At 37.5% G+C, this 144,179-nt stretch overlaps 8 protein-coding genes and 1 pseudogene across 9 annotated transcripts in view; 2 read left to right on the top strand and 7 right to left on the bottom strand.

The window, feature by feature from the left end:
* LOC129407831 (interferon a3-like) overlaps positions 1-250 on the bottom strand; it is a 1,191-nt gene extending 941 nt beyond the window's left edge. The window contains exon 1 of the mRNA XM_055150027.1: positions 1-250. This exon is cut by the window's left edge and continues 89 nt beyond it. Within this exon, the coding sequence (XP_055006002.1) occupies positions 1-37 (37 nt within the window). The 5' untranslated portion in view covers positions 38-250.
* LOC110154345 (uncharacterized) overlaps positions 1-6,298 on the bottom strand; it is an 8,823-nt pseudogene extending 2,525 nt beyond the window's left edge.
* Positions 6,299-8,874: 2,576 nt separating this feature from the next.
* On the bottom strand, positions 8,875-12,073 carry LOC129407874 (interferon a3-like). Of its 2 annotated transcripts, XM_055150358.1 has the most exons (6): positions 10,823-12,073; positions 9,756-9,840; positions 9,584-9,676; positions 9,322-9,471; positions 9,141-9,233; positions 8,875-9,053 (listed from the first exon to the last, which is right to left on the bottom strand). In XM_055150358.1, exons 2-6 carry the CDS (start codon positions 9,810-9,812, stop codon positions 8,970-8,972), a joined length of 477 nt encoding a protein of 158 aa, XP_055006333.1. In that variant the 5' UTR covers positions 9,813-9,840; positions 10,823-12,073; the 3' UTR covers positions 8,875-8,969. The 2 variants fall into 2 exon arrangements, with proteins under 2 accessions (XP_055006333.1, XP_055006332.1); XM_055150357.1 differs by having other exon boundaries at positions 9,756-12,073.
* A 148-nt stretch (positions 12,074-12,221) lies between these two features.
* On the bottom strand, positions 12,222-20,110 carry tmem106a (transmembrane protein 106A). The gene is made up of 8 exons (XM_020918277.2): positions 19,951-20,110; positions 19,088-19,246; positions 18,068-18,131; positions 16,283-16,436; positions 15,449-15,589; positions 14,118-14,161; positions 13,982-14,032; positions 12,222-13,087 (listed from the first exon to the last, which is right to left on the bottom strand). Exons 2-8 carry the CDS (start codon positions 19,242-19,244, stop codon positions 12,964-12,966), a joined length of 735 nt encoding a protein of 244 aa, XP_020773936.1. The 5' UTR covers positions 19,245-19,246; positions 19,951-20,110; the 3' UTR covers positions 12,222-12,963.
* Positions 20,111-31,879: 11,769 nt separating this feature from the next.
* On the bottom strand, positions 31,880-43,809 carry nbr1a (NBR1 autophagy cargo receptor a). Its single transcript, XM_020918234.2, has 22 exons — positions 43,598-43,809; positions 43,213-43,275; positions 42,945-42,963; positions 42,720-42,742; positions 42,468-42,647; positions 42,307-42,384; positions 41,999-42,225; positions 41,805-41,924; positions 41,343-41,642; positions 40,852-41,011; positions 40,275-40,523; positions 40,079-40,204; positions 39,914-39,989; positions 39,705-39,827; positions 39,446-39,625; positions 39,031-39,171; positions 38,816-38,952; positions 37,265-37,713; positions 36,044-36,126; positions 35,674-35,761; positions 34,751-34,853; positions 31,880-33,598 (listed from the first exon to the last, which is right to left on the bottom strand). Exons 1-22 carry the CDS (start codon positions 43,697-43,699, stop codon positions 33,410-33,412), a joined length of 3,216 nt encoding a protein of 1,071 aa, XP_020773893.1. The 5' UTR covers positions 43,700-43,809; the 3' UTR covers positions 31,880-33,409.
* A 51-nt stretch (positions 43,810-43,860) lies between these two features.
* psme3 (proteasome activator subunit 3) lies at positions 43,861-46,300 on the top strand. Its single transcript, XM_020918237.2, has 10 exons — positions 43,861-44,020; positions 44,460-44,492; positions 44,582-44,644; positions 44,721-44,825; positions 44,907-44,955; positions 45,120-45,238; positions 45,345-45,481; positions 45,570-45,624; positions 45,762-45,848; positions 45,940-46,300. Exons 1-10 carry the CDS (start codon positions 43,979-43,981, stop codon positions 46,018-46,020), a joined length of 771 nt encoding a protein of 256 aa, XP_020773896.1. The 5' UTR covers positions 43,861-43,978; the 3' UTR covers positions 46,021-46,300.
* Positions 46,301-47,178: 878 nt separating this feature from the next.
* g6pc1a.1 (glucose-6-phosphatase catalytic subunit 1a, tandem duplicate 1) lies at positions 47,179-51,496 on the bottom strand. Its single transcript, XM_020918235.2, has 5 exons — positions 50,877-51,496; positions 50,441-50,550; positions 49,183-49,288; positions 48,981-49,096; positions 47,179-47,869 (listed from the first exon to the last, which is right to left on the bottom strand). Exons 1-5 carry the CDS (start codon positions 51,092-51,094, stop codon positions 47,367-47,369), a joined length of 1,053 nt encoding a protein of 350 aa, XP_020773894.1. The 5' UTR covers positions 51,095-51,496; the 3' UTR covers positions 47,179-47,366.
* Positions 51,497-52,945: 1,449 nt separating this feature from the next.
* g6pc1a.2 (glucose-6-phosphatase catalytic subunit 1a, tandem duplicate 2) lies at positions 52,946-56,947 on the top strand. Its single transcript, XM_055150211.1, has 5 exons — positions 52,946-53,243; positions 53,315-53,424; positions 54,565-54,685; positions 54,965-55,080; positions 56,171-56,947. Exons 1-5 carry the CDS (start codon positions 53,011-53,013, stop codon positions 56,671-56,673), a joined length of 1,083 nt encoding a protein of 360 aa, XP_055006186.1. The 5' UTR covers positions 52,946-53,010; the 3' UTR covers positions 56,674-56,947.
* Positions 56,948-61,161: 4,214 nt separating this feature from the next.
* LOC110154346 (ankyrin-3-like) lies at positions 61,162-143,517 on the bottom strand. Its single transcript, XM_055150022.1, has 47 exons — positions 143,465-143,517; positions 136,495-136,596; positions 135,715-135,813; positions 135,354-135,452; positions 133,764-133,862; positions 129,062-129,247; positions 128,252-128,275; positions 126,756-126,854; positions 125,844-125,942; positions 125,634-125,732; positions 124,380-124,577; positions 122,430-122,528; positions 122,094-122,192; positions 120,724-120,822; positions 117,889-118,086; positions 116,072-116,170; positions 114,733-114,831; positions 113,421-113,618; positions 113,240-113,338; positions 112,750-112,848; positions 112,550-112,648; positions 112,018-112,113; positions 111,705-111,777; positions 111,077-111,136; positions 105,052-105,175; positions 99,752-99,848; positions 97,144-97,250; positions 94,324-94,548; positions 91,060-91,214; positions 89,648-89,859; positions 88,694-88,901; positions 88,323-88,419; positions 88,006-88,234; positions 87,514-87,639; positions 86,502-86,624; positions 86,014-86,040; positions 79,413-79,441; positions 74,728-74,801; positions 72,806-72,937; positions 72,048-72,191; positions 67,417-68,026; positions 66,759-66,897; positions 66,161-66,244; positions 65,318-65,401; positions 64,127-64,339; positions 63,826-63,892; positions 61,162-62,451 (listed from the first exon to the last, which is right to left on the bottom strand). The coding sequence occupies exons 1-46, from the start codon at positions 143,498-143,500 to the stop codon at positions 63,845-63,847; spliced, it is 5,844 nt and encodes a 1,947-aa protein (XP_055005997.1). The 5' UTR covers positions 143,501-143,517; the 3' UTR covers positions 61,162-62,451; positions 63,826-63,844.
* Positions 143,518-144,179: the final 662 nt, after the last annotated feature.

Raw genomic sequence — 144,179 nt, 5'->3', positions numbered from 1 at the left:
CCAAAGCGCAGAGGAGTATCATCCTGAACATCATCATTGTGCTGATAAAGTTGTTCTGCTAATTGTTCACTCTTGTATTGTTCATAAAGTGAAGGTTTGCTGTGACTGTGACTGAACGAGCCATGGTCCAATTTATGGAGAGGATCATTTTCAGTTTCCGATCACCTGCGGGTCCGAAGTGAATGACTGAAGCCACTTTTCTCATGCGTCCAAAACCTCAGCATTTCACATTGGACTTCTGATGAAAACTGTCGTGTTCCATGCAAAATGAAAAATCAATCTAATATGATATCAACTGTTTATAGTTTTACTAGTTTATTGGACTATTCATTTGTCAGAGTAGTTTTTATTTTTTATGATACTGATGTGAACTGACTGAACAATCAAATTAAAAACTTTTATCTTTCCACTTCTTGTTTGATAAAATAATTTATGTTGTGTCAGTATGTTTACTATCAGCACTGGACTTATTCTGAATTGATTCAAGTGAAGTAAGAAATACATTTTATTAACCAAGGCTATTAGCTGAGAATTAGTTGGAAGCAGAATAGTTTCTGAGTTGAAAATTAAAGTGTCGGTGTGCGCAGAGGCTGACGCAGCGCGGCCTGGTTCCTCTGAAGTGGAAAGCGCTGAGTGACATTTCACTTGTTGTCCACAACGCGGAGAAAAGAGAACTGCATTTCAAACACGTTCAGGTCTGCAGGCTAATATTAAGTATGTTTCAATGTTTTTTTAATAGAGTATGGTTTAAATTGTTGTAAAATGGGAATAACAGCCTAAGGTATAAGTGAACAGCTCTGTCAGTCGTGTAGTTGGTACAGCAAAATGTATGCAGAAAAGTCACTTTATTGTTCGGTCAAATAATCTCGGTTATATATCTACAGTGGATAAACGCAAAGTACAAATTTCGAGTTCATAATTCATAGAAAACTGCACTGAAAAAAACAAACAAACAAACAATAAAACTTAATACTTGTCAGTGTTAAGTAAAATGCACCTACAGGGACTTGTGGCCGTTCCGGTTTGTCAAAGCCTGATCTCGCCAGATCTCAGAAACTGAACAAGGCCGGGCCTGGTTAGTACTTGGATGGGAGACTACTGGGAATATCAGGTTCCACAGTTTGAGCAAAGACTGTCGTTGTGTCCTTAGGCAAAGCACTTCACCCACATTGCTTAGTATGAAAGTGGTGGCTGGAGGGGCTGATGGCACAGATTAACAGCCTCGCCTCCGTCAGTCTGCCCCAGGGCAGCTGTGGCTACAACAGTAGTTTACCACCACAGGGTCTAGAGTGAATGAATAATGAACTGTGAAGCTTGTCCAGAAAAGCTGGGTTGATGGGGTAAACTGGAGCGCCGAGAGGAAACCCAGCCAGACAATCATGCAAAATTCACACAGAAAGGCCCAGGAGACCCAGGGATCGAATCCAGAACCTTTTTGCTGTGAGGCATGCGTGTGTGCTGCCTATATAGTAGAACGTACTCATTAAACACAATACTTCTACTACACGAGTAAAATAAATACATTTTGTCCATTGCTATTAAATAAGTTGTAGTTCTCACAGAATTATGTTATTTCAGTGTAAAAATTACCCCAGTTGATTATTGATAATTTGAGAGGAGCCAGTTGAGGTGGCTCGGGCATCTGTTCTGGATGCCTCCTGGGCGCCTCCCTCGGGAGGTGTTCCGGGCATGTCCCACCGGGAGGAGGCCCCGGGGAAGACCCAGGACACGCTGGAGGGACTATGCCTCTCTGCTGGCCTGGGAACGCCTCGGGATTCCCCCGGAGGAGCTGGAGGACGTGTCTGGGGTGAGGGAAGTCTGGGAGTCCCTGCTTAGGCTGCTGCCTCCGCGAACCGGCCCCGGATAAGCGGACGAAAATGGATGGATGGATGGATGGATGGATGATTTAATGTATTTTACTACCCCCAGAAATGATTTTATCAGTGTGAAGTCAGACCTATGACTTTCAACAATTGCAACGTTACATAATAGATCCCTTCATTGTCACTTTGCATGGTATTTGCAACAAATACACAGCTAATTGTGAAAATGTTTCCCTGAAACTCAAGGAACCCTCCAAAAGAAATGTGCTTATAGTCTCTGTTTAAGCACTGCTCACAATGTTTATTAAAGATCTTTCATTGGACTTCTTGTTCTTTTTTCCCCCATCATTTATGCCTTTGAATTTAAAACACTATAGGCATAAAGGTGCATTGCGTAACTTTTCTGGTGGAGGGTCAGCCATCTGCTTTTCTCCATAGATGTAATTGCTTTGTCTGAAATGTTTCACAGTATGGCATTAAACCTTTCCATCACTGTGGAGACCAAACCAGGCCAAGTTACAGGTCAGATCTGTGGAGAGGCGACCCTGCTTACAGTCAAAATACCTGTTTTTCAAGTATTTCTGAGCAATGAAAACATGTGTAATTGAATAAATGTAAATCTGTTTAATGTCATACTGTGGAATATTTGAATCACAGCAGTGACACCCAAAGAATAATGCATTTTTAACTGGCCTGAATAATATTAAGGACAAAATCATAGTTATAGCGTTCAGCTTATTTATAGGATTTTTAATAGTTGATTATCAAGTGATTAATTAAGAACATTTCAAATTGTGATACAAAAACACAAACATCTTAAAATTCAATAAATATTTTTATTAGTTTGTGTAAAATACAGTACAAAAATGTGCAAAACATCACTTCAAGTCAAGTTAATTATAAATATTCTTCTTAATAAATATAATAAATATATAAATATGAGGTCAGTTATATAATTAAAAAGAGAAATTATGGTCAGAGGATTCTGATGTTTTTGTGGTTCAAGAGGAAGCCAGCAGGTGCACTTTATGGAGATGTATTCGGACTTTCTCCCGGACAAATTCCCAGGCATCAGCGCTGTAGTCCTGTAGGAAACAATTATACAGTTTAATCAACATTCAACAGCAACAGTGTAGAATAATTATCTTTTTTCCCCCCTAAAGCTTACCATGTGCTCCAGGACGTGTCGTGAAAGTCTCTTAAAATACAGGCTCATCTTCCTGTGATTCTTCTTGTGGTGATTTGTGGTTTGTTTTCCAGCCTGGACAAAGACAGAACAGTCAGTCAAGCTCCATTTCACGACTCTTACTGATGCGTATTCACTTTTGATCTTTGGATATGACACTTACACAACGTCTCACGCCGTTTGCCTGCTGCGAAATAATGTCCAAAAAGTCATCCACTGTGTTCTCTGGCCAGAACGCACGTGTTTGGTTCTCCTCAAACAGGGCATAAATCTCATCCAAGACATGTGCCACAAAACTCAGGCGCTCTTCCCGCTAAAACTGCATCAGACCAGGCAGTGCGCACAACTGGTTAAAAATAAGTGTGTTTTCTAGTTTTATTTATTTTTCTTCAGTTTTGCCTTACTGATAATTTGCTTGGCTTTATAACTGTGACAATTTAAGGCAAGGCAAGTTGATTGGATATTGCACAATTTGCGCTCGAAGATTATAAATCTGAAATTCAGATTACAACTAAACAATATTTCTAAGTGAAACAAACACAACAAACAAAATACACAATATTGTTTTATACAGTCAGGGTATGTGGGAAAGGTGAGCAAACATGCCTGGAGAAGACAAGCAGAGTGCAAAGCACACATGATTTTATTTGATTAGTTTTGGTTTTAGTATTATAGAATATAGATATAAAATACAGCCTATGACGATATGATATGATATGTCGTGATATAAAGAACGAGTTGAAATTTTAAAATGTGCGGGTTTCAAAAGCTTGTAGAGTAACAAACTGTAAAATAACAGAATGTTGACCAAGTTGCAAGGTAGGGCACTTTTTCCTCACAGTTCAACTGTCACTGAATTAAAGTTTAATCCCACTAAAAGGCTGTAAATCAGTGTCAACAAACTATTGATAGCAAAGAATACAATTTATAAATTATTTCTATCTTTTGAATGTTTAGATTATCAATATATAACAGTAGCTAACTTTAACAAGCGGTTTCACTAATCGTCAATATGACCATAAATGATCAGAATATTGCTTTGCATATTTACTTGAAGACTGCTTAAAAAATAAATAAAAAAATCCCGACATGGATATACTCTATTGGTGTCTCCGCATTTAATATTGACTCAGTTCACGGGCCCTGAGCCAGCAACGTCAAAGGCAGGCTCACTTCCGCGTACCCGCTGTACGGTTCGCTCCCCGCTCCAGACGGTTCGAAGTCCTTCTTTTTTCTTTTTCTCTCTCTTTTCTGTGTTTTTCTTTCTTTTTTCTTTCCTTGGCTCCAGACCCCGGGGGCGGGATTCGAACCCAGAGCGGAGAAACAGTTGCCCTGGGAGACCGAACTCGGGTCTGGAAAGCTGTAATGTGCGAGCCAAACAAGACCTGAAATCACAGACAGCTGGGGGCATTTCTTAAACTTTCTGCATTTATACACCTCTGGACCTCTTATGTTTTGATGAAAGTTGAGCCCTGCAGGCTGCGACCCTCCCTCCTCTCTCTTCCTTTCTCATCTATCTACTTTTATATCATCACAGATGCTTAAAACGAGACAGAAAAGAGGCCTGGTGTTGTACAACACACACATGATGGAGTCGTTTTCACCACAGGTCAGGCCTGAGCGTGTCAACTTTATTGTGAGCTCTGTGCTCTTTGCTCTGGTTATGTGACGTCAGCCCGTGGTGTGGGAAACAGGAGGATGGATTCACAAAATTTGATGTCGTTTTATTCAGTGCAACACTTGAACTGAACGCGAGATGTGTCCTGTCACCGGGACTCTGGTCTGAGGCGCCCCCCAACCGGCTGCTCTCGCGGACGATAAAAGCGAGGATTTCAGCATCTTAAACGCACCTAATTTCCTTACAGAGTACTAATCCTTTGAACTTAATTATAGGATTTTTAATTGTTGATTATCAGGCTACTAATTAAGAACATTTCAATTTGTGATACAACAACACAAACGTCTGAAAATTCAATTAAAAAAATTACATTTTATTTAACAGTGTAAAAATACAGTACAAAAATGTGTATTCCATTTTAAATATTCTTCATAAATACCAATAAATAAATACATAAATATATATATAAATATGAGGTCAGTTATACAATTAAAAAGAGAAATTATGGTCAGAGGATTCTGATGTTTTTGTGGTTCAAGAGGAAGCCAGCAGGTGCACTTTATGGAGATGAATTCGGACTTCCTCCCGGACAAATTCCCAGGCATCAGCGCTGTAGTCCTGTAGGAAACAATTATACAGTTTAATCAACATTCAGCAACAGTCAAAAGTGTAGAATAATTATCTTTTTTTCCCCCCTAAAGCTTACCATGTGCTCCAGGACGTGCCGTGAAAGTCTCTTAAAAATACAGACTCATCTTCCTGTGATTCTTCTTGTGGTGATTTGTGGTTTGTTTTCCAGCCTGGACAAAGACAGAACAGTCAGTCAAGCTCCATTTCACGACTCTTACTGATGCGTATTCACTTTTGATCTTTGGATATGACACTTACACAACACCTCACGCCGTTTGCCTGCTGCGAAATAATGTCCAAAAAGTCATCCACTGTGTTCTCTGGCCAGAACGCACGTGTTTGGTTCTCCTCAAACAGGGCATAAATCTCATCCAAGACATGTGCCACAAAACTCAGGCGCTCTTCCCGCTAAACAAACAAACAAACAAACAAACAAACAAACAAACAAACAAACAAACAAACAAAAATGACAAAAATAGTAGTTATAATTGTAATATTTATTATTTAGGGTTTCATTGTGCCAAACATTTCCATAAATCTTCACTTACCGACTCTTTGGAGGCATGTTTGTACAACTCATTTGGGAAGGCCACAGCATCATCCACCTCAATATCATCAATGGAGTTTGTGGAGTTTGTTTTCTAGATAAAAAGACTTATTAATTGTAAATAAACACGTAATATCGGCTGCACCTCCAGTGCGTAATTGTCCTGAACTTACCATTGTTTTGAGAAGAGCCAATGCGCTTTCGCTGTATTGTTTAAAATCCCTGTCCATCCATTTGCAGGTCAGCGAGGAGCCTGCACTGAAAAGGAGGCACACCAACAGGATCTTGTTCAGCATTTTGTTCAGGAGTTTATCAAACCAAATGTGTTGATAGTTGCTCAGTAAAAATCCGCTGTTTTGTGATATGGATCCAGTACAGATTTATTCTCGGGCTGATAGTTTCTGTCATGACCATAACCTCAAGCCTCCATTTATGTAGGTCTACCTGAGTTCTTTGACTCCACCTGTTTTCGTTTTCTTCTCGGGGAATCACGGTCAGGGAGAGTGATTTTCAAGGTGCAAGGTTTTCCCACATTCTCTGGTAACATTGGATTGCATCAGCGACAAGACAATAAAGTGTAAGCTATAGCTCTCTAAAATACAGAAGTAGGCTATTAAAACATTACAGACAAAGGTGAAAACCTGTGCGTAATTGTGCGTAAACGCATAATCAGGGCCAAATCTTGGTGCGTAATGACGCTTATAGTGCGTAATTGTACTATAATAATGTTATAGGCTTTTACATCCAGGTCTTTATTGAATAGGATATTTGTGAATCATCCTTTAAAGTTAAATATACCCTTAAATGTATAGATATTTTTACAGTTATTTACCTAATTTAATCTATTTTATTTGAACTATTATTCAGATTTAATACGTTTATGTGTCATATTCTGGCAAAGACTAAATTGTTCAATTTTCTTTCTGTTTACTTACATTATTTACATTGAGATAATTTACTTTGACGTGGTTTCGTCACCTGTTGCGGTTTATAACCTGGATAATTGCTTTTGCATTTCTCACGGGGACGTCCCTGTGCACGCGCGCCTTACCTGTGTATCCGAAAATGAAAGTGGATTGCGTCACTGAATGAGGCAACATGCACAGCATACCTGCACTTCACCTGACGTTTACGCGGAGGGAATTCTGTTTATTTTTACACTACATTGTTGATGTTTATTGACACAAAATACACAAAATAAAAATAAAACATTTTTATACAAGTTTAGACTAATGTAAGTTTCATTTTCTCCCTATAACGAAATAAGACAATAAAACTTACTTTGGCTGACTCAATTGTGACGCTTGGTGCCAGACGCGTGTACTGCATCAGACCAGGCAGTGCGCACAACTGGTTAAAAATAAGTGTGTTTTCTTGTTTTATTTATTTTTCTTCAGTTTTGCCTTACCGATAATTTGCTTGGCTTTATAACTGTGACAATTTAAGGCAAGGCAAGTTGATTGGATATCGCACAATTTGCGCTCGAAGATTATAAATCTGAAGTTCAGATTACAACTAAACAATATTTCTAAGTGAAACAAACACAACAAACAAAATACACAATATTGTTTTATACAGTCAGGGTATGTGGGAAAGGTGAGCAAACATGCCTGGAGAAGACAAGCAGAGTGCAAAGCACACATGATTTTATTTGATTAGTTTTGGTTTTAGTATTATAGAATATAGATATAAAATACAGCCTATGACGATATGATATGATATGATATGTCGTGATATAAGGAACGAGTTGAAATTTTAAAATGTGCGGGTTTCAAAAGCTTGTAGAGTAACAAACTGTAAAATAACAGAATGTTGCCCAAGTTGCAAGGTAGGGCACTTTTTCCTCACAATTCAACTGTCACTGAATTAAAGTTTAATCCCACTAAAAGGCTGTAAATCAGTGTCAACAAACTATTGATAGCAAAGAATACAATTTATAAATTATTTCTATCTTTTGAATGTTTAGATTATCAATATATAACAGTAGCTAACTTTAACAAGCGGTTTCACTAATCGTCAATATGACCATAAATGATCAGAATATTGCTTTGCATATTTACTTGATGACTGCTTAAAAAAAAAAAAAAAATCCCGACATGGATATACTCTATTGGTGTCTCCGCATTTAATATTGACTCAGTTCACGGGCCCTGAGCCAGCAACGTCAAAGGCAGGCTCACTTCCGCGTACCCGCTGTACGGTTCGCTCCCCGCTCCAGACGGTTCGAAGTCCTTCTTTTTTCTTTCTCTCTCTCTTTTTTCTGTGTTTTTCTTTCTTTTTTCTTTCCTTGGCTCCAGACCCCGGGGGCGGGATTCGAACCCAGAGCGGAGAAACAGTTGCCCTGGGAGACCGAACTCGGGTCTGGAAAGCTGTAATGTGCGAGTCAAACAAGACCTGAAATCACAGACAGCTGGGGGCATTTCTTAAACTTTCTGCATTTATACACCTCTGGACCTCTTATGTTTTGATGAAAGTTGAGCCCTGCAGGCTGCGACCCTCCCTCCTCTCTCTTCCTTTCTCATCTATCTACTTTTATATCATCACAGATGCTTAAAACGAGACAGAAAAGAGGCCTGGTGTTGTACAACACACACATGATGGAGTCGTTTTCACCACAGGTCAGGCCTGAGCGTGTCAACTTTATTGTGAGCTCTGTGCTCTTTGCTCTGGTTATGTGACGTCAGCCCGTGGTGTGGGAAACAGGAGGATGGATTCACAAAATTTGATGTCGTTTTATTCAGTGCAACACTTGAACTGAACGCGAGATGTGTCCTGTCACCGGGACTCTGGTCTGAGGCGCCCCCCAACCGGCTGCTCTCGCGGACGATAAAAGCGAGGATTTCAGCATCTTAAACGCACCTAATTTCCTTACAGAGTACTAATCCTTTGAACTTAATTATAGGATTTTTAATTGTTGATTATCAGGCTACTAATTAAGAACATTTCAATTTGTGATACAACAACACAAACGTCTGAAAATTCAATTTAAAAAATTACATTTTATTTAACAGTGTAAAAATACAGTACAAAAATGTGTATTCCATTTTAAATATTCTTCATAAATACCAATAAATAAATACATAAATAAATAAATATATAAATATGAGGTCAGTTATACAATTAATAAGAGAAATTATGGTCAGAGGATTCTGATGTTTTTGTGGTTCAAGAGGAAGCCAGCAGGTGCACTTTATGGAGATGTATTCGGACTTCCTCCCGGACAAATTCCCAGGCATCAGCGCTGTAGTCCTGTAGGAAACAATTATACAGTTTAATCAACATTCAGCAACAGTCAAAAGTGTAGAATAATTATCTTTTTTTCCCCCTAAAGCTTACCATGTGCTCCAGGACGTGCCGTGAAAGTCTCTTAAAATACAGACTCATCTTCCTGTGATTCTTCTTGTGGTGATTTGTGGTTTGTTTTCCAGCCTGGACAAAGACAGAACAGTCAGTCAAGCTCCATTTCACGACTCTTACTGATGCGTATTCACTTTTGATCTTTGGATATGACACTTACACAACGCCTCACGCCGTTTGCCTGCTGCGAAATAATGTCCAAAAAGTCATCCACTGTGTTCTCTGGCCAGGACGCACGTGTTTGGTTCTCCTCAAACAGGGCATAAATCTCATCCAAGACATGTGCCACAAAACTCAGGCGCTCTTCCCGCTAAACAAACAAACAAATAAACAAACAAAAACGACAAAAATAGTAGTTATAATTGTAATACTTATTATTTAGGGTTTCATTGTGCCAAACATTTCCATAAATCTTCACTTACCGACTCTTTGGAGGCATGTTTGTACAACTCATTTGGGAAGGCCACAGCATCATCCACCTCAATATCATCAATGGAGTTTGTGGAGTTTGTTTTCTAGATAAAAAGACGTATTCATTGTAAATAAACACGTAATATCGGCTGCACCTCCAGTGCGTAATTGTCCTGAACTTACCATTGTTTTGAGAAGAGCCAATGCGCTTTCGCTGTATTGTTTAAAATCCCTGTCCATCCATTTGCAGGTCAGCGAGGAGCCTGCACTGAAAAGGAGGCACACCAACAGGATCTTGTTCAGCATTTTGTTCAGGAGTTTATCAAACCAAATGTCTCAATAGCTGCTCAGTAAAAATCCGCTGTTTTGTGATATGGATCCAGTACAGATTTATTCTCGGGCTGATTGTTTCTGTCATGACCATAACCTCAAGCCTCCATTTATGTAGGTCTACCTGAGTTCTTTGACTCCACCTGTTTTCGTTTTCTTCTCGGGGACTCACGGTCAGGGAGAGTGATTTTCAAGGTGCAAGGTTTTCCCACATTCTCTGGTAACATTGGATTGCATCAGCGACAAGACAATAAAGTGTAAGCTATAGCTCTCTAAAATACAGAAGTAGGCTATTAAAACATTACAGACAATGGCGAAAACCTGTGCGTAATTGTCAGGACCAAATCTTGGTGCGTAATGACACTTATAGTGCTTAATTGTATTATAATAATGCTATAGGTCTTTTTTGAATAAGATATTTGTGGATCATTCTTTAAAGCTAAATTTACACTTAAGTTTATATATTTTTAATGTTATTTACCTAATTTAATCTATTTTATTTGAACTATTATTCAGATTTGTGTCATATTCTGGCAAAGACTAAATTGTTCAATTTTCTTTCTGTTTACTTACATTATTTACATTGAGATAATTCACTTTGTCATGGTTTTGTCACCTGTTGTGGTTTCTAACCTGGATAATTTCTTTTGCATTTCTCACGGGGACGTCCCTGTGCTCGCGCGCCTTACCTGTGTATCCGAAAATGAAAGTAGATTGCGTCACTGAATGAGGCAACATGCACAGCATACCTGCACTTCACCTGATGTTTACGCGGAGGGAATTCTGTTTATTTTTACACTACATTGTTGATATTTATTGACACAAAATACACAAAATAAAAATAATTTTTTTTTAATACAAGTTTAGACTAATTTAAGTTTCATTTTCTCCCTATAACGAAATAAGACAATAAAACTTACTTTGGCTGACTCAATTGTGACGCTTGGTGCCAGACGCGTGTACTGCATCAGACCAGGCAGTGCGCACAACTGGTTAAAAACAAGTGTGCTGTTAAATATCTTTGCTTTCTTGTTTTCTTCTTCTTTTTTTCAGTTTTGCCTTATTTAGGATTTGTAGGCTTGGCTTGAATAAATGAAAGAACAAGAATCATAATTGGTGTATGGACTACAAAGCCCAAACGTATGATGGGAAATAGAGTGCTGTCAAACACGTGAGCTGCTATCTGCTCTACTGCACTGTTGCTTTAATTGTTCACATTGCCAGGATGGACAATGGAAATAAAACTTTTTTGATTCTGAAGGGGAAAAAAATCTAAAATTGCACCAACCAAATGACCAGTTGTAAGTTTGTAGCTACAAACTGTGACAATTTTCGGCAGGGCAAGCTGATTTGTATCGCAGTAATTCAAAGTGCTTTACAGATCTAAGAAAGACATTCAAATCACAATACAAACAAATAAAAATGTAATCATCACAAAATTAACATTAAAAGAGAAGAGAGTTGAGTCCAGAATAAAAACATTTCAGTATGCAGCTAAACAGAACCGTTTTGAGCCTAGATTTAACCATAGTCAAAGCAGAGGCCTGTCTCACATGTTCAGGAAGACTTCCTGGTTTTAGCTGCATAAAACTGAAACTCTGACTCCCCGTGTTTGGTACCGACTCTGGGCACCAGCAGGAGGCCGGTCCCTGGGCTCCTCAGAGTGTGAGATGGTTCATATGGCACTAACATGTCACAGATGTACTTTGGTGCTCGGTCATGGAGAGACTTATACACAAGCAGAGCTGCTTTAAAGTCTATTCTCTGAGCCACAGGAAGCCAGTGCAGAGACCTGAGCACAGGACGCATGTGCTCAAACTTCTTGGTTTGAGCAAGGACCCGAGCTGCAGAGTTCTGGATGTACTGCAGCTGACTCACAGTGAGCAGGCCGTTACAGTATCTAACCTACTGGAGACAAACGCATGGGTAAGTCTCTCCAAGTCTGCTTTAGACAGTGTACCTTTGAATTTTGTTTTTTAAGTAAACAGCTGCATGTGTTATTAATTTGATGTGGCGGTTAAAGTTCAAGTCTGAGTCCATTATTATCCCTAGAGTTCTAGCTTGATTTGAAGGTTTTAGAGAAACAGGCTGGAGGTGACAACTAACATTTTCTGTTTCTGTGGGTCAAAGACAATGACTGCCCTCGTGTCTGACCTCCAATTTATAATAGCATTAAATATTTTCATTGACAAACCAGAAAGGAAACTGTTAAAGGATAATTACCGCACATGACACTGTCTCCCCCCAGTGGTCATTCACCCTCATAGTCACAGTCGTGACTGTTGCAGTGCAAGTCTTTACAAACTCAATGTAGAACAATAAATAATCACGTTATTTATTGCAAAAGTGCTTCATTTTTTCTGTGACATAAAGTGCTACAAGGTATGTAAACACAAAGATAATGTAAAGGGAAGTAGATCTGCAAAACACAAATTAACACTGACAAATGTACACAAAAAATCTTAAGAGCAGAAATTTAAGGCTATGGGTTAAAGGGCCCATATTACACTATTTTCTAATCTAGGTTATAATGTTGTTTCCTCATCAAAAACATGTACATTCAAACATGTCTAAGACACAAAATTCTGCATTTAGGCTGAAATCTTCTCTCCAATAGATAACACTCTGTTCCACCCACCTACAACTACCACTATCTGACATCACAAGGTGGAACAGAGCATTTTGAGAATTGGAGATATAGTCAGACTAATAATAAGGGATTACTCAAACACAATGCCACGTATGTTTTCTAACATGGTTTAAAGCTCACAAAAGTAAATTTTGTATAATATAGAATCATACCAGACATAGTTAACATACCAGACTTATTTTTGTTGAATTTTTCCTCATCTATGACAGAGATGTAAAATAACATGAATCCTTCTTTAGACATAAGCTGTAAAACGTACCATGAGCAGAATAATGCCCGATAGTGCTAACAAAACAAGCTGAAAATTACCTTCAATTGTATTCACATTATAAACCGTATGGGAGAGAACTCATTATCCCACTGTAGTGATAGCACATAACAGATTTATTTGATTCCATTTATAATTAGTTTTTATTTGATGACGTCTGCACTGATGGGGTGAGGGACAGTGGAGTTGGTGCCACAATCGACATATTCATAGGTCTCCAGTGAGAGCTGCTCCATGTGTGAGAGATATGAGATGTTCAGGGTCATTCTGGAAAAAAGAAACCATTGTCAAAGTCAAATCAATGGAAGATATATGATCAAAGGCATCGTTTCCCGAAGGCTGGGTCGCAACCCTCAGGTGGGTCGCAAGAGATTTTTTTTGTGTTGCCTTGTCATGATCTGCATCTAGGTCTGAAATATACAGTTCTGGCACATGCTGAAATGTTAAGACATGTTTTGTATAATTTCTAATCTTTTTGTAATTATTTTATTGACTATTTTGTTCCAAAATTGCTGCTTCAATTGAATGTTGAAAAGAAAAAAAAATAGGCTACATTTAATGTCCAAATAGGCGACTTATGGATCCTTTTACTGCTGCTTCAATGAATTCATTGTTTAAAACTTGAGTAATAACAATTGTTCAGAGACACGATCACTCAGACAACAATAAAATATCCTCATTAATGTTTAGTAATGGTCAAATCTACCTTTATTTTGTGATTTATGAATAATGTCTATTGACTTGGGTCACGAAAGTTTGTGACTTTTAAAATATGTATCCCCAGAAAAAAAGTTTGGAAAACACTGACCAAAGGTATCGCTGCACAAAAATTCTATAACCATTCTTGCAATTACAATATTCATAGGATCTTTTTTATTTTAATTAATCTCTTGTAAAACCTTATAAAGAATTTAGTGTATAACAATTTAGTGGCTCTAAACACTTTGGATAGAGAAAAACCTACAAAACTTGTACACCTAAGTATTCACAACTTCAAAGGTGCAAGGTGTGGGAATTTCCACTACTATAAAAACAGTCAAGTAGTTTCTAGTTGGACAGCTGTTCATTTGAGGACCTTGAAACTTGTAACAATAATTTCAGCATAACAAACATTTCCTGAGTTTTTTTTCCCTGTGGAATTTGTGTTTGTGCTGGACTTACTGTAGTGCCACAAATATGGTGTGAATCCTGAAGCTGGTCTTGCAGTAGGTGCTAAAAAAAAAAATACAAAACCAGGTGTTGACATGAGACTGGTGCCTGTGTTGTTTGGTTTTGATTTGACAAATAATTCACTTACTTTAGGCCTGGATCTTTGATGGACAGGTTGGTTAAGATTTTGTACTGTGGGGATAGAAAAAATGATTTGGTTATAGATAAAATGATGGCATGGCTCTTTAATTATTATTTTATTATAAGTGCACAAGGTAGAAGCATTTATTTACACTGTAGATCAGGGGTGGGCAAACTTTCTGGCTCGCGGGCCACATAGGGTTCTAAAGTTTGACTGAAGGGCCGGACAGAAGACAGGACATAACGTGTTAAGAGCTCAGATTCATTACATTCTTATTCACATTTATCTAGAACTTCAGAAGCAGGCTACACATTTCATCACTGCTGTGAAAGATTCAGAATACATAAAACTGTTGAGACCTGTTCCACTTCACACCACGAGTGAATGTATATCGTGAGTTCACCATTTTCAAACATGACTGGTAACAGCTCAAAAACAAAGCTCACGCCAAACAACTACAAATATACACCTGTAAGTGTGATAAAACCTGACTCCAAACTGATGTACACATTAATAATTACAACTCAGAATCCATAGGTTTTCTTGATTGACTTTTACCAACTCAAAATGGAAGCAGTGCAGTCTTATATCTTAAGCACCAACTACTTCAACTCATGGTCCGAATAACTCCTGTAAGAACACTTTCCCATAAAGCATTGCGGCCAACATAATACGCCGCAACTCAATGTATATATAGTGCGCCATCTACTGGGAAACGCTGACAAATAAAACATCAACAAGGTTTATTATTGAAATTTATTCCAGTTCGGCAGGCCGGATTAAAAGGTTTAAAGGGCCGTAGTTTGCCCACCCCTGCTGTAGATACTTAACCCGTTTATTTTTTAGAATTATCTCAAAACTGAGTTGCAATTTTAGTATGGCGACTCGGCCTGTCACGATAACACATTTTGAAGTGCAATAACTTGTTGAAGAAAATATAGCCAATAAGATAAACGATAATGTTGAAACTCATTTATGCCACTGACACAATAATAACTGAAGAGCAGATTTAAACACAAAAACTATTATAAATGTACAATATTGTTAAAAAATCATGAGCGGCAATAAATAAACAGCAGAAGGAAACACTTAAGTACTCAAGTTTGAATCTGGATTGAGTCATAGAAGTTATCAATTCTATCTTTTATGGCTTAAACCTCATCATATAACCAAAAAAGATAATAAATAGAAATAAGATAGAAATAAAAAATTCCAGTGTAACGAAAATGTACACACGATAAATACTGATCCAAAGAAATATTGTGTGACCTTTCAAAGAACGAACGATAAGTTGATATAGAAATGATCGTGACAGCACTATTTAATACTGCACTTACTGATTTCTGTGACTGGGAGTTGATGAGGGTAGAGTTTTTTAAAGTTGTATTGCCCACTATGGTGTCCAGTATGAGCCCTTTAAGTTTGAGCTCTACGATATGAACTGGCACAAAGTTTCCATTGGTGATGTTAAAAACGTTCTGTGAAGGAAAAAAAAAAAAACTGTCATAAAAGTGAAAAAGTGACGTGCATTTAATCTTAAACTTAAATGTAGACTTAAACAGACTTTATTGATCCAAAAGGGAAATTATTTGGCCACAGCAGTATAGTAGTATAACAAAGAGCAACAATATGAATGATAATTATCAATTATAAACAAGAAGCAAAAACATCAAGAGACAGGTGTCAAATAAGGCAGAATTATAAAAATGTATATGTACAAGCAAACATAAACCTGACAGACTTTGAACTTTACTGCGGTGAAAAGATAACAGTCATGTGAATGAAGGCGTTTTATTGGTTCATGACCCAGTTTTACCATGTAGAAAACTGAAAATCATATTAGTTTGCATGTGTTTTCTTTTTATAAAACGATATACCAAGTTATAATTTATGTTTCTGTTGGATTATACATCACAGTAAAGAGGCTTAAGAGCGCGTCTAATAGCCCGGAAAATACGGTAATACAAACCATGTAATTGAGAATATGCAAGACTAATATATTAAATAACACACTGTGAAATATTTCAGGAGAAACAATAGCATCTCCATGGAAGAAAAACACAAGAAAAGTTACATAGTGGACCTTTAAACTTAAAAATCACCAGTAATTGTGGCCATAAATTTCAGATTTAAATACTACTGATGCATTTGACTGGCTCCTCTTTACTTACTGTGATTTCCATTTCAACAGTTTTGTTGGTAAAGAACACGGTGGCGGACAGCAAAGACACGGGGGTCAAAGTGACGCTCCGAGGAAACAGGAAGAAGAGAACCAAACAAGAAATCAACAAGCAAAGAGTCGTGGATATACAGACGTACAGTTTTCTGCAACAACAAACAACACCAATGAGATTCTATTAGTTTAAAGGTCCTGTATTACACAAAATTGACTCGTGTGAGCTTCAAGCCATGTTGTAATGCTGTTTCCTCCTCAAAAACAAACCTGGAGCTGTGTTTGGTTTCATTCACATGTTTGAGTTAGGGGTGGGTGAAATCTTGATATTTTAAATACATTGAGATATTTTTTAAAGATAAAATGGATTCTGACATATCGTTTATATCGATATGATATCCTTGATTTTGTGACCCCTCTCCTCGCGTGTGTCTCATTCACTCCTCACTACTGCCATGAATGCAGAAAGTTGGTGCCAACCAAAGCTTCTAGCACCACAAACCTTTTCCACCATTTACAGACTCAGCATCAGCAACACATCCTCAGAGAACACTCATATTCCACTGAGCCGTGTCCTTTAGTCCGACAGAAACTGACCGCATCAGCGCACATGGAAAGAGTTTTTTTCAGCACTTATATTTTATGGAAATGAGCCATGTGGTTTTAGGTTTTGTTTTTGTAAAATGTAAACAAATGTGTCAAAGCTGCATTAAACACATTATAATGTCAAACGGGCTGATGTGGCTCTAGAGTGGTTATGGTTTATATGTTGTAAAGTTTATTTATGATGAATATTAGGATCTATTAAAATAAGGAACCTCCTGAGCTTCTTCTGCTAGAGGAGCTCATGGTTATGGGATTAGGGATGGTTAGGGATTTTTTTTATGTCGCAGAAGCACTTTGTTCCTACATGAACTGCCCACCACTTTGCACTTCAATAAAAAAAGACCTTGTGTAATTTGGAAATATTTGTTTTTGCTGTAGTTTTTGGGGGGTTATTTTTCCTTTACATATATTGAGATATTATCGAAATATATTTTTTGCTCCATATCACCCAGCCCTAGTTTAAGTAATCCTTTATTATTAGTCTGTCTACATCTCCAAAGCTCAAAATACTCTGTTCCACCTTGTGATGTCATGAAGTGGTATTTGACAAGTTAACAGCTATCTTTTACCTTCAGTTCAGTAGAGACTGACAATTCCAGGGCTGAAATTATCCAAATGATTCTAGGGAAAATGTATAAAAACACATTGGAGCACTTACTGTATTGCCACATGACATCACAAGGTGGAGTCTTTTGTGTTAGAATAAGTCAGCCTAAATACGCACGGTTTGTGTGTTATACATGTGTGAATTAAACAAAACACAACTCCAGGTCTGTTTGTGATGAGGAAATGACATTATAACTAAGATCAGTGATATATTATTTATAGCGTGGACTCATCATTACAGTTAGAGAGTATCGGGGATTTATTTGTACATTTTTGTCTCAGTATGTCCACCAAATAAATCAGATCAAATTTTTTTAGATAATGTTGTAGATAATATTTCCCATCTCTGATTACAAACAAATCGGTAAACATGTGCAAAATTAGTAATAAGTATTAATAATGTACACCACCATAGCCTTAAAGTTACCGTTTGGCAGACCCCAGCACCACTAGATGCTATTTACAAAGGCCAGGGGAGGGGCAACAGGTTTCACATCTACCATCTACTGGTGAAGAAAATCTAATAAAGTTACAGGCACAAAAAAAGTGTTAGAAAATGTTTCTTTCTTACGTGCGACTTGGTTTCAAGCGTTTGTCATTGCACGGTATTACAGCAACAAGCTGGTCTTCGTGACCTGGGTGAAATAAAAGGAAGAAATAAGAAGTCCAACCACATGGATTTAATGTTACACAAATGCAGAACCAAGAAAATGAAATGAAACCTTAAGAGAAAAGTACACAGGAAAAAGTAGTGATATAAAGGAAGGCTGGAAGTGAAACAAACATCCCCTGATGAAGCAAAAACTGCACCTTTCACATGAAACAGAGTCCCATTAACATCGTGGTTAGGCATAAACCTACTTCACCTGTTTAGACCTGAGATGGTTTAAGTATATTATTGGTTAAAGGAGATTATAAATTATGCAAATTCACTCGACTTTAACTGTGCTTTTATATTGCTCTCACCAAAAACATAGCAGGAGTTGAGTCTTCACAGTAATGTATTACTGTTTGCTAGTGCAATATTGTAAAAAGTTTATTGCAATGTTTTTGATTTGTTGTTATTAATCGAACAATATTTCAATAATCAATACAACAATATATCTACAATATGTCTGAATGTCTGCAAATGCCTTTGTTAAAGTTGGTGTATTAAACTGCGACATGAAAGGAGCACAAAATAAAAAAGGACAGAAATATCACATTATACTTCTTTTAGCTTCATGTGTCCATCTTGTATTAATCAGTGACAGGGGTATTTATTGGTAAGGAGTCACAAACTGTAACTTGACCTAGTGGTGTCACCTGCTTGTTTCCATTGAGATAGATATGTTTAATGTCATTATGTGGAACATTCCAGGCACAGCAATAACATCTCTATGTTTACAAGCAGACCCTCCACCAGAAGAGTTAGTCCATCTTTAAAGATTATATGTCCAGTTTTTCATATTTTATATGCAGCCTTTTAAATTGTTTTTATTACTATACACATAATATGTACTTGATATTCAGATTCAGTTGTGATATAAGTGTTTTCTTGATGTATCTCCCAGCTCTACTGTTTAAACACCGTGACAATAGCCTCTCTCACCTCTGGGTATGCGGCCTGTGCCTCTGCAGGTGGGGCAGGTGATGTCTCCAGAGCAGGGTTCATCCATGGTGCCATACGATGGAGGATACTGCATCAACCCTCTCACTTTATCCACAGTGCGCCTCAGAGCTGAGTTCTCCACGGCAGATGTCACCATTTCTGAAGATTTAACAACCATTTACTGTTCACATTTCTGCTTGCACGATTACTCAGGCATTCTTGTAGGGGAGTTTAAGTTGGTATAAAGTTAATACATTTTATAGTTAAATCCTCAATGTAACTTTTTAGCCACAAAACAGATGAAAATAAAAACATGTTTTTTTCACTGTGGCTGTGAATAAACATGTTTTTGGCCTGGAGAAGGCCTCCTTCCTGCTTGTTTCCATAGAAATGTTGTTTCATTGGCTATAATATTCCACAGTGTGGCATAATACTCCTCTGTCTCCATGGAGCATGTTCCAAAGAATTTTAACTTTCCATTTCCACGGAATCATGCAGATGAACCCCGGAAAGATACACCTTCAGAAACCAGCATGTAACTTTTCTAACTGCATTCTTTTCTCTCCACAGCAAAATAACCGACAGAAGTTTAATGCAATACTGTGGAAAATTTTTCTAATAGCATCTCCATGGACACAAGCCAGTGGCATATCCTCGACCACAAAAAGGAACATACCATTTTAGTATAAAAAGAAAATCACAATTTTCACGAGTCTGGTAAGTTTCGATACCCTTGAAGTTAAAACAGGTCTAGAGTTGTGAGTCAGTTGAGTTATTTTTGAGGATATTTAGCCAATCGCAACGTGTAATGCGTTGTTAAAAATTGTTTAGTCATCCCGTAAATGCAAATCAAAGCTGCTCACCTTACACTTTACTGCTCCAAGATCTGCTACGTTTAGTCCCGCAGTCTAAAGGCAGCGTGTTTTTAGGCAAATAAAGTGTTGTCGCAGAAAAGTGCGCATGTTTGAGCAAACAGCGCGAGCGCACTTCCTTGTTCTGAAGTGTGACAGGAGGCGTCAGTCACGTGCTGTGTCCATCAGCCTTTGGACAGAGGTGAGCCAAAAGCACAAACACATCATTAACCTATTTATACTGTACTGAGCATCATTTATCCGGACAACTTGACAGTCTATTTAAGGCTACTGGCTTAAACATCCCGGACACTAATTGGAAATCGCCAGTTTAAGTTAAAGGAACAGTATGTAACTTTCTGGAAGAGGCGTGTCACCTTGATTTCTATAACATGTCACGAAATAGAAAGCTAAAACTGTATGTTGGAGCATTCTCTGTCGATAGAGATTTTATATACCACACAGTGAACTATTATAGCCAAAGGAACAACACTTATATGGAAACATTAACAAGCAGATGGAGACCCTAAACATGCACTCTAACTGTGAGCAGGCTTGCCCCTCCAAAGATCTGATATGTAACTTGTCATGGTAGCGTCAGGAGGTGGATGTTTCATGCTAGTCTGTGGAGCAGCGTCTCTTTTTTTTTTTTTTTTTTTTTTTTGGCAAATATTGGTTGCTTTAACTATTGGCTTTTGTGGCAAATTAGTTGAGGAATTCAGACTGAACTATTCACTAAACAAGTGCATGTTTTTAGATATTACCACTTCACGGGTTTCAGGACTTTTGCCCATTCAAAAGATCTAACATTTTGTTTTGAATTGTTAATTGTTATGGCAAAAGTGTCATTCTGAAACCCATGGACAGCAGCTCAAGCACTGAACCCACAACCTCTCAGCTTAAAGGAACAAGAACACATTACATAACTTGTGAATTTTTTTCCAGTGTTCTGAGTTGCACGAGACACAACTTTGAGAAATGTAGTTCAGAGCAGGTTAATAGAATGTAGTGTAGCTAGTCTTTTAACCTCTGTACTTTTTATAGGCACAGTTGCATAAAATGAGCGTAGCATGAATACAGACTTAAGTTACTGATGTGCAAATAGTTTATTGGCCATTTCTTAAACAGCAAAATGGTTTTCATGTTCACATCTGTAGAAGGCATCACGCAAATAATGTATCTACTATTCAGAAGTATTTTAGAGAAGATATTTAAACATGAGGAACAAAACATAAAAAATATGAAAACGTCAATCACCATGAATTAAACCACACAAACATAGTAGGAAAGTAACTTAATACAAATGTTGATCTCAGTAAATCGTCAAAGGCATTCAAGGAAAAAGTAAAAGGGGATAGTTTCACCAATACATTTTTGACTTATCTGCAACAAACAAACTGGCCTATTTAAAAACTCAGATTTAAGACCATTGAAAAGTACACTTGCTTCCGCTTGTTTCAATCATCTCCATGGAGATTTTGTTGCTTTGGAATGTTTCACAGTATGGCATTAAACTTATAAATTTATTTTTCAATATAAAACCAAAAATAAGAAAACAAAAAACAACAGTTTTCTTCATTATTTGTCTCCAAAACCAAAATGAAAAAACAGATAATGATTTGTTTTTTCATTTTTTTGATTTTGTGTTTAAATGAATAATGGAAAAAACAGATAACGGCCATTTCCTGTTTTCATGACTTAAACTGCGATTCCGGACTAAAACAGGACTGAACCAGGAATAAAACAGGACTGAACAGGTCTAAATCTGCTTTAAACCACAACTGAACCAAGATTAAACCAGGTCTCAATCCTGGTCCCAGTCTGGTCCCGGTTTCCTGATCACCCAACAGTCTACGCTGGTGCACATCCGGGCTATTCCTGACACTCCTGGTTCAGTCTTGGTTCAGTCCTGGTTCAGTTCCAGTTTAGTCCTGGTTTAGGACTGAGGCCGGGACTGGACAAGGACTGGGACTGAGACTAGGACTGAGACCGGTTTAGAGCTGGTTTAGAGCTGGTTTAGTCCTAGTTTAGTCCTGGTTTAGTCTTGGTTCAGTCCTAGTTCAGTCCGGCATCACAGTTTAAGTCACAGAAATGTAAAATCCATTATTCATTTAAACACAAAGTCGAAAAATAAAAAAACAAATCGTTATCTGTTTTTTTCATTTTGATTTTGGAGACAAATAATGAATTTTTTTGTTTTGTTTTCTTATTTTTGATTTTATATTGAAAAACAAATGAACGGATACATGGATTCTTCCTGATCTTGCCATCTATCTTATCTTTTTTCACTACATTTTTACTGTGAGTGGATTTGCCTCTTCACAGATCTGACCTCTAACTTTGCTAGTGGTGTCACATGCTTCTCTGCGTGATACGTATAGATTTAATGCCATACTGTAGAACATTTCAGGTAATGCAGTAACAGCTCCATGGAGACAAGCATGTGACAAACCCTTCAGCCCAAAAGTACATAGGTTAGCTTTAAAATATACAAAAAAAGATGTAATTTAAGTTGATTTATCCATAAAATCAAAATAAATGTCTAAACACCTATAAATATTGTCTTCTTCTCGTTTAAAACATGTTGGATGGCTTTGTAAAGCGGTCTTGAAGTTACAGACAGGTCTAAAACATGGTGAAAATGTCCCTTGGTTCCTTAAGTTGGAGGAATGTGATGTTGGTGATATTTTAAGATCCGTGATGAACTGAGCTGTGGCTTGGTTTGAACTGGAAAGACATGACATAGCAGAAAAGGGTGTGGACCATGACACAAAGCATAACATTTATCCACTATGACGTTGCTAAAATTCACGAGAAATTCACGTCTATAGCCTCTACCTGTCATGGCTCGTGCAGAAAGCGGTAGAAAAACTAAAATGTGTCTTAACAGTGATTCATCTGAACTGTTTTTGAATACATTCCACATGTCAACATCATAATATTATTAACAGTACTCTTGATACAGGAAAAAAGATTGCATTGTTTAGGCAGATTTTCACTACAATGTTTAAGAATTGTCTTAAAGGTGCACTGCGTAACATTTCTAGTAGAAGATCTGACACTTCCTTGTTTTCATGGAGATGTTATTGCTTTTCCTGAAATGTTTTACATTAAGTGTTATGGCATTAAGCATATCACTCTTTAAATCAAATACAGCCGTTTTTATTGCTCACAAATCTAACTAGGACTGGGCCCTCCTTAGTCAGACTGGTGCCTCCTAGTGCCTCCATTCAATTTCATTTCTCCTCAGTGACTAGGTGAGGAATCAGAATACACTAGACAGTTTGCAAGAACCCCAGAAATGCGAGTTCGGGCACCAGCCAATCAACAAAGAGCTATACATTCTGTGTTGGCAACAATTCCCAAGATCGAGGATTTAAGCTGGAACAAAGTGAATGTTTGATGAATTTTATCAAGGGGAAAGACGTTATTGCCCTTCTTCCTACGGGATTTGGGAAAAGCTTAATATACCAGTTAGCCCTGTTTGTGGTGCATTACATACATCATGACCAAATAGCAGCGTTTGGTTAAATAAAAAAGTACACGCCTCCCATCAAGCGAACGAATCCTGATGCTGTGAGGTCAGATGGTTTCTACAAAGTGAAACCATCTTTGTATCATATCTACAAACTGAAACCGTCTGATGAATCAGGCTAGGCCCTCCTCTCCACAGATCTGCTTTATGAATTGGTTTAAAAAATTATGAAAAATAAGGACTGCTGCCATAGCAATAAATAATTTAAAACAAAATATCCCATCTTTTGAATAGTAAAAAGTTCTCAAATTGTTGCCTATAATCATTCCTGAAACCCATGAATAACTTCACCTAGTGGACTCTTCAGCTCGTTTCTATGGATACAGCTAAATCTAATGCCATACTGTGAATCATTCCAGGCAAAAACGATAACATCTCCATGGAGACAAACAGGTGATGGACTCTCAACCGGAAATGTTATATAATGCACCTTTTTACTGCACTGCTGACTCTGAAATTAAACTTGCCCCAGTAGCATCCACATGTATAACTTTGTATAACATTCAATAATTATCATCTTAATTTCTAGCTATGCTCCTCAAAATGACAGCGTTTTACCAGACCAAGAAGCAGCTACAAGCCATACAAACACTATGAAGAAGCTTATACACAGTTCAGTCCCTCTCCACCACACCACCACACATATATAAAGCTCTTATGTCCAAGTAAATCAGGAATATGGCAAAGCTTAATCTGCCATGTTAACTCATCTTAAGTGCTTCTTTAGGGATAATAATAATTCTTAACTTTTTCAAAAACTAATCTATTATTTCTTACATCTGTGCCATGTTTATGTTCCTTCATTCTCAAAAGTAGGCTATCCTAAAAATAGAATACACCAATCAGGCAAAATATTGTAACCACATGTTTTCTTGATTTTGATAATCTCGTAATCTAAGATCGAGAATACGGGCCAATAATTCTATATCTAAACACAAAATCCAAGAATATTTGTATTATTATTACTTTGTCCAGGTATTGCGCCCACATATGTTAGGCCCTTTCTACTTTCTGAATTGAGCAAGTTTGATTGGATAATACTACAACATTATGAAGTTAAAGTGAAGCTATAATTTTACCTGATTTAATTTGCACTGACAGAGTTGACATCAGGCTAGTTTTATTTCTGAATAGATCCAGTAATTATGGATATTGGCCATAAACCAGGGCAAAATATCTGCAATAAACAGTTTTAAGGTGTTAAAGAGTTGCCCTCTGCTTCAATATTTAACTCTAAGTTCTTTATAATGTTATGAAATCTTGTGAACCCAACCAACTTCACTGTCATCACATTTTATCTGAATCATGGTTGGCTCTCCTCACATGCATCACCAGTCAATAATACAACATTATGTTCCTTCCCTTCTCTCATTTTAAAGGTGCTCTATAAATAAAATAAACTGACTGTACAAGAGTTACCATTTAGAGATACATGTTCTGCAAGATTGAAATTTGATCAAAATTTTAGTGAATACAGCTGCCAAATTGCAAACTGCAATTTTCTACCAGTACCATTCTTTTCCTCCACAAACAACACAACGGCATGTTTTAGTCTGTCGAAAACTGGTAGCCCTGTAGAAATATATTCTAAAATGTAATTCTTGTATTAGCTTAAGTTCTATTTTAGTCTTTCTGGACACATTTAAATTGTGAACTTTACAAAATCCATTATTAAAACCTAAACTCTAATAGCAATTGCAATATATACTGCAATCTGTATTCATCTGACATCTAACATTGATTTGAATGAGAAAATGTTCACTTGTCTAACAGGTTATTTGACATAGTTTAAGTTAATTAAATGTTAACCTCCCTTATCTGTGGTTATAATGTTATGCCTGATTGGTGTAAAAAAAAAAAGACACATTTTAAATATTCTTTCCCACAAAATTTAAAAAGATAATTTTATATTTTCCTTTTTAGCTTTTAAACCCCAAGCTCCTCTCTTATTGGTGGGTGTCTCCTGCTTCGTTTTGGCTTTCTTCGGCCATTTGAACCAGTTCGTTGACCGTATGTAGCAGGCTGTATCCATGCTTCCTTAATAAACGCTGATTCAAACGGTGGTCTCTAAATCCCATTTCCAGCAGCATGGCCATCATCGACGGGTCCTGTCTCGTGGCTGGGTCGATGCCGCGCTAAAAAAAAAAAATATATATATGTAAAAAGGATGTGCAGTACAAAGGTGAGAGAAACAACTGTGTAGGTGTAAACTAACACCTACGCAGTTGTTAAAATGTTTTTATCAAAAGTGAGAGAGGGTGATAGAGCAGTGAGTCATGGTTTAAAATGTATCACTTCCTGTATTAGATATTATTAATAACCACATGTTGACATCAACCTCTCAATAGAGGTGAATGATACTGACCATAAAGTCCAACATCAATTATTTTTATTCTGGTGATGATTTTTAGTCAGTATTACGCAAATCCATCAGAAATCTGCCAAATGTGCCAGCAAATGTCTTAGTTCAAGCATAGTTCAACAAAAGGAGAANCTTGGGGAAAATAAGACTCAGATTCTGCCCTGTATTTTGTCTCAGAAATATCGACATTGGTTTTGGCATTAGCCATGGAAAAAAACTCTAATCTAAATCTCTAGTTTGAAGCACCCAGAAAACCTTCAACAGTCTAAACCCTCAACCCAAATAAATAAGACGTGGTCTAAATAAGAGATGTATTCAGCTGCTAGATTCCTCAGCCTCATAGATTATTGGCCTAGTCATTTTCAAGGCATTCAGGAGAAAATAACCTGCCAATGTCAATAAGACCAGAACACCTACAGATGTAGTGGGGACTGGAGAGAAGAATGAAACAAAAACACGATTTGGCGAAAAAAGCAGTTATATAATGAGACTAATGTTATATTTCTTGTCCCTAAACCTCTGCATTTGTAATCTAAGATAATGTTAAAACTTGATGCAGAAAACAAATATTTGTAAAGATATTGTCAAAAGGTGAGATTAGGTATGTGAAAAACTTCAGAAACAAGTGAAAGGAGATAAGGATTGCTCTGGGGTATAGAGTATGGTTGAGGAAAAAAAAATGGTCAGATAAAACTTGAAAAGGAAAGTTTGAAGTTAGTTAATCAGGCATATCTTTATGACCCTGCTTCTCTCTGTATTGCATGGAGTGTAGCATTATTTCACCTGAAATTATTTTGTTGTATAATAAGGGTTTTCTTTTTCCAAGCATAAAAGAAGGCCAAAAATAATGAAAAAATTGCCTCTTCAAAATGGGAACACCATATCTCACTTGATTCTCAGTTGGGACAATGGACTAAACCACTTGAATTAACCCATGACCTGAGTCAAATTCACTTGGATCCATGTTGCTCCTTTCATCATCTCACTTTGGGTCGGTCATGATACATAAGATATTGACTTATCATTCAATATATTATAAATGAAACAATAATTTTTGGAGATGAATATTTATCATGGCTACTTTTTTTTTGTAATAGTGGGGCAATTTAATTTTATTTTTTTTTTCTGCAATATGATAAGATTTGATCTGTAGAAGAATGAATTATGAACAAAAATTACACAAGTTACATGTTGTATTCTGTTATTTATATAGCCCAACAATATTTAACTTAATCTTATATTAGAATACTGTTTTATTGTTTATCATCTATACAGACTTTATCAATATACCGCACAACAAAATGTGTTATCGTGACAGGCCTATTGGCAGAGGCGGTGCTACCATAAGGCAAAGTAGGCAGGTGCCTAGTGCCCCCAAACCTGGAGGAGCCCTGAGTGCCACTAATGGCCAAGCCCTCAGAGCAATTTGTTTTTCTCCCAATATGACATTAAATGAGAGTATTTTACTTTTAAACAATAATCATAAGAAAAATAATAATCATCATATGTATTGGATGTAAACAAAAATGTAATTGCACTAGCAAAAAAAAAAAAAACTATTTTCAGTTCTGGTTATCTAGTAGGCTACCTAATCAATAAGACAAGTTTCCAATCCACCATAATTCAAAGAAATAGAGACGTGCATGTCTCGAGAACAATAAGGAAAAACAGACAATGAATATATTAAAACAAAACCTAGGGCCCCCCAAATTGCTAACTCCGCCACTGCCTAGTGGGGAGAATATATTAATATCAGTGTCCCTGCCATCTATCACACAGTAAAGACTATTTACTTATCACCTGTCAGCATTGTAATGCCTTTATAAGTGGCCAGTAAATCTAGTGTTTAGTTAAATATATTCATTAGTCTTTTTTTTTTTTTTTCAGTAAGACAAATTAACACACACCAGAGGGCTTCTTCATCTTCCTCTGTCCTCCGTGTCCCAAAGCATGCTGAACAAATTGGACTTTAAGGTGTAATTTTGTTATCAGCTCTACTCGGCTGTGGAAACAGTTTAAATAGACACGCCATTACAACGGTAGCGTGTCAAAATGCTACACCCGTAAATGCAAATCAAAGCTGCTCACCTTACACTTTACTGCTCCAAGATCTGCTACGTTTAGTCCCGCAGTCTAAAGGCAGCGTGTTTTTAGGCAAATAAAGTGTTGTCGCAGAAAAGTGCGCATGTTTGAGCAAACAGCGCGAGCGCACTTCCTTGTTCTGAAGTGTGACAGGAGGCGTCAGTCACGTGCTGTGTCCATCAGCCTTTGGACAGAGGTGAGCCAAAAGCACAAAACACATCATTAACCTATTTATACTGTACTGAGCATCATTTATCCGGACAACTTGACAGTCTATTTAAGGCTACTGGCTTAAACATCCCGGACACTAATTGGAAATCGCCAGTTTAAGTTAAAGGAACAGTATGTAACTTTCTGGAAGAGGCGTGTCACCTTGATTTCTATAACATGTCACGAAATAGAAAGCTAAAACTGTATGTTGGAGCATTCTCTGTCGATAGAGATTTTATACCACACAGTGAACTATTATAGCCAAAGGAACAACACTTATATGGAAACATTAACAAGCAGATGGAGACCCTAAACATGCACTCTAACTGTGAGCAGGCTTGCCCCTCCAAAGATCTGATATGTAACTTGTCATGGTGGCGTCAGGAGGTGGATGTTTCATGCTAGTCTGTGGAGCAGCGTCTCTTTTTTTTTTTTTTTTTTTTTTTTTTTTGGCAAATATTGGTTGCTTTAACTATTGGCTTTTGTGGCAAATTAGTTGAGGAATTCAGACTGAACTATTCACTAAACAAGTGCATGTTTTTAGATATTACCACTTCACGGGTTTCAGGACTTTTGCCCATTCAAAAGATCTAACATTTTGTTTTGAATTGTTAATTGTTATGGCAAAAGTGTCATTCTGAAACCCATGGACAGCAGCTCAAGCACTGAACCCACAACCTCTCAGCTTAAAGGAACAAGAACACATTACATAACTTGTGAATTTTTTTCCAGTGTTCTGAGTTGCACGAGACACAACTTTGAGAAATGTAGTTCAGAGCAGGTTAATAGAATGTAGTGTAGCTAGTCTTTTAACCTCTGTACTTTTTATAGGCACAGTTGCATAAAATGAGCATAGCATGAATACAGACTTAAGTTACTGATGTGCAAATAGTTTATTGGCCATTTCTTAAACAGCAAAATGGTTTTCATGTTCACATCTGTAGAAGGCATCACGCAAATAATGTATCTACTATTCAGAAGTATTTTAGAGAAGATATTTAAACATGAGGAACAAAACATAAAAAATATGAAAACGTCAATCACCATGAATTAAACCACACAAACATAGTAGGAAAGTAACTTAATACAAATGTTGATCTCAGTAAATCGTCAAAGGCATTCAAGGAAAAAGTAAAAGGGGATAGTTTCACCAATACATTTTTGACTTATCTGCAACAAACAAACTGGCCTATTTAAAAACTCAGATTTAAGACCATTGAAAAGTACACTTGCTTCCGCTTGTTTCAATCATCTCCATGGAGATTTTGTTGCTTTGGAATGTTTCACAGTATGGCATTAAACTTATAAATTTATTTTTCAATATAAAACCAAAAATAAGAAAACAAAAAGCAACAGTTTTCTTCATTATTTGTCTCCAAAACCAAAATGAAAAAACAGATAATGATTTGTTTTTTCATTTTTTTGATTTTGTGTTTAAATGAATAATGGAAAAAACAGATAACGGCCATTTCCTGTTTTCATGACTTAAACTGCGATTCCGGACTAAAACAGGACTGAACCAGGAATAAAACAGGACTGAACAGGTCTAAATCTGCTTTAAACCACAACTGAACCAAGATTAAACCAGGTCTCAATCCTGGTCCCAGTCTGGTCCCGGTTTCCTGATCACCCAACAGTCTACGCTGGTGCACATCCGGGCTATTCCTGACACTCCTGGTTCAGTCTTGGTTCAGTCCTGGTTCAGTTCCAGTTTAGTCCTGGTTTAGGACTGAGGCCGGGACTGGACAAGGACTGGGACTGAGACTAGGACTGAGACCGGTTTAGAGCTGGTTTAGAGCTGGTTTAGTCCTTGTTTAGTCCTGGTTTAGTCTTGGTTCAGTCCTAGTTCAGTCCGGCATCACAGTTTAAGTCACAGAAATGTAAAATCCATTATTCATTTAAACACAAAGTCGAAAAATAAAAAAACAAATCGTTATCTGTTTTTTTCATTTTGATTTTGGAGACAAATAATGAATTTTTTTGTTTTGTTTTCTTATTTTTGATTTTATTTTATATTGAAAAACAAATGAACGGATACATGGATTCTTCCTGATCTTGCCATCTATCTTATCTTTTTTCACTACATTTTTACTGTGAGTGGATTTGCCTCTTCACAGATCTGACCTCTAACTTTGCTAGTGGTGTCACATGCTTCTCTGCGTGATACGTATAGATTTAATGCCATACTGTAGAACATTTCAGGTAATGCAGTAACAGCTCCATGGAGACAAGCATGTGACAAACCCTTCAGCCCAAAAGTACATAGGTTAGCTTTAAAATATACAAAAAAAGATGTAATTTAAGTTGATTTATCCATAAAATCAAAATAAATGTCTAAACACCTATAAATATTGTCTTCTTCTCGTTTAAAACATGTTGGATGGCTTTGTAAAGCTGTCTTGAAGTTACAGACAGGTCTAAAACATGGTGAAAATGTCCCTTGGTTCCTTAAGTTGGAGGAATGTGTGATGTTGGTGATATTTTAAGATCCGTGATGAACTGAGCTGTGGCTTGGTTTGAACTGGAAAGACATGACATAGCAGAAAAGGGGTGTGGACCATGACACAAAGCATAACATTTATCCACTATGACGTTGCTAAAATTCACGAGAAATTCACGTCTATAGCCTCTACCTGTCATGGCTCGTGCAGAAAGCGGTAGAAAAACTAAAATGTGTCTTAACAGTGATTCATCTGAACTGTTTTTGAATACATTCCACATGTCAACATCATAATATTATTAACAGTACTCTTGATACAGGAAAAAAGATTGCATTGTTTAGGCAGATTTTCACTACAATGTTTAAGAATTGTCTTAAAGGTGCACTGCGTAACATTTCTAGTAGAAGATCTGACACTTCCTTGTTTTCATGGAGATGTTATTGCTTTTCCTGAAATGTTTTACATTAAGTGTTATGGCATTAAGCATATCACTCTTTAAATCAAATACAGCCGTTTTTATTGCTCACAAATCTAACTGGGACTGGGCCCTCCTTAGTCAGACTGGTGCCTCCTAGTGCCTCCATTCAATTTCATTTCTCCTCAGTGACTAGGTGAGGAATCAGAATACACTAGACAGTTTGCAAGAACCCCAGAAATGCGAGTTCGGGCACCAGCCAATCAACAAAGAGCTATACATTCTGTGTTGGCAACAATTCCCAAGATCGAGGATTTAAGCTGGAACAAAGTGAATGTTTGATGAATTTTATCAAGGGGAAAGACGTTATTGCCCTTCTTCCTACGGGATTTGGGAAAAGCTTAATATACCAGTTAGCCCTGTTTGTGGTGCATTACATACATCATGACCAAATAGCAGCGTTTGGTTAAATAAAAAAGTACACGCCTCCCATCAAGCGAACGAATCCTGATGCTGTGAGGTCAGATGGTTTCTACAAAGTGAAACCATCTTTGTATCATATCTACAAACTGAAACCGTCTGATGAATCAGGCTAGGCCCTCCTCTCCACAGATCTGCTTTATGAATTGGTTTAAAAATTATGAAAAATAAGGACTGCTGCCATAGCAATAAATAATTTAAAACAAAATATCCCATCTTTTGAATAGTAAAAAGTTCTCAAATTGTTGCCTATAATCATTCCTGAAACCCATGAATAACTTCACCTAGTGGACTCTTCAGCTCGTTTCTATGGATACAGCTAAATCTAATGCCATACTGCCATACTGTGAATCATTCCAGGCAAAAACGATAACATCTCCATGGAGACAAACAGGTGATGGACTCTCAACCGGAAATGTTATATAATGCACCTTTTTACTGCACTGCTGACTCTGAAATTAAACTTGCCCCAGTAGCATCCACATGTATAACTTTGTATAACATTCAATAATTATCATCTTAATTTCTAGCTATGCTCCTGAAAATGACAGCGTTTTACCAGACCAAGAAGCAGCTACAAGCCATACAAACACTATGAAGAAGCTTATACACAGTTCAGTCCCTCTCCACCACACCACCACATATATAAAGCTCTTATGTCCAAGTAAATCAGGAATATGGCAAAGCTTAATCTGCCATGTTAACTCATCTTAAGTGCTTCTTTAGGGATAATAATAATTCTTAACTTTTTCAAAAACTAATCTATTATTTCTTACATCTGTGCCATGTTTATGTTCCTTCATTCTCAAAAGTAGGCTATCCTAAAAATAGAATACACCAATCAGGCAAAATATTGTAACCACATGTTTTCTTGATTTTGATAATCTCGTAATCTAAGATCGAGAATACGGGCCAATAATTCTATATCTAAACACAAAATCCAAGAATATTTGTATTATTATTACTTTGTCCAGGTATTGCGCCCACATATGTTAGGCCCTTTCTACTTTCTGAATTGAGCAAGTTTGATTGGATAATACTACAACATTATGAAGTTAAAGTGAAGCTATAATTTTACCTGATTTAATTTGCACTGACAGAGTTGACATCAGGCTAGTTTTATTTCTGAATAGATCCAGTAATTATGGATATTGGCCATAAACCAGGGCAAAATATCTGCAATAAACAGTTTTAAGGTGTTAAAGAGTTGCCCTCTGCTTCAATATTTAACTCTAAGTTCTTTATAATGTTATGAAATCTTGTGAACCCAACCAACTTCACTGTCATCACATTTTATCTGAATCATGGTTGGCTCTCCTCACATGCATCACCAGTCAATAATACAACATTATGTTCCTTCCCTTCTCTCATTTTAAAGGTGCTCTATAAATAAAATAAACTGACTGTACAAGAGTTACCATTTAGAGATACATGTTCTGCAAGATTGAAATTTGATCAAAATTTTAGTGAATACAGCTGCCAAATTGCAAACTGCAATTTTCTACCAGTACCATTCTTTTCCTCCACAAACAACACAACGGCATGTTTTAGTCTGTCGAAAACTGGTAGCCCTGTAGAAATATATTCTAAAATGTAATTCTTGTATTAGCTTAAGTTCTATTTTAGTCTTTCTGGACACATTTAAATTGTGAACTTTACAAAATCCATTATTAAAACCTAAACTCTAATAGCAATTGCAATATATACTGCAATCTGTATTCATCTGACATCTAACATTGATTTGAATGAGAAAATGTTCACTTGTCTAACAGGTTATTTGACATAGTTTAAGTTAATTAAATGTTAACCTCCCTTATCTGTGGTTATAATGTTATGCCTGATTGGTGTAAAAAAAAAAAAGACACATTTTAAATATTCTTTCCCACAAAATTTAAAAAGATAATTTTATATTTTCCTTTTTAGCTTTTAAACCCCAAGCTCCTCTCTTATTGGTGGGTGTCTCCTGCTTCGTTTTGGCTTTCTTCGGCCATTTGAACCAGTTCGTTGACCGTATGTAGCAGGCTGTATCCATGCTTCCTTAATAAACGCTGATTCAAACGGTGGTCTCTAAATCCCATTTCCAGCAGCATGGCCATCATCGACGGGTCCTGTCTCGTGGCTGGGTCGATGCCGCGCTAAAAAAAAATATATATATATGTAAAAAGGATGTGCAGTACAAAGGTGAGAGAAACAACTGTGTAGGTGTAAACTAACACCTACGCAGTTGTTAAAATGTTTTTATCAAAAGTGAGAGAGGGTGATAGAGCAGTGAGTCATGGTTTAAAATGTATCACTTCCTGTATTAGATATTATTAATAACCACATGTTGACATCAACCTCTCAATAGAGGTGAATGATACTGACCATAAAGTCCAACATCAATTATTTTTATTCTGGTGATGATTTTTAGTCAGTATTACGCAAATCCATCAGAAATCTGCCAAATGTGCCAGCAAATGTCTTAGTTCAAGCATAGTTCAACAAAAGGAGAAAAAAAAACTATTATAATATCACTTTATGCAGTGCAAGTTGGTTTATTTTGGATGAACTTTAGACCATGAACTTAATGGTCCTATATTACGCAAAATTAACTTGTGAACTTTAAGCCATGTTAGAATGTTGTTATCTCATAAAAATCTACCCAGACTTGTGCTTGTTTCATTCACACATGTGGAATAATCCTTTATTATTAGTCTGTCTACATCCCCAAAGCTCAAAATGCTCTGTTCCACCGTGTGATGTCATGAAGTGGTGGTAGTTTTCAAGCTACCTTTTCATTTCAGCAGAGATTCCAGGACTGAAATCATCCAAATGATTGTTATGAAGGTGTATGGAGTTTAAAGCACTTTCTGTATTACCACATGGCATCACAAGTTGGAACAAAGTGCTTTCTGTTTGAGATAAGAATTCAGCCTAAATATGCAAAGTTTGCGTGTTAAACATGTGTGAATGAAACAAAACACAACTTCAGGTCTGTTTGTGATGAGGAAACAACATTATAACATAGAGCGAAAAAAAAAAAAAAGGCATAACATAAGACCTTTAAAGGTACACTTTATTCTCTGCATTTCACCCATCCTTCAATTCAACAGAGGCAACTTGTCAGGAGTAGGACTTGCCTTTAAAATGTTGCATATGTTTAAAAAAGAAAAGAAAACAGTTATGATATTTTCTATCTCTATATATCTCCCTTCACTAACATGCCAGATTAGCACTCCGAGCATTATCACATCTTACAGTATTATACTACACAAAACACAGGACTAGTTCAGCATTGTGTGTTTTACCTGTATGGTGCAGTTTGGTCCAGTGAACAGAGCTTTATACGCAGAAGCTGCCACAGATAGAGCACCCTTTACCAGGCCCTCTGTGATGCCACCTTGACCCCTACTGTTAAAAAAAAAAAAAGACATTAATCAACAGAATAAATAAATCACACACAACACAAATCTATCAATATATAGATTTAGATCATTTATGAGTAGTCTTAATAAAGGTAATGACCAATCTGCTATTAAAATAATCAGTCAATAATTTCATATTTGATACTCATCATTTGAAATATAAAACTAAAAAAGAAGGTTTTATTACAAAACAGCAACACTTTTATCCCCTGGTTTTTAATTCCACGTGAGTTGTGTGGTCCTCTGTGTCTTATATATATATTTTTTTTTTAAGTAAAATGTGTTACATTGCTATGTGAAGCACTTTGGAGACTGTCTTGTTTATAAAAAGTGCTATACAAATAAAATTGGATTGGATTGAAACGTTGCAAACTATATACATCTTTTGTGATTTTTATGAAAGTAACATCATCAGGGTTTCCCATTAATAGAGGAGACTATGGTGAGCTCCTATAGTAATTTTCAAACCCATAATGTAAGTGGAAACTAGCTGAGCAAAAACAAAAAAGGTAAAACAAATTATACTTTATGTTTGTAGTGTTACTGTTAACATATAGAGGCAATAATGTTTACTCTGTAATCAATGATTTTTGTTCAGTAGAGGCAATAAGTGACATGTATACAACTAAATATTGTATTAAATGAAATTATTTAAAATGAATCACTTGTGCCACTATAGTCCATAAACTTGTAGGAAACACTGCATGTGAAAACAAAACCATCAATCAAACCACAAACCACACACACAATAAAATAACTACAGTCATCGTAATAAATTAATCATGCAATTGTCTCCTCTCCTTTACCTTGGCTGCAGTGCATTGCTGGGTCTGGGGTTGTATGTCTCAAAGGCACTGGAAGCAGAGCCAGCTGATCTTGACAAACCAGATGAAACTGCAGATTCAAAAACAAAAATAACTCTTTATCAGTAATAGTTAATCTCAAAATCAACGGGGCAACAAAAGCACCACTTGTTTCCTCTTAAGTTTTCATAGTGTCTTTCAAAACTTAAAGCTAAAACAACACAGACTTTTTAAAAAAATATTTAGTAATTTGATTAAAACTTTAAACGAGTTTTAACTTTTTTGTTACAACACACAAAAACATAAATGAAAAAACAAACTAACCCAAAAGCTTTCAGATATTTTTCATTCAAACTTCTTTTAAATTATTTACCATTGAGGTGGACTCTTGGTTGAGGTTCATATGGCTCACAAGCTGGTGGACTGGGGTCCTCAGCTAAATACAGTGCCTCTGACCTAAAACAGACACATATAACACCATATAAGAGTCGTTTTGGTGACAGCTAATGGAGATTGAATAAATAAACACTCAAAAGAATTACCAAAAGATATAAGACTGTATGTAGAAGTAAAGTTACAATTTTGATTGACTGAAGACTTGACTTGGTCTTGAAACTCAATGATCCTGGGTTCTTTGACTCGGGCCGTCTTGGTTGACTTCTTCACCACATTTAAATGTTATTTGACTGATTTATACCAGATGTCTTTAATGTATTCAAACAAATCCTTGAATGGGCCTGTTGCATTTAGTGTTGGCAGGTCTCACTAGTCTTTCTACCTAAAACTCTTCTTATTCTTGAGTTTAGATTGTTATCTTACATGTGGATTAATCTATCAGAAGTGCATGGTTCCAACTTCCTAGTATATTCCACCTCGGACAACAATAATAAATGCTGTTGCTAAAGGTTGTTGCAGTTTGCTTTGACTGACAGAAGCGATAACTTCCTTATTTGAATGACACAATGCAAATCAACTATGTCCACAAATATGAGGAAGCAAGACCATTTGTTGTGAGAGAGCTCCAAATTGTGCTCCGTTCTAAAAGTGCTGACTTCCTGTTCAAAATAGGACAACTCATTCTCTGCTGCTGACCTCACCTCTTTAAAGTGATATAATTTAAAAAATGACCACTCAGTATTTTTAATCCTGTGTGTAGGAGGAGGAGGATTTTTTTTTTCAAAGAATATGTCGAGATAATGCCTATATAATGATTAATATTATTCATTATTATATTATTAATGACTGATATCCAATAAAGGATAGCTGAAACTCAATATTTATCATGTGTGCAATTTCTGTGGGGAGATTTGGGGTATTTTTATTGTAATACAGTAAGATTTGAACCGTAAATGGTTGAATAAGTGACTTCTATGGCTAATTACTGGTTAATTATGTTACGTATTTGTTGCAGCTTATGCCTTTTAATGATACTTTTGATTTAGAAATACTTCAATGGGATTTACTTGCATTATTGTTATTGTATCCGTGGCATAAAGGGTTAGGGTTTCAATATTTCTATTTACCACAATCTCTCTCTGTAGCAATATATCGCACTTCAAAATCTGCTATCATGACAGGCCTTTGAGGAGCTGACCTTGGTGAGTAGAGGGTGGGTGGGGGGAGCAGGGGGTCCGCACGTGCCGGGGGCGGGACCACTTCAGGCGTCAGAGTGACCGCGTCCAGAGTTTGGGAGGCGCACAGCATCTGATTCACGCTGCTCTGGACAGGGGGACAGGACACGGGGGACACTTCAGCTACTGTCCCACCGTCCTCTGGCTCCACCCTCTCTGTTAGCGATGCCGCCCTGCTCAGTTTGGAGGCGGGCTCTTCTTTATCCTTGTCTTGTTCTACGTCCAGATTGGCTGCAGTCTCGCTTGCTGCATTGTCATTGGCTGCAGGGTCGTTGGGGGTCGTGGTTGTGTCTGGCTGGGACAGGGCGGAGCTGTACATGGACTGTCCCAGAGGGCGGCTCGTGTCAAAGCAGTCGGGGAGAACGATGATGTAGTCGTCACAAGAGGAGACTGAGGAGGTCTGGCTGCTCACCTGTGAAAGAAAGAGAAATTTTGTCAATAAAGGTAATACAAAGGTAATTCAAAGTGATATAACTACCTGGTTGCAACTCATCAAAAACATGTTTGGAGTTGCGTTTTGTTTCATTCATAAATGCTTAACACACAAAACCTACATATTTAGACTGAATTCGTTTCTCAAACTTGGAAACACTCTGGTCCACCTTGTGATGACATATGGTAAAACAAGAAGTGCAGGAACTTTTACACTTTCACTAGAATCATTTGGATCATTTCAGCCCTGGAACTTTACTAAATAAAAGGTAAACCGTTGCTGTTGTTTTGAAAACTACAGTACATGACATGACAAGGTGGAACAGAGCATTTTGAGCTCTGAAGATGTAGACAGCCTAATAATAAAGGATTACTCAAGCATGTGCAAACAAAACAAACACAACTTCAGGTATGTTTTGATGACATAACAACATCATGACATGGCTTAAAGCTCACAAGAGTCCATTTTGTGTAATATAAAAAAAATAAAAAAAACTAATAATACTGAACAATTAACTATGGCATTAGACACACATCAGACAACACAGAATTAGGGACACTCCAGGAAGTAAAACTGGACTGGACCACTGCTGAACCAGGACCAAACCAAGTCTAAATTAGGAACAAACTGGGCTCTAAAGTATTGTTCAATGAGGTAGGTGTTCTAGATTTTGATGGTTGGATACTGTATACCTGTTGGGATGATTTTGTTCATTTTTGCACATTCAGCACATCAAAACTGGGATTAAACTAGAACTAAACCCAAACCTAAACCTGGACTAGATCAGAACTAAACCAGGACTAGATCATTGCCAAACTGAGTCCACATCAGCTCAATTTAGGAACAAATAACATTTTTTTTGGTCCAGTTGACAAAATTCTTTTCTTTTGCTTTGGACCCTACCTGGACGACTGAGGGATTAGATAGACCCACCCTTGATTAATGATCTATTTCTTGACCCTTATCACTCTCATAAAAATCCAATTATTGTTGTTTATGGTACATTACTCACTTCATGTTGACTTTAAAGAATCTGTGGTACATTTTACTTGTAATAATATCAATGACACAAGTCGCTTACCTCGTCCCAGTCTTCCGCCCTGTTTGCCCGTTCCTCCTTCTCATCTTCATTTACTTCATTGCCATTCAAAACAACAGCTTCATCGTCTTTGTCGTCATGCAAAATAACATTTTGTTTTTCTGGTTCCAACAGGAGAGCTGCATGCAAGTACAACAAAACAGACATTAATATAAATCAACAAGGGACTAAATAAGGTTAGGGTTTTTTTAATGTACCTGTAGTAGTTTCCTCATCTTGTGTGACAGATATATTTGGGAGTGGAGCCAGACTCTCAACTCTTCTAGGGTTCATTTCTTTAGTTGTCATTTCAACATCTGTATTTCTGTCAAGGCAAATGCTAGGACCTCTAGAAACCACTGAAATGAATGAATCAATATTAGTATATTATTAATGTAGCTTTAACTATGTAGAGTGGATAAGTTATTTTGTAGCACTTTATAATAACTACACCTTAATTAGTCTTAATAAAGCATGAATTATACATATGAAGAATAACTCAGGCTTAGAAATTACTTAAAGGGGTAAGAGGTTAGAAGTTGGGGTATTAATAAAGTTATTTCTTTGTCCATGCTTTAATAGGGCTAATTAATATACAGTTATTATAAAGAGTGAACAATACTTCTGCATTACATTGTGGTTTGTGGCTGCTATGTAGAATCCTGCGCATTGGTCTGTGGTCTGGTGGTTCGTCCAAAGTGAGTGAACGAATAATAGTTTCACACAAAAACTGAGCGCCACTGATTTCTTCTTCTCTCTCCTCCTCCTGTGTTACTGACTCCAGCATCTCTCTATGGGGCTTTAGTTTTGCCCCTTTTGAAAAAATGTAGAAGAAAATGTTTATAACATAATCACCAAAGTTGACCTGTATAGGATTTATTGTTAATCTTACCAAAAAGTGTTCTGACTCCTGTAACCTCAACATCCTCATTTGTTTCTGATTTTATTTGTGAAGTTGTGGTCTTTTCCAGCATAGGTATGTCATGTGGCAAAGGGGAGATGCAAGGAGTCAAGTCTGAGGGATCAGAAATGACAGGATTAAATTGCATTAAACTGAACAATTAATTTTTTTAAAAAAATCTGTAATATTTATTATCTTACCAACAGGAGTATTGTTGGGCACTTTTTCCAATTCTTGAACTATATTTATATCAAGCAACTCAAATGAGAGTAAATCCTAAAAAAAAAAAAAAAAACAACACAAAAAATCATTAGGACTAAACTGGAAAACTTTGCCTGTTGGTTTAATGCAGTGAGAAAGTGCACCTGGGCCGTGAGCAGGTCCACTGAAGGGAAGTACAAGTCGTCATGGCTGATGTCCATTGCCAGGACTGGACCAGTGTCTTTTGGTCTTACCTCCTTCTCTTTTTCCACACACTTAAAGTCGTCTTTCTGAGGTGAAACATCAAATATTAAATCTCATATTAACCACATGCTCAGTTAGTTGGTAATGTAAACTTGCCAGTGTTTTCTTTTGAAGAGAAGGGTCACTGCGACTGTTGCTGGGGTCGACCACGATGCTGCACCAGACGCGTGGGCCAAACTGGCAGCCGCAGTGGGCGAGCCGCCAGTGGGACGTGTAGGTGCCCTCCATCACAGGAGCCACAAACACCACACTGACAACGCCCATTTGTCCGGGCAGCAGTAAGGGCACTGGCACCTCCCTCTTCTCCTCTGACGCCAGGCCAAGGTTGCCCCACATGAACACTAGCTGTGTGCACCCACACATACACAAAACACAAAATAGGAATACACATGCGAAAAGGAACCAAGACAGGAGCATGCAACTAAAAAGAAAGAGCCAAAGGTTTAAGGGATGAAAGCTCAGACACAAAGAGAAGACAATCAAACTAAATGTCAGACATCCAAATAATAAGACGTTACTTTAAGGGAAAGTAAAAAACTCACACAGGGTAGGAGGGGTAAAGGGTCTTAGCTCAGTATTAGCTGCACTTGTTAAAAGTAGGGAATGAGTTGAGGGGCGCAGAGTGAAGCAGGGCACAGAGAGAGTGGGTCTGTCCTCTCGGCGGTGGAGGTACCTTAGTCTCTGAGGTCCAGCTGATTGTGCCCGAGTTCTTCATCTTCCAGTATTTGATGAACTTGGTACCAGGCTCCAGACGGGTGCCGTCAGGCAGATTTTCATCCAGAAACAAGGCAGCCATTGTGGGCACCAAGGACGTGTGCGAGACCCCAGGACCCCTAGTTTCAAGTGTACAGAGCATTGTTGAAAATAGCCCTGGTTTCTTTAAATACCCATCTCTTTTGTTCTCTATGAATCAAAAAAGCAGGACCCCAGATTTTTTGCAGCTCAAAAGCATTTTTCTTAGAAAATCTATGAAGCAGCAGCAGCAGTTTTCACATTGAGGTAGTTCCAACATTTCCACCACCCCAGCTCAGCCAGCGAAACACTCATACAGACTAGATTACAAAGATGGCATATTTTTGATTTTCTTGGGAAAAAAAGATTTTGCATCCATGCTGGGTTTAGGTACCCAGCATTGAAGGACGCCCCTTCCAAGTTGGCGCTTACTCTGGACTGGAGGTCTGGGGGTCGGGGCCCAGGGCAGAGATGGGGCCTTGGGCAGGGCCTGGACCTGAGGCTGTCTCCGTGGCGACGCTGGGGGGCGCGGCAGGAGCCTGGGTGGAGGCGGATGCCACATTTGTCAGGTTGGCTCGGGCTGAGGTAGAGGGCCCACTCCACTGCAGTCCTCTCTTCTCCAGGCGCAGCTTCTTCTTGATCTCCTTCACTTCAGCTCTGAGCTGCCTCCTTTCCGCTTTGAGGCGCTGTCGCTCGGCCTTGCGCACTGTCCTGTCTCCTCGCCTTGGGAACCTGGTTTGAAATGTTATCAGGAAGACCTATTTGTTCACTATGGACAGATATTTGACCCAGAAAAAAGACATTAACACAATCAATAAATATAGAAGTATCAAATCTACCAATAGCATAAAAGAAATGTTGACTGACAGAATTATTATTTCCATTAGTCTCTACCTTAATTCTCCAGACGGCCCATGCTCAGGGATTGAAAGAGGTGTCTTCGTTCTAATGAGGTTGTGGCTGGGGTCATGGCTATGTCTGCACATCTCACACAGGATGCAGGATGGACATACACTGGAGATGAGGTCATTCACCGTGAGTTTAACACTGTAGATTTGTGATGGAGACAATGTCGTGAAAGTACCTACCTGCATTTGTACGCCCCATCAGAGGTGAGTTTGTTGCAGCTGCTGCAGTTTGGGGTGTAACCCAGGGACTCATTTGAGGTGGATGGGCCTGCGCTGGGGCCCAGAGGAACACCACCACTTGCACCGTTCACCTCAAGGCCTCTGTCTGAAGACTTGTGTGTGCAGCACTGACCAGAGAAATCACTGCACATCCTCTCTACCACTTCTTTAACCACTTCATCTTTAAACTGTGATACAAAAATAAAATAGTTAATAAACCTTTTGAAATCCAATACTTTTTTTAATCCATTTGTTGAGATAGAATTTACCTTCTCCATATAGGATCTAAACCATACAGGAGGGGGCTCATCTTCTGGTTTGTTTGCCTTGCTGTCTTTCACTGCAGCCTAAAACAAAGCAAAAGGATTCCCAATTCATTATTCAGTACATATAAAACCTAGACATTTGACTAAAGTAAAAGACTTCTTACAGCCTCTTTCTCTGGTGTGACTTGAGTGCCTTTGTCCACAGTCTTGACTCTGGAAGGATACGGAGGAGCAGGTCGGAGGTCCCCTTTAAGTTCCTTCACTTCAGTCTTCAATGGTCCACATGCCTGTCCCTTCATTTTGTACACGTTCATGTGTAACTGGTTCCCCTGCTTCTCTGCACTCTACATACCACAAAGACATGGTACTACAAAACATAGTGAAAGTGCAGCGAAAGTGATATTAAAGTGACTTACCTTAATAGCTTCTTCATATTCATCTAAAAACAAACAGTATAAGGTGAATAAAAACATGATCAACAATCTCTTCCATAGTTAAATGTTACAGTCAGAAACATATACACAAGTAGAGTGAATAGAATAATACATAAAACTATAGAATATATATCCACATTCTTCTATCATTTTAGTTAAATATTTTATCTACTACAACAGCACACAATTAAAATTAAAGTTTCTTACCTTGGCTATTTATACAGATCTGAAAAGGAGAAAATACAAATATATTGGTAAATTAAATTCAAATGTGCCACTACGTTGATGTTGTTAATGGATGTAACAAGCCTTATATTATTCAAACGTGTCTATTCATAAATCAGGAATGTATTGGTGGCCACTATTTGTTATAACCTTTTTGAAACTTAATGAATCACTCATTAAACAAAATCTGACTGAGTGAGTCGTTGTGTAAACATTAACTGTATTTCTGAAAGCAATACATAATTCTTACCTCTTCGTTGTCCTCATCAAAATATTTCACTTGAAAATGGTTGATCCCAAATGACGCCTTAATCTGAAATGAAATAGTATAATTAAATATTGTATTTGCATAAAAATGTTTTGAAACAGTGGCACCCAAATTCCTGTCTACAGATGTGTTCGCTTGTCTCTCCGACAGAGCTCACGTATGGGTGAAATGTTGCAAAACGACAACACTAGATTTGTTAGCCCATTTACCGAGGACCCTTTGTTATTTCTAAAAACTGATCTAAACACACACTTTGTAACGATATCGAGAGGTGTTCAGATTGTCTTTTGTTTACGAGCCTAGGCCGTGTCTGGGCCTGCTTTTCGCCAAACTGCGCCAGCGTTTAGCCAGCACGCTTTTAGCTTACCCAGGTTTCCACCGATTCCCACTCCAATTTATCCAGATCTTGAGCAAGGAAACGCTTTACATTCCCCCTGAAATTGACTTTAATAGTAACAGGGAGCCCCATCTCAACCTTTATGGGAATTTTATAGCTATCATTGGTGGTGACACTGGTATCTTTGATCCCTTTTGCCCTCGACCGTCTTTTCTTGTTTACATCGTCAGCTGCGTCGGGAAAAAAAATACAGTGACGTTTCACGCATGCGCACTCAAATAATTAGCGGGTCGCAGTTTTATTCCGTCATCTTTAAGCTCGCAAGTGTGGCTTCAGACAACCGATAAGCCACACGTTTTCGAGTTAAATTAAAGTTTTTAGGAACTTTCTATTATTATTTCACGTCGTACGATGTCTTCGCTTCTTAAGGTGGACAATGAACTCAAAACTAAGGTAAGGGTATGCAGAACTGAAGCACATTTTTGGCTACTTAATGCGATGTTGGCATTTGTGTGCTAATGGTTTGGCTGATTTTAGCGTGATCCAGGCTAATAGATAACAGTGGCTAACCGGCTCGTTTCCCGCCTGCCTTATTACACCTGTCAAATCTCGTTTTCTTTGCTTCGACGGAGCAAATGAAGGCTGGATCTGGAGATTGTGTTCACCACTTTGCTAATAAGCAAATACCAGTCACCAAAATGGCAGACCACATGTGTGAAAACATAGGCCCTGAGTTACCTGTAGCCGTCATACCAGCTTCAAAACAACATACCGGCGTGGGCTATTTATCATGTATTTACTAAAGTATTATGGCTAAGGTTTAATCTTTTCGAAACATAAGATTTTTCATTTGTCTGTCTGGATTTGCTGACACGTGTTTTAATATTTTTAGGTTGATTCTTTTAGGGAACGTATCACAGCAGAGGTAAGTACAATTATTTCACATTTGTTAAAAGTGTTTTAGCCGGAATAATAAACTATAAAGGCTAGATAAATGTCATTATTCTCTTACAGGCAGAGGATCTAGTGGCAAACTTTTTCCCCAAAAAATTACTTGAGCTTGATCACTTTTTAAAGGTATTTAGGCTTTTTTAAAATTCAACAGTTCTTGTCCCCCCCATGCCAGTATTTCACCATTACATTATGTTTGTAGGACCCCATCATCAACGTTACAGAACTGAAGGAGATTCATGCAGAAATAAACATCACAGTGCCAGACCCCATATTGTTGCCAAACCTCCATGACGGCCTCGAGGCGGTAAAGTTCTACCTTTTTTAAAGCCGTTGTTTTCAATGGTGATGGATGAAAACATATCATGATTATGCTTTTTTCTTACAGCAAAATGCTAAAAAGCGAAAGCTGGATGATGGAGGAGGGGATGACATGAGTAAGTACAGCCACATGGATTACCTCAAAAGGTTTTAGAAGAACATGTAACATGATGGGACACATTATGAGAATGGGAGGGCCTGCATTTATTAGTAATTTTTCTTGAACGGTCTACTGTTGTAACAGTTATTTACCTCTGAAATTGTCCTATTTATCTTTCAGTGACTGGCACCAAGGTCTTTGTTATGCCAGGTGGCATGATGAAGAGCAACTCTAACCTTGTTGATCTTATAGAGAAAGTCAAACCTGAAATCAGGACACTCATTGAGAAATGTAACACCGTAAGTTACAACATACATTCATTATGTTAAAATGAATGTGTTCATAGCTTATTATTTAAGTTTTAGAGTTTTGAAAAAAAAAATTAAAATTAAATTTCTTGTTTAGGTCAAAATGTGGGTTCAGCTTCTCATTCCAAGGATAGAAGACGGCAACAACTTTGGAGTGTCAATTCAGGAGGAGACAGTAGCTGAACTCCGAACTGTTGAAGGGGAAGCGGCATCCTACCTCGACCAAATATCAAGGTGATAAATATTCTATACATATAAAACTTTGTGATTGTTATATTAAATTAATATTTATGTTGTTTTATTTTAATGTAACATTTTTCAGATATTACATCACAAGGGCAAAGCTGGTTTCCAAAATAGCAAAATATCCTCATGTTGTGAGTATAGATTGCAATTATACATGTATACAGAGCCTCAACTGGTGTGCAACAGCACCATCTAGTGTCTTGTTGATCTGAACTAACAAACTTGGACTTGGATTAGATTATAACACGTTATATATATATAATTACAGGAGGACTACCGACGCACGGTTACTGAAATTGATGAGAAGGAATACATCAGTCTGAAGATTATAGTATCAGAGCTCAGAAACCAATATGTAAGTTGTTGCTTTCAAATATGCCCTACCTATAGCAGTTTTTTTTTTTTTTTTTTTAACATTGATTTAATTTTATTGTTTTTCTTTTTAGGTAACATTGCACGACATGATTCTGAAAAACATTGAAAAGATCAAGAGGCCTCGGAGCAGTAACACGGATGCGTTGTACTAATGTTGATCGTTGTTCCCCGGACAGCCTCCTACATTTCCCATCATGCCTGTGGAGCTGTTGTCAGTTACCTCTGTTCTTGGCCCGGACCCCCAGTACAATCGGCACTTCCAATGCTGTCAAAAATGGACACATAACTCATTCATGTTTTGTTTTAAATGTAAAATATGTTTCTTTTTAAGCCCTTTAAAGACATAATTATCCTCTTATAAAACAGAGGTTAGGTCATAGACACACAAATGCGCTATGTATTTTTTAATTTTAATTAAACATTTCTCCTCAATCTTTTGTGGTTTGGCCTTTACTTATTGAGGAGGAAACTTAACCAATTTAAGTCTTCACTGATTGATTAATTTTATTGGCTGTTACCTAATACACATGTTATTGCATCATGTCTGATATCTAGTTAGGCTAGTATACACCATCAGATATGAGCTAGGCATTTTCTTATTCTGGAAATATCAGCATTAATTTTTCTGCTATCTTCCAACACAGACGTTCTAATCTAATCCCTTACTCAATAGTTGTATTTCTGCAATTTGTTTCTAATTGTTAGGGTAACTCCTTTACTTCTACTTCTGACTGTAATAATACTTTAACAGTACTCTCAATATCTTTCTTCCACCTTTTTCAAATAGTTTTTAATAAGATATTCTAATTTTATTCATATCTATTTCTCTGGTATTGTATAATGTGGCAGCTTATTCAGTCCTATGCTCTTTTGATCTATCAGTGAAAACAGTTTTAAAAGGACTCACGTGTAGCTCTGAAGGCAGCCTCACTTTTGACCCACTCGGATGCAGGGGTGAAAGTCAGTTGGCGGGACCGCTAAGTGACAAGAGCATGTTTGGGTTAATATTTAAATGGTGTTCCCTGCGTCACCATCAGGACTTTCTCAGAAACTTCAGGACACAACAATCTGTATTCATAGGTTGAAAAAACAATTTTATTAACAATCGACATTATAAGAATATGCTTAAAGGATCAATACACTCATATTCTAACTTTCAAATGTAAAAACAGAGGCCCAGAATGTATAGGCTCGCTAGGGAATGTATAAAAACAATCAGATTTATTGAACACTTAAATATTGTGAAAATGTTATGAAAAATAGTAATTAATTATATTCAGCTCAAAATATTCTCCAGTAAAAAAAAAAAATATTCTGATGCAATTTTTTTGATTGGGAAGGGTATCTGAAGTAAAAAAAAAAAAAATGCAATTATCTCCAATGAAAAAAGGGATTTCATTGACCATTTCATCTTTTAACACGTTTTAAAACTTGATAAAAAAAATTCAACATTAAATGACATTTGTTAATATTATAAAAACTAGATGAACATTTGAAATTACAATTTTTTGTCTGCCCTTTCTGCTGTAAAAATCTTGTACAGCACCCAAGGAACAATAGTGGTGGGAATTAAAATAACCAGTGTACTCTTAACAAACGAGAGGGAATAAAAACTCATATGGTTATCAGAGGAAAAAGTCCATCCATCAAAAACGTAGAGTAGGACTAATGAAGCTGCCACACACCCCATCCTGAAGGTGTAACTCCTCTTTTTAGTGTCTTTATTTAAGGGTGAGTGGAGACCCAATCCCAGTCCACAGATGGTTCCCATGTGACGGAGCAGGGTGGCGAAGGGGCTGGTTTCCAGGTGAATCCACTCCACATGGACACACCATTTTTCAGCTTTCTCCATGGTCCAGAGGAGGTCCACGCCCAGAGCTTCGAGCAGAAGGTAGAATCCCACAACGAACAAGGCGAGGAAGAGTGTGGTGAAGAGATATTTTTTTAGACTGGCGTGGTAGATCCACTTGAACTGAGAAATGACCTCAGCTACAAGAATACCTGCACAGATGTGAAGACATGATTTATGATCAGAGACTGTATACATAAATAGAGATAGCTAATCTCCTAGCCATCCCGTTCCATACAGGAAGTGAGCATGGGGGCGCTTCCGACTCCATCGATGTTGGATCTAATTGACTTTATATTATATGAAAAATTGTCACCTCTCTCTAACTGCTGCAGTGAGCCTCATAATGTTGGTCTTAAAATTTGTATTAACCCACTTGAGATGATCCTGGTGTTTTTATTTTGCTAAAGTTTTGTCTGTAAATAAATTCCTATTCCCTATATGAAACTGACACAAATTTTCCCCACTAGCTAAGGTGCCAGCAGGCCAGGTTATAGGTCAACTCTGTCAAACCCATGCAGAGGAATCCATATTTTTAAGTTCTATGCCATACTGCGGTAGCCTGATTCATTAGCTGGTTTCACTTCATAGAAACCGTCTGACATCACAGCATTAGAATTCGTTTGCTCAACAGTAGGCGGGTACTTTTTAAAAAAAAAATTACCAATCGCTGCTATTTGGTCGTGACATATGTAATGCGCTGCTAATGGGGCTAACTGGTATTTTAAGCTTTTCCCAAATTCTGTAGGAAGAAGGACAATAACGTCTTTCCCCTTGATAAAATTCACCAAACATTCTCTTTGTTCCAACTTTAAATCCTTGATCTTGGGAATCGTTGCCAACACAGAATGTATGGTTCTTCTGATTGGCTGGTGCCCAAACTCGCACTTCTGAGGTTTTTTCGAACCGTCTAGTGTATTCTGATTCCTGATCTAGTTGCTGGAGAGAAATAAAATTGAGTGGAGGCACTAGGTGGCACCAGCCTGACTAATACTGCAGAACATTCCAGGAAAAGCAGAAACATCTCCACGGAGACAAGAATGTGGAACCCTTTCAGAAAAAGTTGGATATTGCACAAAGTAATCTAAAATTTTGTCAAAATTATCTTTAAGTCCTATATTTAGACTATTACTCACTTTACATTTTCGTGACAGTTTCTTGATTCAAAACCCTTTTTTTCCTGTTAGGCAATTTTATTTAGCATCATATCATTCAATATTTTGCATCTTGAATAACTAAGTAAAATAGCAATGATATACTGACCAGTGAGCACTCCAGCGATGACTTGATGAGGGAAATGAGCCGCCATGTAAACACGAGACATGCAAACGACCAACAAGAACGACCCCATTATAGCATTTAGCCCCATCTGCAAGAATCTGACACGAAATTCATGAAACATTATTAAAATTGTGGCATGACCATAGATATAAAATTGAGTTTAAGATGATTGTTTTATCTTTACGTGTATAACAGCGGTGGACATTGCTTCTCAGTTGCCAGTGAGAGGAGAGCTGTAATCATCACATACCAGACCCCAGCCGCACCCATGGCATGACCTGAGGGGCTTCCTACAAGTAAAATAGGTGAGCATTTTGTTGAATACTACTATTAAAAACCAAGGGGTGTGTTCATGTAACAGCACAGCACTATTGTTCAAAACTAGTTTGCATTTAGACTGTTGTAGATTAATGATTTGACCTGGTTAATATCCATAATGAGGTCAATCCATATCATAAAAAATGGCCCAAAATTTAGTTTTCAGACCAAAAAACAAGGGATTATTGATAATGGTGTAACAATATCAAAGTCTCACGATACAATATCCTCACAGTATGAACCCTATGGTACGATATTTATTGCAATATTGTGGGAAAGCTCATGATATGGAGGCTCACGATTAGGGATGTAACAATATCCAAAGCTCTCTGTACGATATTTTCACGATATACATCTTACAGTACGATATTTATTGGGATATTTTGTGGAGGCTAAACAGCTAAAACTGTGAATATGTTACTTTTTCCTCTTAAAATGCCTTGACAAGACTTAATCCAAAGAACTAAGACTTAAAAGTGTTTAGAACTGTTATTTCTTCTTGTAGTCTACACTGAAATGGAGCAGAGGATCATGGTCTATGTATTTCTGTCTTTTTTAGCTATTGCTGCACAATAACTCTTCATTTAAGCAAAGAGACTTGTAATTCGATATATTGTGATGGTCCACGATATTATTGTTAGAACTCTGACAATACGATATCACGATATTTCAGTTATTGTTACATCCCTAATTACCAGTAGTAATATTCTCACATTACCACAAAGTGCCTGCATTTTACAGACATAATTGCTGTTAGGTGAAAAACACAAAATTAGTCCTTAAAGTTATAGAATCATGGTTTGTTTACAGTTTGAATACAGTTTGGCCATAGCTTCCTAAAAGTTTTGTTATTTTAAGGAAATTTATTTTGGTACCTCTTCATTTAATATTATCACTCAAATCAAGTTATAAAATGGATATTCTAACTTTCAAACCATTTTAATTCTGATGCAAAAATATTCAAATGCATTTAATATTATGAATCAAAGGGGAAATCATGTTACAATGGATCATAAATCAGTGGGGGAGTGTTTTGTCACAAATCTAAATCCCTAGTTCAATTGTTTATGTATCTTGGTAAGGTTAAGAACAAAGGTTAAGAGGACATCAGTGAAGCATTATACCTGGCCCAGTCTCACACGTGATGGGAAACTGCCGTAGAGGAGGAGCTGGACCTGTTCCATAGAATCGCGTCTCCTTAACCCACCAATATGGCCGCTCTCCAAACAGGACCCTAATGTGACAAAACACACAGGTTGGGTTTCTGTGCTTTTTTTGGGACATTACATTGACCTACATTCATTTCCTTGAGCCTTAAACATAGTCACTACTCTCCTCACTTTAACCTAAACCCTAAACATAACCCATCACACATATCACATTTACATAACTACAAATCATAAATCATGTTGTTGATCTAATAAGGATTTACGTCATGGGGAAACGTGATAAGAAAAGGCAGGTCAGCAATGTGTAAACAGATTTTAGCACCCACATTCTCAAATATCTGTCCAAATACACTTTTGCTTATTTTCTCATTTTAAAATATGCAAACGTTACCATTTCAGAACTAGGTTGAGCCAATCCCCAATCACAGCCACCCAGAGGAGGCGGATTGCAATGTCCCGTCGGAGGTGAAACCAAATTGGGAAAAATAAGAAAAAAGTCATGTGCAAATCTGCAACTGACGACGCGAGGTTAAACAATCCTTCATAGCTCTGATAGTTTGTTTGCAGGTACACGGCCAGCTCGACCCCCCAGCTGTGCAAGAGATCCATAGTTCCAGATCCAAATCCACTGAGTTGTGCTGTTTAAGTAGAGACCAGCCTTTTGTTGATGTAAGTTTTTGCAATTCAGTGTATATGCTAGCCCCACTGGACTTTAATCAAGGTTAGCACATTTGTTTGCTTTTGGGATGGTGCAGATGGGCTTGGTGACCTTTGACCTGAACATCCCAAAATCTGGATAGTTAAACTTTTCTGAGAAATGTGCTAATTAGTCAAATTGTATCTTAACACCGCAAACAAATCAATCAGTTCAGATTAGAAAGCCAGTGGTTTTGTCCTGGACATGAAAGTACTACTGTTTGAGAGTGAACATTTAAAAACAAAATATGATGAAATTGATTCTGGTTAGGTCATCATTTAGCTTAAATATAAACTTGCCATGAGCCAACCACATGGTCCACAAACAAAGAGGAGGCAGGCCCAATTTTCAGCCATTTTGTAACCTTGAGAAAGGTCAAGGGTCAAGAGCCAAACCATGGAGAAGGAGACGATCTATTTATTCATTTGGGTGTTTAAGATTTTATTTTATTTGTGTAAGGTATTGTCACTTAATAAAATACATGTTATTTTATTCAATGCACATTAACTGAGGGTGCAAAACATTTCAAGTCAGGGAGTGATGTTTTTGCCCCCCTGTATACCAGGGCCTGAATGCACATGAAGATAGATCATGCTTTATATCTCATAAACATTACCTAAAATAAGCCCTTGTTTTGGAAAATAATACATTCAATTAATCAAAGTTGTAAATCATATTTGTTCCATTACTACAAAGAAATGTAAAGGACCTGCATTAAACTTAATGACTTCCACAGTTCCATGTTTATCTCACTCTATCTCCTCAGTTCAGACATGTAATCATTGACCCCCTTATGTAACCTGCAGATGTGTTACTGCTTTTCCAACACATTACCAAAGCTCTCCTGATTTTGGGTGAATAATAGGTGGTTGTTTGCAAAAACAAATACATTGTATAACAAGTCAGACCCTCTCCTTGGCACAGAGCAGAGTTTCACAGTGTAAACAAGTACAACTAGTCAAAGCCAATGATGTGCCAGTGTTGATTGGAATCATTAACCACACAATATATGAATCCAAAGTTATGCATCTCGTGTCAAAAAATAATCTCAAAATGCATAATTACTATAAATCTATATAAACGAGAATATAGCATATATGAAGTTGGATTAGTATGTACCAAACATGTACAAATAACACTTGTCTGCTTTTCCTGAGACTGTATTTAACCTGAAAGCAAAGGGCAACATTTGCTTATACTTATAAAATGTTATATTTGGAATTTAACATGACCACAGGAAGAGTAGTTGATCCCAAGGGGAGCTAAATAAACAATATAGTTTTATTAAAAATCTTATTGCATAGATTTTCCCATTAATGTTTTGACACAAGTATTTCAGTGCAGTTAATTTGAGCTGACAGACAACAAGACTTTTCTAGTTGGCTGTTTCAAATGGATACCCCAATTTTTTAAATTAGATATATTAACCATAAATCAGGTCACAACATTTTCAGTATATGACCCAATAATTCCTACCCTAGAACCCCCCCTGCCCTTCACCTCCTGATTGATTGATCCCTTTGAAAGCTGTTCAATCACGTGCACACAGCCTGCTCACTTTTATCTCTCCATTTCCACATTTCTATTGCGCTTCATGACGTCAAACAAAGTCAGTTCATTCTCCTAACATATGTACAACTTGTTTGTCTGTTGGACGTCCCCGAACTCAGTCCCTGTGTTTTATTAATGTTCAATGTCCAAAGGTCAACGTGAGCATGCGTTTAGGTGGTGGGTCCCTTGTCTATAAAAACAAGCTGCAGTGTCAGGGATAGAACCAGTCTATTTTGCATCTCAATTGGGTTTGGGTTATAGTTTCAACTATTTAAACATGTTTAGTACTGTAATGGACGCTTTGCAGGGTTTTGGGATCACTAGCACCCACTATCTACAAACAAACTATGAAGATGCACAGGGCTTGTTTCTCTGGGTGTCATGGGCAGCCGATTTAAGAAACACATTTTTTATTTTCTTTCCTCTTTGGATTCACCTGCGTGCCTCTGTGGGCATCAAACTCATCTGGGTAGCAGTGATAGGAGACTGGTTGAATTTAGTGTTCAAATGGTAAGAAATGTGAAGAATTTGAAAGTGAAATTTTGTGTGAAACAAATATTAACTTCTTGGTTTTCTTCTAGGATTCTGTTTGGGGAAAGGCCGTACTGGTGGGTGCATGAGGCGTCCTACTATGGCAACGGTGTCCGGCCACATATTGAGCAATATCCAATGACGTGTGAGACTGGTCCAGGTAAGAACAGAACAGAACAGAACAGCTAGTTTGCATTCACACACACACACACTGCATCAAACATGGGACTAAACCTGGACTAGAACAGGACTAAACCAGGACTAGATGAGGATCAAACCAAGTCTAGATCAGAATTAAAGCAGTACTTGATATGGAATAAACAGAATAGTTAGTTTACATTCACACACACACACTGCATCAAAAGCAGGACTAAACTGGTACTAAACCTGGACTAGAACAGGACTAAAACAGGACTAGAAGAGGATCAAACCAAATCTGGACCCGTATTAAAGCAGTACTTGAAGTGAATTAAACAGAACAGTTAGATTACATTCACACACACACGCGCACGCACACACACGCGCACACACGCACACACACACACTGTATCAAAAGTGGGACTAAACTGGTTCTAAACCTGAACTAGAACAGGACTCAACCAGGTCTAGATAAGGATCTACTAATGTGGCAAGTGCACTACCACAGCTGCTACTACTACTACTACTACTACTACTTCTACTACTACTACTACTACTACTACTACTACTACTACTACTACTACTACTACTACTACTACCTGTACTGCATTATAAATCAACTGTTACTTTAATGTTACTACTACAACTGCCACTACAAACTTTAAGTGAACTTTATAAACACTCACAACGTGACAAAATGGGGTGGGAAAAAAGGAAAATGCCTTTAAAATTATGCTTTGAGTTTGTAATTAATAGTAAAAGATGATGAAAGGAAATAGTGATGGTGAAAATAATACTATATAAGTATAGGGAATAAAAATGTTTATTTAAAAAAAAGGCGAAGAAAGAGAGAGAAGAGGATTTTTAATAATAAATTGGCCAAAATGTATCAATGTAAGGGGGCCTAGAGGTGTGTTTATGCGGCACTACCACATTACTTTTGTTTTATTTAACCAAATTTGTGTTGTTATGTAGGTGTGTGTGGTTGGGGGGAATGGGGGGGTACGTTGGTTTATGTTTTTGTGTTTAGTTTTATGTTGTATTTTGTTAAATGTATATCTGTATATATATTGTATTTTATTATATTTCTTATGTATGGACTGTATGTGCTTTCTGTGTCCTTAATAAAGATTATGATTAATAAAATAATTTTTTCTTCCAGGTAGTCCATCAGGCCACGCTATGGGAGCAGCTGGGGTCTACTACACTTTGGTCACCTCCATCTTAGCGATCATGACAAGCAAGAAGAAAATTGGAAGCAAGAAAACCAACAAAAAAGACTGGTAAGAGAGTGTAAACCTTCATGTAATTCAGGCTCTATAGATCTTGGCATTGTGTCTTATTTACTCCTGTTATCAGCACAGACACACTATCTTTGCCTGGAGAGTTGATCATTGACTTAGAGGACAGGAAGAAAGCAACAAAACATGGGTTGTTTTGATGTACATGCACCAGTGTCCCGCAATAGTGTGATAATTGTTATATTGCTTTTTCCAGGGCATAACCTTTAGGTGGAATGGCTACGTAACGGACAGTACTAAATACCTGTGCTCCTTTTGCAGGTATCTTAAGGTCATTTTGTGGAGCATCTTTTGTGGGGTCCAAGTATGCGTGTGTCTGTCGAGGGTCTTCATCGCTGCACATTTTCCTCATCAGGTCATCGCTGGCGTCATCACAGGTTAGTCCTTTTGTCTAGAATAAAATGTGTTTTTCTTCAACCACTCTTTTACATCTGTCCAAAAAGGGAGGTTGTTTAGAGCCATTTGTATCTCATTTCTAGTTTCTTTCTTTCTCCACTCTGCTTATAACTATTGAGTATGAGCAAAGACTGAGGAGTGAATCTGTGTATCATTCGTTCATTTGTTTTTCAATATAAAACCAAAAATAAGAAAATGAAAAAACAACATTTTTCTTCATTATGCATTAAAAAGGTTAACAGCTGTTTCAGGACTAAAACAGGACTAAAACAGGACTAAACTATTTTCAGTCCTGGTCTGATACCAGTTTCAGTCCTGGTCTCAGTCCTGGTCTCGGTCACAGTCTAGTCCTGGTCTGGTCCCGGTCTGGTCCCGGTCTCAGTCTCGGTCTCACTCACGGTCTTGTCCTCGTCTGGTCCCAGCCTCAGTCCTGATCTCAGTCCTGGTATGAGCCTGGTCTCAGTTCCGGTCTCAGTCCTGGTCCTGTTCCTAGTCTCAGTCCTGGTCTCAGTTCTGGTCTGGTCCCAGCCTCAGTCCTAGTCTCAGTCCCGGTCTGGTCCCGGTTTCAGTCCTGGTCTCAATCATGGTCTGGTCCTGGTTTGGTCCCGGCCTCAGTCCTGGTCTCAGTCCTGGTTTGGTCCCGGTCTAAGCGCTGGTCTCAGTCCTGGTCTGGATCCGGTCTGGTCCCGGACCTACTTTAGTCCTGTTTTAGTCCTGGTTCAGTCCAGCATCGCAATTTAAAGTCACAGAAACTGGAAACGGTTATCCGTTTTCCCCCCATTTTTCATTTAAACACAAATTCGAAAACTGAAAAAACTAATCGTTATCCATTTTTTTCATTTTGGTTTTGGAGACAAATAATGAAGAAAATAGTTGTTTTTTAGTTTTCTTATTATTGTTTTTATATTGAAAAACGAATGAACGAATGATACACGGATTGGAGTGAATAAATAATTACTTGAATAATTGTTTTTCTATCAAGTTTCAAGAATAGCACTCTATAATAGTTTTATAGTCTTTTTCTTTTAAGTTCTATACAATTTTTCATAACCTAAACTTGTCCCCATTTAGGCATGATTGTCGCAGAGGCCTTTAACCGCACACAGTGGATCTACAGCGCCAGCATGAAACAGTACTTCTTCACCACGCTCTTCCTCACCTCCTTCGCTGTGGGCTTCTATCTCCTGCTCAAATCTTTGGGCGTGGACCTCCTCTGGACCTTGGAAAAAGCCCAAAAATGGTGCGTCCATCCTGAGTGGGTTCACCTGGACACCACCCCCTTCGCCAGCCTGCTCAGAAACATGGGCACGCTGTTTGGACTGGGCCTCGGTCTTCACTCTCCTCTGTACACTGAAAGTAAAAAGAGCAACACTACGGGGCAGAAGTTGGCGTGCGTCGTGAGTTCTCTGGTTTTGCTTCATCTTTTTGACTCGTTCAAACCTCCCACCCACACCGCGCCGCTCTTCTATCTCCTCTCGTTCTGTAAAAGTGCCACTGTGCCCCTGGTGACGGTCAGTATTGTCCCGTATGTGGTGAATGGGGCGCTCAATCTGCAGGGGAAGAAGAAACTTTGATATGGGACACTCAATAGACTTTATTCATCATCTGGAATTTGGACTGAAATAAGTGAAGAAAACTATTGAACGATTACCGTGTTGTATTCATGGGTTTCTGTGATATCAGTAGATGATTTGAAGGACTTTTTAAGGACTACATCCAAAACATAAAATACCTGAAATTGGAAACCTGTGAATGAAATCTGTGAGCACTATATTGTAATTATGAAATTGTCCAACCATCACCTCAGAAGCTAACAGTTGAACTCTGTGTTTCATGCCATATTTTTATATTAATATATTTTTAAATGTTATTTTTATGGTTTTTTTTATTTTCATTAAAAGTTAAAAATCAAACCATGGTGCCATTTCTTGTTTTAGTACAGCATATATATATAATAGAACAGTATGAATATGTTTACTGTAATGTACACGTCACCACTACACTTGAAGACCAGGGTAAGGTCAGTATTACATTCCAGTTCCTTAGGTGAGGGCTTCCCCAACCTTTACACAGAAAAGCATACATTATATATTCTATTTACATTTTTACAAAGATTAATCATTTCAGAGGGACCTTTGTTCATACTGTCATGTCAATGTCCAGTCAGGTCTTAAAACAGGGTAGTGGCAGAATCTTAAAAGTCTTAAAAAGGTCTTAAATTTCATGTTCCTAAAATATGGCTTTAAAAAGTCTTAAATTAGGTTGTCCAAGTCTTATTTTTTTCACAAAGGTCTTAAATTTAATTAGTCTATTTTCTGTATACTCAACCAGGCTGCAGTGCGATGTTAAATGGAGGAAGAAAAAAAACAACATCGTGAAATCATGTAACACGAATAAACGTCTAATTTGGAGTATGCGCAAACAATACTTTAGTAAACCATCAGTAGAGTGGAGGAAAACGTTGGATGGATCATGGGGAAGTGTAGGCTTAATCCACAGTGGCTCTTAGATTCCACATATAGTAAGGTAGTTGGTTGGTCACTATTAGAATTGGATCTGGTGTTTTTTCACCCACATAATGGGTGCGATGTTGGTCATAATTTTCATGTAAGTGGCCTTAAAAAGGTCTTTAAAAAGTTTTAAATTTGGGGTAGACAAACCTGGAAACACCCTGTAAAGGCTAAGCAGGGTTGAACCTAGTTAGAACTGGATGGGAGACCTCTGGGTGCTGCAATGGGGCAGCAGTGTTGTGTCCTTGGGCAAGACACTTCACCCACCTTGCATCCAGTGTCTATGATGTGTGAATGACAGTAAATATAAAAATATATGGAAATTATTATCCAGCGTTTTACAGCATGCATGTCATGTATGTTCTTTAACACTCGCTGTCCAAACCAAATAAATAATTTTTTCAGATGTGGTGATGTCATATTGTCAGAGAGAGAACAAGAGACAGTTTTGTATTGATTCGTTTGTACTTTGCCATTAATATCCAAAAGGATAATTGACAAATGTTGAACCTGAACATTTCTATTAGAGACTAGAACCTTGAGCTCACTCTATTACAAAACACAATTCTGAATGAGATATTATTGGCCTGTAAAATGTTGTGATGCCACCTGGAACCCAGCAATAAACCAATCCAATAGCCTGCTGTTAATAGTTATAGTATTTGATACACTGATCTGTTTATTACCCAATACTGTTAATAGTTCTTCAGTCTGACCAAAGCTGGCACACTCTCAGACTCCAGTAACCCAGATAACTCATGGCAGTATGCGAAAACGCAACAGGGGTGGGTCCGCCGATATGATTTCAGATAGTAGCTTTAATACATCCACTATTTTTTGTTGTCACATAAGTCTTACATTTAGGGCTGAATGATTTGGGAAAAATATCTAATTGCGATTTTTATGGCAAGCTTTGCAATTGCGATTAAATTTGCTATTTATGTTTTAATAATTCTGGATTCTGTTCAAAGTTCAGGAATAATTGACAAAAGATTGAAATATGAACTGATACAAAATACAAGAATCACATATATAGAGCATTATTGTTGTTGAACAGAGCGGTACAAAAGGGTTACCAGCTTTTAAGTAGAGTAAGACAAGATATTAAGTTGTACTGTTGGTACTTAAAAATGTCTGTCTTTGTTAGTTGTGTCCTTTCAAACTGTATTATGATTTTGATTTGATTGTGATTAATCTTGCAGGTTATTGTAGTGACTTGTGTGTATATATTCTTATTTCAGTGTTAAAAAAAATCTATATCTATCCACGCTTTGACCTTGTGATCCGAGGAGCAGCAACGACACAGACTCTTATGTCACAGAGAGGATGAGGTGAGGGTACAAGTGTGCAAGCTGTACTTTGTCCATTCAGATGCACATGACTCCTGCGTGGTGATGACAATACAAGTTAAAGGGAAAGCATGCTTCAATCTAATCTCTTTATATCTATCCACAAAAAAAAATTCCACTATGATTCAGATAGTCATTCACATAAATTTATATGGGACATTGTCATTTCAAAGTCTGTTTCGTGCATAAGGATCATATTTAATTCCAAGCCCGATTATGTTTAAATCCGGGCTCAAAATGGTTCTGTTTAGCTCTGCGTATGACAGAAAGGTTTTTATTCCACTCCACACTCATCTCTCTTCTCTTTTAATGTTAGTTTTATGATGATTATTTACATTTAGATTTGTTTGTGTTGTGATTTGGTTGTCTTTCTTTTTCCCTAAAGCATGTTGAATTACTCTGTGTACAAACAGTGTTATAAATAAACTTTGCCTTACCATTTCCTGGCTATAAAAGGCTTGTAAACAAACAAAGTGATATAGATTCTGCTAGTGGACTTGTTTCTAATTTGGACTAATCTACTTTTCAATAGCTACAGGGCAGACTGTTAAGGGTTAAATATAAGAGTTTCCATTTGATCTGTTGTATTAGTATTGACCAATAATCAAGATGTCTCTGATTCAATTCTGGATGCCCTTAGCGCTAAATGTCAGTTTGATCTCTCAAAATATAAACTTTCAACTGTAAACAACAACTCTGACCAATGTCGATGTCTGCTGTTCAGTTCTGCATGCCCTTGTTTTTTTTTATTGAAAGACAAATTTGCTCTCTCAGCACATAAACAGGAGGGAGGAGGATTAACCACCATTATGTAGGGTTATCAAAAAGACATAAAGACATAAAGACCTCATTGGATCGCTCTTGAATTGGTGTTAATGTTTCCATTGGTTTGAAAATAGTCTGAAACACTACCAGTATTCGAGAGTACTGTCCATAATTGAAATTAAAGGTGCACCACACAGCCTTTCTGGTAGAGGGTAGTACACCACCAGCTTCTCTGCATTGTTTTGATGTTCCGCAGTATGTCATTAAACTTGTCTATCTCTGTGAAAACAATACGTATGCAGGTTTTTTCAAATAGTACAATGCTTATAACAATATAGTGAGTCTCCTCATCAGTGAATTTAGGTAGAAACAAAAATATCTAGACATCATTAACCAGTGGTGGAACCAAGTTGTTGTTTTGCAAGTCTCAAGTAAGTCTTTGACCTCAAGTCCGAGTCAAGTCCCAAGTCAAATACAGACAAGTCCAAGTCGAGTCTTAAGTCACTGGCCCTTAAGTCCAAGTCAAGTCCAAGTCGTCTACTTTGAGCTTCAAGTCATTTCAAGTCTTTAAACCAAAACAGCAATTACAGCTTAGATTTTTGCAATTTATATGATTTTTAAGCTCATTTGTACTTAAAAAGTCATGGCATATTTATATATGATTATTTATATAAGAGTTGTAGAACTGCAAAGATCTTAGTGTGAATCATTACTGTCAGAATAAAAATAATTCAGATTCAAAAGTGCTAAATAACAGTTTCTTTTTTTTTTTTTTTGTCATGAAGGGTCATGATATATGTAGTTCCATACATTTTACTGTATTGTACTTTATTGTACTGTACATTACTGTAGTACATTTGATGATACCACATCACAACAGTACTTCAGTTTCATCCAAAGTAACAAACAAAGAAGTGGGAGGGACATGTTCCAGTTTGTTCCTGTAAAATTATTTTATCATCATCATTTAATCATTTATCAACTGAAAAAAAAAGCGTTTTCAAAAACCATATATTTTTTTAGGAAAAGTATCAAGTCTTCTCAAGTCACGGGGCTCAAGTCCGAGCCAAGTCCGAAGTCACTGACCTTCAAGTCCAAATTGAATCCCAAGTCTAATTTATCAAGTCTCAAGTCCTAAAAATAGTGACTCAAGTCTGACTCGAGACCAAGTCACGACTCGCAAGTCCCACCTCTGTCATTAACCAAACACTATGATGTACAGTAAGTATGGCTGGGTTTGGGTTCACTCAAACACACAAACATTGAGACTAAAATACAGAACTTAACCAGGACTGAACCAGGACCAAGACACAAGAGGACCAAACCAAGTCTACATCAGGACCGTGATCAAACCAAGTGAACTCAGCTTTTATAGCATTTCACAAACAGACCACAAACTACACACATACTTTTCAATTTAAACACAATTTATTTTCTGCTTAAATAATTATTTTGTTCATCCAGTGTAGGCTATGTCCATACAGGGTTGTACCAGGTTTCGTCATCTTTAGACAGTGGATGCTTCGGTGCTTTTGTATGAAAAAAGACAGACACACAAATGTACACAGGAACAGAAAATCTGATCTTTAACAATACTGTTGATTTAAGTAAAAAGTACAACGTTTTTATCCTATTGGTATTAAAAATGAGATCTTCTGCTCTTGTGTTAAAATACAACCAATTAAATAAAGATTAAAAATCATCAAACCATCAAAATAAAAAGTCCCCTTTAAAAAACACAGCAGATCTAAAAGCAAGTAGAAGCATGAGCATACAGACTATTCGGTGCACATGAGGCAGCTAGCGTTTTGAAGCTAACAAAGTCTACAGTCATTTGTATTGGTGAGTAATTGCAAACTGCTAGCTAGTATTTGTGGAAGCATAAGTATTTGAATGAGCGGAGTGTGTAGAAAGATTATAAAAAAATCAAATAAAAACAGGCATAGATGAGTTACTATGAGTGTCCACACAGAAGTACCATCGTAATAGGAGGATTACAGTGCTTCGTATTAGCAGGAAAATTAGGAAAGTTAAAATAAAGTGACGTTACATGCAGCAAAAATTAGTTTCTCTGAGTCAAATCAAAAAAATATTTCCGGGTAGTAACAACTGGATTCAAGAAACGTCCATTTTGTTAATCATCAAGCACTTTTGTCATTCATGTACATACAGCTTGTTTTGTAGTTTTCAGGAAGAGCAACATTGAGGAGGGACACTGAAGACTTAAGTGCCCATCGCTCCATACAAACTCACTGATTCTGCAAAGCTTTCCCCCCGCTCATCAGTGCATAAACTCTATTGATTTATACAGTGTCAATTATTTACATTAAAATCACCCATTCGCTGCTAGAATTCATTATTTTCAATCTAGGAACCACTCAGTGCACCTGAATACTGTGGCTCCAACAGGAAAAGTCGACCATATAAGGCAAGTGTCTATCAGGAAGTCCGTTTTGTATTCTCGATTTTTTGTCCCAGGAGCGCCATCTTTGGTCACACTCGGTCCCTGCGCTGTGTGTTGTTTGCTGTTCCAACCGTAAAAGTAGTGGTGACATGCTCATGCGAAATCAAATGTATAAATGAAGTTGTTTTGCTTCTGTAAAACCATGCGTTTTTTTAAAAGTGAAAATTTCAGATTTTGGTGTTGTCAACATGGCTCCCGGTGCAGGTGTTTCCAGTTTGAGAATTCCCTCCAGGTGCGCGATGTCACAGGTGGACGACTGTGGATCTGGGAAATAAACAGAGAAAATGATTTATTATACTACTACTACTACTACAACTACTACTTCTACTACTACAACTACTACTTCTACAACTACTACAACTACTACTACTACACTACTACTAACTACTACTACTACTACTACTACTACTACTACTACTTAATTTATAATGACTTGAAATCACTTTAACTTGTAACAACAAATTGCAAAGTTAAAGGCCAAATAATAGTCCAGTCCTCTCTCTGGAAACACTACTACAGCACTGATTATGATGAAAGGTACTGTACAGTATGTGACTTTCTGGAGGAGGTAAGCCACCTGCATGATTCCATAGAAATAGAAAGTTAATAAAGTAACTTTCTTAGTTAGTATGACCATAAACGAAAACAAAAAAAAATCCTTATATTCTTTCATTCTCATTGTGGTTTATTTTGTATGATCATAAACTTTTGTGCCTTTGTTAACATTATTATTAGTTTGTACAACCATAAACGAGAAAAAACAAAAAACAAAAAAACAAAAAACAAACAAATCAAAACTGGCATCTTCAAAAAAAAAAAAATGAAGACAAGAACTAGGAAAAAAAGTGATTGTATTTCTGTTAGAGGGGTTAGTTTATGGAACAAACTGAGTGAGGATTTAAAAAAGTCTAACACTGTAGAAGCCTTAAAAAATAAATAAATAAATAAAAAGTATAAAGTATAAAGCATTATGTTTTGAAAGATATAGAGCTGAATGAATGATGCATTAAATGTTTGTTCTAATTGTTTTACTTTATGTTTTGTCTCTTATATATACAGTAAGTCATTAGTGAAATTGTAAATGCAAACCTGTCGTTCATGAGCTGCTTTCTTTCTTGGAATTCTGTCATTGTTTAATAGGGTTTGGTACTTTTGCTTCAGCTTAGACCCTTTCTGTCGTGATCCATGTAGTTGTGGTCTATGTTTTGTTTTTGTTTTGTAGAGCTGCAAAATGACCCAATTAAAAAAAAAAGGAAAGAGAAAAGTACTTTAACATCGATATATACTTTTCTACTTTTCTGTGGAAGATTATAGCCAAAGGAAGGAGAAATCGGTCCTATTCCAGGCCAATTAAGAGTCAGGTTTGTGCAGATGCAACATTTGTAAGAACATGTGTGTTATTTTATGTTTTCAGTGTAACAAACACAGCAAAAATGAAAAAAAAAAACCAAGCTTTTATTTTAGCCTATTCTTTGGCCTAAAAGGTACATACTGAGGCTTTAAAGAAACAAACAGGTAATTTAGATACATGTACTGAATCTTGATTGTTTATTATATTAGAACCAATTCAAAACACGATAAATCAGGAAACAGAAACTAATGAATAGATAAAGAATAAAGATATAACCAATCTCTTACCAGTTCATGAGCTTCACTGTTACGATTGACCCTTCTTGCCTTGTTTTTTGCTGCCTCCTTCTCCAGACTACGGAAGGAAACCACAATTAGACCAGACAAACTGACACAAATTAAATTGTAATTTCGAGTTCATGAAGTTGAGCAGAAGTTTTCAAGCAGCATGCTGAAAGAGAGAAGACAGTTAAGAAAGAAGAGTGTTAGTTTGTTAGAGCAAATACACGCAAACGAAAATTAGTCTTCTAAGTTAGATATTAGACTCTATTCTGGACTACAAAGATGGCGGCTCTCTGTTGAGTCCAACCTCAGATTTGCCTCGAGAACGCTTGCCCTTCTTCTTGCCCTTTCCCCCTTTTCCTGAAGAAGGGGCAGGGTCAGGGTCAGTGTCAGCGCCCCCTGCAGGTAAGTCATCAGCACCACCACCAACACCACCACCAACATCTACAGCCACAGTGACTGTCTCCCCCTCTTTTAACTCCTCTGAGTTGTACACACGACGCACCACCTTTCTGATCACCTGTAGGGGGCAGAGGTGAGTTAGAAGGACAGGGAGGGAGTTTGAAAGGAATGAAATGAATAATGAAATGAAATGAATATGTTAATGTTTCATTTGTTTAGATGCTAATGCTATGTTGAAACAAAGGCCCAAAACATTTTATGATTGAACTCCAAGTGACCTTCTATTCAAAGTGAAGTTAAGTTGTATTTTATCCTTGTGCCTTATAGGATATTGTGAATTATCTATGTTTTGTTAAGTCATTATTGTATTAGTATTAACATGTATTAGAGCTACAACTAAAAATGATTTTGGTTTTCAATCTGGCAATCTTTTGATAAATTGATTACTTGTTTAGATCTCGAAAAGTCTGTGAATTTGAGGTTTTTAATAAATTTGATGAAGATGAAGCTAAAAAGGTGTTGTTACAGATGTATAAGTTCATACAGTATATTTACAAAAAAATCATTTGTTTATTAAAAACACAAATTTGATGTGTTTCATGAGTCATTTTGGTGTAACTGCTGCTCTGTCTACATCATAAAACTTCTTCTCCCATCACGTGGTTTGGAGTCTGCGTATAGCTCAGAAAAACATTAATCGATTCATAAATTAGTTACTATAACTATTTTAATATTTGATTAGTGCTGATTAATCACTTAACGTTTCAGTCCTATTGTGTATATTATGTCTGTACAAATTATGAAAAGTCTTATATTTATCTTACTGGTTATTTTTTTGTTGAACTTACACAAAAACATCATCGTCATTTAATTTATGCAACTGAAGCAATATTTTTTGTAGGGAAAGAAGAATGTATATTTTATCCCCTTCACCTCAAAATTCAGAAACAGTCTTAGAAGTAATCAAAGTCATGAAAAATGTATTTTGGTAGCTTTTAGTAGCAGACTTCAGGACTCCAAATAAAATCAGTGAGTTAGATTATAGTGAGTGATGATAAAATAAAGTCACTAAATGTGGAGAGGAGGGAGCAGTTACTTTTCTTGTGACCAGATTTCCGTCTTCATCTGTGAACTGCTCCTCTGTCACAGACTCCCCAGGAAGGTTTTTGGCCTCCTCGCCCTGGATTTAGTATAAACAAAAAGGATTGAAATAATGGTAAAATGTAAAACAAAACAGCAGGAATGATATGTATGATGAAAATGTTAATTTGCATGACAATAGCACGGAACTATTACTCGCACATGGAAAAATGCAGCCCAGCTTATGCAGCCAGATCAACCAATAGAAATGCAAAATGAAAACAATGTGCAAGAATGGTATATAATCTTTAAAGGTGCACTATGTAACTTTTTCTGGTGAAGGTTTTGGTACCTGGTTGTCTCTATAATGATTTAAATTCCTAAAATGTTTCACAGAATGGCAATAAACTCCAGAGAGACAAACAGGTAATGGCACCGGGTCAAGTTAGAGGTCAGATCTGTGGAGAGGACATCCCGCTCACTGTATGAATCCATTTTTTTAAATTTATTTTGTTAGGCAGCTACGTTGTAATGCCATACTGTGGACTATTCCCGGCAAATACAGTAAATACAAATGATGGACCCTCCACCAGAAATACATAGTACTCTTTATTTTTAACCATATACATGAGATTTTAGTCCAAATGTCCAACTTTAAACAACTATTTACACTTTACCAGGCATCATCCTACATCCTAGTCTATTACTTTTTCTGCTACTTAAAATGGTCTCTAGCTTCTTTGTCTAATCTACCTGGAGACTGGCAATCTAACAATCCAAGCAAAGCAAAAGAAAACAGAAATAATCATGCTACACTCCAATCAATCACTGTTTACGCCTGTACACACAGACGCCTGACCTTGAGCACGACCCTTCGGCGATACACTCGAGTGGTCACTGTGGCCTCGTCATCGGAGTCAGAGTCTGCAGCTCTGGCCCCTCCCTGACCAAAGCATCCCAACAGCCCCGGGGACACATTGTATCAAGAGAACTTTAATTATAAATGTTGTGATAAAATAAGAATGCGACTTTCTGTAGGCCTGTGACAGGTATCTGTCTATATTTGTTCTAATTCAGGAAAAGCAGCTATTTGTGAAAGAAATTAGACTGAAAGATATTGCTTGTATTCTTTAAAAGGTATTTTGTTGGAAGAGAACCATAATACATTAACCTCCAGTCACAGCTGATTTTATCCAGTCAAAGTTGATGTCTTTGCCTGCCTTTGACTATTCCAGACAGTTGTTTCTCTATCATGGTTTAACATCAGAGATATAGAAGAGACTGAGTGGGCAGGCCTAACAGTTCATTCTGAAAATGTTTCAAAATAAATAAAATTGGCATTAAACTTGCTGACACCATACTCACCATACAAACTCTTAAACTCTAAAGTAACAACAGAGTAAATGTTGACTTGAAGTGACATAATATTATCATCTATATCGATGTTTAAGTCTGACCTGGGCTTTGTTGCTCTCCTCCTTGGATGCCTTCTTCTTCTTGGTCTCTTTCTCGTCTCTCGCAGCGTCACTGTGGCCTCCATTTTGTTTCTCGGTCTTCACTGGCGGCTGCTCAAGGGAATCAGCCAAACTGTCAGGGCTGAACAAAGAGGAGAAAGAGATAGATAAGTTATATTTCTAATATTAAAAATATAACTTGTTGATCAAAACTCGTTCTTGGACTTTTACCTTCACTGAGTGCTTCAGACCTTTTTAACCACATCCATTTTTTTTTCATTTTAAGTTTTTAATACCGCTAGTTATTATTATTTATATTGCAATAATGAGAAATCCAATTAATTTGCTATGTCACAAATAATACAGTACCAGAACCTCCAAAATATACTGACAATATATATAATTTGTATATATTTTCAAATATATCAAAACTGTATATATATTTTAATATATACATATTCCCAACTATGATTAAAAAAAGAAATACATTTGAAAGGTTAGACATTGTGCTGATTTAAGATATTGTTATATGCAATATTGTAAGGTCTTTTTCCCCATTCAAAAGCTTTATATAGAGTTTTAAATTGTTAATTGCTATGGCAATGGCACAAATTTATAATCATTCTGAAAACTACATATAATTTCTTGTAATCACACTCACCTGCCCTCCTCTGGCCCTGCACCGTCCGGTTGCCCCGCAGACTCCGCTGCTGCTCCAGACGCCTCTGCTTCCTGCCAACCTGAAACTGAAGACATGTCCCTCTCTGCTTGCCGTACTTGTTCGAGAATCGCACTGACCCTCTCCTCCGTCATCTCCTGGTCCTCCAAGCCTCCCTCCAGCTTGATGTCCTCCAGTAAACTCTGTATCCGCTCTTGGGTCATCTCCTCTTCCTCCTCCTCTTCCTCTTTTCTGTCGTTTTTGTCCAAAATCACATCGCCGCCATCTTGTTCCAGCTCCAGATCTTTAACTTGTTTCTCTACGGATCTTCTGTCATTTCCCGGGCTCTCGTAGGAGACTGTCACCTCTCTGTGTAGGCTGGATTCAATAATAACGTCCTCTTGGGATGCTAACTGAGGTGCGACTGTGGTGGGGTCACTACTGGAGGTACTTAAAGTTTGATTCAGAGACAAATCTGTTGGCCTAGAAACGGAGGTCCTATTTGGGGACTCTACAAGAGATTCTCCAAAGAAGTCGTCCGATCGGAGAGGGGTGGGGGGCTCATAGTTGAGGGAAGAGGGCGTCTGCAGTTCCAGATCTACATTGTGGTATCCTAAATGGGATGGGAGGACCAAAGGTTTAGACAAGGAAGGATGAAGGAGAGGAGGCAAGGAGGTAGGGAAGGAAGTAGGAAGGAGGGAGGGATACAGTGGAGGTGTGGATGGAATGAGAGGTGACACTTTAGCAAAAAGTGGCTTAAACAACAATATAGAGCTTGTTCAGAAGTACTGAGGTGATTATGTGATCATACAAGTAAGAATTAGTTTAATGTTGTGAAATAGTTAAATGTTTTTTTGCTGCCTTATAATTGTATTTATTTATTTATTTTTTATGTTTTTGTGAATCTTATTTGAACCAGAAAAAGATAGAAGAGTTAGGAGTAGGGTTGTCACAAAAAATGATATTAAGACAAATAATTAGAACTATTATCCTTTTGTTAAAACATTTAATTCTATTATGTAATTATGTGTTTAGATATTATCACTGAGGCACCAAAATCAGTTCCGAGCCTTTTCCATTAAAACCCTAAATGAATCCGTATATCATTCACTCATTTGTTTTTCAATATAAAACCAAAAATAAGAAAACAAAACAACTGTTTTCTTCATTATTTGTCTCCAAAACCAAAATGAAAAAATGGAAAATGATTAGTTTTATTCAGACTTCGATTTTGTGCTTAAATTAATAGTGGATAGACAAAGTGGATAAAGGCCATTTCTCATTTCCTTGACTTAAACTGCGATGCCGGACTTTTGCATCACATACGGACTGAACCAGGACTAAACCAGGACTAAACTGTATTCAGTCCCGGTCTAGTCCCGGTCTGGTCCTGGCCTCAATCAAGGTTTGGTCCTGGTTTGGTCCCGGCCTCAGTCCCGGTCTCAGTCCTGGTCTCAGTCTTGGTCTCAGTCCTGGTCTCAGGCCCGGTCTGGTTCTGGTCTGGTCCTGGACGTGGTTCAGTCCTGGTTCAGTCCGGCATTGCAGTTTAAGTCATGGGGTCTATTATTAATTTAAACACAAAATCAAAAACTGAAAAAAAAAATTTCATTTTGGTTTTGGAGACAAATTTTCAAAAAAAAATTCTTATTTTTGATTTTATACTAAAAAACAAATCAACAAATGATACACAGATTCTAACTGGGATGAAGTTTGCTTTTTAACTTGAGGACTACTGTTAAATGAGTATTAAACACATGAAACATAATAGTATGCCTATCCTCTCATAGACCTATACTTATCTGTATACAGCAGGTCTTATATAAAACTAAATGGGTTTACTTGAAAAAAATGTTTAATCTAAGTCTATGAAAAACCTCAAACTTGTGAACAAGCACTTTCTGCTCAACAAATGTAATGAAAAATACATATTAACACATGAAAAGTCACACGAAAAGATGGAGATGGAAGACAACTTTAAGGAAACAAATCTAAATTTCAGTCGTTTTTTGTTTGTAGGTTATACCAGGCTTTATGCTCTGCTCTATGAAGGACAATTTGGCAAAACTTGACATTTTACATGGGTTAGTGAGTTAGTTCATGTTAGTATAGTTAAATATAGATTTCAGGTACAGAGTGATCCCGCCTGAAGTGTGACGGGACACCAGGGGGCAGGGGGGAGGACGGGGGAGAGGTCAAAGGGCAAGGAGGAAGAGCAGAAAGCTTGAAAGATACAGATTTATCAAGCGAAAAATGAATAGGAAAAAAGAATGAGGATCCAAGCATAGACGGAGGAGAGTAGGAGAGACTGGAAAGACGAGGCAGGACAGGTGCAATAGGGAGGACATAAACAGGAGGAGCTGGGGACGGGGCCTGGAATTGCAAACAGGAAGTTGAACTAGGAAATGGAAAAGCTGCGGGGAATAGACTCGGAATGATAGTCGATATTGAGGATTTAGGAAATAGTGATTTTTTAAGGAATTTAGGGCATGTAGGAGAGCCAAGAGGTTTTACAGATTTGGCTATAACACAATTCACACGAGACAAGAAGACAGCAGTTAGTTAGACAAAACGCACATGGATAAATAGCATGAAAAGACAGACATTTAATGCACAAGATGTTCAAATGAATGTTATTTGAAGCTGCAGAAGCCAGATATTTGCTTATATTAATTGATAAGCAAAACAGCGCTTAGTCCGGAGCAGCGACGACTTGAAAAGATAGAAATTCCCACAAAATAGTTGAAGAATTGTTGTAAAAAAAAGAAGAAGAAGAAGAAGGAAAAAAACAAAATAGATAGCTAATCATGCTTGGTTTCTTGCGTGATTTCCAGGATCAAACTGCAGGGGGCGTTGTTAAGATTATGTCATGTTGTTCTAACTTATGATCACTCCGTTAGTTTAGCATCAAGGTAAATAGGCAGGTTAGTGATTGAAATACTTCTAGTTGATTATTATTAAGGGAAATTTGTGTTAGGAGTTAGAAGAGAGGAGGGAGAGAATCAGGAAGAGGCTGGAACCAAAGCAGGAGAGCGTACAGTGGAGGCTTGGAGCACCTGGAGATGAGAGCTACTAGCTACATGGGAGCTAACAGCAGTATCACACACATAGGAAGTTAGCATTAGCATGATCTATTTTCAACTCATCTATATTAAACTGGCTGAAAACTAGATGTGTTGAAAAGACCACCACATATTAACAACAGTTAGAGCAGGCAGCCTCTGACAACAAAGCAAAAGCCATGCAAATTTGTGATCCTCAAAATAGCTCCCAGAATATTTATTACAGGTTAGTTGTAGTTAAAATATCATTAGTAAACATTAGCATGACTTGTTTCATAGTTGAATCTTAAGCCAGTATAACCACAATGACTAAAAATAGATATGGTTATTACATTGTCATATTCAAACAAGAGAATGCAGGCGATACTCAGTAAATAATGACAAATTAAAACATGTAAAATGTGTCAGTTGCTACCATCTTTGAAACCAAAGAAGAATGATAGGTAGAAGGAGAGGGATAGACTTGCCACACTTAAAGCAACATAACTTGGTTTTTATCATTATGTTTCCATGTATTTAAAAAAGCGTAAAGTGTGTGAGTTTGTGTAGTTACATACACATAAACATAACTAAACCAAATTATGATCCAGTGCCATAGCCATCTGAAACATCAGATGCTACAATGACACATTTGCACAGGTTTTCTTAATAAACTTCATGCTTTTGAACACTTATCAACAGCAGTCACACACACTGAATTGTCTCATAGTCCAAAATTTTACCGAAAAGAATCCTTCCTTTACGACGCTATGATAAAGCATATATTTTATAATACATAGTACATAGGCAGAGGTGGACAGTAGTAAGAATATGTCCTGTAAATAAATGAATGGTTGTAGAAATAGTTTAAGTCGTTAACCATTTCATTCTATCATTGTTGGTAGTAGCAGGTACAGACCTATAGTGCTTATTGTAATGTAGCTGTAGTAATAGTACTAATTATTAACGGTAGTACTAAAAGTAGAAATAGTAGTAATAATCAAAGTCCTCACTGAGTTGTAGTAGCATTATTAGTAAAAAATTAGGCCTGTCACGATACTGAAATAAAGTTTTGCCACTGACACAATAACCAAAGAGCAGATTTAAACCACAAAAACGATCATAAATGTACAATATTGTTACAAAACATCAGCTGCAATAAATAAACACGTGAATGGAACTCTTTAGTACTTATCTTGCATCTATAATGAGTCAAAGACTCTATTAATTCAACTTCTACGGCTCAAATCTTAACTTAGTGCAAAGAAAATGTACACACGATAAATATTTACTTTAAAAATGGTTAATTATTGATCATCTAATATATATTGAACGATACGTCAATATAGTGATTATCGTGACAGGCCTACACAAAAGTATATTTTACTATAGCAGATAAGGAGGCTACTTTTACTTTACTTGTCAAAATTTGAGTACCACCTCTGTCTATTGACTCTCTAAACTTACTCCAGATTTAAATTCCTTGTTTATTGCCTAGTGCCTACAGCTCAGAGTGGGCGAGGTGAGGAGAGATGGAGGGAGAGACTGAAGAGATAGACTGGAGAGGCAGTAGGCTAAGGGTGGGCTACTGTTTACCATCGGACTGATCCGGGAATACTGCGTTATCATCGGCAAAGCAGCGAGTGCCTGAAATGTTACCGTAGTCAAATATGGGCCCTTCCAGCAAAGTCACAATATCCAACCGGTTGATCTTAGTGAGCGCCGTAGTTAAGGCATCCGCTACAACAGAGAAAGATACAAAGTATATTAAACTGAATATTATAGAGTAGAGGTAGGCAAAAGGGGTAAGATATGCACAAGTTTTATTTCTACCAACTTCTTTTAATTTTTTGTTATCTGAACTTTTATTTTATACTTACAAAAAGTAGTTGTTGTAAAAGTATATGCAAAAGTATTAAGCTAATTGTATAAGTATAGTATAGTATAAGAAATATATACTATACTATATAATAGTATAAGAAAACTGTCAGCTAGCTGCAAAAAAGTTGATAAAAATAACAGAAACTTAGTTGAATGTTCCATACATTATATGGTATACGGTGATACAGCAGAATTTTGATGCTTGATGTTTGTTTTCAGTTTGTGCTACTCAACCAAAACACATTTCTGGTAAAAAAACAAAACAAAACAAAAAACCTAATTATCACTAATGGGAGAAATATTTGTTTTCATCAGTATTGCACACCTTTATTCAGAGATTTCAGAGTGATAAGGTAGCAATTCAAAACAAAATATTATGTCTTTTAAATGGTCAAAATGGTCCTCAAAACGTCACCTGTAAACAGGAAGCTGAAACCCACAAATATCATGTAAATTAATGTATTGATGCTCACTTGTGGCATTTTTACCGTCCCTGTGCACCCATTTCTTTAGCAGCATGAAGCTCTGAGCAGTCAGAGAGTTGGGGTTTTCCACACGAATGAAGTTGATCTCGTCCACAGAGAAATTCAACTCCCTGGCCAGCTCTGAAACAAAAAAAAAAAAAGGTTAATTAAGACAAACAGTGGGTTATCTATAGCAGCAAAGACTTTTACTGTCTGAGTTTACTACTGTGTTGTTAAATATGTATGTGAAATATGTTATGCCATTATCCTAACTTTTCAAATTAAATTTCGATAGACAAGACTTGATACTAATTTTGATACCACAGTGATAATAAAAACAGCATAATGCAAATACCAGTACAAAATAACAGCCATTTATATGAGAATGTGGTAAAGCTTTTTAAAATGTAAATTCACTGCCTATTTATGATATTTCATCAGTATCAATACTTGTTGAAATATTAGTTTTTATATTATTTGGGGCTATTGATTTTGTGACACCCCTAATGTTTCATACTTCATAATTTATTTCTCAAATAAAAATAAAAATACTTGCTGTTTTTAATATCCCTTTTAATATTACGTCTTTAGTTGTATGCCTTACTATTTATGGTCTGAACAGATTTGTGAAACTGCATTGTCATGTCATTTGATAAGAGAAGCTTTATTTGTCCCTCAATGGGGGAAACTCCAGCATCTTACACAACTAACCCACAACGTTTGTAGGTGGATTATATTTCATGTCTTGATTTATTCCGTGTCGATGGTAATATGGACAAGGCTCTCAGCTGCCAAACACGGTCAGAATATGTTGAAAGCAGCACTTGATGTAAGATGTCGTGTGCTGTGTGCAGAGAGGCCCAATCTGTGCCCATAAATTCTCCCTCGGAGAACATAATGTGCGTTACATCTGCAGCTTTGCCACGGTAACAAGCATTAAATATGAATCAGGGCTTTTTCCTTGAAGGCCACTCACTCAGTCACCGCAGAGACTAACAACAACGCGGCTCCTGACATACTTCTAATGCAACTCGCTCACTTTCATAAATACAAGCAGAGCCACACCCAATGGGAGACACGTACAAGACGCCAGGGCAATGCTGCAGTGCAGGTGGGCCGGGACAGACTGCAGTGACCACACCCTATACTTGAAAATAATGTTGTGTTCAAAAATAATGATAATCTATGTGTACAGTTTGAAGTCACTGTTTTTGCATTGACAGTAAATATACAGACAAATAATCAAATCTTCTAATCTAATAAATGTTGTGTGCAATGCTACAAGTTATATACATACATGATCAGTTATATTTATGTTTTAATTAATGTTGATTATTGCTTTGTTTTAAAATGAGTTTAAATTGATTACCTAACAAATACATTTATTATGATGTCTGAAAAGATTAACCTAGATATTTTTTGATACAAACAATTATCAAGAATTCAGAACTGCATTTTTGCATTTGTTACTTTTTATTCAATTAAACAAATCAATTGCTATACACGTGAATACTTATTGTGTTCTAATCTGTTTAAGCTTAGACATGGTGAATAAATTCCTCTGCAGTGCTGCACAAACGTGTGGCATTATTTGTCCACCAGGGGGCAGTAGACACCACAAAACATATTGCTTTGAAGCTAGTTCAAATTATTCACATGTGGGTGGGTCGGATACCGAGAACTCCTCATTGCAGTGCAGTCTGTTTGGCAGAGCACTAACCCATGCTTAAAGAGATATGAATCTAGCAGATTTTACATCTATTGACAAACTGAAATGATTAGGAGGTTTCAATAATAGGTAGTACTGATTGTAGTTTTTGATCAAATAAGGATAGTAGAGCAACAAAACTGACATAGATTAGTAAATAAAGCCTATATTAAATCATTATCTTATGTTATATTAAACATAAGGTAAAAGTGCATTGGCTCACCAGTCCAGCTGAGTCCAAGGTGGTCTGCTACAATGGCCATGCGGAGGTCAGTCCTCTCACATGGGCTTTGTGGACCTAGATATTCACAGCATCCAGGAGGCAGGGAGGAGCAAGACAAATATTGATTATTTAAAAGCAAATAAACAACAATAATATAATAAAATGACTCTTTATCTATTCTATATGTAGGCCTAGAGTAAAGTGTAATTTTGGCTTTGGTACCATCAGGATCTAGTGTACCTCTTAGTAGTGTGCACTGACTTGTGTTTTGATTGAGTTTTGTGCAACTTACTAACGGTTACTGATCTTGTTTGGTTGGACATAGTCATGTTAAAAGGTAAACTTTTTAAACTGGCTCATATTCTGAATCATACTGTGTAATGTAGGCTACTGGTACCAAACATATCCAGTATTATCTGTTTTAATAAACTTCAGCTAGACTAGAACTGTTTAACAGACCCCAATAGACCTCACTTACACAGTTCCAAAAGTTATTCAGTTAGTATTAGTGTTAGTTAAAGTTCACAGCACTTCAAAGCTACTTTCTACCATCAAGCAACATTCCCTCCCACTGAAGAAAGCAATTCATTGTCTTAACTTAAAATCACCAGCTGTATTGGTCTTCAGCATCTTACATCTTGTTAGCTAGTACGGACTGTAGCCGGTGGTATGCAGATACAGTGATTTTCAAGTTTAGCTGATGAATTGTTTTCCCTGTGAGCAAAAGGACGGCGATCACCACAAAGAAACTACCTCTATACGTCAAGCAAACAGACCAATCAAGCACAACACTGCACTGTACCTACGCCTATGGAAATTTGGTTGAGCGTGTGTCCCTCTAAAACATCTTTGCTTGAGTAAATAGAAATGAACAGTTGAAACTACAATTACAACAAAAGACATCCCAAATCACTAAACTCTTGACATGTAAAGCAATTCATTGACAAACTGTAAAGCTGGATTTGTTTTTTGTGACTTGTGTTCACTATCAATCTCTGTCTGTATTTCCTAGTGGTCTCATCTGCCCCATTTATTTGCCAGTCTATTCCATGTCTGTCATAACTGCCACTGTAATGCATAAATATTACACCTGATTGAGCGTCAAGTATTACATGGTTGCAACAAATGATCAGAATAATAGTGACTAATTGGCTAATAAAATCATTGTAATCGTATTTGATAAACGTTAATCATTACATGAACTACACAGACTCTAAAACACATTCCAAAAGAATCTTTATAAACACAGTGGCATTATTAAACTGATTTTGATCAAAAATACACTTAAATATATCTAGACTAGCTGCCAGTCATTATATTTTCACTTCCAAAAATCTCAATGTCTCAAATCTCAAAAATGAACAAATCATTGGACTAGTCAGCTGATCAAAATAAATAAGGAATCACTGACTAGTCGATCACTTAATTTATTATTTTTACCTCCGCCAAGGAGGTTATGTTTTTGCCAGCGTTTGTCTGTTTGTTTGTTTGTCTGTTAGCAACATAACTCAAAAAGTTATGGACCGATTTTGATGAAAGTTTCAGGATTTGTTGGAAATGTGAAAAGGAAGAACTGATTTCATTTTGGGGGTGATCCGGAAGAAATCCTGGATTCTGGATCACTTTGAAATTTTAGTTAACATTGTGGTAAATGGGGCCAAAAATTTTGTTTCTCAATATCTCGGTTAATTATTGACCAAACCCCATGAAATTTGACTGAGGGATGGACAATGGGATCCTCTTTCATATTCCAAATTGAAAGATACGAGACAAATATTTATGGAAAACACAATTAATATGAGGGGGACTGTAGTCCTTGGCGGAGGTCTGCGCTTTCTGAGTGCTTTTCTAGTTTGTAAATCTTGTGCTAAGGGAAAAAACAAAACACTAAAAATAACGCAACTGTCCAAACTATTCTAAAAGTTAAACATATAATAGTTATGTAATCACTGTCTGGTACAGTATCTGTTCGCCCTGCCATACTGAGACAGCACAGGACAAGAAGAGGGACTAGAGACAAATACATCACATCACAGATCACCCACAATCCACCACAACAACACCTGCATGCATCTCCTCACATAGAGAGAAAGTAGAGTTCATAATAAGAAGGGTTTAAAAGAGTTTACAAACTCTCTGTGACAGGGGCAGCCATGAGTGGAGCATCAGCCTGACTCTCTGGCCTCTTCTGTCCTTCTCGTGTCCACCTACACATCCTGGCTGCTGGCTCAACCTCAGCTGACACAAGGCTAGGTGGGGCAGGCGGAGGTGTAGTGGTGGTGATGGTGCGTTGGGTGCAGGTGGGTGGAGGGCTGGATCTCTTCTCTGACAGGGAAGTGTTCCTGCTTCGAAGCTTCGTGTCCTCAGTGGCCAGTGACTTTTCCGCTAATAAGTGTGAGGATCTTGGCTTGCCCCTAGTTTGGTCCTCCTGGCAATTTGACTTTTTCTGACATACTTCACTATTGGATTTACTTGTGGAGTTTTTACTATGGCTATCTATAAATATTTGGTTAACCTTGACTGTTTTAACACCCTGCTTTTTGAGAACAGATTTTGTTTCAATCTCTTTCCTATTTAGTGAGCTTTCCTCTAATGTGTGTGAAGATCCTGGCTTGCCCCTGGCTTGGTTCTCCTTAAAATTTGACTTCTTCTGACAAGCTTCAGTACTGATTTTCTGTTTTTCTGTAATTTGTGTTGTGGATTTTCTACTATGGCTATCTTTAAGTATTTGGTTAACCTCGACTGTTACAATACCCTGCTTTTTAACCACAGATTTAGTTTCAATCACGTTCCTTTTCAGTGATTTTTTCTCTAAGGAGTGGGAGGATACTGGTTTTCCCCTAGCTTTGTCATCCTTGCTATTACAAGTTTTAAAATTGGCTTTTTTCCTACATATTTCACTATTACTTTTTTCTAATTTGGATTTTCTGCTATGGCTATCTTTAATGATTTGGTTAAGGTTAATACCTTGCTTTTTAACCACAGATTTAGCCTCTTTCCTTTTTAGTGAATTCCAAATAGGAATTTTGCTTTTCTGAAATGAATTTTTAGACCTGTCACATCTTTTACTAACTATGTGCATTGCATTATCCTTCCCTGTTGCTTGCTTGTGAGTAAGTTGTGCTTCTGAAGACATCTGAATGCATAGCTTGTGATTAGGAACCCTGACTGGTAACCTAGACTTGCATATCTTAGTGTTTACCTCTTTGGCTGCAGTGTGTGTAATTGCTACATGAATGGCATCCCTGTCTCCCGTGATATTGTGTACTTCCACTATATTGTCCTCTTGTAGTGCAGGACCTATAGTCAAGTCAGATACAACTTTGTCCACCTGAGTAGACTCACATGAACTGTTATGAGAATCTGCATTGCTACTATGGATGTTGTGTGTTGAGTCCATGTTTTCCTCTACCCCACCCAAAGTGTAATAATTTATAATACCTAATGATATATTGCTCCAGTAATCTGCCATACTTGATGTGCTATAGTTAGAATGGGCTGAATAATTTGAGGTTTCAGAGGCTGTAGTTATGTAATGAGATGAATCAAAAGTGCTTGTTTTAGATTTGGAAGTGCTATTTGAAACATCAAAGTTATTGTCACTTGAAAACTTTGATCCTGTTCTAAAAGTGGAAAACGTGGGCTCAGTGTGAGAAGTAAAGTCGTGACATGTGCTGCTGCAGCCTGCACCATTTGAGATCTCTAGCTGCACTGTGGTTGTGGGTATAGGTATTTGTGGGAAGCTCTCTGTGGACTCCTGACTGTCCTCCTCCTCATCATCATCATCATGTAAGTCTAACTCTAAATCCCTGACTCGGTACCTGCCCGCTAAAGGGTAATGCTCACCAATCTGAAAAAACTGCAGCCTCTCCTCCACCATGTCCCTCTTGCTCATGTCAATTGCACCACTGCGCGTCATCTCAAACATCTTCCCTTCATGGAAGGGGAATGGGTTAGGCTCGCTTGTGGGCGTGCTATCGTCCGTCGGGGTTCGGGCCGGAGTGGTGTCCGGCGTTGTGGCCTGGGACTGCTCATCCACAGCCAGGCCAAACGGTTTAGGCTCACCGTTGCCCCCCTTGGTCCCGCCCATGTCAACTTCATCTCCACTTTTACTTGGCCACGGGTCAAAGTCCAGCCCTTTAGTGGCAACAGTCTTAAAAGTGGAATTAAATTCTTCCTCTAATTTGTAACTAAAATAAGTGTCTGAAAACCCTTCATTATCCAAGGGCTTTGGATCAGTTTTACCATTGTCTTTTTTCACACCATTTGTTTTTCCATTTGTGTCTTTTTTGCAAATATCCTTCTGGTATTCCTCTGGCGTTTTCTCCTCCTCGATCACCTCCAGTTTAGTTGGAGGAAAAGACCGGTCAGTTGTCCTAAAAGACTCAGATGCCCACACATCCCTCCTGCTGTCTGGATACCCATACAGTTTTAGATCAGCCTGCTCACTTAGTCCATCATCCTCATCCTGAAGTTCATATCCATCTAATGAGTCTATCTCTGTTGCATCAGTGTCATGGGAAAACTCTGCTGTTGTTGCTATGGAACAGTCAGTAATAGACTGATCATTACCATTCTGTTCATAGTCATAGTCCTCTCCTTTACCATTGGACCCTTTTGAACCATTGGATCCATTGGTACCATTTGCTTCTTTGTTATTCCCATTTTTATCATGCTTTTTAGATTTCTTCTCTTTCTTCTTGTCCTCCTCCTCCTCTTTAGGTTTAGACGTTAACTTTTTACAAGGGATTGGCTGGAAGATAGACTCATCATCTTGCTCCTCCTCAGTCTGGCCATCTTCACCCCCGGATGGTATAGGAGTTGGGGGTTGGATGCATATTATTGGCTCTTTAAGAAGATGTTTATCATGTTCCTCTTGTAAATTCACCTCCATCATTTCAGTTTCTGTTTCTGAAGATGCACAAGACCCTTTCCTCTCTGTATCGGACTTATCTGAGGATGAATCTAATGGAGGTGGGGGTGGAAACTCTATGTATGCAATACCTTTATCTTTTGGGATATCTTTTCTTTCTTGCACTATTTCAACCTGTCTATCATCGCCTGTTGATTGCAATCTATTCAGCGCATTCAACTCCTTTTCATTATCATTAGTTTCTTGTTTATTTGCATTGACCACATCTGTGTCTGGACTATCTTTGCTTTCTGGAGTCACTTCTTTGAATGTGAATACTGCTTTCTCCTCTCCCTCCGATTCTTCAGATACCTCCATTATCGGACTTGGTTTTCCGGGCATAAATCCCATAAAACCATCTAGAGTTCGTGTGGTGAGATCGTAGCTAATCTCTTCCGAACTAGGAGTCTCTGGGGTTATTGGACTTTTCCCTGAACTATCTATAAAAGAAACCTGCTCCAGTGTATCTTCATCAGGGCTAATAATAGGGCTAAGACCATTTGACTTTTGCTTAACATTAAATGATCCCTTGGCATCCCTCTCTGCCTGCCTACCAACCTGCACACCTACATATACTGGTAGTGTCTTAATACCTTTAAAATTTTCTTTGGCGGTTGCCGTGGTAGGGGATGTGATAACTTTCTCAAGCACCTCTCTGGGACTAGGAAGGTTGTTTGAGTTTGAATCTTTTGGAGCATTGTCCAAAATTTCAAAAGTCAAATCTGTCTTTCTTTGGGCTACGTCAGCGCTTGGCCCTTTCTTAATTAACGTTGGTATTTGTGAAGGCCTTGGGGTTGTTGGTGATTTGGGAACTGGAATTTGAGATTCTGACTTTTTCCGAAGATTTTTGTTCAACTGTTGTTCTGTTTCTACCTTTGATACTTCATTTGTTGTTTCTTTCATCTTTGCAACCTTTCTTACTTCATTTACATTATCTACAACTTTCTTACTGCTATCTTTGGCTTGTGTATCTATAACACTCTTAGTTTGTTCACTACATTTCTGAATTGAAACAATATTTTGGTTTGTCTGACTGTCATCTGCCAACTTGGGAGATTTTGGTGGTGATGTTGTTTTACTGCTTTCCTTTTCAACATCTTTATCAGCAGAGCCTTTTTCTGCCCCTTTTGTAAATACTGGAAGTTTACTCTCTTGCATCTTTTTAACTGACGGCTTTGGTTGGACTGGTGGGGGTACTTTGGAGGGACTAGCTTGACTGGCCTGCTTTTGGGCTGCAGCTTCAAACTTCATTCTCACTGCACTGACTCTAGACGTGGATCTCACTGGAGAAGATGGTTCAGACTCACTAGATATAGCTGGCTCAGTTACATGGGATGTGGCACTTTTCTGAGGACTGCTTGGTAAACTTGAACTTTTCTTTTCAGTTGTTGTGCTAGTAAATGTTTTACCAGTAGAAGACTCCTTAAATTGGCTTTTGTCTTGCGTGTCTATACCTGCCTTAGACTTTTGCTGTATTTTTTCAGGACTACTGCAAACTGAAGTTGGCCACGATCTTGGTTCTTTTATTTGCCGTTTCATTGGCTTTCGCTCTGGTGACTGCAACTCATCATTCAACTTTTCAGTTTTGTCACGGAAGAACTGAGAAACTTCACTCAGTTTTTCCTCAGCCTCCTTAACTGTCTGGTCCACCCTGTCTTCGTAAAGTAAATTCTCCCTGCTTTTGCTATCATGTTTCTCTTCTGTAAATCTCATCCACACTGCATGTTTAGGGCTACCTGGTTCAGTGGTGTAATGGAGAACTGTAACTTTATCAAACTGCGCTGATTCATCCCTGTGTGAAAATTTGCCTGATTTGGGGGAATCCTCTTTAGATGACCCCCTTTTGGGACTACTATCTTTTTGTGGGCTAGCATCAGTGCTCCTACCAGATTCAGGACTTTGGTGTCGCTTTTTCTCAATCACTGTCTCTTCTGTGTCTGACTGAGAAGCTGAAGACACATCAAGCTTCTCGGAAAGTAACATTTTTTCAGCAAAATTATATGACTCACCTCTTACCTCTGAGAGCTCATCATCACAGTATTCAATTGAATGTTGGCTCAATAGTTTAAGTGCTTTGTATGAGTCATCGGCTATGAGCTGTGCAGAGCTAGGTCGACTGTCCTCCTCTTGAGATACAGGAGTGTTGACCCGGGAAGTTTCTAAGAAGGACGGGAGTGTTTCCTCTGCAATAAGCTCCTCCTCTTCCTGTTGAACATCCTCATAATCCAAAAACTCCCTAAAACCACGATCCCCTTTATAAACATACAATTCTGGGTGTTTCTTGGTCTCTCTAATGATAACTTCTGTTGGTTCTGCAGTGCTATGCCCTTTCTCAATGTGCACCTCAATTATTCTTTCAACTTTAGGTTTAGACTTATCTAGAAACCTTGGCGTTAGCTCGTCACCTTTAACTGAATCCTGGCTAGCTTTGTGTTCAAAAAGTCCCGCTAGTTCCTTAGATGGATCCCTTCCTGACTGAAAAGCTTTCATTAGATCTCGCACCGACATTCCCTCCTCTATCATCTCTGCGCTGTCTGAAAACTGGGGTTTATGATACACCATTCTAGTTGTTGTGGTGATTTGAGTTTCCTCTTTAAGACACACACTTTTACTCATCATTGAATCATCTTGTAGCATGTCTAATGCTTGTGCCGAGCTACTTGGTTCAAAGTCTATGGCAGGAATAGCAGATGCTGCCTCCTCCATGGATACAAAATCAGCTCTAGCTTCACTAACACAGGGGGGAATGGGTGAGTCTGTAAACAAAGGCTTAGGCCCTGTACTTTCTGCACTTTGGGGGGCTGATGGGGTCTTTTCACTTCTCGTCTCAAAGCCACTGTCTGACAAAGGGCTCTTATCCTGTTCGTGGGACAAATCTTCAGGTGATTCTAAAATACTTTCTGCCCCTTCTGCGAGTTTGCTCAAATCTTTCTCAGATGGCGAAGTGTGCATTGCCGAAGCTGGGGGAGGCATTTTAAGCTTGTTCTCTTGTAGTGTCATTGATGGCTTAAGGATACGCTTTTGTTTTTCCTCACCCTCCCTCCTCACCTCCTCTTCATAACGACTTTTTAACTCTGCCATTTTGGAAAGCGAGCTCGCACCAATTTCATTTGTCAAGTAATCTACGACCTTGGCCAATTCAATGTCTTTACTTGACAATGCTTGGTGTTTGAACAAAAGCTTGCTTTCTTCAAAAGGAGAAAACTCAGATAGTCTTTGTGCCTCTTCAATCTCATCTTTAGAAAACTCCTCCCACTCCTCTTCTTTGCCATCACTAAAGATATCTTTCTGCAAGATCTGACTAACCTTAACTAAGTCCTCCTTTACCCTTTCCACTAAAGTATATGGCTCCTCATCTTCTAGTTTCTCTTTGGGTGTCCCTGTATTTGATGTCTGCACTGTCTTAACTGCAGTTGGCGTGTCTGTTTGTAAAATTGCTGTCATCCTCATCAAATCCTCTTTCATGTCCGCTACATCTCTTAGTATCTCCTGATTGGAAGCAGCTGCCGGGTGGAATAATGGGAGGTGTAATGAATGGAGGAGATTTCAACTGGGATTTTAATTTGGTAGCAGTAACACAAGTCGACAGTAAAGGAGATGGAGAGGAGGTGACAGAATCAGGAATTGCCATTTTGAGAGAACCTGGTCCAGGTTTGGGTGGGGAATCTGGGATGACATTTATTAATGAATAAACGGGTAATGTTATTTTATTTGTGCAAACTGTTGAAGTGGACGGAGGCACTGCAGATCTGAGGGACCCATAGCCTGAGCTAACTGGTGCGGCTCTATGCGATGAGGAAATTGATTTGAGAGTCCCATATCCGGACACTGAACAGGAGTCTATGGCTTCATTAATCGCTGCGCTGAGAGTGGAAGTTGCAGCTTGTGTAGTGGCTTGGATCCTTTCCTGAAGACTAGTGCTTCTTTCGGATACAAGTCGTGACGAAGGCGAGGAGGGCGTGGAGGAAGAGGAGGGGTACTTGACCGGGGACAGTGAACCATTCATTAATTCGGATGATGCAACTGTGGTCTGTCCCATTGTGGAGAGTGACGAAAGTGGAGACCACCCGATCCGTGATGACAATGTTGAATCTACTGAGGTTTTTATTGGTGAGATGTTTTTGACCGACTTGATTGGGGATCCTGTTTCTGATTTATAAGGCAGATTGTACATGTTTAAGGATGTTTTTGGTGATGGTGGTGCAGAAATTGAAGACCCATTGGTGAGTGAATGAAGTGGGGAAGTTCTTGAGGTGTAAGCTGATGCAAGATTTTTGATTGAGGCTGGATCTGTCGCATATCTGGAGGGGCTTCCTGGAGAGGCATAACTAGTTGAGCTCTGAAGTGGATATTGGCCTTGCTGTACAACAGTTTTGATTGGGGAAGCAACTCCTCTACACCGGACAGGGGAAGACGCCACAATTTCAACGGCAGCTGCTTTTACTGGAGATGGTAAGGTAGTCGGTTGGGTTGTTCTGAGAGTGGGGGAAGTTGGGGACAGAGACCAGGGGGATTTTAGTGGAGAACCAGCTGGTGGTGAGTGGGGCGGTGAAGTGGAAGAGGCGATTGGACCCCCCAGTCCTGCTGTCCTTGCTTGGACAGGGACGGTAATAGGAGCAGCCGTCCATGGTGGGTAAGGTCGGGTTGGAAAGACAGGTTTGTGAGGGTAACCAGCAGGCAGTGTTCTTGCTGGTGTGCTTCGCTCGACTGCTGTTTCTTCAAATGAATTGTTTTGGGAAATAATGGTGTGGGACAAATGACAAAGGGGAGTACAAAAATGTGTGGAGGAACGTAAAATTATGTGGGGCAAGAAAAAAGAACAACAAAACATGAAAGAGGAAAAGACCAGAGGAGGAAGAGTTGATCAGTGACACTGGTATCAGGTATCAGTATAATTAGTTTTACAACACTGACAGAAGAGGAATATTTACAGATGTTTGTGTGAGGATATAAACAAACCAGAAGCAACACAAATAAAGTGAAAGGCACATAGAGCACGGAAAGGAAAGTTCAAATGAAAATGATGAAACACTTGACAGCGAAAGAATGGCAAGACAAATGCACCAGGAAAACACAAAAAAACCCTCTCTTTAAATGTTGTTAACATGGGCTCCTTTATGTACATAAAATCCGCTTTTGAGTGCCTTTTATCTGTTTGATTGAAAGAAATTTACTGTAGTTCTTTAATCCTAAAACAAAGCCATGGGCTGCAGAAAATAGGCCGCTACTATAAATAATATAACAGAATTTTTGACAAAACGCACATTAAAGTGCAGGGTAGTTTCAGGTCCATTTTGTCATGCGGTTTTGTGTCAAGCAGTTTGCCAAAAACTGAAAAATGAAGCCAAACTTAAGACCTTAAAACATGCTTTTTTGTCCCAATGAAGATCCCAAAAGGCTCTTCAAATTCAAACTGGGACAAATGCCATTTCAAAATATCCAAATTTTGCTTTAACTTCCTGATAAACCTTTAAAACATTGTGTCAGAAAGTCAAAGGAAAATTTCTGGTGTTGCTCAAATCAAACATTTGAAAACTCTGCAATGAAAATCAACCCAGAAGAAGTTCCACTCACAATATGGGGCAAGCACAGCACAAAACTGAAAACCACTGATTGACCCATGCAAAAATACCATGTACCATGTTGTAAACAAGCGTGTGGACAGAGCATGTATATGTGGGTGAGGAATATGCATCCAGTACATTCATATTATCACAACTAACTCCATATGGATCATCAAATAAAGTTAATATTTAACTGAGTTGGTTAATAATCTACAGTATTATTCTACCAAGGGGTTGTTAGTAAAATATCACACTCACTCTGTGCAGGCTCGGCCAGATAGCTGTAGCGCTTACGTAAGGCTAGGGAAGCAAAGGTATGACGTCTCTCTGTCTTTTCAGTCTGCAACAATAGCAAACAACACAACACCTTTCAGTTCTGGGTCACCCTAGATTAGTATAAAGTGGTGCCAAATCAACAATATTTGGCTTAAATACTATAATGATATTAGTAAAGAGTGACTTTATATGATTCAACACAGCAGCATATTCTTATTTATGAAACTGTGCTGCTATGTTTCAAAGTGGGTTAGTTCACAGAAATGTAGAAAACAGTCAACTTATTTTTTATGTGCATTATATACGTCAAGAACTAACTTATATTTATGTACATATATGGTTCAAAAACTTAAAATCTGATGCATTATCTCTTACCAAATGCTACACTATGAAACTGATAAGATGTAGTATATCATATGACGTGCAAACACCTGCTATATAGAAAAATCAGCAAGGATAAGGCTATAATATGCAAAGCAAGGGCCGCGTAGCGCAGGAAAATGGACAGCACGCAGTGGGAATGGTGTAGTTTACCTCTTCCTCTGGATCTGACTCCACATCCTGGTTCCCAAGATGCATTGCAGGAACAAGGGTAGTAGTAACATAATGGAGAAGCAGGGGGAAAAATATCAGGCCGTGAAATAGGATAAGCCTCTTAAGCAAAAACTGAGCAAAGCAATAACAAAATAATAAATGCACCAAAAATAAATAAATAAAAATAAAGCGCGAGAAGCAGTAAAACAGCAAATAAGGTCAAGCCACAGTAGCAGCCGCAAAGGGCCCACAAGCCATAAACATGTCACCCAAATAAAAAAGTAGATAAATTAAACAGCCAATGACAAGAACCCACTGCATATATAATTATATTTACACAGAAAAGCTTTAAACAGATAAAAGACACAGTGGCGGCAGATTGGCCATAGTCTTTCTCTGTCTTGAATTATTATCAATGAGGTGGTATTTTCCCTATCCGTGAGAATGGTGATGAGGTGAGGACAGAAATGGTGCTGAATAGATCGTACCTTCTTCACAGCAGGAAGTGTGATGTTGAGATTGCAAACAGCGGTCTGAGGAAGTCCTTTTATGGTCTTACATTCTTTGAGGAAAGTGAGACGACCACATGGCTCCTGGCTGGGATCGCGCACCTGAACACAGAGATAACAATTTAAAATGGGCAGCAGACTTCTTTTGTGAATGTGTGATGAGTTTGTGTTCAGTTTTAAATAGATTCTTCCAACACAGTGACAACTGAGTGAATTACAAGCACACAGTTTGATTTATAGGCTAACACATGGTTGAAAAGTCCCCAAATAAGAGAGTAGGCTGGTCGTTTCTATAAGCAAACTGATTGAAAAAACTGCACTATTATCATTATATTTTTCTAATTAATAGGGATGTAACAATAACCGAAATATCATAATATCATATCATCAAAAATCTCACAATTATATCGTGGACCATCACAATATATCGAATTAGAAGAAGTCTTTTATGGTGCAGCAATAGAGTCAATAAAACTACATAGACCATGATGCTTTGCACTATTTCAGTCCAGTCCGCTGAAATAATGGTTATTAATCACTTTTAAATCTTAATTATATGAATTATGACGAGAGAAAAGTAGCACATTCCCAATTTTGTCAGCCTACAATATTGCAATAAATATCGTGCTGTGAGATGCATGTCGTGAAAATATCGTCTTGAGAGAATTGGATTTCGTTACCTCCCTTCTAATTAACTATCTATCTATTATCTATAAATTATGTTAACGTAAAGTTTAGCTGCTGTTCATGCATCACATGAAAGGTATTTAGCTGGTACTACTGTTTGGATGCAGAATATGTCCTGTTATGCATGATTAGTCTATACAAAAAGTAAAATAGGGCCAATCGATAGGATTTGGCATTGGAAGTAGGTTACAGCCTGCTGGTGTGGTGCTGTGTTTTAAGCTTGGTCAAACAGAGTTTAGTTTAGTACTGTATAAGGGAAGAGTGAAAATATGTAGTAGTTGTAGTTTGAGCCAGTATTTTGTACCTTGACACAGAAGGGCAATCGATTCTCCTTAAAGGCATAGAAGTTAAGCACTAGCTGCTGACCAGCTTTAGTCAAAGGCGTCAAGTTTCCATAGCAGTCCACATAAATCGGACGACCCTCAAGAACCTAAAAAGAATACACAATTACTATAAACAAAAGTGGATTCACCATTAAAAATTAGACAAAACTAGGCAACAAGTATTTTTGTACTCAACTCGTCAGTGATTAATTTTTTGATTATTGTACATTAAGACTTTTCAATATATTGTCATCCAAATTAACGTTGAAATATGGTGACTTACAAATAAAGAGTATTAATAATGAAAATGAGAAATTGTTTATTATTTTTTGACATTTTGCTTTAATAAAGCTTTGTCAGTTTGTCATAAAAAGTTCTATGATTATTTTTAAAGTTGACTAGTCATGATTAGTTGAGTAATCTTTGCAGCTCTATTATAAATATACTGTATAGGCACATAATTTAAAACATACCTCTATGTCTTTGCTTCGTGCCACTTCTTCAAAGTTTTCCTGCTGTTCTAGCGTTTTGTCCACCTTGTCGTCAGTCATGCAAAAGCACCTGAGCCTGGACTCCACCGGGTCGTTCATTTTGGCAAACACCACAAACTTCGCCATATACGGCACACATATAAGCTCCCGGTACAGCTGAGTGGCCAAGCCAACTGTCTCTGGGATCTGGTGACAGTCTGCTAACCAGAACCTGCACCAAAATATTATACATATTGGAGAACATAAACTTGTCATAAATTATAGAAAACAAGAGGATTTTGTTGAGTAGTTTTCATTACCTGGCTGAAACATTGGTAGTAAAGGACACGCAGTCGTTGACAAAAGTGAGAGGAGTCGTGCCAGTAATGTCCTCCCATTGTGCTGGAGATGTACCACCTGAAAGAAAACAGAATTATGAAGTTAATTTACAAAGTATATTGATATATGTGATTGATATGATATAGGTTTTGTGCAAAGTTTTTGGTGTGTGATCCTGAGTTAGAGTATTCAATTTATAAATACAAATACAATTTTAAGTATACAGTATTTTTGATAATCCAGAAACCTCCATGACAGGTATGTGATGGAAGTGACTAGAAGTACAAATTGCTTATATTTTATGTTTTTAACCATATTTGTTTTGCCAGTAGTGGATCTCAGTGTTAAGTACCTGTGATGCTGCAGAGGAGGCGGAGGCAGGGCGTGGAGTCTCCCTTGTACCCATTGGTGAGTCCTTCTCCGGACAGAGGTGGCACCGGGATCGTCATGGTGATGGGCTTGTGGAACTTCCTCCTTCTTGGCTCCACAGTAACGATGGGGCTGAAGGTCGCCCGGTTACCAAGGATCTTCTGCACCAGCTCCTCAGGGACAGGCTGGGCCTAGGACAAAGAGAAAATACAGAATGAAGGAACATGAATTTGAAGTGTTTTAACAAGGCAGACAGTATATTTAAGTTGCTAGAGAACATTTGAGTAGAATAATTGTATAATTATTTCATTATTATTTATTACTACAGTGTCACTGTGCTAAAATTATATCTTTATTTCGATACAAAAGAATGGACAATGATACACAATAATATTTTTTTTTTAAAAAACATCAATAAACCAAAAAAAAAAAAAAAAAAAAGTACTATCTTTTTTACCACTAGTTCTTATTAAGCTCCAAATCATTCTAAAACTATTCAGAAAAGGTCAAGATGACTTTATTTGTATTGAGTCTTGCTCAAATGGGTATCTAGTTTTGGTATTGATTTAAAATGTAATTTTCATTTGACAGTCCCAGTACTTGTCAACAAAGTGATGGGTCCAAATAATTTCCATCATGAATTAATCAAGTTTGAATTGGCCACAGCAGAGTAAAATTATCTGAATTGTTTTTATCATGGACTGGGCCTAAAGACCAGTGCACAATTCTTATTTTTTGTTAAGAAAGATTTTTGGATGTCACACAGTGTAGGCTGTGGCGCATGAAATTGTAATCCACCACACTATGCAATGTTATATAAGACTAATTTGCAATCATAGTCTGTATCCATGTCTTTGTTAGATCAATTGAAATACTGAATAGCCCTTGTAGGTTTTAAAAGTTACATTCAAATCTACAAAAAAAGAAGGCCATGTACCTGCAGTCCCACTTTAATTTTCTTGGTCAGTGCGCCCTCTGGGAAAGAAGCTTGGACCAATGGGAGGCTGCGGCTGTACAAAGTCCCGCCCTCTGGTCCCATGTGATTTGTCTCCTGCCTGATCCGTGACACAACAGCGAAGTATTGTGGGAAGTCCTTGGTTACAATACGGCATATTCGTTTCTTCTCCAGTTCATCTGCACTGTCCAATTCTAAAAACAAGAAAAGGCAAGTCATATATTTTCCCCAAATTCAATAGGTTGTTGCTATGGGAATATGTGTAGAGCAAGACAACTGCTGTATGCTGATAATTTATTTGAACTACAGACACAGCATTGTAAGCTAACCAGCCCACAATTCATTCTATATGGAAGAATTAAACCACATTTGTTCAACCTAGAAAGTATCAAGCAAGTTTCAAGACTGGCAAGGGTAAAAGAACAATTGATTTAAAATTCAATTTGTCAACTGGACAAAGTGTATTTGGTCAAATATGTTTCACAGCTCATCCATGCGGCTTCCTCAGTTCTGGTCAGAATTCTGGTGGGTAATTGATTAAATCTGTCTGCAGGGAGGAGCTAACTACAATGAAACTACTCTGAAACTAACACGCCTACTTGTGTAGAGTTTCTGTTAGTTGGGCCTATTGAAATGCACTGAGTGTAGGGTCATATTAGCATAACTATTCAGGGTCATAATGATAGCTTTCACACCTCTGGACCTGACCTGGCTACAGCTATTGTTCTCTTGTTTGTTTTGATTTAGGTTTGAGAATGGAGTTGTAAATAGGAGACAGATGGTGTCTGAGTCCCCCATTTCTGTTTACAGAAGGATTCTCTTTAAATAAAAACAGCTTCTTTCAAACTCCCCTTTCAAACCAATTCTTTTCTCTGGCTAAGATCTGTACCTTACTATCCTCAAAGGAGTGGCCTGTGGCTTTTAGGTGGAGAAGAACAGCAGACCGAGGACCACTACTGCTCTCTCGTCTCTGTTGGTACATCCTCTTGTGAAGTGTACCAACACAGACGAGAGAGCAGCAGTGGTCCTCAGTTTGCTGTACATCTCCACCTAAAAGCCATGGGCCACTCCATTGAGTTAACAAACTGAATTTCTCCTTTGCCATGGATTCTGAGGGATTTTTCACACAACTTTGGCTTAAGAATCTGCCAATACGCGATATCATTAGATACCAGTGCAGAGGCAGAAAATATAATTCATTGCCTTTAAACACAAACGACATATGGTAAAACATGATCCAAATGTGGTTTCTAACTGTTAGTATATTATGAGGTGTTTTGGATCAACATCGATCAGTAAAAGTTTCAATATCAGTGCTTAATATCCAACAGCAGTTCAGTGCCTAAGACTGACTTTACTTATTGTAGTAATTAGTCCTATATTAAAACAAGTACCTTCATCCATCCCATTGAGAATCTGGTTGAGGTCATCTGTTTTACAATCGTACAAATGTTCCTTCCAGATTTCTCCGTTCTCGCTCCTCAGCAGAATCAGCTCCCTCTCCTGGCCCCGCAATGAGCCAAAATGGGGGATCTCCACTATCACAGGCCTGCCAATTCACACACACCTCATAAATTAGCAAAAACCTCTACTAGTGCACTGTATAATGCATATTAAAGGAACTGTACCCGATTTAAAAACTTGAAAAAAAGAACTAGTTCATTTTGAACTATTTGCAATCGTCTAAAGTTATTCATCACTTACCTTATGCAATCTGAGCATCCCAGTTATTGTATGTGTTGAGTTTATATGTGTTTTCACACTAATTGCTAATATGACTGAAAGGTTTTTATTCCTCATTCTTCACTTTTATTGCAAATTTTATAACAATTTTTAAACAATTATTTATGTTTTGATTTTTGTTTGTCCTGAGATTTTAATGTCTTCTTCTTCTTCTTTCATTCTGTAAAGCACTTTGAATTATTTTGTGCTATACAAATCAACTTGCCTTGCCTAATTGCGCTCTTCCTGATACCGGAAGAGTAAAATGTTTTATAATTAGACAGTACATACAAGAGCTGCTTATACAATATATCTATATATCTAAACAAGGACAAGACAAACTCTGCTCAAATAGATGGAAAATCAATCAAACAAAATCAGGTACAAGGCCTTTAAGTAAGAACAGATCATATACAAACTGTGAGGGGAGTCATGGCAAATGCTTCCTCCATGCACAATATATGCCATGTAAATTTGGTCAAGCAAAACGAGACAGATGAGATGGTTTGAGGGGAAGGAGGAGAAAGCTGCACAGCCCTTTTTAGCTACAGGTAAGCACTACAATTCATTAGAGTTGAACCATCATTAGATAAGGCCATAATGTTTAAGCTATTAACAGTTTTTTGAGACACCTTAAAAATATTAACAGTATTGCTAATACTGTTGTAATACTGTATTTAATGTGATTTGTGCTTATTCTCCACCTCAATTCCTCATCGCTGCCCCAACATAAGAAAACAGTGCTATTTATAGTTCTGTGGAAAAAATCAGGAACATAAAATTTCATACATTGCACATTGTTGAAGGAAATAAAATTTAAATTTAAAAGGTGAAGTAACTTAATCATGAGAAGCAGGATGGTGTGTACTCGAGGAAAATAACTCATGCCCAAAGAAGCGCAAGTCAATTCCACACAGCCAATAAAACAATAGCTTCAGTGACCTTCAAACGTCACCGCAAAAAATCTAAAAGAAAGTTTGTAGTTTTAGGAAGAGGCTAAGTTACTATTGTGAATGCTGATATGTGAATACTGCTTGTAGAGATAATATATATGAATTACAAAGTTATTTATACGTGTTTTAAAAGACAACACAAATTAGAAATTGAAATATTGGAAATGCATAAATAAAATTACATTACACTGTTTTCTGATCTATGTTATAATGTTGTTTCATTGTCACAAACATACCTGGAGTTATGGTTGTTTTATTCACATGTTAAACAGAGAAAACCTGCATATTTAGGCTCTCATATTGAAAACACTCTGTTCCAAGTTGTAATGTCATGTAGTAACACAGAAAGTGCTCTACTGTGTTTTCTACATACACATTCACTAGAATCATTTGGATTATTTCAGCCCTGGAATTGCCAATCTCTACTGAACAAAAGGTAAAATTTAGCTGTAAACTTGAAAACTACCACTTCATGGCATCACAAAGTGGAATAGAGCATTTTAAGCTTTGGAAATGTAGACAGATTCATTATAAAGGATTACTCAAACATGTGTGAATAAAACAAAACATAATTCTAGGTATGTTTTTGATGAGGTAGCATCATTATAACATGGTTTAAAGCTCTCAAGAATCCATTTTGTGCAATATAGGACCTTTATAAATATTATGGTCTTTGGTCTCATCGGTTTGAAATTTGCTTTATGTGGTCACCAGCCAGAATAGTCAGAGTTAAATGCCAGTAAGGGCATCTGGCTTAATATCTAAATCAAATCAATATGGAACTGAGAGCTGAAAGCAAAGAGAAAATATACTACTGAAGGGATTTCTTTGTCATGCATTGCTTTTTAAATATGATTTCTTCCCAAGACTACACAGGCTAGCATAGCTAACAAAAGTCAACAAAGATGATTAAAATAATATCAAAATTAAAATCTTCAGCATGGATCGGCCTTAGTCGTGTGACCCTGAGGAGGTGGATGGGTACACAGGACGGGGGCTGGGAGTGGGTGCTTGGTTTTGGTTCGTACCCCACAAATTTAGTTCCTCTGGGTCCGAGCTGAAGCACTGGACTAACCAGACTCTCGCCTTCGTTTAGGGCTGGCAGCTTTCGGGGCAGATGGAGTTTACTGTGTCCACACCACACACACAGGGCACAAAGCACACACTCACAAGTTAGTAGAGGTATACACTCAAACTTATGATGTAGTTTGTTATAGGTAAGGAGACTTGGTTAATACATTTTTCATTTTCATTGCTGTTGATTTGAAGTTGTATTTTTGTGGTTGAAGTCAACATTTTCATTGTAAAGGGAATAGGAAATACGTAGTGTTATATAGCAAAGGTTCAATAATTCAAAAAGTAAAAAAATCCCCAGAAAAGAAAGTAATATACTGTCTCCACGGGGTCTTAAAAATGCTAACCCTGCAGTTTAGATCTCTGCCAGTTATTATATTCTGAAAAGCAGTCTTTAGTTTAGCAGTTCATGTTTGGGTCTTCTCTCAGATGTTTTAGCACCTGGGAATCGGTAAAACTCTTTGAACTGAATCTTAATTTTAGACTATATTTCAAGCTTCAGTTACATAATTTTCGAAAATTTTCAGCTCTAGATAAAATAAAAGCAATTTATTTACTAAATAAACACCACGTTTGCAGGTGTATGTTTATGGATTGCAAAAAAATCTGAAAAAAGTATTTTTTTGTAAATATTTTTCAAGACTATACTGTGGGCTCTATAGGGAATTTGCATCAAAAACTACAATTTGGGATTACAATGATATAATATATACCTGATACAAAAGTAGCCAAGGCAAATATTTATTTATACATTTATATCAAACTCATTCACTCACACACTCAGATACAATTTAAAGCCAGATGGTTGGAAAAGGTGATGACCAAAAGCTGCGTGTTGATGTCAAGTCAACATAATCAAAGTGCTTCAAAGCAAATAGCAAAATATAAGTGACTTTAAACGGTTCTTACCCCAAAAACTGTGCTCCCGCTGGCCCCACCTCCACCAGCCGACTGGCCAGCCCCTCCCCCTCCACCATGGGGGGAGGAGACGCCAGCTTGTGCCTCTTGACCAATCGGCACGTGATCCTGGTGGGTGCGGTGCACTTCCTGGGTGGGATGATGATGCGCATTCCGTTATGGCGACTTCCTCTCATAGACCCGCCCCTTGCATCGACCATGAAACTGACCAGGAACCTGTATTTGATCAAAATGGATAGAAATATACACAAAAATGAAAACAGGTGAGGAATACATTTTTTTTTATTATTTAAGGGAACTGATGAAGTTTTAGTTGAGGTGGGGTCCCTTCTCATGCTGTGGTCTTCAAAACACAAGTGGTAGATAAAATATAAAAATAAAAAAATTCAACAAAATTTTGAGAATTCTCAGTTGGTATTGCCCATTGTAATTAAAAATAAGGTCATCATATTTATTATGAATTATCAGTGCTTAAAAGAGCAACATACCAGCTCAGGATTCTTAAACCTGTATTGTGTTAGATTAAAAAAATATTTAAAATTCTTGGAAAACAAAATAAACTCACAAAAATCTTCACACACACAACCACACCATGCAAAAACAGACTTGTTAGTTCGCTGAAAGAGAGTATACAGAATGAGGAGTTGCAAAACAGATTACTGCCATAACAATCATCTTAAATTCTGTATTATATTTTTATGCATATTCATTTCAATATTTATTATATTGTGCATGGAATAAATGTTACACAATACAATGCTTTACTTTAAGTTTAGAATAAAATAGTAGCAATTATCTGCTTTGCAACTTAACAATTAGAAATGCCTACATGAAAGTGTCTGCAGTAAAACTTCAAATGTAACAAACTGCACTGAGCAATATTACAGTAACATCCAGGGTTTTAACTCCTGTGGCCTGTGGTGCAAGTAGCTTCTAACATTGTTTGGCTGTGTTAAATAAATGTTATAATGACTAATTTTATTGTTGGTCAAAACCAATATTAGGGCTTTCTAACTGGATCATTGCCAGTTAGAAGCTTGGGTCTTTTTAATTGAGAGGTTTACAACCAATCAGTAAACACATGTGGTTTGGAGCAGAGTTCAGACGAATTTGACAATTTATTGTTTATATTCAGGGAATTAATATTGAAAGCCAATGTGATTTGTTTTTTTTTATTGACAAAACAAAACAGACAAAAAATAGCAAAATTTTCAGACTCATATTGCCCAGCCCAAACCTAAATAACTACACATTAAAGCCAAAATCCTGGAATAATAATCATTTTAAATCAATAACTAACAATACTTTTCACTGCAACGTATGTCACTAAATAAGTAAATAAACAAAAAAACAATTTAAAAAAGTCAACTGCTCAAACTTTCAAATTGCTGTCTCTAGGCCTGTCACGATAACACTTTCTAAAGTGCAATAAATAGTCCTAAAGCAGGATTATCCTTAAAAAACAATTCTAACTGTACAATATTGTCAGCTAAATTACATGCTAAATGCTAAATTAAATGCTAAATTACATTAAGAACATTTAAGCAATTAATTAGACTAGAGTCATAGAAATTATTTATTTCAACCCCCTATAGCTCAAATCTTATTGTAATACAAAGAAATAACAAAAAACTCCACATTTGTAAAAAGAAAAAGGACTCAGAATAAATAAAATTATTATCATATTCATTAACGATATGAAGCGATATGATATCGTTTGTATCGTGACAGGCCTAGCGGTCACAATTGAGTTGAAGTGCAGCAAAGTCAAACACAAATGTCATGAAAATGAGTTGTGTATAAAAAATCTAAACTGGTGTGGTTGTGTAATCAAACTGAAAACCAAAAGTGAAAAGTGTTGAAGGGAGAAACCACAGGGAAACCATCACAGTCACCTGCTGTCGTACTGCGGGAGCGGAGAGGAAAAACTGCAAAATGGAGGACAAAGCAACGCAGGAGGGACAGGTCAACAAACAGGAGCCACTCAGCACATGGTAAACAAGAACTATATGAAAAAATTACATGTCCTCCATTTTCACACTGTCATGGAGGAAAATGGGGAAGTGTAATTTTTCAAACTTTTGGAGCTGAGGATAAAAGCAACAGCGAAGACAATGAGACAATATGCAAACTTCATCATCCTTTGAATCTTGGTAAGAGGACATCCCAAAAACTATGGAGAGATGTATCCTGGGAAAATATGGCAAGTTGCACAGACACAGAAGGGATATATACAGTCATACAACCATTCACTCTACAAGAATGAATTGATTAAATTCAGTTTCATCAATTTCTTTCTCAGTTCAGTGTTTCAGATTGCTGTTATTCATCCTGAAACTCACGGATAGTTGCCTCTGGAAGGACAAAAGTGATGACGTACGGCCAGTTTCTATGGTAATAGCAATTTCTGTTGCTATGAACAGGCCTTGTGTTTTTTGTTTTTCTTTTATAATGAAGTTTGAGATGAGGCTACTTGGTCATACATTTTGTCTTAATGTTACTGCTAATAAGTAAACTCATTTTAAAACCATGTTTTTGAAAACCTTGATCTTGAACTTTTTCTAAACATCATCACTTTGAATGACCAATCAAAGTAGACCATTCCTGTGAAGCCTACTATTTAGCTCCAGACATCTAAAAACAACTGAATAAAGCCGGAGATAGCCTTCATTAAAAGTGGGACTTAATCCACAACCTCTATACTGAAAGTAGAAAAGATAACAACTCTCCAAAAATGAACCCAAAAAACAATATCAAACATTTGTATCCTCACTTTACAATGGAGGTGATCACTCTCCTTGTGTTACTTACCCGGAGTGGATCGGTGAAGAAACCAGATTAACATTATCCAGGGCGTCCGCAGTCCAGCTATATCTCCTCAGTGAGTCGTTGTCACAGTCCTTAGCCACAGACAAATGCTGCGAGCAAGAGAAACATATAAATAGATGTAAAATGGTAATATGATGTCTAGTTTTTCAATCACAATCAAGAATATGTATGTCCAAATGATGGATTATTAATGGAAATAACCACATAAATAAAAATGGACAGTATAACCAATGCACTGTAGTCATGGGTTTCAGCTTCCTGTACAGACATTTTGAGGACTTCACAATTCAAATGATATAATATTTTGCTTTAAATTGCCAAGTCCTATAGCAAAGGTCCCTTTTTTCACGAATCTGAAACCCATGTACAACAAAAAACATTGTAACTAAAAAAACAAACATGTTATATGTGTCACCTCATTTTACAGTACGCTTGAGAATTATTTACTTCATTTAGTACATGTAATACACTGTGTAATAACTTGTAAAAACTTGTAATTACATAGTACTTGCAAGGGTAACACATTATAATATCTACACTCTTAAAGAACAGAACAAAGACTTAATTCATAATGAAAAAATACTTTTTTAATAATGATTCAGGCTTAGTAACTACTTAAATAATACTGTAACTTTTAATAATAGTATAATGAGTTCATTCTTAACATGAACAAAGATCTATGATACAACACCTACAATAGTTTACGTATTAGTTCATTATAAATTAGGCCTTTGTTCATGCTTTATTAAGGGTAATTTAAGTGTAGTAGGCTGTTAGAAAGTGTAGCAAAAATAAAGTGTTATCTGAAAATATGCTGAACAAAAACAATAAGAACACTAGAGTAGAAGTACGAATAAAGATTTCCATGCACGTATGACAGATGCGCATGACAGTGGGTCTCTATGGAATACCTTGTTGCGCTGTTCGACAATGAAGGACTTTTCCTTACACATGGCCTGCAGCAGTGTGAGAGGAGACAAGACATGATCTGTCACAAATCATGCTCCTGGTGAAGTGCACGGGGCGTCCCATGGGCCTGTTATAGTCTATGGGAGCCCTGCCAATTGTGTCAACTCATTTAAAGTGCATATGGCAGGTTAGACTACTCACTTCACTAAGCACAAAAAGCATAATTATATTTAGGAAAGAGATAGACCGATAAGGGTTTTTTCATGGCTGATACCAGTTGTTTAGAATCCAGAGATACCGATGGCTGAAAAGGCTGCAGAGTTAGATGATTTTCCTAAAATTCTGTCATTTAAATTGACTACAGACTCACCCCCAGCCCTTTTTTAACCACAAACCTTTAAGAGAACTGTGTATAATCACTTTTTGTACAGCTATCTCCTTGTATTAAAGTGCTAAAATAAGATGTGCGTGTATTTTTAGGCTGTAGATTAAAAGAAAATATAAAACACAGTATGAGCAGTCAGAAAAATGCCTTCTTTGTGTTTAAATTGTTCCAGTATTTTGGATGGAGTTTTGCATATCGATCAGAGCTACTGCTTGTATTTTTGTACAATTTGTAATCCTTTTTTCCCCACAAACTGTCACTTAACTAATGTAAAGTTATGATAAATAATTACTACAGGCAATATGCCACCAAAGTAATAATTACAAAAACATGAAACCTGTCATAGGCGCTTTAAATAGAGTTTCACCTAAATTTAACTTGCTGTGTCATTTAAAACAACTAGTCCAGAGCAGTAATCCTTTCTATATAGTAGCACTAATGGCTAATCTTGTTACTCCCTTCAGTCATGGTAAACATCCTCTCAGGTGTAAGAGGATTGATGGCGTTTGGCGTGACGGGTCTGGTCTGGTCCGGTCCAGCGCACTTGGACACATGCCGACATCTGGTACAAAGCCAGTTCTAGTTGGGTCATTTGGCATCATAACAATAGCTTCACTGGTACAAAAGATGCATGCATGAAGGGGTGGACAATATAATTTTGGATTAAAGAATTTGATATGACCTAGTGAAAAATGGGCAATTTTGAAAGCTTGTTATATTGAAATTAATAGCCAGTCCCTATGCTCAAACATGCAGTCTATTTTCCCCACCCACTCCTATAAATCTCTATCAAGAAATCAGTGCGTTATAACTGTTTGAATCTAATCACTTTAAGTCTACATTAAGACTCAAACTGAACAAGTAAAGATAATTAAATTCAAAATGTGATTAAAAACAAAATCATGATCTCTAAAAAAAGATCATAATTATTTTTGCCATATTACCCACCCCTTTTACAGTACAATCAATAAAGTATATCAAAGCTGTTGGCTACAAATGTATTACTAGACTTTCCGCATAAACATAGTGTTTTATCATTGTTGGATGAGTTTCATTTGTGTAAAGGGAGGAGTGTTTACTATAATCTCTGGAGATGATTGGTCCCAGCTGCCTTTTTATGATGTGGGCTAGGTAGTTACAACAACTCAAGAGACACAAAAATGCTATTTGACAGTACACTTGTAATGAGTCATTTTAGGCTTGCAGCACACGTTTCTTTCTCTGATAGTTCACACCAACAATTTTATGTTCATTTACATTTTATAGAATAAGTCAAATATGTTGTAGTGCACGTACCTCCTTGTTGGCCAGCATCTCTTCAATCATCATGCTGTCACGGGTGTAGGAGCTGCGGTTCAGAGTATGGGACCTATCAGAACTGAAGGAACGCAGGCTTGGTGCGGTTACCAAGACAACAATCACAAAGACGGAGACGAGAGGTGAGGGGTGAGGGAGGAGGAGAGGTGGGGGGCACAGGGGGTGAACAGAAAAAACAAAACACAAACACATTAAATTGCATGCAGCTTCCAGGAACCTGGTACGTCACCTTTAAGAAGAGTGACCACAGGGAGAAACCGTAGTATACTGAGATACACTGCAAAAGTTTCCAAAACACTTCAGGTAAGTACCCTCAAAAACTGAAAATCAAATGAGTACATGCCAGGCAGCAGGCCATTTGCAGAAGTGACAACTGGAGACAGGGACGAGTGAAAAGGAAAGAAGAGGGAAAACACTAACCAAGACTATACGTATTATTTTTGTAACTAAAAAACAACAGAAACTGTTTGATCTGGGAGTTGCTGAAATTTCTATATTTATTTTTTACTTGACAAAGACAATATATAAATCAAAACTGAAATCGAAAAGACAATTATATATTTTTCTGTTTTCTGAAATAATAAATAAATCAGAGGGAGTAAAACTATTTATTCTATTTATGAGCTCAAATGTGAACATATTCATAGCTCACAGTCTTTACTTTATTCTTTAGGTTCAGTTACTATGTTGAAAATGTATAGTCGTATCTATGTAACACAACAGACACTGCAGATAAAAGTCTCCAGAGGCTCTAATACAGCTGTGTGTGATGGAGCCTAGAGCATGAGTTTTATGTGTTTTTAACTTTAAACAATGGGGACGTTGAATATATATTTTGCTGTACAGTCGAGTACAGACTGTAAGCACAGAGTAGATGCAGTAATAATGGGTGTGCGACTGAGGGCTTTTATGGGTAAATAAAGAGCATTCCTGAGCAGTGACATGTGATCGCTGTTTGCCTGCGAAATCTCAAACCGCAATTACACACAAGCTATTTGCACTTCACACGTTTGCCCATGTGAAACAATTAGCTTTAGCCAGGCTTGTCGATAAAACTTTTGGGGGCCTGGGGCAAAGAACCTCACATGGCCCCCCTCTATTATGAATTAACAGGAAAAGTGTCAATTCCTGGGCCCCTTAGACAGTGGCGCCCGGGACAACAGACCCATTTGTCCCCCCCACCGGCGACTCCCCTGGCTTTAGTGGCACGCAACAGGAATGCTATGATGCTACGCTAAAAACATACAGTGCAATACAAGGTGACAGACTGTATATTTGTCGATTTAAAATAAATCAAAAGAGCTGGATGCAAAACTGATGCAGATGTATCAGTTCAGGCCCCTGGAAGCTCAGTGAAGGAAGGCAACGTAATGCAGAGCGCCACCTGGTGACCACCAATGCACATAGACTCAAGCATAAATTAAAATCATAGTCCACACCATTAGGATTTCTAGAACAGGCAAATGATAACTGTGTGCAAATTGAAATACCGAACAATTCAGAAAAAAACATTGGACACTGTAAATAAAATGTTTGGTAACACTTCATACTGACTACATCTTAATTAGCCTTAATAAAGCATAAGGAAAGACTTAATTCATAATGAACAGTTAATTAAGTCTGATTCAGGCTCAGTAATTTTTTTATTTAATACTCAAAGCCTAATTCCTAACCATAACTTTTTAATTAATGGGCCTGTACCCAATTTTTCCATGTATTTGAGCAACATTTGTCTTGCCCCAGTATAAATATATTGTATAAGCAGCCCTCAAGGTCAAAATAAGTCTGCTGTCTGCTGTTTGCATCTAATTATAAAGTGTCCTATTGTCAGATAATCAGGAAAAGTGTGTTAGCATGCTAGTAGTTGTTAGTTTCACAATCACGGTAAAACTCTGCACTGGTCTTGTGAAAAGTTGTACAACCCACTTACTGTATGAACTCATTGCGGTGAATATTTAGGATGCTCAGAATGTGTAAGGTAAATGAGGAATAAATTTGTACCACTGCAAATAGTTTTAAATGGACTAGCTTTGTTGGTCACATTTTTAAGATGTGACCTACCCTCACATCTTAAAAATGTGAAGGTAAAAACCAGGTACAGTAGTTACTAAACCTGAATCATTCTTAATAAACTACTGTTCATTACGAATTATGTCTGTCTTTGTGTTTTATTAAAGCTGTAAATAGTGTAAATATTATAAAGTGTTGCCAAATGTTATCTTAAATTTCAAGTGCCTTAGCTTTTTCAGAATTGGGGTTTTAAATTAATAATAAAAACACAGTATACATAGCACCACAACTACTAAGCTGTTAGTGAATCATGTTAGTGAAACAATATGGGATACACTGGGGGTACACTGGACCACAGATACTCGTACTTAGGGCTTTAAGCGGGTTAAAGGGGAGGGGCAGGGCAACAAGGGGGAGTGAGGGGGTCCCTGTATCATGCCTCTTGCCTTACCTGGCTTTTGGACTAACAATTACATGGGACATAAGGAGAGAATAAGACATTATGAAAGGAAATAAGAGGGGATAGAGAGAGGCAGAGGAGTTGCAGTTTGCTGGATTAAAGATTGACTTAAATATATTCACCTAATAACTATAAGCCAAAATAAGCAGCCCTGATAATATAGTCAGTTCTAAAAACACTTACTTCAATCTGACCCTTTTTGTCTCATAGCCCGAGTACTTCCAAACTCATTAAACTTATTATACTGTATTGTTTTCATGATATTGATATCCAAAATCTTCCAAAAATTCATTATGATTTAGCATGTATTAGAAAGAAAAAAAAATCAATACCATCTGCTTTTTAATCTGAAAATAACTCCAAGGAACTCCTAGTTGGGAAACAGTGAACTGCATCAGATTACGTGACCAGACATTCCCTTATCTGCCTTATGATTTCATTCAAAACTCTCTAAATTTGACCACTAGTTTGCTTTTTAGTATTTAGAATAATGTTATAAAACCAGGACCATCCCCCAAGAGCTGCTAATATCACCTTTTTGCAGATCCATCACAGTTTGGCTATTAAAAACCTAAACTTTGAGACTCAGTTGTTGCTTTGTCTCATTTATTGTGACCATAACCTTAAGCTTGATCACCCCATAGCACTATATTTGATTTCATAGTAGCCTCGTGTTAGCTTTGTGGAGCTTTTTGATTGGTTGAGCCTAGCAACAGAAAGGAAGAAGGGTGGAGTCACCAAAAGTCAATTGTGATTATGTTGAAGATAGTGAAAAGTTAGACAGGTGGGATTTCTATATTATTTACACATGAGAGGTTTCTAGCATGGAAACCAGGGGCCCAAAGTGGGTCATGGGAAAAATTACACATTTCCAATGCACAGCTCATTGGAAAATTAACCATAAGTATTTTCTTTTATGGAAATGAACTGTTTGTTTTTGTGATGCAGTTTTAATTCATGTGTAGTTGAAATTTTACAGTTTGTTACATATTAATACATATAAATTGGCTCGATTTAGTAGACCTGTAACCATTGTAAAACACCTAATACTTTTAAATGAGTGTAATTTGAGATGTGTAATATGGATATCTTCTGGTCAAGTTAAATTAAAGTCCACAAAATTAGTCCACAAAATTATTCACTATGCATTAACTACTAAATAATGTCGAAGTTCTCAGGTCTAACCTCTGTTCCCAAATATGGGCCTACTGGTGAAACCTCTTTGGTGCATTTGTTTAGTGCTCAAGGCCATTGCTATTGACCGTGTCTCTAATTTCCTGCGATTCCTGGTCCATGTATGTCACTGCTCAGATATCCAATAGCTCCGCCCCTCTGCTACAGCCCATGTGTCAATATTATCACAGTTCGTTTCACAGGGCAAAAAGTTCAGCTACAGAGAGATGCATTGATCCCGTTTAAAGCTGGTTAACTGTGTTGTCGTGCTAATTATGAACAACTACTTGTTCAGATTGCCCAGTGTAACTACAGTACATAAATTCGACAAAAAATCTGGCAACAAACTCAAAGTTAGCTATTTTATATTTCTACATAAGGTGTTGTTTTGTAATTACAATGACTACTTTTAAAGGTGCACTTTGTAACTTTTCTGGTACTGGGTCTGCCACCTAGCCTGATTCACCAACCGGTTTCACTTTGTGGAAACTGTCTGACCTTGCAGCATTAGGATTTGTTTGTTTGATGGTAGACAAGTACTTTTTTCATTTAACCAATTGCTGCTATTTTGTCATGACGTATGTAATGTTCCGCTAACGAGGCTAACTGATATATTAAGCTTTTCCCAAATTCCGTAGGAAGAAGGACAATAACGTCTTTCCCCTTGATAAAATTCACCAAACATTCTGTTTGTTCCAGCTTTAAATCCTTGATCTCACGAATTGTTGCCCACACAGAATGTATGGCTCTTCGCTGATTGGCTGGTGCCCGGACTCGCACTTCCGGGGTTTTTGCAAACCGTCTAGTGTATTCCGATTCCTGACCTAGTGGCTGGAGAGAAATTAAACTGAGCAGAGGCACTAGGTGACCCCAGTCTGGCTATCAACTACCTGCTTGTCTCCATGGAAATGCTATTATTTTGACAAATATGTTCCAGTATGCCATTAAACATATTTATCTGCACAGAGACAAGCAAGAGACACCATCAGGTCATTGTAAAAAGAAATAAAAACACTTGTAATTAAATAATGGTCGAACAGATGAAACATTTTTAACTAAAACACAAACATCTCTAGAAAGTCAAGCAGTTTTCACATCTCCCTGGCCGAAAAGTTACGTAGTGCATCTTTAAATAATATGTTTAGTCTGTTCTTAAGATGGGAAGTAGGATATGCAGATGATGTAATAACTCCAAGCAAAACTACACCAACACTGAATGATCAGTCATGGGTCATCTTGGTCAATACTGTGTAATCAATTCTAACTGCAATGAAAGCCTTATATTTTTTACGCAAACTAATAATGTGATCCCTTTATTGAAACTATGGGAACTATGGGAATTTCTCAGATTGCTAGGCTCACTGTTTTCACGATAATCAGGAATGTGTATTCTTCGAAACTGTTCTAGTCACCCATATACCATATGACTCTATAGCTACGAGCACATTAATCTTTACTATGCTATTAGGTAACATGTCGTATGAATGTTGAATGAACTTTATTTGACACTAAAAAACTATGTATATTATTAAAACATCCCTTTCATTTCCTCTGCTTATCTGTTGTTATAAAGTAACACCTTTTTGAATAATATTTCTTGTTCAGTTATAGTGTTGGCTTTGACTCACTGTCTTACCTTTGTGACCGAGCTCCAACGCTAAAGCCCATGTATCCCTCCTGAGGCAGAGAATCGTCCCCCAGCTCCCTCAGGTCCTGGGGCGCCAGATACTTATCCGTGTCCCCCGTCATCGCATCATCACCTACAGATCAACAAACATGGCAACCAGGTTAGAAAAGTCAGATAAGTTTAATCGATTTAAGAACGGACAGGGATAAAATATGAGGTGGTGATGGGAAAATAAAGTAAGGTAGGATTTCACAAACTTTTTATAAGCTCTGCAGTATTTTAATGAGCTAAAATAAGGCTAAATGCAGACATATATAAACATAACCCATGTTTAAACTGTACTGGAAATTAAACAGGAAAAACTAACAACAACAAACCAAGTCAAACCAGGACTAAACTATGACTAAAGCAAATAAATAAGGACTAACTCTGGAACAGGAAATTATGTTTGAACTGGAAATGAACAAGGATCAAATGATATATTTAGAACAAACCAAACCAAAATCAAAGTATCAAGGACTAAAGCTGCAATAACACTTAGTCTAAAGTCTAAAATAGATAAAATGATATAATTAGCTGTTATTTGCCAACTGTCTGAAGCCTAACCTTACAACCTGTTCCACAGTTGAACAGTTCATAACAGTTCAACTAGCACAGAGAATTGTAGTCAGTGAACTAGAATTTAGTCTATTTTGTCGATGCAGGCCTCCCTAGTTTTAGTTAGACTCAATGCTGCCTCTGGCCAGGGGCTCTTTGCAGTTGCGCTTTTGTCCATCACCACCAACGCACAGAAAAACAAAAGTCTTTCTGTCACTAAATGCTTTGTGTCCCAGGGCAAATGGTGGAAAACAGGTCACCAACTAACACAAATTTTTTTTTAAATAGACAATTTAATCTAAAATAACCTAAAAGAGATAAAAGTAACAGCATAGGAGTACATGAGGCTGCAAGCATGGCTATAGTTTGTTAAAAGCACAGTATACACAGCAATGGCAACCAAGAAAAACAGTTAAAAATAATTTGACATACGTTACAACAAGTCCAAAACGCAGAAAGTTAGCAGCGTGTTCCTGCTAACTGAAGTCAAAGAGGTTAGGACAGGGGCGCCGTGGTAACAAGTGCATGCAGTGAAAGAAAGACAGGCATTCCAGTGGTTACAAAGCTCCGGAGACCCCCGCAATCCTCCCCAATCCCTGTCCCCCCTACTCCCCTACCGCTACTATTACTAATACTATGGCAACCCCTCCCCCACAACTTGACAAACTTTGAATTAAACTCACCTCCTCCTTTGAGACACTTCATTTAGCCAAGCGGGACTATCCTGAAAATCGCCCCGGTGGTTCTAGCTGCCCCTCGGCTGGTCTTTCCCCTCTCTCTCTCTCGTCATGCATGCACTGTCCCAGGAGGTCCCACCCACCAGCCCCCTCCCACACTCTGCCTATCACTGTGTCTCTCTCTCTCTCTCTTTTTTCTCGCACACAAACAGATCAGCTTTCGACCGCCCATCCCACCCCTGCACTGGGATTATCCTGCGTGTGTCACTTTTGGATACCTAGTGGGACAGAAATAGTAAAGTGGGTGTGTGACTGGCAACGCGTACCTATACATGATGTGCTACTGCCCAAAGAGCAACTGCTTTATTAATTTTCTGCTGTTGTCATATTAGACACTGTTTTTTTCATACGACTGTGTATGCATCTGCACTTTTTTTTTGATCACTAAAAATAAACAGTTTTCTGGTGGGATAATGTTGTTTTATGATTCAGCATATTTTTTTTTGCTTGACTAATCTAGTCTTCTTTACTTATGTCTGCAGCTCACATGTATCCTTTGGTGGCTTGAGTCAAATATGGACAAAATATTTTCTAGACCTCAACCCCAATTTAAAGTTCCACTATGTAACTTTTGTGGTGAAGGATATGCAACTCTAATTCTTATGTTTAACAGTATGGCAATAAAGGTATCTTTATCTATAGACAAACAGGTGACACCACCAGGTCAAGTTACAGATAAGATCTGTGGAGAGGAAACACACTCACAGTAAGAATGCATGCTTTTTAAAGTATTTTTAAGCAATAAAAACACCTGTATTGAAATAAGTGGTAAACAAGATGTCATTGTGTGGAATATTCCAGGGAAAGCAATAAGATCTCCATGGAGACAAGCAGCTGGCCGACTAACCTGATTCGTCAGCCGGTTTCACTTCGTGGAAACCGTCTGACCTCACAGCATCAGAATTCGTTCATTCGATGGTAGACGGTTACTTTTTTAAATTTAACCAATCACTGCTATTTGGTCGTGACGTATGTAATGCACCGCTAACAGGGCTAACTGGTATATTAAACTTTTCCCAAATCCTGTAGGAAGAAGGGCATTAACGTCTTTCCCCTTGATAAAATTCACCAAACAGTCTCTATGTTCCGGCTTTAAATCCTGGATTTCGGGAATTGTTGCCAAAACAGAATGTATGGGTCTTCTCTGATTGGCTACTGCCCGAACTCACACTTTTGGGGTTTTTGCAAACTTTCTAGTGTATTCTGATTCCTGACCTAGTCGCTGGAGAGAAATGAAATTGAGCAGAGGCACTAGGTGGCACCAGCCTGGTTAGTGGCCTTCCCCCTCCTCCAGAAAAATTACATTATGCACCTTTAATTAAACTTAAATAAAGTAGCTTATATCTATTTGTGTAATCATGTATAATATCCACATATTACATAACAGGTTATGTAATGTCAACATATAAGACGTGGCTAACAAGATTCAAATTAAAAGTGTAGTAAATCCTATGGACCAGACCCCAGACATTCAAACTTGATAATAAACTACACAATAAATAGTATTATAAGAAATTTAGTCAGTTCCAAAATTTTAGGCAGACCAGATGCTAACCAGCCTGGAAACTATATTTGAAAACTTCACTTGGAAACTGGGTCTACACCTCTGCACATTTTGCTGCTCGTTGCATTTTCCATACACAGAAAATGACCCAATAATTCATAGTTTTGGAGCCTGTTTTGAGCACCGCCCTGATTTAGCTGTGAGCTATTGGAGACGTTAATCATTACTGTCACGCAGCTGCTCAGTGCGTGCATTGGTATAACTCATGTTTCACTTATAAATTTAGATCACGATTTAGATGGGGCTGCTTAAGCTGTACAAACAAAACACCAACACTGCAATAACAATTACACGAGTATGCAAATTTGAGTTAGTAAACCAAAAATCACACCAAATCACATCAAACTTGTTAATGGGTTAGTTGGGGACTTACTAGAATAGGTGATGTATATATTTCCCACATCAATATCTGTTTAAATGAAAAACATGAAGCTTTAATTATTGTTTTTATTATGTTTTCACTACTTTTCGCTACTACAAAAAAGTGTTGCAGCCAAATAACATCTTGAGCATGTACTGGCATAGCCTCTTTGGTGTAGGTTACCGGAGCAGCTGAGGTGAAGGTCAAACCCATAAAGCGTAATAGTAGTCCTTGTTTTAGGCATTTTAAGTTTATTTATAGCCAAAAACAGTGACCCTAACTTCACCTGATTTTAAGTTTATGTACTGTTGCTAATTATGTCAGAGGAGTCCCTGAGCATCAAAGAAACAACTGGTGTTTTATTGTCAATATAAACCTGTACAATTATGCCACTGAGTCATTTAAGTTGTATTTGGGCTTTTTTACACCCAAGAACAAACCTAAAAAAAAATTTAATACCTGAAGGCTGTCATGGGTTTCAATCTCCTGTCATATACCATCAATTCCGGACTACTGATCACACCTGAATATAAGCTGCATCAACTAAATTTTTGTACATATATAGGCCACATCTGAATATAAGCTGCTGGTGTCCACTTCTTTAAGAACGTTTTCAAGTTTGAGCCGTCTGCTTTTATCGCCTCTGAAAGCTTTTGTCATCTTTTTGCATTGAGTGAGTTCATCATTCTGCTATCACCAAAATCTCACCATCGACTCATTGATGTCGAGCTCACGTGCAGCAGCTCTGTTTCCTTCTTCCACAGCCACATCAATCGCCTTTAACTTAAAAGCTGCATCTACATTTCTTTGTGTGTTTTCCATGAGGAGGGTGTGTGTATGAAGCACAAAATAACTGTTCAAAACACAATCAAACGAGCATCTTCCTCTGTGAATCACCCCGTCTCTCCCTGCGCTCTACTGTGCATGTCTCCTGCAGAAAGAGTCTCTATCCTGCCTGTATCATGTCAGTGTCTTGTTGGATTTCAGCAGATTTCAGACTCTCTAGTCTCTATCTAGCAGGGCTAGATTAGTTCTATCAATCAGGTATGAGTGGATGTCCAGCTACTGAAGTTTGAGACATTTCTTCTTGTAATTTAGACATACAGGTTAGACTTATCCCCCTAACCAATGTTCAATTAGCATTATAACTTATTTTATCACACAGCGATTAACTATTTGAGTGCGCTTGCAATATCGCTAGTGTTGCAACTTCATGTTAACCCTAGATCCATGTCATAATCGCACAGACAGCAGCGTTTTCTGCACTCAGACTGTGTGTATTACCAAACCATAGACTGTATATATGAATGAACAATGTGCCAAACAAATAATCCGTCAATATATTCGCCGCTTCATTTTATTAGCGTGAGAAAAAAGTAGCGGTTTATAGTCCGGAATTTTCAGTATTCAACATTTCGAGGGCGTAAAAATATGGTATATGTTGTTTTAAATTTTTAATTGCTTAGACAGTTGTCCTAATTTTTCATCATTCTGAAACCTATGTAAAGACAACTAAACAAACTGTTTGTCACTTGATTTTTTGCAACAATTTCCATTAAAGTCCATTTCTATAACTACTTACTTAACTACTTAAAATATCAAGCACCTACAAATGTCATGTAATTCAGACAAAAAAACTGAAAATGTACCATATAATATTAGACTAAAATGATCTAAAGTACTAGCATTACCTCACCTCACATCACGCACCAGAAATACCACTATTTGCATGCCTTCATATGACAGTTCAAAGTTCATTGTCATGTGCTTTTTGACCTTTCTGGCCCTCCGTACAGACATGTGCACAGACAGAGCTGACACGGCTCTGTTTGCTTTGCTCCAGTGTGTGAACTCACAAAGGGCGCGTCGCTAACAAGCTGCCGAAGACAAAGGCGCAAGTGTTTGTGTGCGCGCGGTCCTCTCCAGCCAATGAAACGAAATCTGTCACACATACCCACAATGCTGTGTGCAGACAGTCGCCATGGCAACCAGGAGGGAGGCAAAAAAAACTGCATTGAATGAGCTTTAAAATACTGTAGGCTCAAAGTGGGGGCGCACTGATCAAATATTGTCTGAGAAGAAACTAGAAGAGGCGGAACCGTATAATGCTATTAAGTAATACAAAAATTTCCTGGACTAAAACAATAATATGGATTAACAACAAAAATAAACTACTTATGCTATTGGCCTCAGTCAGCTAGAGGTAGTAAATAAAAATAGTAAGTCGGGTTAAGGGTCTTGCCTAAGGACTCAAAAAAACACCTGGAGTTGTGTTTCGTTTCATTCAAGTGTTTGAGTAACCCTTTATTATAAGTCTGTCTACATCTCCAAAGCTCAAAATGCTCCGTGAATGAATCAAAACACAACTCCAGGTATGTTTGTCATGAGGAAACAACTATCATAGATCAGAGAGGAGCCTATTGTACATTATTTTAGTGGTAATATTAACTAGAGCAATAAATTAAACCTACACAGACATGGGGAAAACATGCAAATTCTACACAGAAAGGCCCCACGCTGCACAAGAGTTGAACCTAGGACTCCTTTGCTTTAACCCGGAAGCACAGAAGCTCAGTAGGTGAATGACTGCTACACTGGACCAAAAGTATATTTTTTCTATACTGAAATGGACTTCGTCTGCAAACATATGCCAAAGTTTAACCACATAACGACCCAAAGTTGTTATAGAAAACAAACTGCCAAAGAAGCAAAAAGCAAAGCAACAGAAGGAGTGACAAAGAAGCAAAGGAAAACAAACAATGGATGGAAAAATACCTTCGTCCACATCAGATAAATAGTCGTCTGTGATCATTTCAGGAACATTGGCCCTACGCACTGTGTGATTGGGATGGAGGAAAGGGTTAGAACAAAACAATAATGATGGAAAAATCAAAATAGAAAATAATCACACTTTAAACACTGAACATTTGAGACAGTAAAATAAAAAGAATAAAAAAAAAAAAAAAGAATGTGAATGGTCAAAACAAGACGATACAATGGAAAACTACTGTGTAAACTGCAAAGAGAATCTAAAGGGCATATGTGAAGTTTGAAGAAATGTATATATATATATATATATATATATATATATATATATATATATATATATATATATATATATATATATATATTAAAAAAAACAAAAACAAATGTAGTTATTAGATTCAGCTTACTAGTCAAACATCAAAATGGTCAGAAGCATATAAAGAAATGTAAAATATATGAAAATGTACAAAGAATTTAAGTCAAGATATATTTTTTTAGCTATAAACCTTATTGTCACTTATGCCATTTAGATTCTACGCCCTCAATACAACTACAGGCTTTAAAGCAGCAAAACATTGAGAGCCCTGAACCATGACACAAAAACAACATTGCGAGTTTGTTGTCATAGTAACCTCACCTTCATCGTCGGACATGTCCAAAACTTCATTCATGGTCTCTGGGACATTTATCTTGTGCTTCTCTGTCACAGTCTGAAACAAAACAAAAAAATAATTACCTCTAAAACTGTTATTATTATTTATCCCTGCACATTTAATGCATTATGTTAGTTTGGGAGCTTTTTTAGGTTTAGGCGGTGAATCTGTTCCATACAGGATAAAAATACTATTCTAAATTGCTTTTATATTACAATATTTTTATCAAACAAACTGTTCAGACAAATTGCATGGGCTTAAATTAAACTATAGTACAATAACAGAACCCAGTCTGACCTGAGTAGTTACAGTCTCCTCCGTGACGACTTTGAGAGTGTCCACCACAGAGATGTATCCGAGTCGTCTGGCAATGGACAGAGCACTGTTTCCATTCTGTAAAAAAAACAACAAACAAAAACAAAATATAATACAGTAATTTAATAATAGTTGTTCCTCTAAAACTAAAGTGAGTACACATTTATACACCAGATTATGCAGATACTGGGGGCAAAGTGGGTTAAATGTCTTGCCCAAGGAGACAACGACAGCATTCATCTGTGGGAGCTGGATTCGAACCACCAACCTTGGGATCCATGGACAAACACTCAACGAGCTAGCTACTGTTGCCCCCATTACATCTGCCTTATGGTGTTATATTTGTCCTTTAGAGCCTATTTTATATTTATACTCTAACTAAGGTTAGAGCAATATCAAGTATAGAAAATATGAATAAGTATAGAAAAAAATGACAAAAAGTGGCACCCATCCCCAGTGAAAACCCTTTGCAATAACATTTTCTAAGAGTGTGTTGACGTCTGTTTGTACTAACCGCAGTGAGTTCGTTTGGAGATGCCCCGTGGCGCAGGAGCAGGTTGATGATGTGAGTGTGCCCCTGCTGAGCGGCCTGGTGCAGAGGAGTGTACCCGTTCTGTGGAGAGAAAAAAAAACACACGAAGAGATAATGAAACAAACGTAAAACACACATTCACCAACCACAGCTCAAGACCATAGAAACAGTGAGCAATGTACCTTGGTCTTTGCGTTGACCTTCGCCTGGTTTTTCAACAGGAAATTGACCATCTTTATGTTGCCGTAGTGACAGGCCACATGGAGAGGAGTGTAGCCCAACTGTGGTGAAACAAAAGTATATAAATGCTTACTTTTTATGTCAGTGTTATTTCAATGCTAGTTTTTATGTCTTTATTGCAGTGTAAGATGACATCCACCATATTATTTTCCCTGTAACATTATACAATTGTAGTTTAAACCCATTTTTAGTTGCATCTAATCAAATTGAATTTAGATGCAAAGTCAAAGCTACATATTTTTATTAGGTTCTTATTATTTTTTCCCCAAAACCTTCCAAGGAACATCATAAAATTAGTATATATTCAAATTTCACAAAAGTGTAGATGCTTGTACAAAAGGTTTATCAAATATATAAATACAATCAAATATAGAATAAAATGTCTATAAGGGGGTTAATCCAATAAAAATAAACAATATAAACTAATCTTACCTTGGTCTCTGGGTCAATAGTCGCTCCTTGATTTACTAAAACTTCAGCCACATTGACTTTATCCTCCTGGGCAGCCAAGTGGAGCGGAGTCAGGCCAGACTGTGGACCACAAATAGATGGAAATAAATAGACCAATCTAAAAGTTACAGTGCAAAAGTAAAGTTTCTTGTTTATTCTTTACCTTATTGCCCATGTTGATAGGAGCGTCCCGGGCCAATAGTAGCGTAACCATATCTACGTTGCCTTCTTGTGCTGCCAGGTGAAGAGGAGTGATGCCCTGACGCGTTACAGTGTTGGTGGAGGCCCCATACTCCAGTAATGTCGTGGCAATCTCCATCTGATTCTTCTTAGCTGCAATGTGAAGAGGAGTGTATCCATTCTAGGAGTAAAATAGGACAAATATGTTATAGGACACTGATAATTGAGAGCAACAAGTACAGCTTGGCAATTAATTAAGTTTAATTTAAAAGGTGCGCTGCATAATATTTCTAGTGGAGGGTAGGCCACCTGCTTATCTCCATGGAAATGTTACTGCTTTGTCTAGAATGTTCCACAGTACACATTAAACCTATCTATCATGAGGAACACAAGCAGGTTACAAGTTAGATCTGAGGAGAGTCGTCCATATTAAAAGAAGGAATGTTTGTATTTCTGAGCAATTGAAATACCCGTAATGAATAAACCCTAGATAGATTTGTCTAATGTGATACCATGGAACATTCCTGGTTATAACATCTCCATGGAGACAAGTAGGTAGTGGATCTCCACCAGAAAAGTTGTGCAGTGCACCTTTAGTAATAAATAATTTTTTATTGTCTTTGAGCATCAACAAAGGCCCTGATAAAGCAAAAATAATTATTATGTCTAAATCTCAAGGGGGGTTAAAATTCTACAATTAAATACAATTTTTACACATGTTGAACCTCATTCATTTTACTTTTTGGTTCTAATAATTACACCTATATAATTGAGCACTATATTCCTGCAATAGAAAATATAACTGCACATTAGATCATTTGTGCTAAGATGAACAAAACTGGACTTTTGTTTTTGTTTCATGTTGATTCGTTCAGTAGCAACCGTACAAAAATAAACCAGGCTTTGCATTTGGAACAGATGATTCTAATATAAAATTCTGACCCACCCTCCATAACTATTTTATACTACGCACTCCATGAAATCACTCAAAAACACTTTTTCATGGGTTTCTGCTTTCTGTTATATTCGACATTTTGAGGACTTTCCCCCATTCAAAAGACAGAATATTCTGTTTAAAAGCTGAATCACTATGGCAACAGCCCCATTTTTTCATCAGTCTGAACCCATGGACTGGAGGAACGAGAGAGACAGATTCTTAGATCTTAACAGCATCCGGTCATCAAAACACTCCCATCCTCCGTAGAGTGAATTCTAATTGACTAAAACTAGGTCATGGAGCTTTCACACAGAGATAGAGAGAGGCTGCACTTTAACAGCCTCTCAGCCTCACGTACCTTGGCTGCAGCATGCGGCGACGCTCCCTGGTTCAGCAGGAGCAACGCCACCTTCTGGTTATCATAGTGCGCTGCCACATGCAGTGGGGTTAGTCCACTCTGAACACATATGTATACAGGCGGGTTAGGCAATGACGTTCCCTTCAGTGGACCAGTGTGAAGGATTAGCAGTGGTGGTAAGATTTTATAATAACTACACTATTTATAACATTAATAAAGCATGAAGAAAGACTTAATACATAATGAACAAATAGTTTATTAAGAATAAATCAGGCTTAGTAACTAGTTAAGGGGTTAGGGCAGTGGCTCTAAAAACTTCTCACACCCAGTGCCACCGAAGAAAAGATTTGACTTTCCAAGTATCATGAGATCTAAATCCAGTAATAACAGAACTATTCCAGATCTAATCTAGGGCTAAACCAGGTCTTAAGTGGACTACATCATTTCCACTGTAGTTCTAACCAAGAAATCATCCCAAAAAGGACAAGAAAAGTGGACAAAATTAACTTTAGATTAGGCAAACCCACAAACTGGAGAGTTGCCCAAGTACATTAAAGATCCTATCTATATCAATTAAGTAGGTATTATCCTGCATAATTCTTAATAAAATGTGTTCATTATGAATTAAGTCTTTTTCATTCTTTATAAAGGCTAATTAAGGTGTAGTTATTATAAAGTGTTACTGCAGTAATTAAACATTTTGCACAGTACAAACCTTTTGCAGTTCTGAACACCATTTTTAATTAGAACTGAAAATAAGACAAAAGGATCCTACTGTACCAAAATGCCTATTTTTTGAGTTGTTTTTCATTCATTTTGGTACATTCTTCAATCGGTAGACACTGAAATTAATTATTTTAGATATTCATTAGAAAAATTAACTGGTAATTTAATTCACAGCTTTATTTAAGTAATTTTCGTTGAATCAAAACAGAAAATGTTTGGGCAAATTTTACTGCAGTATCTTATCTTTGTAGTACTTTTACTCCAGTCTGAGTTAGCTGGAAATAATCTACCTCTACCCATCTCTATCTGCTGAATTCTCTTCTTTCACGGTATGAAACTTGTATCTTTATTTAATCTTTTCCTCTAGCCCTCCTACCTGGCAATAGCAAATTCAGTATCCTTCTTCTATTACCACAACTAATGCATCTGTGCTATGTTAAGCTCTCCCTGTTTGGTTTTGCAACAACTTCTGAAAGCTAAAGTCGTACATTTTAGAGTAAACTACCATATATGGGGATGTCTACCCAAAGAAGAAGTTAGCACGAGCAATAACTGTAATATTAAAATGCTGTATAGTTAGGTCTATTTATTATTATTAGTTAGTTGGTCTTACCTTCCCTGCAGCATCAGCTTGGGCACCCTTTTGTAGGAGCAGGTTTGCTACTTCAATCTTCCCATATTTTGCTGCTACATGCAATGGAGTAAACCCCTTCTGAAAGCAGAACAGAGAATTAAATTACACACCTTTTTAACTTTTATGGGTAACTAATTGAACAATATATGCATTCCATATTTGGTCTGCTGGAAATCTGCAAGAAATGTTATGTCATAGCATCTGGAGTCAATTATTTTGTCACTAAAGGCTGATGTCACACTAAAGTCTGTGTATGAGGTGTTGAAAATTGAGGTGTAGATAACATACCACAGTAATGAGCAACAACTGTCTTTACTTTAAAACACATGTGACAAAAATGAATTCAATAAAGTTATAGTGTGTTTGAAATATTACCTTTTGTACTAATTTTGTCTTCAAGTCTGGCCTTGGTTAAAAGTGAGGTAGTATGTGAACAATTAAATACATATGTCTTTCAAATACTGTATAGTCTGCTATTAATGCTGTGTAGTCTGCTGCTTAATGTCATGCTGGAATAAAAGTGTTATTTTTGGGGGGATATGGGATTGAATATTTGAATCTAGGGACTGGAGTTTTAATACAATAGTATACTGTATATACCGACACCAAATACTAATACTGTACATATCAATACCAATTAACATATGACCATGACTGCAGTGTAGAGTCCTGCACGGGTCCATTTTTGGAGACCGGCACCGGCCCGCACCCGCACAGTACAGCACTGCACCCACCCATTAACCCATGATTATATCAAAGTTAAATCCTCACCTGCCAGGACCCGTTAACGTTCCACCTGTTACCCGCCCATGCCCGTGATAAATAACACACAAATTAAAAGCATTCGAACTGAAGCATCCATCAGAATACGAATTGAAAAGTTACGACTTCAAGAACTACAATCACAAAATGAAATGCTTTTTTCAGTACGAATATGAATTCACAGACGCGAGTCGACTGTCATCACTTCACAGGCATTATTTACTGAGCAGAAGAAACATTGAACAAGATGCCAGACTTTTGTGCCGCACACGCCACGGACTGAACCAGGACTAAATTAGGACTAATCCAGGACTAACCCTAGGACTGATTCCAGGACTGAACCAGGAGGACTAAACCAGAACTGAATTAGGACTCACTGTCGGGATGGGCTCGGAGGTGTGCCCACGTAGACCATCTGGTGACCGCAGGCGAAAGGACCAGCGTAGAGCTCCACACCGCACGGAGGTAAACACAGCTTTCGCCCGATCGTGCTTTGTGGGCACACTGCTCCAAGGGCTCATGGTTCTCTCTCTCTCTCTTTAGTCCAAGATTAGTCCCGGTGTAGTTCTGGTTTAGTCCTGATTTAGTCCTGACTCGCCTGTGTGTAATTACTACCTGCCCGTAAAATTCCACAACCCACCCATGGTTACCCGACCTGATGCAGAACTCTGCTGCAGTGTACTGGACTGATCCATTGTGACAGGTGTACTCTTACCTGCTTGAAACCTTTTTTTTTAAGAATAACATTGTTTAGGGTAATATTATTTTGATTAACAGATTAATACTGAAAAATAACCAGTTTTAGTTACTGAAATACCTTCACCCATAATTGGACCAGTATTGAGATAGGTACTGATTTTGTTTGTCACTAGTCTAATCTGTCACAACTGTAATGCTCATTGTTTTGCCTTGTTTTGAAAGCCTTTTTAACATTCTTTATATCTATTTCCAATCAACATCATCACTTTTTGGTACAGCAATAGAAAGCAGTAGAAATAGCAATAAATAGTAAATGTCCAGGTCTATAGTGTTACCTTGGTAGTGACCCCCTGGCCTGCCCCCTGGTCCAAGAGAGCAGCAGCGATGTCCCTGTGCCCCTCTCGCGCTGCCAGGTGGAGGGGTGTGTACCCCGAGCTGGTGGTGGAGTCTGGGCACGCTCCGTTGGACAGGAGCTGCTGAACAATGTCTGGTTTGCCCAGTCGACTGGCAATGTGCAGGGCCGTCTGGTCGTCCTGGAAAATACAGTGTGGCATTTTATTACATGCTTTACATATGAGGTACTTAGTGCGGATAGTAGTGTTAAACTTAAAATGAAAGATCTGGCAAATATGTGATAGTTTGCAAAAGTACTGGAATGTCTACAGGTGCTGACATAAACCTGTAAATTAGAATTGTAGTAATGTACCAGCATACCAGTAATGAATTCAGTAAAAAATATATTGCTTATAAAAGTGCTCCAGACTTGGGGGAGTCTACTTGATACCCAAGAGGCCAAGACAACAAGGAATTCCCATTATTTACCCAATTAAGCAGTCACTGACTTGTAAAATGTAACTGCATAAAAGTCATGTAAACAGTTATACAAGTATAGGTTGGTCTGCTCTGTACATATATTTACACTACGTTACTATACATCTGGTATGTGTACTGCAAATACAAGTTTTATATTCAGTAAGAAAATTAACTACAAATCACACTATTCCATAATTATCTACCTTCAGCTTTAAAATGTCATTATTAATTCTATGCAATACATGCCTGAAGTTTAATTTACCATTAATTAATATAACTTGAACACATGTACTGCACAGCTCTCCTGTATTGGGAGAGGATACCTTATTTTGTGGTTTCTCTTTTGGGTTATTTTCAGAGTTTCCACTCCCTGACAGATTTGGCCACAGGAGATATGGCTCTGTTTTTGTAAAGTCCTTTGAGGCAGCTGCAGGGAAAGTGGTTTGTATAAATAAATCTAACATTATCTGAATGAGCCACCAGGCATATGACACACTGTTTTCTGTGGAAGCTTTCAATCTTTTTTTTTTTTTTTTGTATTTTAGCCCATCTGTCACGATATATTGCAACAGAGATAGACTGCGATTAAAAGACCTATATTATGCAAAACTGACTCATGTGAGCTTTAAGCCATGTTATAATGTTGTTGTTTCATTCACACATTGGAGTAACTCTTTATTATTAGTCTGTCTATATCTCCAAAGCCCAAAATGCTCTCTTTCACCTTGTGATGTCATGAAGTAGTAATTTTCACGTTAACAGCTCCTTTTTCCTTTAGTTCAGTAGAGACTGGCAATTCCCAGGTTGAAAGTATGGAGTTTAAAACACATTGGAGCACTTCCTGTATTGCCTATTTTTGTTTTTGAGAGAAAAACTCAACCTAAATATGCAGGGTTTGTGTGTTAAACATGTGTGAATGAAACAAAACACAACTCCAGGTATGTCTGTGATGAGGAAACAACATTATAACATAGATCAGAAAATAGCCTAATGTGAGCCCTTTAACAATAATAGTGAAACAAATTTATGCCACTGATACAATAACAATAAAGTAAGATAAGAAAATGTACACAAAATAAATATTGCGCCTCAAAATATATAGTTTCTTATATTGAATGATAAGTCAACATAGTTCTACCATGACAGGTCTCATTTTAGCATGACCATTTTTCCTGATAATGTCCATTCATTCTTTGTAATACATTCACAGTTTATCTTCTTTAACATATACATTACATATAGGAGGGCTGACAGTTAGAGATACACAATGACAGACAACCATTAAAGGGGCAGTTTAGAGCCATCCTTTGTCCTAAACAAGCCTGACCTGGGCAGTGGGAGGAGACTGGAGGACCTCAAGTGACCCATGCCATGATAACACAGAGAAGATAGAACCCACAACCTCTTTAAGTCCTAACTCCTACTTAAAGGTATTACATATATTGACTACCATAAGCTTTTAGCCATGTTATAACATTCATAATTGTCAAAAACATACCTGGAGTTGTGTTTTGTTTCATTCACACATGTTTGAGTAACTCTTTATTATTAGTCTGTCTACATCTCCAAAGCTCAAAAGACACCTTGTGATGCCATGTACCTTTTACCCTTTGTTAGAAATGGGCAATTCTGGGGCTGAAATTAACTTTCTGTAGTACCCCAGGACATCATGTTGTATTTGAGAGAAGAATTCAGCCTAAATACGCAGGGTTTGTGTGTTAAACATGCGTGACTGAAACCAAACAAAACTCTAGGTAAGTTTTTGATGAGGAAAAAACATTATAACATAGATCAGAAAATAGCGTAATATGGGCCTTTCAATCTAGTTGTATAAGCTAGTACCAGCTAATTTATGGAACAGATGAAAGGTTGCTAGCTATAAACACAAAGAACATTAGTGTCAACATAATGGCGCTACCACTCAACCAGGGGCATTTTCAAACCCAAAGTTTTGCATAAACAAAAACCTTATGACTCCCACTCGCTAGAGAATGGTTACCCAAATGCATGCACTTTAAATAATAAAAATATGGCTGTGGAATACATTTTAATACCAATTATTATTAAAAGAAGATGCACAAAACTGAGAAACATAACTACGGTAATTTCTAAATAAACTGTAACTATGATACAATTGAGTATTTCAACAAAACATTCAAAAATAAGTTGTAATTTTGTGTTTGGAGTTTCATGGTTATTTTAATTGAGTCTTTTTAAAGGTGCAGTACGTAACTTTTCTGCTTGTCTCCATGGAGATGTTGTTGCTTTCCTGGAATGTTTCACAGTATGTTTTACTGGTGTTTTATGGCAATCATTTTTACCACAATCGAGCAGCTCCAATGCACACTATATTTTACCTTAGCTTTCGCATCCACTCTGGCTCCATTCTGCAGCAGATACCTCACCACATTGGACTGTCCCGCTCGCGCTGCCATGTGGAGGGCTGTCTCTCCTCTCTGCAAAAATCACAAATGCCACAAAAAGACTTCAGTTATTCCCAAAAAACTTCCTGGTTCTACATTCCCAATAAATCCAAAGGTCTCAAAAAGATCCAGCAATGAATGGAAACTTATTGAAAGACAAAAGTGTATTGTTCTTCCCACTCAGTACACTCTGACGTACAGTGTCCCAGGATAGGAAAAGCAGGATACCCCCTCTAGCCCTGCCCCCTGTTTAAACCATAATGACGTCCCATAGGCTGAGTTACCACGGAAACCTGGCCACAGAAGCAGTGTGGGCGAGCAAATAGTTGGGGTAGGAGAGATAGGGCTCTGTCTTTCCCCTTTCCACACTACACTGTGTTTTGTTTATAGACTGCTGGCTACTGCTGGCCAAGTGCTGTTATTATCGGAATATCTCTTTGCTCAGGCACTGTATTACATTTGTCATACATTTGTAATTCAGTTATTTAAAGTGGGACTGACCACCTAAACCCCGCCCACAACCACATTTCAATTAGAGCTGCTAAACTGGGCAGTACTTGGAGGACTAAAGAAAAGAGTGAATGGAGAGGAGGGGCGGGGTCTGGGGGTGTAAGGAACAGTGTGATTGGTCTGTCAGGTATCCACACTTCAAAAGGTGTTTGTAATCAGAAACACCTGGATGTAATCAGGGAAGTGCTGTGTGATGTCACCAAGTACTTAAAACTGCAGCGCCCACAGGAACAAGGACACACTCATTTTTATATGTTTTTGAACAGAAAGCTGCAAATCTGTTTTCACTAAAATCACCAAAAATCCACTAGGAACAATAGACAACGTTATTAAAACACCATTTACACAGTTCAATAGCAAAAAATTATTTAATCCCACAATAAATCATTATCAAATTCTCATGGCACATTATAGACGTGGCTAGGAACATTTACCCATTAGAGAAAACTAACTTATTCTAAACTGCGTACTAACACATCACATACATTTCAGTACATTTTCATGAACGTCTAAATATTAAATTAAACATATGCAGATGATCCCATAGATAATTTGTTTTTTACAAAGAATATTTTGCCTGAAATTATTGTGACCCTTCAAATTTCAATTTTGAATCAGTTGCAATCTGATGAATCCTTGTGTAAAAAATGCTTTAATTATTATTGGGTTATCATGAAACTGTGACAAATGAATGTATGATTTATTCAAAACATTACGTATCTACCGGGCCTTTGGACTCCCACAGGATCTTGTGCAACACGACTGACTGTTATTGAAAAGGGAGAAGCACTCACCACGTTGCTTGTGTTTGGTGACGCCCCGTGGTTTATCAACTGATGAACAATGTTGTCATGTCCCATAAAGGCAGCCACGTGGATGGGAGTGAGACCAGACTGTGGAAAGAACAAAAAAATCTAAAGGCTACAGTATCTCAAAAACAGGGCAAAATCTAATAGCTTAGCATAATGTAATTTGAATTGGGTATCTTTAACTTAATCAATATTTTTGTGATATTGTAGTAAGCTGCACTATCAAACACGTGGACCAGGAAAATGTGTGTGTGTGTTTGTGTGTATGTTATGAGAATAAACCAATGTTAGGCTTCCAAAACGCATGTGAATGTTCTGTACCTCAGTGACTGCCTGTATAGATGCGCCATGTTTCAGGAGCAGCTCCATCACTTTGACTCTGTTCTTCTTACAAGCAATGTGCAGAGGCGTGAACCCATTCTGAACAATAACACAGAGAAAAAAATCGGTTAAAAAGTGTCATGGATGTCAACAAAAGGCGTAAGAAAACTCCACCTACTTGTGCACCGAGGAAGGAAATTTGAGCAGTGCAATGATCAAAACAAGTTAAGGTTTCAGTGTAAAAACATGAAGAGCACTTTCTGGACTACCACCTCATGACATAATGCAGTGGGAACATGTATTTCAGATGGTGAGAACTAGACAGTATAAAAACATGTGTGAATGAAACAAATCACAACTCCAGATGTGTATAATGAAGACACAACACTGAACAGTTAAGCACAATACAGCGACTTAATTAAAACAAAACAATCCCATGTTTCCATAAACTGCAGTAGTGGCACTGGTTCCAGAAAGTGCTTGGAAAATACCCTCTAAAATCCAAGTTTTTTTCTTAGAAACCAGACGAGCACGTGTGGGAACAATTGAGTCAACCATGAACTGAAAAAAGCATTGCACCACTCAAATACACAGTCAACCCACGCACAACACAAGCTGCTCCAGCCTCTCTCTCTCTCCTCCTCCTACTCTTTCTTTCTATCTCCATCCCTTCCTCTCCTCTCTCTGTCTCCTTTTCGATCTTTTTCTCTCCCTCTCTCTCTTTCTCTTTGAGGTTTCTAGCTTAATCCTATGACTTCATTTCCTTGTAGTTTTTTTTTCTTCTTTTTGCTTTCTAGTTTTCAAGTCCCAGAGCTGTGACCACACCCATATGTCTTATATTACAGTAGACTGATTTTTAACTGAGCATAAAACACAGTCTGGGTCTACGATAAAAAGTATAGGTTCACAATGGTTTAAGAATAACCTTGGATATAAAATAAGTAGAGTAAAAACTTAAAGCTACTGTACCAGATTTTTACTGCTTTTAAAACATGGAAAAGGCAACTGCAGTGTCATTCCTCACTCACTGAACATTGTAATTATTCACCACAATGAGTTTAAAAGTACGACTTTCCAAGGCCAGATTGGAGTTTACAGTACCATTTTCAGTAATGCTAACCACAACTAGCATGCTAATGGCGCACTTTTTCCATCAATCCATCCATTTTCTTCCGCTTATCCGGGGCTGGGTCATGGGAGGCGCATTTCTTCTTAGAAGATAATACACTTCATAATTAAACGCAGACACCAGACACCAGACAGCACACAGCGATCTCACTGCTACCTTAAGAGCTGCTTATATAATATATCTGTACTGGGGTAAAACAATATTTGCTCAGATACACAGACCAAAATTAGGTACAGCCACTTTAATTAAATAAAGTAAAACTGGACAATAGGGATGGGACAAGATCCAGTGTGTTTACATCAGGGGTCTCCAACCTGTAGCCAGTAACTCTCCACTCCCTTCCAAGTAACTCACCCAGGAATTTCTGAATTATATGTATTGTGCTGAATAACTCAAGTTTGATTGATTAAATGTCTATTTCTTTTGTAACTGTATCATTTTTATTCCTAATTTTGTGCACTGATAACTGAATAATGGATTATGTTTTATAGACATTTAATTGTACCTCATCTTTGTCTTATCATGGCTCTTATATTTACAAAAGTTCTGGCGACCGCTAAAATTAGTAGCTCTTTGGCATTTTCATTTTACAAAAGTAGCTCACAGAAGGAAAAGGTTGGAAACCCCTGATTTACATTTTGATTTGACAAAAAAGGGTTACGTGTTGGTGAGTTATATCTCTCATATCTTCCAAAAAACAGTACTAGAATGGACCTAATCTCATATCTTATCCTAAATTATGTCTTGTCCCATCCCAAATGAAAATGTTTGACAAAAATATGATTAGCATATATACAGTAGGTGTTATCTTGTGTCCTCACCAGTGCTTTGGCGTTGGGGTTGGCCTTCTTGTCCACGATCACCTTGGCGACCTTGTAGTGTCCACAGTGAGCGGCGACGTGCAGAGCTGTGAGATAATCATTTGTCACGTCGTCCACTGGGACCTCGTGATGCAGCAGCAGCTGGACACAGTTCAGGTGGTCGCCCTGTGTGGCCATGTGCAGAGGGGACAGTCCGTTCTGAAAGGAAAGATGAGGAAAGGAAGATTAATGGGGTATTTAGGGCAGTAATGGGAGTGTACTTCTATATAGGTGGGACCGGGAGATATACTGACAATTGTTATGGAGATATACTGTATCGTCTATAGCAGGGGTGTCAAACTCATTTTGGTCCGGGGGCGGGCCGTATCCAACCTACTTTGATCCCAAAGGGGCCGGATTAGAAAACTCATGGCATATAAACCCCAAAAATAACAATAAATTCAAATATTTGTTCAGAGAAACGCAAATCTATTACAGAAATCTTTTTTAATTGATGAACTCTTTCTTATTATAATATTATAATATTATGAACAACCTGAAACTTTAAGAAAAATTCAATTTCAACATTTAAAATATTTTAGTAGAAAATCACCCAAGGGCCACATTAAAGGTCTTGGAGGGCTGGATCTGGCCCCCGGGCCTTATGTTTGACACCTGTGGTCTATAGCAAGGCACGACAAGGCAAGTTTTGCATAGCACAATTAATGCACAAAGTAATTCAAAGGGCTTTCAAAGACATTCAAATCACAATACAAACTAATGAAAATGTAAATAATCATCATAAAATTAACTGAAAAAGAGAAAGGTGTGGAATAAAAACCTTTCAGTCATATGCACAGCTAAACAGAACTGTTTTGAGGCTGGACTTAAACATAGTCAGACTAGAGGCCTGTCTCACATGTTCCAGGTTTTAGCATGTAAGATAATATTTATTACCAGAGCTACATACACTACATTTTGAGAAAGATAGTTACAGTTATAGTTACACCTTAGTTGTATCATCGAACATCATGTTTTAAAAATATATTTTTTATTATTCTGAACCTTTAACTTGTTTATAAAATGTGTAGGAAAAAATTAGACTATATAGGCCATTGTTATTTCTGAGTGGTGTGGTTTAAAATTTTTTATATAATAAAAGAAAGAGGACAGTGTATTTCTAGTAGAATTTCTTAAAATACATAGTCATACTTTTACAATATTAATTATGTGATTTGTATTAATTTATATATTCTATGTGTATGTGACAAATACCTTCGTTTTGGAGAGGATTGGAGCTCCTCTGTCCAGCAGCATCTCCACCACCTGCTCATGTCCGCTCCTGGCCCCACAGTGCAGCGGAGTCAGACCATCCTACAAAATATGATACAACAGACAAATCAACACACATTGGCCATCATAATTTCCAACAGATATAAAGTTGGATGAATTTGATTAATTAAATTATTTCTGGTTAATAAGTACCTTGGTCCGTGCATCTATTTTGGCCCCTCGCTCCAGCAGCAGACGCACCATGTTTGCGTTCCCACGTTTGGAAGCTACGTGCAGCGGAGTTATGTCATTCTGGAGAAAATCAGAATGATCATCTCACAATTAAAACCAACAACACTGCATCTGTTTTCACTATTTCCCTTGGACCAAAAGATACAAACACAATTGAGAATTTAATTGCGATGCATGAATGTACTGAGGAAAAGACAGAGGAAACAGTGGCTTTAAAATATCACATAGAACCAATTATCAAATTTACAGTTGAAAGCTAATGAGACAAATGGCTCAATACCCCCCTCTAGAGGAATCTGCAGTATCCAGCGGTATATTTGAATAAATGGCTGAAATATGTATATATATTTTTAAATGCAGTGGAGAGTTTTTTTTTTAACTTACAATTACTTATTGCCACAGAATACTAAGAGATTTTAGTATTTAGTCCATTCACACTTGCACAATCACTACATCAAAACTGGGACTTGACCCAGAAGTAAACCAAGACTAAACCAGGACCAGACCAGGACAGGACCAAACCAAATCTATATTATGGCTTAAACTGGGCCCAACCAGAACCAAGCCTGGACAACTGTGAATGAACCCTAAAATATAAGTGCCATTTTTCTCATATATAGTTCAATACTATTAGTCCAAATAAAAAGTATTTGAGAACTCAGAAGAAACCAATAACTTTACAAATGCAATTGGGTGATATATGAGAGTAAAAGTATTTAGTTACACTTTCTTCCTGGTGTCGTATGTGTGGCAGAGTGGCACAGACAGCTGCGGGACAACCCATCATGGGACACAACATTCCTGCACTCAGCCCCGCCCCCTGAAGTATATGAGTATTTGAGCACGTGTTTTGAAGTACTTTGGTGTACATACCCTCGCCTTGAAGTCCACAGCTGCTCCTCTGTTCAGTAATAATGTGGCCACGTTGATGTTGCCATAGTGTGCGGCAATGTGCAGGGGGGTAAAACCACTCTGACAAACACAAAATAAAAGAGAGAGAGGAAAAAGGAAGATATTTTAGAGGAGAGGAGAACGGGTTTAAACTGGTTCATAATGAGCCACTGCACAAAGCATCATGGGACATTATGGAGCAGTTTGGATGAACACAGCGGTAGATAAAAGCAGGACAGTGGAGCGCAGCAGACCAGGGCTAAGCAGTGGTCAAGCATGCTTTAGGACTAAGTCATAAAAATGTACTGTGTGGTTCTGTGGCAGCTGCAAGCAAAGTGTCATACAGATAGTGTCCAACAAGGGTCTAGTAGTCAATTATATTAAAGGTGCACTATGTCACTTTTCTTTTTGAGGGTTCATTATTTGCTTGTCTCCATGGAGCTCCTATTGCTTTGTCTGGAATGCTCCACTCTATGGTATTAAACTTGTCTACCTTGTATTTCATCATTTACAAGTGAGCAGGGCCTCTTCACAGCTCTGACGTCTAACTTCTCCATGGAGATAAGTTTAATGCCATATTGTGGAACATTCCAGACAAAGAAATAGGAGCCTTCTGTCATTGAGAACTTTAGAGTCAAAAGTGTTCCTGTCAAGTGAAAAGTAGCATCAAGAAGAACATATCTGAACAGGTCCAGATCAGTGGGGGATTGACTTTCAGCTGACAGGAAACAGGGCACCCATCAACATAATAATAAAAAACACATGCAGGTGTGCACAGTGCATGCATTTGTCAGGTTAAAAAAAAAAGTAAAAAAACGTAAAAAGAAATTAAAAACGGGACTTTTAACTTGTTTGAGCCACATGTCGAATCTATACAAGTAAAGAAATACTTACAATATAATATCAACAATAAATAAAAGACAGTGATATTTGAGATTCATTGATTACTTTCTATAAATAATTGTATTTATGTACGAATGGACCAGGTTCATGTTGAAAATATAATCTACTAGATCTATCAGATCACTAGTAGATCATTGTACAGAATGGAAATGTGTGTAAATGTCCAAAATATTAGATTTTAATGTTGAGTCAAAATGATCAATCAAAGGACAGTTATTTTTGATTGATATAAATGAATGACAGATTGTTTTTAGCTCATTTTCAATATATATTTCAAGAACATGACATATCTAAGTTAGTTCTACAGTCAAAATATAAATAAGCCATTTTGAAATTCTATGTTATGTCTATGTTTCAAGTCAAGTTACATTTATGCGTGTGCCCAAGAAGCAAGACACTGGAAGCAGCCAAGTCACAAAGCTGCAGATTCAAAACAGGCACAGAGTGAGTCGCCAATAGCAGTCAAATTATTCATGCCAGAGAGCATAAAGCGCACGGCAGCAACAGGCAGAAGACTTCAGCCTGAAATGTGACAATGAACGAGAGGAGAGAGAGAGAGAGCAGTGGAAATGTACCTCTGTAGTCCTATTCACCATCATCTATAGGGATTTAAAATAGGGAAAGATTGGGCAGGTCATAGAGAGGAGAGGAGGAGGGACAGGAGGGAGAATGGGGTGGTTAGTGCACCACAAAACACACCAAAGACACCATGTTTGCACCAAGCTGTAGATGGATATGAATGACTTTATGTGGAACAATTCAATGATCGCATCGTTTCCCATTAATTGAGGAGACTATGGTGGCCCCACATAGTTTAATTTTTGCCACTATAGTCTTAAATAGTAATATGGTGATAGAAATGATCCTTAATATGGCTGAATGATTGGGAAACATTTAATTGTGATTTCTCATACAAGTACTGTAATTAGATTTGCAATTTGTTTTAATAATATGATTCTGTTCATTGTTCACATTTTAAATGTCCAAAAATAATTCACTAAGACTGAAATATGAACTGACAAACTAATACAAGAATCAAATTTCAGAACATGTACACATCTAAACTACAGGGTCAGTAGTATTTATGCAGACTGAGAAAGGATATTTGTGAAGGAAATTATGTGATTTTTGATTTGATGGCAATTAATCTTGCAGCCCTAATACTTAAAGCTTGTGGTATTATCATAAATATTGAGAAGTAGCTATATTCATATTTTGATCAGTAGAGGCAAGTGACTTTTTTTAATGTATTAAAATGTGTTAAATAAAAGGATTCAGAAATCACTTGTTTGTGCCACCATAGTCTCAGTATAAACCTGTGGGAAACACTATATTTTATCAGGTAAGATTTTCCCAGTTGCATTGTGGGAACTGTAGACCTGTACCTTGGACTCAACATCTGCATTGTGGTCGTTTTGAAGCAGGAGCGCAGCAGCTTTCGTGTCGTCTTTGCGTGCAGCGATGTGCAAAGCAGGGAGCCGGACTTTTCCTTTTGTGTCGTTTTCCAACAACAGAGACACCACCTGGTCATGGCCCTGCTGCAGAGCCACAGCCAGGGGAGTGAAGCCATCCTGAGAGAGAAAGAAGAGAGAGGATTTTAAATGTACAAGGAAGAACACTATTTTAGCATTTGTGAGGTTAATAATATGACAATAATGTATGAAAAATGTATGAATGCTTAAACTATATTTAGTACACTACAGCAGTACAACAACATTAGTACAAAGTTAATGGTATGGTAATATGGTGTATTATAAGTAGCAGACAGACACAGTAACACAGAAATAAGTTTCAGCTTGTACTTTGTGGTTTAGTCATAAGAATTAGCTAGGAATAAACAAGTTAAAAAGCTATCCTGTATAATCAAGTGATTTATGGTCACGTGTGCTTAAATAAATAATCTCTGTCAATTAGAAGTACAAAATATAATTAGGATTACTTCTTATAATACATTTGTAATTATAAGAGAGAACATAAGAGTTAAGATACTAGCCTACATGTGGCGTCTGAAGCTAATTAGCATTTAGCCTTAGCATTTAGCATACCAGTCTCTTACTTCTTAAAAAAAAAGTCTTCATATAATAATGGTATATAATAAGAGATGTTATTGTAATTACCTTATATAAAAATCCAGGTATTTTAGTAAAGCTCACATGCACCTTTAGACTGAATTACTGAAACTCTTGGCTAATTAAGTGTTTGCTAACTAACGAGGAAGGAGGGGCAGAATTTGACTAAACTATGAATGTGATGAGCTACTTTTGCAGCAAAGTCTTTGGGATGTAAATAGAAATTAAAAAATAATTAAGAAATATACCTTTGAGCTGGATGTGAAAATAGAAATATAAGTGGATCAACAATAATAATAAAAAAAAAAAAGGCTATTTTATTGCTATGTCAATGTCAATATTAAATCAAGGTCTGCAGAGTCTGCAGATTTAAGCTTTCAAACAAGGCTGTCAACACCTGTCCAGTTTTAGTATTAATTTGATTTAGGCTGATACTTTTATAGGGTGAGTTTGTCTTTAGTTTGTCCTTGAGCATCCAAAAATCTCTCCACCACATCAGACCTGCATCACTATTCCCTCTCTCCTCGTCCCTCTCTCACCTCCTCCTTCCAGATGCTTCCTTCTTGTGCCCTTTCTTCCTTGCCCGCTGTTTGCTTTCTTGTCTCGCTCACTTCCCCTGAGTCCTAGCTCTCTCTCCCTCCTCCCTCTGCACTTGAGCCCATCATTGGATCAATAATGCAAGCAGAGAAATGTATATCCATTCATATGTTTGCGTTAAATTATTCATGCCCCGCAATTTCAGTAAGCTATGATGGACTGAGCTTTTATGCATAGACTTGGAAACTAGTACTAGTATACTGGAAATTAAATCTGTTTTTTATATATGCTCATGATGTGTCAGGGATAATGAGGTACTGCATTTTGGAAAGAATATGTCTTGAATTATTTGAACAAAGTAGCGATAATATTGATCATAGTAGTAGTAGCAGTAATCAGAGTAGACCACTTAGTATTACTATTAGTTGTTTTTTAATCAAAAATAAGGAGAAATACTTTTACTATAGTTCAAAATAGGGGAACCTTTCATGGACAAGGTAATGTGACTTTCCTTAAAGGTACACTACGCAACTTTTCTGATGGAGGGTCCATCACCTGCTTGTTTCCATGGAGATGTGTATTTCTTTGCTTGGAATGTTCCATGGTATGATGTTAAACATATCCATCTAGTACTTAATGCATAACAGGTGTTTGTATCGCTCAAAAACACTGTTGGGCAAGTTACTTGAAAACTGTAATGTGTTATTTATGACTTGTTACTGTCATTTCAAAATAATTTGTTACATTACAGTATTACTGTATTTAAAATGTAAAATATTGCATGACTATTTCGGCACTTTAAGTTACTCTCACCAAAATAACAATCAGCAAGCGAAGATGCCAGACTTCAGCGCCGTATATAGACTGAACCAGGACTAAACTAGAACTGAACCAGGTCTAAACCAGGACTAAACCAGGTCTAAACCAGGACTAAACCAGGTCTAAACCAGGATTAAACCAGGTCTAAACCAGGACTAAACAAGGACTAAACCAGGTCTAAACCAGAACTGAACCAGAACTGAACCAGGACTAAACCAGGTCTAAACCAGGACTAAACCAGGTCTAAACCAGGACTAAACCAAGTCTAAACCAAGACTAAACCAGTTCTAAACCAGGACCAATCTTGGACTAGGACTTGGAATCTAGGACCGCCCCTGAGAGAACCCTGAGCCCGTGGAGCAGGGTGTCCGCAAAGCACGATCGGGCGCCAGCTGCGATTAACCCCGTCCTTTCACCCACGGTCACCCGACGGTCTACGTGGGTGCACCTCTGGGCCCGTCCAGACACTCAGAACTGTAACGATGGCATTTCACTGCTGCTGATATCGCGGTGATTTTAGTGAATTTGTATGAATAAAAACAAAAAATCCACCACTTCAATCCCGGTTCAAAAGTATTGTAACACATGTCACTGACATTTGTATTGAGTAAAATATTAGAATTTTTTCCTGTAATGCCTTACATTACTGTGTTACAGCAAAAAGCATCGCATTACAGTAAGTCATTACTTTTATAACACATTACTCTCAACAGTGCTCAAAAATACATTCATGTCTTTATGAATAGGGACGACTCTCCGCAGATCTGAATTGTAATGTAGCGTAGTGCTGTAACTTGCGTGACATTGTGATACTGTTGATCATTGTTGACAAAGCAATAATATTTCCATGGAGACAAACAGATGGCGGACTCTCCACTAGGAATGTTACAGCCTATTCTAGATTCTTAGGATGTTTTTTGTAGTCTTATTGTAAACTGTTAATCGCTCTGCCAACGGTCCTAATTTTTCATCATTCTGGATATGCCTGGTTTATTGCTTAATTGACTCCCAGTTGTGTTTCTTTTTGTGGCTCTGAGTGACTTCTAACACAGAAAATAAAGATCTTTCTGGAGAGAAGTTTGTCATTGTCACTTTTGTTGCAGCAGCGGTTGTTGGCAGTTGGCCGCTACTACCGCAGAACCATCAATCACCCTGACACAAGAGACTATACATCTACAGCCAAGGCTAAATACTCACAAATAACCATGGTCTGTATTTATTATGCTGTATTTCCTTCTGACAAAAGATCTACATTACGGTCTGGATTGGGGTAAGCTGCATTCAATTGGCCATCAGTAATATACAAAAGGATACGCATGGAGGAACTAACCAGAGATCCAGATATGGAAAACAAAAATGTAGGCTATACAAATTAAAATACTGACACCTCAATATGATATTACACATTTTTTCAGACAAATTCTTAACTGTCTACAACTAAACTATAACATTGGGAACCACATTTCATGAACTACTATTACTACTACTACTACTACTACACTTACTGCACATACAACTTCAACTACTCCTTGATTACTACTATCAGAACCATAACTGCCACTAATGCCTACCTATTACTACTACCGCTACTGCTGCTACTACTACTATTACAATGACTACTACTACTACTGCTGCTGCAGCTACTGCTGCTGCTGCTACTACTACTACTACTACGACTACTACTGCTGCTGCTGCTGCTGCTACTACTAGTGCTACTACTACTACTACTACTACTGCTGCTGCTACTACTACTACTAAACATACTGCTGCCCTTGATTCTACACTTTGACAAATATTCCTACCAGAGGTGGGGACTTGCAAGTCGTGACTTGGACTTGAGTCAGACTTGAGTCACTATTTTTAGGACTTGACACTTGACTTAATAAAATGGACTAAGACTTGGGACTCGGCTTGGACTTAAAGGTCAGTGACTTGGGACTTGATTCAGACTTGAGGCCTGTAACTTGAAAGACTTGAGAAGAACTTTTAAATCTGAATTTGTTTTATTCTGGCTGTAATGATTCACTCCAAGATTTTGTGAAAACATTTAAAAAGGAACGATTTACATTTCTTCGACTCTTATATACTCTATAAATACTCATATAAAAATATACTATGATTTTTTTTAAGTACAGTTCATTTAAAATTCATATAAATTGCAGAAATCTAAGCTACATTTGGCATTGTGGTTTAAAGACTTGAAATGACTTGAAGCTCAAAGCAGACAACTTGGACTTGACTTGGACTTATGGGCCAGTGACTCGATACTCGACTTGGACTTGTCTGTATTTGACTTGGAACTTGACTCGGACTTGAGGTCAAAGACTTGAGACTTACTTGAGACTTGCAAAACAATGACTTTGTCCCACCTATGACTCTTACTACTACAACGACAACTAGTACTATCCCAAACAGATATTACAACTACTATGAATGCTAGAACTACTACTGTACTACCACTGTCTTCTGAACATTTTTCTGTATTTCTTCCAGTCAGCTCCAATAGTGTACACTCCTTAGTAATTACAGGGAGGACAGTGGTCGCGGCTGATGGCAGGTTGAGGTGTAGCGTGCCATTAGCTTCTGTTATGAGCTGTGACTGTGGGTAAACAAACATTATGGAGTGCACCGCGATGTCTGGGGTTACCAGTATGTTTTGTACCTCAGTGGCAATGCTCTGACTGGAACCGTTGTCCAAAAGAAACTGCACCACATCCAGATGGTTCTCCTGCGCTGCCATGTACAAAGGAGTGAAGCCATTCTGGGGAAGAAAGTGGAAGAAATGCATTCATTAGTACTAGGGATGTAATAATATCCAAATCTCACGGTACGATATTTATTGCGATATTTTGAAGAGGCTGATATAATTGTAAATGGGACAGTTTTCTGCTTTTAAAATACCTTGAACAAGATTTTGGTGTGAAATATTTCCGTCATAAACATATTTCTTCATGTTGTTTGCACTGAAATTAATCATGGGATATGTAGTTCCCGATGTTCAGAAGCTGTTGCTACTATAAAACCATGCATTTAAGCAAAGAAACTTGTGATTCGATATACTGTGACAGTCCATGATATTATAGTGAGACTTTTGACGATACGATATTACAATATTTCGGTTATTGTTACATCCGTAATTAGTAAAATTATAGTCTAGAAGGTTGTTATTGTATGGCACCTATGCATGATTTAGCAAATAGAGGACAGGTCTAGCAAAACATAACTGGTGGATTTAGTGTACAATAATTCAACAAAACTAATGCATTGTTATTAACGGATCAAAATAGAGCCAGGAAGCTACCTAAAGAGCTTTACAGTGCATTATTTATTCACTCCATACTTGGTTTGGCTTCCAGTATTTCACTACTTTACTGGTAATTTTGCTTTCCTCAGCAGTCTTTAGAGATCAATCTGTAATTTCAAAAAGATTAATGAGCCAAAAATTGTGAGTTTCAGGCATTAGCACCAACTATGATTTTATTTAAAGTTTTTTAAATCAATATAATCAGTATACCATGTAAAAAATATGTTGAATAAGTGTTAATTTGGTCTTGTACATGTTTTAAAAGCAACTGTATAAGCTGCGACAAAGGATAACGACCTGTTTTATTGTATTTCATCATTTCTTTTTTACTTTAGTGTAATATTTTACAGATACATCTATCAGATCATATAATATAAATAAAGAGTTTTTTTTCCTATGAGTTGGCTCCAGTTGCCATGGTGATAGGGTGGTTGCTGACGGTGAAAGTGGGACAATGCTGACGCTGCACTTTCACTGTAGCAGAGACAGCAGGCGCTAATGCACTCACACACTTTCACACACACAACCACACATACACACATGCACACACACACACACAGCAGAGCGAGAGTAGTGTCTATAGTGTAGTAAAAGTACTGCAAAATAATATTCATACTTCTCCAACCAATTTGAGCTAACAGGTAGACATAACTATATTTTGTGGGACTATATTTTGTGGACAATATAAATATAAATATAAATATAATTTACCAGAAGTGACCTAATAATGATACCTAATTTGATTCTGGTTTTGGCTAATGCATCTCTATGGAAGGTTTGCCTACTTTCAATAAAAATGGCTGTTTACCCCCAAAATCTTAGTTTACAAACATATGACTTCTATATCTACAACCATGGCACTATAACAGACAAATAAAATTTTTGGATAATAATATTTCAAAATGTAAATACTGAAGATAACTTAATAACATTTAGCATATACTGTACCTGTGATTGTGCATTGACATTGGCCCCGTGAGTAACTAGCTCCTTCACAACGTCTGTCTGCCCTGCGAGCGATGCTATGTGTAGAGCTGTGTTCCCTTTCTGCAACAAAAAATACACAATAGTACAATCGCATGAGTATAAAATGGGTATTTTTGCAGTGTTTTCACATTCATTCACTTAAAACTTTAACACATTCAAAGATAAGCTTTAGTCCCTTTCTGTAAGATTGCAAAAATATTGTCTGACTATTGATATCAGGATACCCCCAAGAAATACTGAGCAATTTTTGTTATCTCCAACCCCAAATAACTGGTAGGCCTATTAAGCACTATTATCCCTTGAGTAAATATTTGATTCAAACCTTTGTGGCTGCATCCACATTGGCCCCGTGTTTGATGAGTTCAGACACAACTTCAACATGGCCCTCCTTCGACGCGAGGTGCAGAGCATTAAGGCCGTTCTACACAACAAATAAACATGTCAAAATCACAACACTAGAGCTGCAGCTAACTAACCTTACAAAGCAAGATGGATTCTCGTGATATTTGTGAGTTCACAAACGCACGAGAATCCATTTTGGGCTCCGTGGGTGCAACAGGGCCCGACAGGTGGCGGATGACCAATCACAGAGCAGCATTACAGTTTGTGTGGAAGCCAAATAATCAAAACGAACATGGCAACACCAACAGATGTACTTCAGCTTATTTTAGCTTCAACACAGACCATTTTATTTGTGAAAAACGTGCACAGGTAACAAAGGTAAGTGATTTGTGCATTTGTGGACTGGGAAGATGTCTGTGATTTTCTTTCAACTGGATTTAACTGAGGTTTGATTTTTTGGCTTGTTCCGCTGTTGTGGCACTTCAACTGATCAGATAGTCGCTAGGATATTCAGCGTTTTCCAAATGCTTGAAGCGAGAGCCATCCCAGGTGTAGAACAAATAAATGAAAATCACAAATTGCACACAAGAAAAGATTCATGTGTGTTGTAGAGTTCAGATAACAATTAAATGTTTTAAAGTACAATTACCTTTATTTTTTTTATAGCCGACTAGTCATCATTAGCGGATTAATACTATTTATACAAAACCATGATGTTTTGGTACAACATTCTCATAAAAGTGGTGGAGAGGAGGCCTACCTGATTGCAGATGTTGATGTCCACTCCATTTTTCAGATAATCCAGAGCCTTTTCTAGATTACCAGCCCGAGCTGCTCGAAGGTAACATGCATTTACATCCGTCTGAAAAACAGCAGAAAAAGAGACATCTTTAGTCATTTTAAGGTACCAGCAGGTTCCCATCTCTGACAGTTTGCTGGATGTCTCTCCTCACTCTTCAGTCCTTACACACTTGCATCTGCCAATAAAACCTATGGGCCAAATCTTAGAAATAAAGTTTCAACAATATCCACTGTTCAATCTGTGAAAATAATGCCGATATTGGGGACACAAAACACAACATATAGTTCAAGGGTAATAGATGCTTCTAAAAAGTCATCATAGCCAATTTACTTCACACAAAACCAAATAGAAAGCTTCTGGTACAATCATACTCTTATCTGGCACTCAATATTTCATTAAAACACTCTTTAGTGATGGAAAGAATACTATGAAAATGCATTTAGTTACAGAATACTGAATACCTGCATTAAAATGTATTTTGTAATGCATTCTGATACATGGGCCAATCAGAGTACTGTATTCTAAATACTTAGAATACTTTTACATCGAGTTGCATTTAAATTATTGTGTGAAGATGCAACGTAGTATTAGTAACAGTTTATATTTGTTTCACAGTTTTTAATGCATTTCCCAACGCAAATAGAAGATGGTAAAATCACACATGTACTCAGCGGTTGTTTTTCTCATTGATTATGTGCACTTTTAATCCTAAATTACATGATCAAATACCTAGTGTATCAAATACTCTAATGTATTCCTTAGATTTTAGAAAAGTAACCGTATGAATACCACCAAATAAAGAAGTAACTGTACTTGAATACAGTTCGTCAAAATAAGTATTCTGAAAAGGTATTCTCTGTGCATGTATCCAGTTACTTCCTAACACTGACACTCTTAAAACTCCACACCCATTTTGTCTTTATTTGCGATATCTGAACCAACAGAGACAAATAAACAATATAAGGTGCAAACTTCCTTGTACTGGTGCCAACTGCCTACAAGAGCTTTTTCAACATGTCTTGATTTAAAACCGCCTGGAGCTCGCCAAATCCAAACGCCTACAAAAAGATTAGCTATTTCTGTTAGAAGCCTGGGTGCTAGTGTTTTAAAATGCAGATATGCCATGACACCTCTGAGCCGACGCATCAAGACCCAGTGAAAGATGGAGAGATTTGATGAAAGAATTGGCTTGATCTTTGCCTGTTAAAACTGTTCAAATTGTTGGGTGTGGCTCAGCGCGGGGGACAGTTAAATGCAGGATGTTTAGAGTTTGTGCTTTAGGGACATAATGAGATGGAATCAGAGAAGTGTTGAAATGTTACAAAATACAGACTAAAGAGTGAGAGGAGGAGGCCTGGGAAAAAATAAACAGTCTCTAAGAAAATAGTGATGTCTAGACTAGGCCTGTCATTACTATATTGATTTATCGGTCAATATATAATAGCTGGAACAATAGATTTTGGAGAATATTTATCATGTGTACTTTTTTCTTTGTAATAGTGGGGGGATTTTTGCCATTTTATGTAATAACGTACCGATTTGAGCTGTAGAAAGTAGAATAAATAACTTGGCTTGAAGGCTTTTTAATGATACACTGTCAATTTAAAAATTGGTTTGAGGGCATTATCTTACTTTGTGTCACTGGCAGATAAGGTATGTTCAATATCAGCATTTATCGCAATATTTCTCTGTAGCGATATATCATGATTAAAAATGTGTTACTGTGACAGGCCTAGTCTAGACCAATGACTTATTAACTTTTGTCACGTCATACTAGAGGTGGGAGATGTACTGAAAAATTGATACTATTGCAATTTCTCATTTTGGAGGTATGCAGAATTTGGATATACAACTTACTGTCAAAAAAAACAAACAAACAAACAAACAAAAAACAAAACTAAAAACTAAAACATTTTAATCTAATCAAGAAATGGAATTCTTTATTCTGAGAAAAAATGCAATTATTGTTTTTTTTCTCATATCACCCAGCTCTCTCTTTTATAAATGTCATGATGTAAAAAAGTATATATGTCAAAGGTATTAAATTTTTGTCAATATCACACCCCTACAACACTAACCTGAGTCATCAGCCGGTTTCACTTTGTGAAAACCATCTGACCTCGCAGCATTAGGATTCATTTGCTCAACGGTAGGTGGGCACTTTTTTTTAATTTTACCAATCGCTGCTATTTGGTCATGGTGTATATAATGCGCCGCTAACATGGCTAACTGGTATATTAAGCTTTTCCCAAATCCCATAGTTAGAAGGTCTTTACCCCTGATAAAATTCACCAAACATTTTCTTTGTTCTGGTTTTAAATCCTCAATCTCGAGAATCGTTGCCAACACAGAATGTATGGCGCTTCACTGATTGGCTGGTGCCCGAACTCACACTTCCGGGGTTTTTGCAAACCGTCTACTGCAACACACAACCACAAAAAACTATCTCTATTTAAGATATAAAACTTCAGTGAGCCAAAATTTCAATCCAGATCAAAAAGTTCTTCCAATCTAGCAATGCCCATATACTGACAAACACAAGTTCAGTACAAAATACAAGACATACAAAGTACTATCATTATAATGAATTAGAATCAAATTATTAAGAAAATGTGTTAGTGATTTCTTTGTAATAACAGTACAATATGTCTTAAATAATGTACCAAAACTATGGCTTCGCTACAGGCAAAAACAACATGACGGGATGTAAGCATTCCACTCTGATCTCCACATGTTTTTCTGTCCATAAATGTTTAATAAAACTACAACATCTAAACACATCTTATCTTGTATGTAGCTCTATATTCCTGTATTAATTGCCTCATATTCTGTAAAGCATGTTTTGGGAGTAAAAACAACATTTGTCATTATGAAGTTTGTTGAGGTTATGACTTTAAAGCGCCCTGTCCCTGCCCCTGTATTCCCAGTGGCCCCCTGCACATCCGCTGATCCCAGTGTTAGAGGCTGCTGACAACATAGACATGTTCAGTTTGTGTTTGTGGAGATGGACCAGATAAGAGCCATTATAAAGTCTATTCACAGCCTGGGAATCAGCTCAGCCTTCAGTTTAAACTCTAATCTGTCTTCTATAACTGTGTCAACAACAAGTAACACAAAGAAACATGTTGAACTTTTGAAAAAAATATTAGTTGCCATTGTTTAGAATTTCATAATAAACAACACCTCACGGACGATTAAAACATACCTCCAACCAACGGCATTTCTCTCCAACGCCACCCCATTTTTCCTTTTTGTTCAAGGCCATATGCACAAGGGATCATTGATAGAAACACACTCTGCATTCAGTCCTTGTTTGGTTGTTTACAGGGTTCCCAGTAGCCTGGAAAGTCTTGAATTTGATCAAATATTTAATCCCAACTGCATCCATTATTTTATATTCTCTGGTTTGAAATGTAATATTTCTGGGTCATTAGAGTAGTGTATCACAATAGTGTCAGCTCTTGCTTCAAACACAAATTCATGCTTTACTAAATTAAAGTTTTACTATGTTATTTTTCCTGCTTGTCTCCATGAAACTGTTACAGTATGAGCTGTATCTGTCTTGTACTCAGATAGATATGTTTACTGTCAAACTGTGGAACATTTCCTGGCAAGAAATAACATCTCCATGGAGACAAGCAAGACGTGCACAAGAAAATATATTGTGCACCTTTGAAGTGTGAATTATTATCGTGATTTACTTGAGTCCAGTGGGTTTAGTTTAGTCTGACACTTGCACATAGACCACATTCAAACTGGGACTAAATTGGGACTAAATTCATATCTAATTCTGGACTAGATCAGGCCTAAACCAGGACTAGAACAGGACCAAACTAGGTCTATCTATCAGGTCTAAACTGGGTTTAAACTAGGACCCAATGAGAAGTGTAAACGCACCCTTAAACCATGAATAAAGCAATAAAATGTAATGTATTTTATAATGTAATTGATATTACCAAGATTTCTGTGTGATTCTGTGTTGATTCTATACGTGCCCAGCAGCATGTCGGCGACAGCAGCCTTCATCAGGCAGGAATGTTTTGTTATCACAGTTCTTCAATGGACCAGAGGAGACACAAGGACACTGTCCACTGTCACTATGTTACACTTACAGCAGGCTCTGCTCTGCTCTGACTCCAGCTAAAGCGCACATTAGATCACCACAGGGAAAAACAAACTGTGCTTTAAAAAAAAAAAAACTACTTTTCTACTAGATGAAAGTTTAGTTTTGCTAAATTTGTTTCTGAACATGATAAAACTGTTAAACTATTTTAATTTTGTTATGAAACTGGATCTTTTACAAAAATCAAATTAAACAGAGACAGTGACACATTTTGTAGTGTTTTATAGTAAAGGAAATACATAGAAAATATTGCAAATTCAGGTCTATTCAACAAAGCATAGGCCTACATAAAAGCAGAGCAGAGAAACACTTTATTAATTACGGGAGAAATTATAAAACATAAGACATCATGAAGTTTTTTTCTTGAAACAACAAATCTGAAACTCCTACATGAAGCAGTAGGGACTTACTTGTTACATTAAATGCCCATAAGGTCCCTTTTTTACTATACCAATTTCACAAAAGTAAATGCAGTTACTTAATTTGAAACATGTATATGACATAATTCAGATGGCAAATTCAACACAACCCTCGGCCTGTCATGATAACTACTATATCAACTTATCGTTCAGTGTTTTCAGTATATGAACGCTGGAACACTGTATTTTGGGGATCAATATCATGTTCTTGTATACAATTTCTTAGTGAAAGTTGGGACATTTGGAGTATATTTGTGGTAATACAATAGGATTTGAGTTGTAAAAGGTTGAATAAGTGACTTCTATGGCTACTTATTGGTTCATTCTGTTATTTATTTGTTGCAGCACAGACCTTTTAATGATACAGTCTATTTTAGAATGGTTAACTGGGATTATCTTGCATTATTGTTATTGTGTCAGTTGGATAAAGTAGTGTCAATATTATAATTTATCTCAGTCGCAATATACTGTATCATGCTTGCAAATTTGTTATCATGCCAGAACTACACAACCATTGAACAAATGACACACATATTTATGTTCTTGTAACTTTCTAATTTTTGACCAAAACAAAAATGTTAACAACTAAAGTGTGCAATAATAACTCCACCGTAACACGTGCTTAACTGTAGCAGGCTGGTGCCATTTTGGTGTCACTTTATTTATCCCGCTCAGAAATGTGAGGAATGCTACAGAGGCTCACTTTCCAGTGTAGGACAGGAGCACCCCTGCCACCAATCAGGAGCATGCCTGCCACCAATCACAGCTGAGGACGCTCTACATGCCATATGCAGGCAGCAGAGTGGTTTAAGCTTTTGTAATTAGAATACAATGGGATGCTAAACTAATTCAAATCTGCACAATTAACAGCTTATATACTGTAGTGTAATTGCTGTCATTATATCATCAATATATTTACATTCAAAGCTAGAGAAAAAGAGAAAAAAAAGAGAGAAAAAATGCAATTATTGTTTTTTTCTCTTATCACCCAGCTCTCTCTTTAATAAATGTCATGATGTAAAAAATATATATATGCCACAGTATACATTTTTATCAATAGCACACGCACCCCTACAACACTAGCCCGATTCATCAGCCAGTTTCACTTTGTGGAAACCATTTGACCTTGCAGCATTAAGATTCGTTCTGTTGACAGTAGGCGGGTACTTTTTTATTTAACCAATCGCTGCTATTTGGTGGTGATGTATGTAATGCACCGCTAACAGGGCTAAGTTGTATATTTAAGCTTTTCCCAAATCCCATAGGAAAAGGGCAATAATGTCTTTCACCCTTGATAAAATTCAGCAAACATTCTCTTTCTCTCTCTTTAAATCCTCGATCTCAAGAATCTTTGCGAACAAAGAATATATGACTCTTTGCTGATTGGCTGGTGCCCGAACTCGCACTTCCAGGGTTTTTGCGAACCGTCTAGTATATTCTAATTCCTGACCTAGTCACTGGAGAGAAATTAAACTGAGCGGAGGCACTAGGGGGCGCCAGCCTGGCTAATATTTCCCATGCACTATGTAAACCATATTTTTAAAAGTGCTACTACGATTATTCTTACAAAAAAGCCTTAATTACCTTGTGTCTTTCTTTTAGATAACTTTTTAAATGTATTTCAGTCAACATCAGATAAACAAGATGATACTGCAACATTAAAAGGTCACATAGTCCACATATTATAGACAGGTTCACCCGTATTTTATATTTTAACGAATCCACCAGGCTGTTTCTTCAACACTCCCATTCATTCAAAACAAATATGTAGTCAAATTTAAATATGCCGTAAAAATATAAGTACTAGGGTTTGTTAATACAGAAGAGTACCTCATGTTTCTCTTATCATATTCAGTGTTTTGATCTGTTGTTGTGTTGTGTAGGGACCAACTCGGTGCCAGTCATATGAACTGCTGCATACTGCATTGTGTAATGTATACCCCATCAGCACAAGCCTTAGCAATGACAGTCTGAATCAAAAATGCAAAAAACTGCTAAGATCAAGTCTTATTTCATTAGTAGTAGTGATAAATTACAACCTTTTCATTCACATTAACAGATATTTTGCTGCTTTAATTTGCATAGTTGGAGCCTGCACCACTTGCCAAGGTCAGGTCCCTGTATTGACCACAGTGCAACACAAAACTCTGAGAAACTACTGCAATACAACAAATACAAACCTATAAGCATTAAAACTTCTATAATAGCCATTTAAATGCGTGACAGATCTCCATAGATTCATGCACTTTCACACTGCAGCAAAGTGGTGCAGGACAGAGCTTGCCCCCTATGGCTACAACATCACTCAGAAAGTAGTAACATCCCATTGCTTGCTGTAATAAACATCACACGGTGTCTCTCTGCTAATGTAACGAACGAGACTTACTTCGGCCAAATAGTCGGCTGCCTCCTCGACTGCCATGTCTCCCTCAAAGCACTGCAGTTCCCAAGAAGTGTGAAATCTGAGCAGTCAATTACTACAGCTAGCCCAGGACGCTATAGGGGAGGGCATGGGACGGGGGACAGTGGATAGAGAGAGAGAGAGAGAGAGAGAGAGAGGTGCAGAGGGAGGTTGAGTTAGAGACACGAGGGGTGCTGGGTTTGGGCTGGTCCGAAGAGTGAAAGCAAAGGGTTAAATGCTAAAGTGTACATAGAAGTGGAAGAGAGGACAAGAGATAGGGGCATTATGTCACGGCTAAAAATACCTGGCGTTTGGCTGCGAGTGAGAAAGTCCAGAGAAGGGAGGGAGGGAGGAGGGAGGAGAGAGGAGGAGGAGGGAGGAGAGAGGGGGAAAGGGGAGAGTTTCCGGCAAGTTAATCTCGAACCGAGTCTCTGCGGGACGGCTATGGGATCACAGGGTACAATGCAAAACAGCAAAGCACATGCAGACACTCTTGAAATTAAATCCTGTTCTTTTATGAAGGAGAACTCATTAATTCTAAGAAAGTATTGTGTAGCATTTATGCAAAGAAAAAATAACATAAGGAAAATAATCTGTGATATGAAAATAAGTGTTAAACGAGATGAAACCTTGTAACTACTGGGTTATTACTTCTTCAAAACTACACAACCCGCAAAAGTCTATAGCAACAGTTAGTGCT

The sequence above is a fragment of the Boleophthalmus pectinirostris genome, unplaced genomic scaffold (assembly GCF_026225935.1).
Source record: "Boleophthalmus pectinirostris isolate CB_2022bp ecotype Guang Dong unplaced genomic scaffold, ASM2622593v1 HiC_scaffold_14, whole genome shotgun sequence".
NCBI classification, from domain to species: Eukaryota; Metazoa; Chordata; class Actinopteri; order Gobiiformes; family Gobiidae; genus Boleophthalmus; species Boleophthalmus pectinirostris.
Note: the sequence above shows the minus strand (reverse complement) of the source record. Positions and strands in the feature narration are given on the sequence as shown.

Excerpts from the sequence above, each read along its gene's own strand:
- LOC129407874 (XM_055150357.1), bottom strand. The coding sequence starts at position 9,878 with ATGCTGAACAAGATCCTGTTGGTGTGCCTCCTTTTCAGTGCAGGCTCC. Across the intron at positions 9,234-9,321 it reads CAAACGGCGTGAGGCGTTGT|GCTGGAAAACAAACCACAAA; the intron begins GTAAGTGTCATA and ends GTCTTTGTCCAG. Across the intron at positions 9,054-9,140 it reads GGCACGTCCTGGAGCACATG|GACTACAGCGCTGATGCCTG; the intron begins GTAAGCTTTAGG and ends TGTTTCCTACAG.
- tmem106a (XM_020918277.2), bottom strand. The coding sequence starts at position 19,244 with ATGGTGACATCTGCCGTGGAGAACTCAGCTCTGAGGCGCACTGTGGAT. Across the intron at positions 15,590-16,282 it reads CTGTTGAAATGGAAATCACA|AACGTTTTTAACATCACCAA; the intron begins GTAAGTAAAGAG and ends TTTCCTTCACAG. Across the intron at positions 13,088-13,981 it reads ACCATATTTGTGGCACTACA|AATGACCCTGAACATCTCAT; the intron begins GTAAGTCCAGCA and ends TCTTTTTTCCAG.
- nbr1a (XM_020918234.2), bottom strand. The coding sequence starts at position 43,699 with ATGGGGCTCCCTGTTACTATTAAAGTCAATTTCAGGGGGAATGTAAAG. Across the intron at positions 40,205-40,274 it reads CTCTTCAAAAGAAAACACTG|AAAGACGACTTTAAGTGTGT; the intron begins GCAAGTTTACAT and ends GTTTCACCTCAG. Across the intron at positions 34,854-35,673 it reads AGCAATGCACTGCAGCCAAG|TAGGGGTCAAGGTGGCATCA; the intron begins GTAAAGGAGAGG and ends TTTTTTTAACAG.
- psme3 (XM_020918237.2), top strand. The coding sequence starts at position 43,979 with ATGTCTTCGCTTCTTAAGGTGGACAATGAACTCAAAACTAAG. Across the intron at positions 44,493-44,581 it reads GGGAACGTATCACAGCAGAG|GCAGAGGATCTAGTGGCAAA; the intron begins GTAAGTACAATT and ends ATTCTCTTACAG. Across the intron at positions 45,849-45,939 it reads CAGAGCTCAGAAACCAATAT|GTAACATTGCACGACATGAT; the intron begins GTAAGTTGTTGC and ends TTTTCTTTTTAG.
- g6pc1a.1 (XM_020918235.2), bottom strand. The coding sequence starts at position 51,094 with ATGGATCTCTTGCACAGCTGGGGGGTCGAGCTGGCCGTGTACCTGCAA. Across the intron at positions 49,289-50,440 it reads CACGTGTGAGACTGGGCCAG|GAAGCCCCTCAGGTCATGCC; the intron begins GTATAATGCTTC and ends TTTTACTTGTAG. Across the intron at positions 47,870-48,980 it reads CATCGCTGGAGTGCTCACTG|GTATTCTTGTAGCTGAGGTC; the intron begins GTCAGTATATCA and ends ACATCTGTGCAG.
- g6pc1a.2 (XM_055150211.1), top strand. The coding sequence starts at position 53,011 with ATGTTTAGTACTGTAATGGACGCTTTGCAGGGTTTTGGGATCACTAGC. Across the intron at positions 54,686-54,964 it reads AAAACCAACAAAAAAGACTG|GTATCTTAAGGTCATTTTGT; the intron begins GTAAGAGAGTGT and ends CTCCTTTTGCAG. Across the intron at positions 55,081-56,170 it reads CATCGCTGGCGTCATCACAG|GCATGATTGTCGCAGAGGCC; the intron begins GTTAGTCCTTTT and ends GTCCCCATTTAG.
- LOC110154346 (XM_055150022.1), bottom strand. The coding sequence starts at position 143,500 with ATGGCAGTCGAGGAGGCAGCCGACTATTTGGCCGAA. Across the intron at positions 124,578-125,633 it reads CAATCCTCTCCAAAACGAAG|AACGGACTGTCCCCTCTGCA; the intron begins GTATTTGTCACA and ends CTTTCCTTTCAG. Across the intron at positions 88,420-88,693 it reads CCTCCTCTGCAGCATCACAG|GTGGTACATCTCCAGCACAA; the intron begins GTACTTAACACT and ends GTTTTCTTTCAG.